Genomic DNA, 144,179 nt, shown 5'->3' with positions numbered 1-144,179 from the left:
GCGCTCAATTTGAAGTCTCATAGCAAAGGGTCTGAATACTTACATAAATACGGTATTTGTTTTTTAATTGCTAAAAACCTGTTTTCACTTTGTCATTATGGGGTATTGTGTGTAGATTGCTGAGGAAAATGTTGTATTTAATCCATTTTAGAATAATGCTGTAACGTAACAAAATATGGAAAAATTCAAGGGGTCTGAATACTTTCCAAAGGCACCGTACAGTAAATGATTCAGGCAATATGTGTTTTGAGAACATGATGCGTTATTGAGGTCTGAGAGTATTACGTTCATCTGATTAGTCGTTGAGCAAGATAAATGGGGTACAATAGAAATTGAAGACCAGAATGGAAATAAGGCCCTGGGCTTTGTGTTTTAATCCTCTATCATTTTTGATTTATTGAATTTTGTCTCCAGCTGGAGCAGCCTACTACTTTTAATTATCCAATCAATTCTATCAATTAATCTAAAGGCTGTGGTAGTGATGAACACTTAATCTAATAATGGTTATTGGGTTGAAGAGAGTCAAAGACAATAGATGTGAGGCTAAGGCCAAGGTACAATACTCACAGTAAATCATGAGCCAACCCTTATGACACACTACCTCAAAGTCAGCAACGTACAATACAAAACATCTTATGCAATACAGAAGCAGTACTTTGAAAATGAAGGCTACAGACCACCAGCAATATCTCTACTACCATTGCCAGCTATTACGTTATGATTGTTTTGACAACTGCACTGTCAAAGAAGTTGCTAAACTGTTTCTGGAATTACATTTGACCAAAATATTCTTGGTGCATTCCAGAGAAAAAAACATCCCTTCGTCTCTTGTTCCGTGATGGCTGGCACTAGCCCATGCACAGATAAACCGACAGCTCTCTTCCCTGCCTGAGGGTACTGGTGCCCCCAGTGCATTGTGCCACCCACACAGTGCCGGGTGAGTGACTGGCCCAGGAGCCAAGGGGGGAACCTTACCACTGCCATGCCGATAGCCAAATGGTAGCACTCACTCATGCAAATGAACTGCGGCGTTAATCTCCCCACACACTCAGATTAGTCAAGTTAATCAAGAGGGATTTTATCGCTAACTCCATAAAGTGGCTTAGGTGTTCGTTAAAGCCACCGGGGCATGGCCGATGAGTGGATGGTAAATTATCTGATAGGGAAATATGGCAAACGTGTATGGAAATGCTGCATGGATACAGCTGTCAGTCATCAACATCAGCGTGGGCTGTGATGAGCTCTGTCAGACTTAGATACTGGGGGCCACGTGTCTCAACACACACACACACACACACACACATACACATCTAGAGTATGATGAAAGTGAAAAAGAGTTGAGTGTGTTTTTTTGTCCAGGCATGTGTGTAAATCTGAAATCAGTTTTACATGTGTATTTTATGACCATAGGCGTCTCGGAGCTCTTCTGAACTTTTCTGATTATATATGATTATAATATACGTATACTATGGTTCTTGTGGATATGAATAAATGTATGTTATCTTATACAAATTGTCTATTCTTCATCATTACTGCATCTAGTATGCAGTCTGTTGACAAATATAATATAACATAACACACACACACACACACACACACATACACACATACGAGCACATGGTCAGCCCCAGTACAGCACAGAGATTCGAACCCACAACCCTCCGCCTCTCTAACATCTAGGCAACATACTGCCCTACCTATTTGTGCAAATATTCCTCGATTTGTTCCATGAGTCAAAGGGATGGCAACTCTCTGTGAGTACTACATGTATTTTGTTTTGGAGAAATTGGTGTGTGCCTGCTGGGAAATGACTTCTGTGAGACTTGACACCTTAAAATGAAATCTAACAGAGAACAAGTTCTTTAAACTGGTACTTTTCCTACACAGGGATGCTTGGCATCTTTTGTAGTAGACAAATTGTCCATGAAGACATTGTGGCAGACCAACATGGTGGCTGACCTTCTGTACACCCCCCCTCCTTAGCTCTGTCGGGGAGGGGACTGTTGTCAGTGCGACGTACGTCTCCCTTCTCGATAGGGCATCCGCGTTTCCAGGCTTGGCCCCTGACCTGTGCACAACAGAAAAAGAGAAGCGCTGAAGGGACAAGAACCACCTGGCAACCCGATCGTTTGTGTCCTTTCCCCTGGCCATCCAGACCAGGGGAGCATGGTCTGTGACCAGGGTGAAGTGGGTACCCAACAGGTAATACTTGAGAGTGTTTAATGCCCACTTCACCGCTAGACACTCTTTCTCCACAATGGAGTACTTTTTCTCTCTAGGAACCAGCTTTCTGCTGATGTACATGATGGGGTGCTCCTCCCCAACGTGTATCTGGGACAGAACGGCGCCTAGTCCCGTATCACACGCATCCGTCTGGACCACCATCGGCACCTGGAAATCGGGCATTAGGAGAATCGGATGGGAGCACAGCACTTCCTTCAGACGGCTGAACGCTGCTTCTGTCTCGTTTGTCCATTTCACTGTTTCGGGAGGCGGGCCCTGATTAGATCGGTGAGGGGGGAAGCTATAGCCGCAAAGTTGGGGATAAATCGGCTATAGTATCCTGCCAGTCCCAGGAAGGACTTGACCTGTGTCTTGGTGCATGGAATGGGCCAAGTCACGCACTGCGTGAACCTTCCTCTCCTGGAGCTTGACGTTCCCCCGTCCGATCAAATACCCCAGGTACTCCACCTCCTCAAAACCTAGTTTGCACTTCTTGGGGTTCGCGTTCAACCCGGGTGGTCTGAGCGCATCCAGCCCCACCTGGAGGCATGTCAAGTGCTCTTCCCAACCTTGGCTGTGGTTGATGATGTCAGCCCCCGGTACTGATACAATCCGTCTGGTGTCGAAAATGCTGTCTTCTCCCGGGAGGAGGCTGCCAACGGTACCTGCCAATATCCTTTGGTCAGATCAAGGGTGCTGATGTACCGGGCCTTTCCCAATCGGTCATTGAGCTCGTGCACCCTCGGCATGGGATATGCGTCGAACAAGCTGATCTCGTTCACCCCCCGGAAATCGTTACAGAAGCGGAGGCTACGATCCGGTTTGGGCACCCACATGATGGTGCTGCACCGTGGGACTCTTCAACGACCCCCATCCTCAGCATATCCTCCACTTCCTTCTTCATGTCCTTCCTTCGGGCCTCCGGAATCCAATATGGCCTCTTTCTTACCGTTTCGCCGGGCCGGGTACGGATGTGGTGTTCAATGAGGGTTGTGCGGCCCAGCTTCTTGGAGAACACCGCCGTATCCCGATCGACAAGCTCCCTGCGCTCTTGCTTCTGGGCTGGGTCGAGGGCCTCATTGCTCGGGACCACCACTGGTCCTGTTGGCATATTGGGTTCTGACCACAACATGGCCAAGGCTGTCCTCTCGTGCCACTTCTTCAACAGGTTCACGTGGTAAATCTGTTGAGGTTTCCATCTCCCCGGTTGCCTTACACGGTAATTGACAGGTCCCATCTTCTCGACCACCTCGTATGGTCCATGCCATGTTGCCAGGAACTTACTTTCGCCCGTGGGGATTAAGACCAGCACCCTGTCTCCCACCTGGAATTCTCGGGGCTGGGCTCCCCGATTGTAGACCTGGGCTTGGGCACGTTGGGCCATATGGCTGTCATCCGCTTCCTCATCGTCTCCACGTGCTCTACCACACTGCGTAATGGGGTTGGTTGGGCTTCCCACATCTCCTTTGTGAGGTCCAGTAGGCCGTGTGGCCTCCTCCCGTAGAGGAGTTCAAACGGGGAAAACCCAGTGGAGGATTGGGGTACTTCTCAGATTGAGAACATTAGGTGGGGTAGTAGCTGGTCCCAGTTTTTCCCGTCCTGCTTGATGACCTTCCACAGCATCTGTTTGAGCGTTTTATTAAAGTGCTCGACTAGCCCATCCGTCTGCGGGTGAAAAAATTGAGGTCCGGATCAGCTTGATCTGCAGGAGGGCACACAACTCTTTCATGAGGCGGGACATAAACTCCATACCTTGGTCTGTCAAGATCTCGTTCGAGATGCTCACCGGCTACAGAGGTGGAACAGCTCCCAGATGATTCCCTTGGATACCGCCGCCCGTAGGGAAATGGCCTCGGGGTACCGGGTGGCATAATCTACTATCACCAGGATGTACCGGTGTCCTCGTGCTGTTTTTACCAGGGGTCCCACTATGTCTATGGCAATGCGTACAAAGGGCACCCCGATAATCGGTAAGGGAACAATGGGCTTCGGAAGTGGGCTTTCGGGGCCGTGAGTTGACACTCTGGACAGCTGCGACAGTAGTCTTCCACGGCCCTCCTCATCCCGGGTCAGTGGAACCGGGCGGTGATCCGTTCCCGGGTCTTCTCCATTCCCCGGTGCGCCCCCAACAGGTGGGTGTGGGCCAGCTGAAGAACGGTTCCCACGTACCGTCGGGGCAGCAACAACACCTCTTGAAGTTCCCCCTGTTGGCGTGACACCTGATACAAAAGGTTATTCTTGATTTGGAAATGGGGGAATTGCCAGTCACTCATCCCTGGAAGTAGCTGTCCATCCACCGCTATCACTTGGGCAGCGGCGGCTTTCAAGTTCGGATCCTGCCATTGGGCCATCCTGAATTGTCCCCTAAGTTGGCCCCAGCGGGGGTCTCGACTGGCCCCTCGAAATCAAGGAGGGGGAGGATGGGCTCCTCCAGGGGTTCCCCAGGGGGTTTGGGTTCCGGCGCCGCCTCCGACTCCGGAGCCATGCTGGTTAACTGGTTGCTTCCGGGCCGCGCAGGCTATTGGTCGTACCTGCTCTCTTCTTCGGTCAGCTCATACATTCTTCCTCAACTCATGCCTCCATAGGGCCGCGAACAATCCCATCCCACTAGGAGAGGGACCGGCAGCTCTGGCACTGCACCCACCGTCATCTGGCAGCTCCCTTGTGGCGCCACGATGGTGGTCCATACAGTTGGATACCGCTTTGTGTCACCGTGCTCACAGGAAATCTCAGCAGGCTCGTGGTTCCAAGCGTAACCATACTTCCGGAGTCCAATAGCGCTTCCGTGTCGTGTCCGTCAACCTTCACCAGGACCATGGGTGCAGTTGATTCGGGGTGCGCCCAACAGGAGGTGACATAGTTCACGGCGTGACCCACCTCGCCGCTGGGGCTAGCTGATGGCCTCGACTCCTCCCGAGCTGGGTAATTCCAGGCAATATGCCTCCGGGCGCAACACTCAAAACACCTCCTTTGGTCTCCATCTACCTGGGGTCGTCGGAGACAGGTCGGCCCTACCCCAGCCGTTTGTCTACGGGTTTGCGGTCCTTTGGCCCTGCCGACTGTCGGTTCGGGGTACACCGCGGTGGGGCTGTCCTTCCGTCCCCTCGGACAGGTCGCCAACTCACCCCGGCTCCCACTCAGCAGACCTGCATGTTATGATGCATCTCCACTGCTTCCAGGAGGCCCTCCAAGGTCTGGGGTGCACATAGACTCGCTGCCCTCTTCATGTCGTAGGGTAGCGCCCGTAAGAAGCGATCCAGGACCACTTTGTCGAGGATAGAGAAGGTGGATACGTCGGTTATCCTGTTAGGGCTAGGGGGCAGTATTGACACGGCTGGATAAAAACGTACCCGATTTAATCTGGTTACTACTCCTGCCCAGTAACTAGAATATGCATATAATTATTGGCTTTGGATAGAAAACACTCCAAAGTTTCTAAAACTGTTTGAATGGTGTCTGTGAGTATAACAGAACTCAAATGGCAGGTCAAAATCTGAGAGATTCCTTTACAGGAAGTGGCCTGTCTGACCATTTCTTGAACTTCTTTGCCATCTCTATCTTTTACAAAGGATCTCTGCTCTAACGTGACACTTCCTACGTCTTCCATGGGCGCTCAGAGCCCGGGAAAAACCTGAATGTCGTCATCCCAGCCCCAGGCTGAAACACATTATCGCCTTTCTCAAGTGGCCGATCAAGGGACAATGGGCATTAGGCGCGTGCACTGGTCGCCCGCGTCTTTGTGTTTTTTCCTCTGTTTACCGAAAAGGAGATTCCCGGTCGGAATATTATCGCTTTTTTACGAGATAAATTGCATAAAAATTTATTTTAAACAGCGGTTGACATGCTTCGAGGTACGGTATTGGAATATTTAGAATTTTTTTGTCACGAATTGCGCCATGCGCACGACCCTGATTTACCATTTCGGATAGTGTCTGGGACGCACGAACAAAACGCCGCTATTCGGATATAACGATGGATTATTTTGGACCAAACCAACATTTGTTATTGAAGTAGCAGTCCTGGGAGTGCATTCTGACGAAGACAACAAAAGGTAATCAAACTTTTATAATAGTAAATCTGATTTTGGTGAAGGCTAAACTTGCCGGGTGTCTAAATAGCTAGCCCGTGATGGCTGGGCTATGTACTTAGAATATTGCAAAATGTGCTTTCACCAAAAAGCAATTTTACAATCGGACATATCGAGTGCATAGAGGAGTTCTGTATCTATAATTCTTAAAATAATTGTTATGCTTTTTGTGAACGTTTATCGTGAGTAATTTAGTAAATTGTTAGTAAATTCCCCGGAAGTTTGCGGGGGGTATGCTAGTTCTGAACGTCACATGCTAATGTAAAAAGCTGGTTTTTGATATAAATATGAACTTGATTGAACAAAACATGCATGTATTGTATAACATAATGTCCTAGGTGTGTCATCTGATGAAGATCATCAAAGGTTAGTGCTGCATTTAGCTGTCTTCTGGGTTTTTGTGACATTATATGCTAGCTTGAAAAATGGGTGTCTGATTATTTCTGGCTTGGTACTCTGCTGACATAATCTAATGTTTTGCTTTCGTTGTAAAGCCTTTTTGAAATCGGACAGTGTGGTTAGATTAACGAGAGTCTTGTCTTTAAAAAGCTGTAAAATAGTCATATGTTTGAGAAATTGAAGTAATAGGATTTTTAAGGTATTTGAAAATCGCGCCACAGGATTCAACTGGCTGTTACGTAGGTGGGACGAATTCGTCCCGCCTGCCCTAGAGAGGTTATGAGCCATACCCTGGTGAAGCGCAGTAGGTCGCTCATCTGTGCTCGGGGGGGGGATGCGTCGGCTACGAACCTCCAGTCATGGAACCGTTGAGCCCAATGGGCCAGGCTGTACCCATAGCGGCTGAGTATCTCCTGTTTGAGTCCGTCGTAATTAGAGGAGACGTACGGGGCCAGCAGACTGGCCCACTTCGGCCTTCGCCGTCCTTCCCGTAGAGCTGTCCGTTCAAACTTACAGAGGTAGGTTTCGACGTCATCGTTTTCCGTTAGTTTGAGTAAAAACTGGTTGGGATGTGATTCAGGAGATGGTCCTCCTTGCAGCTTCCTGATTTCCTCAACGAGGCAGACGTTTTGTAATCGCTGTTCCTCCAGCGTTCGTTCCTGAACCGCCTGTTGTGCTTGTTGGGCCCGGACGAACTGAGCTATCAACTCGTCCATGCTGATGCTGCGTAAACCCTGATCTGACCACGTTATTCTCCACCACTTGTGGCAGACCAGGGGTTGGGTCAAGACGTTTACACAGATCAGACACGGACAGAGTATGATTAGCTCGGTTTCAAGGGTGTTTATTAAATAATAATTCAAAAGAAAAGGATAGGTCTCCCCCATGAGACCCTTTCCGGGATATCGTCTTCTGGGCTCCAGGTCTTGCTGTATCCTGTCGGGCACATAAACTCAAACTCCCTCATCTTAGCTCGGGCACCTACTCCAACTACACAGAAGTCACCTTACTTCCCCCAGTCCTCTCCTGTGTGCTGCCCTTCTGGCAGCTTTATGGGGCTTGTACAGCTGGTGAGCAATCAGCCCTTGATTACTCACAAACTCCCCAATCAGCCCCAATTAGTCCTGGGCGGAGAGCCCATCGAGACCTTGTACGTCCAGCAGATGGAGCCATCGCCTCGTGATGTATACTCCGTCTGTCACCAGGCTTCGACGAGTGTCCCCCTGGTGGCTGACCTGCTGTATGCCACAACATGTATTACACCACAACAAACAACATTTCCTGGGTAAACTAAACACACATAAATCAAGTATGACAAAAACATTAATGAGACATAAACAATGTTTGGTACTATTCCAAATGTAGAGTTTACAATCATGGGAGAATCATGGGGTGAATCATGGGATACAAATGCTAGACTGTTGGGAATGAGAGATTAACAGATTTATCTATCACGAGCTCATAGTATCAACTGTCAGAGCTAATCTGCCATATCTACCAGAGGAAAGAAAGAAAAAAAAACACTTCCTCCTCCATTTCCCCCGCCAACAGATAAGTGGAATGTTTGACACGGTGATGAAATTCCCATACTGCTGCACTATAGCCCAGATTCCTCCACACATTCCTGGATCAGACAGACAGTGATGTCATGCCCATAGGAGGCACCAAGTCACATGCCCCCTCAGATTTGTCCCAAAACATTTTTTTCAATTTAAAGTTTTATTAAGTTTTCCTGTTTTTCAATCAACCAACAAAACACATTCCACATTCACAGATGTGATAGACTTTAAAACACACACACACACATACATACACATATATATACATATACATATATATATATATATATATATATATATATATATATATATATATATATATATATATATACACACACACACTGCTCAAAAAAATAAAGGGGACACTTAAACAACACAATGTAACTCCTAGTCAATCACACTTCTGTGAAATCAAACTGTCCACTTAGGAAGCAACACTGATTGACATTTCACATGCTGTTGTGCAAATGGAATAGACAACAGGTGGAAATTATAGGCAATTAGCAAGACACCCCCAATAAAGGAGTGGTTCTGCAGGTGGGGACCACAGACCACTTCTCAGTTCCTATGCTTCCTGGCTGATGTTTTGGTCACTTTTGAATGCTGGCGGTGCTTTCACTCTAGTGGTAGCATGAGACGGAGTCTACAACCCACACAAGTGGCTCAGGTAGTGCAGCTCATCCAGGATGGCACATTAATGCGAGCTGTGGCAAGAAGGTTTGCTGTGTCTGTCAGCGTAGTGTCCAGAGCATGGAGGCGCTACCAGGAGACAGGCCAGTACATCAGGAGACGTGGAGGAGGCCGTAGGAGGGCAACAACCCAGCAGCAGGACCGCTACCTCCGCCTTTGTGCAAGGAGGAGCAGGAGAAGCACTGCCAGAGCCCTGCAAAATGACCTCCAGCAGGCCACAAATGTGCATGTGTCTGCTCAAAAGGTCAGAAACAGACTCCATGAGGGTGGTATGAGGGCCCGACGTCCACAGGTGGGGGTTGTGCTTACAGCCCAACACCGTGCAGGACGTTTGGCATTTGCCAGAGAACACCAAGATTGGCAAATTCGCCACTGGCGCCCTATGCTCTTCACAGATGAAAGCAGGTTCACACTGAGCACGTGACAGACGTGACAGAGTCTGGAGATGCCGTGGAGAACGTTCTGCTGCCTGCAACATCCTCCAGCATGACCGGTTTGGCGGTGGGTCAGTCATGGTGTGGGGTGGCATTTCTTTGGGGGGCCGCACAGCCCTCCATGTGCTCGCCAGAGGTAGCCTGACTGCCATTAGGTACCGAGATGAGATCCTCAGACCCCTTGTGAGACCATATGCTGGTGCGGTTGGCCCTGGGTTCCTCCTAATGCAAGACAATGCTAGACCTCATGTGGCTGGAGTGTGTCAGCAGTTCCTGCAAGAGGAAGGCATTGATGCTATGGACTGGCTCGCCCGTTCCCCAGACCTGAATCCAATTGAGCACATCTGGGACATCATGTCTCGCTCCATCCACCAACGCCACGTTGTACCACAGACTGTCCAGGAGTTGGCGGATGCTTTAGTCCAGGTCTGGGAGGAGATCCCTCAGGAGACCATCCGCCACCTCATCAGGAGCATGCCCAGGCGTTGTAGGCACGTGGAGGCCACACACACTACTGAGCCTCATTTTGACTTGTTTTAAGGACATTACATCAAAGTTGGATCAGGCTGTAGTGTGGTTTTCCACTTTAATTTTGAGTGTGACTCCAAATCCAGACCTCCATGGGTTGATAAATTGGATTTCCATTGATTATTTTTGTGTGATTTTATTGTCAGCACATTCAACTATGTAAAGAAAATGTATTTAATAAGATTATTTCATTCATTCAGATCTAGGATGTGTTATTTTAGTGTTCCATTTATTTTTTTGAGCAGTGTATAAAGTGGCATTGTTTAAAGTGGCTAGTGATACATTTAATTACATCAGATGGCAAGATGCAGTAGATGGTATAGCGTACAGTATATACATAAGAGATGAGTAATGTAGGGTAAGTGAACATTATATAATATAGAGTGGCTAGTGATAAATTGATTACATAAATTTTTTCATTATTAAAGCGGGTGGAGTTGAGTCAGTATGTTGGCAGCAGCCACTCAATGTTAGTGATAGCTGTTTAACAGTCTGATGGCCTTGAGACTGAAAAACAGCTTCTGTCTCTCAGTCCCCGCTTTGATGCACCTGTACTGACCTCGCCTTCTGGATGATAGCGGGGTGACCAGGGTGGTTGTTGTCCTTGATGATCTTTTTGGCCTTCCTGTGACATCGGGTGGTGTAGGTGTCCTGGAGGGCAGGTAGTTTGCACCCGGTGATGCGTTGTGCAGACCTCACTACCCTCTGGAGAGCCTTCCGGTTATGGGCAGAGCAGCTGCCATACAAGGCTGTGATACAGCCCGACAGGATGCTCTCGATTGTGCATCTGTAAAAGTTTGTGAGTGTTTTTGGTGACAAGCCGAATTTCTACAGCCTCCTGAGGTTGAAGAGGCGCTGCTGCGCCTTCTTCACCACGCTGTCTGTGTGGGTTGACCATTTCAGTTTGTCTGTGATGTGTACACCGAGGAACTTAAAACTCTCCACCCTCTCCACCACTGTCCCGTCAATGTAGATAGGGGGCTGCTCCCTCTGCTGTTTCCTGAAGTCCACGATCATCTCCTTTGTTTTGTTGACATTGACTGTGAGGTTATTTTCCTGACACCACACTCCGAGGGCCCTCACCTCCTCCCTGTAGGTCTCGTCGTTGTTGGTAATCAAGCCTACCACTGTAGTGTCGTCTGCAAACTTGATGATTGAGTTGGAGGCGTGCATAGCCACGCAGTCATGGGTGAACAGGGAGTACAGGAGGGGGCTGAGAATGCACCCTTGTGGGGACCCAGTGTTGAGGATCAGCGGGGTGGAGATGTTGTTACCTACCCTCACCACCTGGGGGCGGCCCGTCAGGAAGTCCAGGACCCAGTTGCACAGGGCGGGGTCGAGACCCAGGGTCTTGAGCTTAATGACGAGTTTGGAGGGTACTACGGTGTTAAATGCTGAGCTGTAATCGATGAACAGCATTCTTACATAGGTATTCCTCTTGTCCAGATGGGTTAGGGCAGTGTGCAGTGTGATGGTGATTGCGTCGTCTGTGGACCTATTGTGGCAGTAAGCAAATTGGAGTGGGTCTAGGGTGTCAGGTAGGGTGGAGGTGATATGGTCCTTGAATAGTCTCTCAAAGCACTTCATGATGACGTAAGTGAGTGCTACAGGGTGGTAGTCATTTAGCTCAGTTACCTTAGCTTTCTTGGGAACAGGAACAATGGTGGCCCTCTTGAAGCATGTGGGGACAGCAGACTGGGATAAGGATTGATTGAATATGTCTGTAAACACACCAGCCAGCTGGTCTGCGCATGCTCTGAGGACGCGGCCGGGGATGCTGTCTGGGCCTGCAGCCTTGCGAGGGTTAACACGTTTAAATGTTTTAATATAGGTTATAGGTTCCACTTTCAGAGGTACATCTTTTGCAGTTAGGATAAATGTCTCTTTTCATTCTATGGAGTCTCATTGGGGTGTAATAACATTTGTAAAAAAAATTGTAATTAGATTCTTTCATCTTTACATTAGTAGAGGAGCAGTATACCCTGACGTAAACCTCTGCCCATAACTCATCACTGATAGTCAGACAAAGATCCTTTTCCCAGATTATTTTCAAAGGAGTAAAGGAGAAGCCCCCTTTCTCAGAAAGGAGTCTATAGATATGAGATTTAGCCTTTAATGGATTGTGCTGTAGCAAGAGGGGTTTCAACTTCATTCAGCTGAGCTCTAAACCTCCTCTTGGAAGTAAATGAGGAAATGATGTCTCTAATTTGAAGATATTTAAATAAAAATTGGATCTTGGCATATTGAATTCACTGCAGAGCTCTTGAAAGGATTTCAGTGTAGTGGTTTTCTGATGAAATAGGTCTGAAAAGGTCCTGATTCCTAGAGTATGCCAAAGATTACAGTTGGCATCACTCAGGGCTTTTGGCAAGTCTGGGTTGCATACTATAGGCGAGTGAGAACATATTTGGGAGCAAATGCCCAGATATTTCTTACAGTCCCTCCACGCTAGTAGGGTGCTGTAAATCACAAAGGTTTTGGCTATGTTGCCCACTTCACTAAAGTTATTAATGAATATAATTGAGCTTAGGGGCAATGAAGCACAGGATTGGGCTATCTGAATCCACGTTGAGTCTTGTCTCTTTGTGATCCATGTTAGCATGTTGCGGATTTGGGCAGACCAGTAGTACAATTGAAGGGAAGGAAGGGCAAGACCACCCTTAGATTCAGGTTTCGATAGAGTAGAGAACTTGATGCTAGGTTTTTTATTGCCCCATATAAATTTGGTGATGCTTTGGTTAGTTTTTTTGAAAAAGGAAACTGGGAGATAGCATGGGAGCATCTGAAATAAATAGTTCAATCTAGGGAGGATGTTCATATGGATGACATTAATTCTTCCGAATAAGCTAATTGGGAGGGAGATCCAGGTTTGGAGATCGTTCTTGATTCGATCCAAGAGTGGGAGATCATTTTCCTTGAAAAGGCAATTCAGATCTGGTGTTACGAAGATCCCAAGGTATTGAAACCCTTGTGTCTTCCATTGGAACGGACAGAGTGTCTTCATAGAGCTGGTGAGTGTAAGATTGAGAGGGCAAACAGGGGATTTGTTAAAATTTATGTTATATCCTGAAAACTTGCCATACTGAGCAATCGTGTCTAAAATGGGAGGGATTTCTAAGGGTTGGATATGTAGAGCAAGACATCATCCGCGTAGAGCAAAATCTTGTGCTGCAGGCCGCCTGCAGAAACACCCATAATACTTGGATTGCTCCTTATCAACTCTGCCAGAGGCTCCGCCCCCAACAAGTAGAGCAGGGGAGACAGAGAGCACCGTTGTCTTGTGCCCCATCCCAAAGGGAATCTGTCAGAGTTCACCATGGCATTTGGGTGAGAGTATAGGGACTTAACCCATTTAATAAAGTTTGGGCTCAAATTCAACTTTTCTAAGACTGAGAACAGAAAGCTCCACTCCATCCTGTCGAACGCCTTCTCAGCATCCAGTGAAGCCAGCAGGACAGGGGTCTTCTGTGAGTTTACTTGATCATTAATATCAAAGAGACGGCGAATGTTAACAGAAGAGTACCTGTCTCTTATAAATCCAGTTTGGTCCGCTTTTATAATTTTGGGAAGAAGAGTGTTTAGTCTTTTGGCGAGCAATTTGGTAATTATTTTGTAGTCGAAATCCAACAAGCTTATGGGCCGGAAGGACGAGCAGGATAGAGTGTCCTTGTCTTTTTTGAGTAACACTGTAATGCGAGCTGTGTACATAGAGTCTGGGAGAGCTCCGTTTTTGCAAAAATCATCCAGCATTGGCATGAAAATAGGGTTAAAACCTCTTATGGATACGGGGCAGTATTTTCACGTCCGGATGAAAAGCGTGCCCAGAATAAACTGCCTGCAATTCAGGCCCAGAAGGTAGGATATGCATATTATTAGTAGATTTGGATAGAAAACACTCTGAAGTTTCTAAAACTGTTTGAATGATGTTTGTGAGTATAACAGAACTCATAGGGGCAAAAACCTGAGAAAAATCCAACCAGGAAGTGGGAAATCTGAGGCTTGTAGTTTTTCAAGTGATTGCCTATCCAAACTACAGTGTCTGTGGGGTCATATTGCACTTCCCAAGGCTTCCACTAGATGTCAACAGTCTTTTGAATGTTGTTTCAGGCTTCTACAGTGAATGGGGAGTGAATAAGAGCTGATGGAACTAGGTCTCTGAAAAAAGGCATGAGCTCACTAACGCGCGCTACCTTGGGAGCGAGCTGAGTTCATCTTCATTCCTAAAGAGAAAGGAATTGTCCGGTTGGAATTTTATTGAAGATTTATGATAAAAACATCCTAAAGATTGATTCTATACATCGTTTGACATGTTTCTACAAACTGTAGTATAACTTTTTTGACTTTTCCTCTGGACTTGGTAAGCGCGCGCCTTACATTTGGAATAGTGAACCTAACACGCAAACAAAATGGAGGTATTTGACATAAAGATGAGCTTTATCGAACAAAACGAACATTTACTGTGGAACTGGGATTCCTGGGAGTGCATTCTGATGAAGATCATCAAAGGTAAGTGAATATTTATAATGTAATTACTGACTTCTGTTGACTCTACAATATGGCAGGTATCTGTATAGCTTCTTTTGGTTTCTGAGTGCTGTACTCAGATTATTGCAAATTTTGCTTTCGCCGTGAAGCTTTTTTGAGATGTGACACAGCGGTTGCATTAAGGAGAAGTGTATCTTTAATTCTGTGCATAACACTTGTATATTCTGTCAAAGTTTATGATAAGTATTTCTGTAAATTGATGTGGCTCTCTGCAAAGTCACCGGAGGTTTTGGAGGCAAAACATTACTGAACATAACACGCCAACGTAAACTGAGATTTTTGGATATAAATATGAACTTTATCGAACAAAACATACATGTATTGTGTAACATGAAGTCCTATGAGTGCCATCTGATGAAGATCATCAAAGGTTAGTGATTAATTTGAGCTGTATTTCTGTTTTTTGTGATGGCTCTCCTTGCTTGGAAAATGGCTGTGTGGTTTTTCTTGTCTTGGTGCTGTCATAAAGCCTTTTTGAAATCAGACATTGTGGTTGGATTAATGAGAATCTTATCTTCAAAATGGTGTATAATACTTGTATGTTTGAGGAATTTGAATTATGAGATTTTTGCTGTTTTGAATTTGGCGCCCTGCACTTTCACTGGCTGTTGTCAAATCGATCCCACTAAAGGGATTTGATCCGTAAGAAGCTGGGGCCAAAAAGCTTTGTAGAACTCTCTGGGGAATCGATCTGGGCCTGGGGACTTATTAGGTGGCATGGAGGTAATTGCCTCCAGGACCTCCTCAGGAGTGAAAGGGGAGTTGAGGTCTTCTTGGTCGGTCTCTGATAGTTTAGGTAGCGAGATTCCCTCTAGGGAGGAATGAAGTTCTGCATCCGTATGGTTTCTCTCAGAAGTATATAGTTTGCAGTAAAAATCATGAAAAGTTAAATTCGCTTTTTTGGGTCATGTGTGACCTCGTCCTCTGCTGTTCGGATGGCCATGATTGTATGCTCTGACTGCTCTTTTTTTAATTGGTAAGGCCTATTGCTATACTCATAGTATTTCTGTTTAGTAAAGAAGAAAAAAAAGTTCTCTCCCGAGTATATTCCAAGTTCAGTTTGGCATTGGCTGCTTTAAGTTGACTCCAGGAGGTACTGTATGGGGATTGTTTATGTACTTTTTCACAGCGTTCCAGCTCCCTCTCAAGATCTAGCCTGTGTGCTTCCATTGCTTTTTTCTTAGAGGAAACATATGCAATTAGATGACCTCTTAGTGTGGCTTTGGCAGCGTCCCACATTGTGGTCGGAGAAACAGGAGAGTCTTTGTTGTCTTGTTTGTAGTTGTCTATCCATGTAGTTACCAATATATGGAACGCTTCGTTTGATAACATGGAGGTGTTGAATTTCCAGCTCTTTGACCTCGGAATGTTTTTGCAGAGGTCAAAACGGAGGTGGACAAAGGCGTGATCTGAAAGTGCTATAGGTCCGATTGTACACGTGGCTGAATTTATGAAAATCTTTGGGATAAAAATGTAGTCTATATGGGAGTAGGTGTTATGGACATTAGAGTAGTATGTATAGTCCATAGACAAGCTATTAGTCTCTCTCCAGATATCTATCAGTCCCATCTCTTTAGTAAGAGACTTCAACATTTTTGCAGATCTAGGATTTGTGATGGGGACTTGATTTGTCTAGGGTTGGGTTGAGGGTACAATTAAAATCTCCAGCCAGCACGCCAAAGGAAACACAATGGTCATTGAACATGGTTATAATTTTTGACATGAAAGCAGGAGTATCTGTGTTAGGGGCATATATGTTTAAGATAGTAATTGGTTGCCCATACAGTGACCCAGTTATCAAAATAAATCTCCCCTCTGGGTCAGATGTATTTTTGTCAATTATGAATGGAACATTCTTTTGGATAAGTATGGCTGTACCTCTACTGCTTGATTTGAAAGATGGGAAATACACCTGTCCCACCCAAGCTCTGCGGAGGTGGCATGTTTGGCATCACAGAGGTGGGTCTCTTGTAATAGCACAATGTCTGCTTTTTCCTTTTTTAGAGCACATAGTATCTTTTTCTGTTTTATTGCATGACTTAGACCATGTCAGTTCCATGTAAATATATTTAAAGGTACTAGTCAATGTCATTGAACAGTAATCGAACTCTAGTGCACGTCATCTCTGGGTAAAAGGTGGATAATAGTTACAGCTGTGATCACATAAAAGAAAAATACATGGTTTACATAAAAGAACAATGTCTGAACACCCCAGCCGAGTTCCCAAACAACTCAACATATCCCGTTGGATCTATTACCCCCACGCTCGGTCTCAATTCTGTGTTCCGAAAAAAAAAGAAAACCGGGAACAGTTAGCGACGCACAACGTCTCCCCCTCCCCACCAAAGAAATGCCTCATCCTCTCCATCCCGCATTGAGTAAGTGACAATGTAGCCCCCGACAAGACCACATTAAAAAAGAGGGGGAAAATAAAATCAATAGCCCAGCCTACATATACCTCCCCCAAAGGACGTAGGGATAATCGTTTGGACCAAATAAAACAGAAATGTTGGGGCAAGTCCTTAAGAGGGATCTACAGGATAAGCTGTTTGTTTTTATTAAAACATAATATCAACAGGATAAGGCCATAGGCATGAAATTGACACATTGAGCTTCTCATTAGGTCTGTAAATGTGTCGTATTCAACAGCCTATAAATGGTGGAGGCCTATGTGAAAATTATTTCTACAAATAATAATAATAATAATAAAAAAGGGAGAAATAAAAGTAGGCTGAAATGTTAGTAAGCTTAGGTTAGGCTATAGAGCCTATCCCTCTCTCAGCTAAAAGAAAATAAATATAAATTAGACGGTTATAACGACATTTAGCGGGGTGGGTGGGTCTTTGGATGGCCGCTAGATGTTGTCTTACCTCCATTAGTAATAACAGTAATCGCTTTTAGTCATTGGTCCATTTCTCAGTGACTAGAATTGTCCTTCAAAAAACGTTTTGCCTCTTTGGGAGTTTTGAAGTGTCGCAGGGCTCCTTGGTGAAGAATCCTGAGCTTGTTTGGGTATTTCAATCCCGTAAAGATGCCTCGGTCAATGGAGTACTTCTTCACCTTGTCAAACCCTCGGCGCTTTCGGCGTATTCCAGCTGACAGGTCCTGGTGTAAAGTGAGTTTGGCATTTCCCACTGTAATGGTGATTGGGTGCAGTGGTTGTCTGGCTGCTGGTGGGGGCCTCAGTGCTCGGTGAGCTCTCTCGGGTTCTATGGGCCTGTCGGTGGACAGGTGGAGCCACTCGGGAATTTGTCTTGCAGGTAACGGATCAGTGGCATGTTCCCCTCTTCTTTTTCGCCCAGATTTAATAGAACACAATTATTCCTTCGCCCCCTGTTTTCCAGGTCCTCTGTTTTCTCTTCCAGATGCTCTATTTTCTTTTTAGTATATGCTATTGCTTCCATGGCGTCTGTCAGTGAGTTTTCCATGGATAGGATTCACCCCTCTGCCTCATCCAGGCGCCCTGCGTTAATGGTTATCTTGTTGTTGATGTCAGGCAAAGCATTTTCCAGGGTTGTCACCTTGCCCCCATCGCACTGAGCTGAGAGTTAATGCCATCTAATTTGATGTTGAGTTCTGTACGTTGGGATCTCAGCTCAGAAAGGATGTCTTCGACAGAGTTACAGGTTGGCATTTGTTGGGGGACGGGTCCTCTTGCTCCTGGATAATGGCGCTAGCTTTTTCTGAAGCTAGCTATTTCTTAGAGGCTTTTTCCGTGGCTAATGCTCGAGTCCGGGTAAAAATGTCACCTGTAATGGTCGCCTTTTGTAGCCGCCATGACTTTTTGACTAAAGCTAAATGAGTTTTAATTTGAAGTGGAGGTAAGATTAAGAATTGGAAACTACTTGTGCGGAGCTCTTAGTTCATGATCCTAGATTTGTCACATTTTCAAATGTTACATCTTCTACTATACTTGATTTTCTTAGTCAAAGTAAAGTGAAACAGGATGGTCATAATGCTTCATGACACAGTGTCAGAGACACAGTCACACTCCCAATAAACCCTGCTCCTATTTTCTAACCATCATCTGTGCATGTGGCCAATTTATGTTTAGAGGTAGGGCATGTTAATATTTTAATATTTTAATATTCAGCTCCCCTACTTCTTAATACATTTTAACACTTAATTTACCTACAACCTCTGGGTGACTGCTTGTTCTCGGATAGAGCAGTACCACAAGATGTCCCTACTGATTCACACAGAGATAAGGGATGTGTGCACTTCACATTTCTAGCTGGCTTGTTTGCAATTTGGACAGCAGCAAGTGTGTCTGAGCTGGGCTGTTTTACTTCGAGAAGAGACACCTCATAGTTTGTCTTTTATCACAAGTATATCACAAAAGTGAGTACACCCCTCACATCTTTGTAAATATTTGAGTATATCTTTTCATGTGACAACACTGAAGAAATGACACTTTGCTACAATGTAAAGTAGTGTGTACAGCTTGTATAACAGTGTAAATTTGCTGTCCCCTCAAAATAACACAACACAGCCATTAATGTCTAAACCGCTGGCAACAAAAGTGAGTACACCTCTAAGTGAAAATATCCAAATTGGGCCTAAAGTGTCAATATTTTGTGTGGCCACCATCATTTTCCAGCACTGCCTTAACCCTCTTGGGCATGGAGTTCACAGGTTGCCACTGGAGTCCTTTTCCAGTCCTCCATGATGACATCACGGAGCTGGTGGATGTTAGAGACCTTGCACTCCTCCACCTTCCGTTTGAGGATGCCCTACAGATGCTCAATAGGGTTTAGGTCTGGAGACATGCTTGGCCAGTCCATCACCTTTACCCTCAGCTTCTTTAGCAAGGCAGTGGTCGTCTTGGAGGTGTGTTTGGGGTCGTTATCATGTTGGAATACAGCCCTGCAGCCCAGTCTCCGAAGGGAGGGGATCATGCTCTGCTTCAGTATGTCACAGTACATGTTGGCATTCATGGTTCCCTCAATGAACTGTAGCTCCCCAGTGCCGGCAGCACTCATGCAGCCCCAGACCATGACACTCCCACCACCATGCTTGACTGTAGGCAAGACACACTTGTCTTTGTACTGCTCACCTCACACGCTTGACACCATCTGAACCAAATAAGTTTATCTTGGTCTCATCAGACCACAGGACATGGTTCCAGTAATCCATGTCCTTAGTCTGCTTGTCTTCAGTTTGCGGGCTTTCTTGTGCATCATCTTTAGAAGAGGCTTCCTTCTGGGACGACAGCCATGCAGACCAATTTGATGCAGTGTGCGGCGTATGGTCTGAGCACTGACAGGCTGACCCCCCACCCCTTCAACCTCTGCAGCAATGCTGGCAGCACTCATACATCTATTTCCCAAAGACAACCTCTGGATATGACGCTGAGCACGTGCACTCAACTTCTTTAGTCGACCATGGCGAGGCCTGTTCTGAGTCGAACCTGTCCTGTTAAACCGCTGTATGGTCTTGGCCACCGTGCTGCAGCTCAGTTTCAGGGTCTTGGCAATCTTCTTATAGCCCAGGCCATCTTTATGTAGAGCAACAATTCTTTTTTTCAGATCCTCAGAGAGTTTTTGCCATGAGGTGCCATGTTGAACTTCCAGTGACCAGTCAGTATGAGGGAGTGTGAGAGCGATGATACCAAATTTAACACACCTGCTCCCCATTCACACCTGAGACCTTGTAACACTAACGAGTCACATGACACCGGGGAGGGAAAATGGCTAATTGGGCCCAATTTGGACATTTTCACTTAGGGGTGTACTCACTTTTGCTGCCAGCGGTTTAGACATTAACCTCTATGGGACCCCTTCCCGTTCTCATCCCGGTAACGGGATTGCTTGACAAGATAGCAAAAATCGAATAATTTCAATTTCTCAAACAATCAACTATTTTACAACCTTTGAAAGATAAACACCTCCTTAATCTAACCACGTTGTCCGATTTCAAAGAGGCTTTACGGCAAAATAATAAAGTTAGATTATGTTAGGACAGTACAATGACAGAACATTACACAAAGCTATTTTCAATGCAAAGACAGGCGCCACCAAAAGCAGAAAACCAGCTAAAATTATGCACTAACCTTTGACAATCTTCATCAGATGACACTCCTAGGACATCATGTTACACAATACATGCATTCTTTTGTTCGATAAAGTTCATATTTATATATAAAAACAGCATTTTACATCGGCGCGTGATGTTCAGAAAATATTTTCCCTCAAATGCTTCCGGTGAATGAGCGCTACAATTTACAAAATTACTATTCGAAAACATTGGTAAAATCTAATATTGTCATTCAAAGAATTATAGATTAACATCTCGTGAATGCAACCGCATTGCCAGATTTAAAAATAACTTTACTGGGAAATCACACTTTGCAATAAACGAGGTGCTATGCTCAGAAAAATAGGCTAGGCGATACAGGTTAGCGCCATCTTGGAACCATCAACCATCAAATATACTATTGTAAATATTCCCTTACCTTTGATTATCTTCATCAGAAGGCACTTCCAGGAATCCCAGGTCCACAACAAATGTAGTTTTGTTCGAAAAAGTTAATAATTTATGTCCCAATAGCTCCTTCTTGTTAGCGCGTTCCGAAGGCTACTCAAAATGTACTGTAGCGCGCAGGACTTGTCGTCACGAATGTGCAAAAAAAATGTATTTACGTTCGTTCAAACATGTCAAACGTTGTATAACATAAATCTTTAGGGCCTTTTTCAATCAGACCTTCAATAATATTCAAGGTGGACGATTGCATTGTCTTACTAAACGTTTCGGAAGGAGAGGGTACCCACGGGCGCCCGCGTCATAGTAGTAATGGCCCTCCCTCTATGACCAACTTTCCAGGCCTCTCGTTCGGTCAGTTTCTACCGGCGAAGACTCAAACCACTTTGTAAAGACTGTTGACATCTAGTGGAAGCCTTAGGAAGTGCTAAATGAATCCTAACTCACGGTGTGTTTCATAGGCAAAGTGTTGAAGGTGATTCCACAAATCAGATTTCCACTTCCTGCATGGAATCTTCTCAGGTTTTGGCCTGCCATATGAGTTCTGTTATACTCACAGACGCCATTCAAACAGTTCTAGAAACTTTAGAGTGTTTTCTATCCAAATCTACTAATTATATGCATATTCTAGTTTCTGGGCAGGAGTAATAACCAGATTAAATCGGGTACGTTTTTTATCCGGCCGTGAAAATACTGCCCCCTAGCCCCAACAGGTTTTAATGGCTGTCTGTTGAGTTATTTTGAGAGGACAGCAAATTTACACTGTTATACAAGCTGTACACTCACTACTTTACATTGTAGGATAGTGTCATTTCTTCAGTGTTGTCACATGAAAAGATATACTTAACCTGTTAGGGCTAGGGGGCAGTATTGACATGGCTGGATAAAAAACGTACCCGATTTAATCTGGTTACCACTCCTACCCAGTAACTAGAATATGCATATACTTATTACATATGGATAGAAAACACCCTAAAGTTTCTAAAACTGTTTGAATGGTGTCTGTGAGTATAACAGAACTCATTTGGCAGGCAAAAATCTGAGAAGGTTTCATTCAGGAAGTGGCCTGTCTGACAAGGTGTCGTTCTTCTTGTCTCTGTTTATTGAAGAGTGAGGATCTTAGCTGTCCCGTGACACTTCCTACGGCTGCCATAGGGTCTCAGAAGGCGGTAAAAAGCTGAATCGTGGCTTTGCAGGCTCTGGCTGAAAAAAAGTAGCGCGTTTGGGTAGTGGCTGGTTACAGTACTGTGAGACTCAGGCCCGTGCCCGCGTCGACCAAAAGCTTTGTTTACTTTCCTCTGTTTAGCTAAATGGACATTCCCGGTCGGAATATTATCGCATTTTTACGAGAAAAATGGCATAAAAATGGATTTTAAACAGCGGTTGACATGCTTCGAAGTACGGTAATGGAATATTTAGATTTTTTTTGTCACGAATTGCGCCATGCGCACGACCCTGATTTACCATTTCAGATAGTGTCTGGGACGCATGAACAAAACGCCGCTATTCGGATATAACGATGGATTATTTTGGACCAAACCAACATTTGTTATTGAAGTAGCAGTCCTGGGAGTGCATTCTGACGAAGACAACAAAAGGTAATCAAACTTTTATAATAGTAAAGCTGATATTGGTGAGTGCTAAACTTGCCGGGTGTCTTAATAGCTAGCCCGTGATGCCTGGGCTATGTACTTAGAATATTGCAAAATGTGCTTTCACCAAAAAGCTATTTTAAAATCGGACATATCGAGTGCATAGAGGAGTTCTGTATCTATAATTCTTAACCTGTTGGGGCTAGGGGGCAGTATTTGCACGGCCGGATAAAAAACGTACCCGATTTAAACCGGTTACTACTCTTGCCCAGAAACGAGAATATGCATATAATCAGTAGATTGGTGGGTGTCAAATTAGCTAGCCTGTGATGGCCGAGCTATCTACTCAGAATATTGCAAAATGTGCTTTCGCCGAAAAGCTATTTTAAAATCTGACACCGCGATTGCATAAAGGAGTTCTGTATCTATAATTCTTAAAATAATTGTTATGTATTTTGTGAACGTTTATCGTGAGTAATTTAGTAAATTCACCGGAAGTTTGCGGTGGGTATGCTAGTTCTGAACATCACATGCTAATGTAAAAAGCTGTTTTTTGATATAAATATGAACTTGATTGAACAAAACATGCATGTATTGTATAACATAATGTCCTAGGAGTGTCATCAGATGAAGATCATCAAAGGTTAGTGCTGCATTTAGCTGTGGTTTTGTTTTTTGTGACATTATATGCTAGCTTGAAAAATGGGTGTCTGATTATTTCTGTCTGGGTACTCTGCTGACATAATCTAATGTTTTGCTTTCGCTGTAAAGCCTTTTTGAAATCGGACAGTGTGGTTAGATAAAGGAGAGTCTTGTCTTTAAAATGGTGTAAAATAGTCATATGTTTGAAAAATGGAAGTTTTCGGATTTCCGAGGACTTTGTATTTTGCGCCACGCCCATCATTGGATATTGGAGCAGGTGGTCCGCTAGCGTAACGTCTAGATGTAAGAGGTTAAAATAATTGTTATGCTTTTTGTGAACGTTTATCGTGAGTAATTTAGTAAATTCACTGGCAGTGTTCGGTGGGAATGCTAGTCACATGCTAGTCACATGCTAATGTAAAAAGCTGGTTTTTGATATAAATATGAACTTGATTGAACAAAACATGCATGTATTGTATAACATAATGTCCTAGGGTTGTCATCTGATGAAGATCATCAAAGGTTAGTGCTGCATTTAGCTGTCTTCTGGGTTTTTGTGACATTATATGCTAGCTTGAAAAATGGGTGTCTGATTATTTCTGGCTTGGTACTCTGCCGACATAATCTAATGTTTTGCTTTCGTTGTAAAGCCTTTTTGAAATCAGACAGTGTGGTTAGATTAACGAGAGTCTTGTCTTTAAATAGCTGTAAAATAGTCATATGTTTAAGAAATTGAAGTAATAGCATTTCAAACGTTTTGAAAATCGCGCCACAGGATTCAACTGGCTGTTACGTAGGTGGGACGAATTCGTCCCGCCTAGCCCAGAGAGGTTAAATATTTACAAAAATGTGAGGGGTGTACTCACTTTTGTGATATACTGTAAGTGCAGAAGCACAGTAGAGCAGAGGTCACTAGTGCCTTGTCAGAAGGAGATTATGCTTGTCATCCCAGAGCCATAAAGAGCCTTCAAGATTTAAGGAACAGAATAATAAAGCTCAGTATCTCTGTTAGTTTATGGGTAAAGTGCAGTGCACTAGAGCTGGGTACCATCTCCAGTTATGTTTGATTATGTCAACACATTCATACTGCATCATACTTTATCACTCTGTCTAAAAATGAACACTTCCATCACTGTAGCAATTATCTGATATGACAATCATTTATAAATACATTTCTAAATGCAGTGATTGCACTGATTTGTAAACCATTTACCATTTCGTGCTATTTGCAGGAATATAAAACAATATTCATAGAACTATATTCACATAAAACTGTGCCTTGCCCACAGTGGTGGAAAAAGTACCCAATAGTCCTACTTGAGTAAAAGTAAAGATACCTTCAAAGAAATTGACTCAAGTAAAATTAAAAGCCACCCAGTAAAATACTACTTGAGTAAAAGTCTAAAAGTATTTGGTTTTAAATATTCTTAAGTATCAAAAGTAAAAGTAAAAATAATTTCTAATTCCTTATATTAAGCAAAGCAGATGGCCACATTTTCTAGTTTTTATTTATTTACAGACAGCCAGAGGCTCAAGCCAATACTCCGACATAATTTACAAACAAAGCATGTGTTTTGTGCGTCTACCAGAACAGAGGCAGTAGGAATGACCAGAGATGTTCTCTTTAAGTGTGTGAATTAGACCATTTTCCTGTCCTTCAAAATATAACGAGTACTTTTGGGTGTCAAGGCAAAATGTATGGAGTAAAAAGTACATCATTTTCTTTAGGAATTTAGTGAAGTAAAAGTTGTCAAAAATATAAATAGCAAAGTAAAGTACAGATACCCCAAAAAACTTCTTAAGTAGTACTTGAAAGTATTTTAAGTATTTTTTGAAAGTATCTTCGTTAAGAAGGCACGACAACACCTTTTCCCCCTCAGGAGACTGAAAAGATTTGGCATGGGTCCTCAGATCCTCCAAAAGTTCTAGAGCTGAACTATCGAGAGCATCCTGACAGGTTGCATCACCGCCTGGTATGGCAACTGCTCGGCCTCCAACCGCAAAGCACTACAGAGGGTAGTGCGTATGGCTCAGTACATCACTGGGGCCAAGCTTCCTGCCACCCAGGACCTCTATACCAGGCATTGTCAGATGAAGGCCCAAAATAATTGCCAAAGACTCCAGCCACCCTAGTCATAGACGGTTCTCTCTGCTACCGCATGGCAAGTGGTACCGGAGGGTCAAGTCTAGGTCAAAAAGGCTTCTTAACAGCTTCTACCCTCAAGCCATAAGACTCTTGAACAGTTAATCAAATGGCTACCCTGACTATTTGTATGGTCCCCACCCCCCATTTTTACACTGCTGCTACTCTGTTTATTATCAAGGCATTATCAAGACTTTCCCTCTTCCTACATGTACAGTACATATTACCTCAACTAACCGATGCCCCCGCACATTGACTCTGTACCAGAACCCCCTTTATATGGCCTCGCTACTGTTATTTTATTGTTGCTTCTAATGATTTGTTATATTTCTATTAAATTTTTTTCTTAAAACGGCATTGTTGGTTAATGGCTTGTAAGTAAGCATTTCACTATAAGGTCTATACTTGTTGTATTCGGCGCATGTGACAAATATAATTGGATCTGATTTGAATTGATGCCATTTCAGGCTATTTTAGTTTTTATTGAACCTTTAACTAGACAAGTCAGTTAAGAACAAATTCTTATTTACAATAATGGCCTACCAAAAGGCCTCCTGCGGGGACGGGGGCTGGGATTAAAAATCAAATAAAAATACAGGACAAAACACATAACAACAAGAGAGACACCACAACACTACATAAAGAGAGACCTAAGACAACATAGCATGGCAGCAACACATGAAAACACAGCATGGCAGCAGCAAAAAACATGGTACAAACATTATTGGGCACAGACAACAGAACAATCAATTAAGTTAAAGTAGATTGTCTAACGATCTTAGCTAGCATGCCTACTGGCAAGGTTGCTAGAAAAGCAAGCAATTACAAAATGTACTGAATAAGATTTAAAAGATTTTTAATCTTTTACCCAGATTTTAGCAGAGCTGAAAAAAAGAACCACTGGTCAGGAGGATACAGACAACTCAAGAGGTATGTTTGGGTATGCCGAAGAATACTTTATGATATAATATCATGATATTTTTGTATTAATTAGGATTTTATTTTTTATTTAGCTTTTATTTAGTCAGGGGAAACCCATGTTCAAATATGCCCTGAGCACAGCACAGCTATACAATACATCAGTACTAAATTATCTCTAACAAAGATACGGTCACATTTCAGGTATGACCCAGATGCAGACAGTGTCAAGGAAACAAACATTTCTTTCTAATACAGGGGCAGGCAAAGGACAGGTCAAAGGCAGGCAGGGGTCAATAATCCAGAGAGGGTGCAAAGGGTCCAGAACGGCAGGCAGTCTCAGGGCAGGCAGAACGGTCAAAACCGAGAAGGACTAGAAAAACAGGAGCAAGAAACAGGCAGGGGCAGGGAAACAGACCCATGTACAAACTGCAAACAAGGCAGCTAGAAATGAGAAGTGCAAACATCCCTTATCTCTATGTGAATCAGTAGTGACATCTAGTGGTACTGCTCGATCAAAGAACAAGCAGTCACTCTAGACGTTGTAAGAAAATGAAGTGGTGTTAAAATGTAGTAAGAAGTAGGGGAGTATAATATTAATATTGAAGGTGCTATACGCAGAAATCGCGTAGCAATTTCCTGGTTGCTAAAATTCTAATAGTTCGCCTAATTTCAGTGTGTGAAAACAAGCAACAAGTGTAGATAATCATTGTACCATCTAAACCACTGTGAAATATATTTTAAAATGCAAAAATATTGTATTTTTCAGCTGTTTTAAACTAGTGTACAAAACCGAAAATAAAAGACGCAAAAACAAACTTAAGAATGGGAAGCACCTGAAACAGCTTTTCTGCATATCGAATCATACCGCTTGAGATGTCTGTACCCTCCTGACCAGTGTTTTTTTTATAAACTAAATGGTGTTTCTCTGCTAAAATCTGGGTAAAAGATTTAAAGGAATGCAAGTCTTATTCAAAACATGTAGTTATTGCTTGCTTTTCTAAAGTCTAGCAACCTTGCCAGCAGGCTTGCCAGCTATGATAGTTATACAAGCTACTCTAACTTGATTGATAGCCTGAAATTACTTGCTAGTCATGAGGTTGGTTGATTGGGAATTTATCTAGCTGGTTACCTAAAGCCAACTTTACAAAATTGCTAGGTGACTCTTTTTACAGAGAAACAAAACATTGTTTAATTTCTTCATCAAGAAGGAATGAATAGGCTAAATAGCTTAATCAAATTAATTTGCAAACATACCTCCTGCCCATCACCAGGAGCTAAAATCAAATTGGACACAGTGTCTATTTGTCTGTTTATTGCAATCCCCATTAGCTCTTCCAGAAGCAGCAGCTACTCTTGCTTGGGTCCACCAAAAAAAAACATGACTAGCAACAAAACACTGATAGACAAGGAAAGTCACACAAATTTAAAAATACAACAATATTATTTTTTTTAGTTGTGTTGTTTGTATGTTTGTTAAAATGTCTGTGTGTGTGTCCCTGCCATTAAATGGGTTGTTTTTTAATTAATGTTTTAAAGGTAATTTTGCTCTTTGCTTGAGTAATTAAAGATGGAAGGGAGTTCCATGTGATCATGGCTCTGTATAAAACTGTGCGTTTCCGTGAGTTCGTTCTGTACTTGGGGACTGTGAAGAGACCCCTGGTGGCATGTCTTGTGGGGTATGTATGGGAGTCTGAGCTGTATGTTACTTGATTATTCAGAAAATCTGGAATTTTCAACACAGTAATATTTCTCATAAAAACCAGGAGAAGCAGTTAATCTCTCGTCAACTCTCAACCAGGAAGACTGGCATGTATGCTGTTGATATTAGTTCTGTATTGGCAGTTAAGGGCAAGGCGTGCTGCTATGTTTTGTCACTCTCTCTCCTCCTTCACTGACGTTACTGCATGCACTAGAGTATCTAGCGTCCTGCCTAGGCATCTCTTTGCTCAGTGCATGGTCCAGGTTGGATCATACAGCTACCTGGATCAAATCAAATTGTATTTGTCACATGCTCCGAATACAACAGGTGTAGACCTTATCGTGAAATGATTACTTACAAGCCCTTAACCAACAATGCAGTTCAAGAAAGAGTGAAGAAAATATTTACTGAATAAACTAAAAGTAAAAAATTATAGAAAGTAACACAATAAAATAACAATAACGAGGGTATATACAGTGGGTACTGGTACCAAGTCAATGTCCGGGGCTACCAATCGGATTCCACGCTTCAGGATTGCTTCAATCACGTGGACTGGGATATGTTCCGGATAGCCTCAGACAACAACATTGATGTATACGCTGAGTCGGTGAGCGAGTTTATTAGCAAGTGCATCGGAGATGTCGTACCCACTGACTATTAAAACATTTCCTAACTAGAAACCGTGGATTGATGGCATCGCTTTTAATCATGGCAAGGCGACTGGAAACACGATCAAATACAAACAGTGGAGCTATTCCCTCGCAAGGCAATCAAACAAGCAAAGCGTCAGAATCGATACAAAGTAGAGTCGCAATTCAACGGCTCAAAACACGAGACATATGTGGCAGGGTCTACAGTCAATCACGGATGACTTAAAGAAAACCAGCCCCGTCGCAGACATCGACGTCTTGCTCCCAAACAAACGAAACAACTTCTTTGCTCGCTTTGAGGACAATACAGTGCCACTGACACGGCCTGCTACCAAAGCCTGTGGGCTCTCCTTCTCTGTGGCCAACGTGAGTAAAACCCACGCAAGGCTGCCGGACCAGGCGGCATCCCTAGCCGCATCCTCAGAGCATGTGCATACCAGCTGGTGTGTTTACGGACATATTCAATCAATCCCTATCCCAGACGGTTGTCCCCACATGCTTCAATATGGCCACCATTGTTCCTGTTCCCAAGAAAGCTAAGGTAATTGAACTAAATGACTATCGCCCCGTTAAACTCACTTCTGTCATCATGAAGTGCTTTGAGAGACTAGTCAAGGAGCTTATCACCTCCATCCTACCTGATACCCTAGACCCACTCCAATTTGCTTACTGCCCCAATAGGTCCACTGGCGATACAATCGCCATCACACTGCCCTATCCCATCTGTTCATTGACTACAGCTCAGCATTTAATACCATAGTACCCTCCAAACTCGTCATTAAGCTCGAGACCCTGGGTCTCAACCCGCCCTGTGCAACTGGGTCCTGGACTTTGACGGGCTGCCCCCAGGTGGTGAAGGTAGGAAACAGCTCCACTCCGCTGATCCTCAACACTGGGGCTCCACAAGGATGCGTTCTCAGCCCTCTCCTGTACTCCCTGTTCACCCATGACTGCGTGGCCATGCACGCTTCCAACTCAATCATCAAGTTTGCAGACGACACTACAGTGGTAGGCTTGATTACCAACAACGACGAGACGGCCTACAGGGAGGAGGGGTGGGCCCTCGGAGTGTGGTGTCAGGAAAATAACCTCTCGCTCAACGTCAACAAAGCAAATGAGATGATCGTGGTCTTCAGAAAACAGCAGAGGGAGCACCCCCCCACCCACATCCATGGGACAGTAGTGGAGAAGGTGGAAAGTTAAGTTCCTCGGCGCACACATCACGGACAAACTGAAATGGTCCACCCACACAGACAGCGTGGTGAAGGCGCAACAGCGCCTCTTCAACCTCAGGTGGATGAAGAAATGTGACTTATCACCTAAAACCCTGACAAACCTTTACAGATCCACAATCGAGATCATCCTGCTGGGCTGCATCACCGCCTGGTACGGCAACTGCACCGCCCTCAACCACAAGGCTCTCCAGAGGGTAGTGCGGTCTGCACAACGCATCCCCGGGGGCAAACTACCTGCCCTTCAGGACACCCACAGCACCCTATAGCACCAGAAGGGCAAAATTGCTCATCAAGGTCAACAACCACCAGAGCCACTGCCTGTTCACCCTGCTATCATCCAGAAGGCGATGTCAGTACAGGTGCATCAAAACTGGGACCGAGAGACTGAAAAACAGCTTCTGTCTTTAGGCCATCAGACTGGTAAAACCTCTCTGGGGTATGTGGGACGAAACCCGCGGGACACACTATTCAACAGCCAGTGAAAGTGCAGGGCGACAAATTCAAAACAACAAAAATCTCATAATTCAAATTTCTCAAACATACAACTATTATATCCCATTTTAAAGATACACTTCTCGTTAATCCAACCACATTGTCCGATTTCAAAAAGGCTTTACGGCGAAAGCATAACATTAGATTAATGTTAGGACAGCGCCGAGACAAGAAAAACCACACAGCCATTTTTGAAGCAAGGAGAGGCGTCACAAAAACCAGAAATACAGCTAAAATTAATCACTAACCTTTGATGATCTTCATCAGATGGCACTCATAGGACTTCATTTTACACAATACATGTATGTTTTGCTCGATAAAGTTCATATTTATATCCAAAAACCCCATTTTACATTGGCGTGTAATGTTCAGAAATGTTGTGCCTCCCAAAACTTCTGGTGAATGAGCACATCAATTTACAGAAATACTCATCATAAACGTTGATAAAATATTCAACAGTTATTCAAAGAATTATAGATACACTTCTCCTTAATGCAACCGCTGTGTCAAATTTCAAAAAAGCTTTACGGCGAAAGCAAATTTTGCAATAATCTGAGTACAGTGCTCAGATATCAAAACAAGCCATACAGATACCCGCCATTTTGGAGTCAACAGAAATGACAAAAATTACATTAAAAATATTCACTTACCTTTGATGATCTTCATCAGAATGCACTCCCAGGAATCCCAGGTCCACAATAAATGTTTGTTTTGTTCGATAAAGTCCATCATTTATGTCCAAATACCTCCTTTTTGTTCGCGCGTTCAGTACACGACTCCAAATGAAGGAAGCACGCGCAAATGTCACGACGACATTTCAAAAACAAGGACATTTCTAAGTGACCCCAAACTTTTGAATGGTAGTGTAGGTATGGGTAAAGTGACTATGCATAGATAGAGCACATAGCAGCAGTGTAAAAACAAATGGGGGGGGTGGTGGTCAATGTAAATTGTCTGGGTGGCTATTTGATTAATTGTTCAGCAGTCTTATGGCTTGGGAGAGAGAGCAGCCTATGACTTGGGTGATTGGAGTCGTTGACAATTTTCCGGGCCTTCCTCTGACACCATCTAGTATATAGGTCCTGGATGGAAGGAAGCTTGGCTCCAGTGATGTACTGGGCCGTTCACACTACCCTCTGTACTGTCAGATGCCAAGCAGTTGCCATACCAGGCGGTGATGCAACCGGTCTGGATGCTCTTGATGGTGCAGCTGTATAACTTTGAGGATCTGGGGACCCATGCCAAATCTTTTCAGTCTCCTGAGGGGGAAAAGGTGTTGTCGTGCCCTCTTCATGACTGTCTTGGTGTGGTTGGACCATGATACTTTGTTGGTGATGTAGACACTCAAAACTCTCGTCCCACTCCACTACAGCCCATCGATGTTAATGGGGGCCTCTTCGGCCTGCCTTTTCCTGAAGTCCATGATCATCTCCTTTGTCTTGCTCACATTGAGGGAGAGGTTGTTGTCTTGGCACTACACTGCCAGGTCTCGAACTTCTCACTATATGCTGTCTCATCGTTGTTGGTTATCAGGCCTACCATTGTTGTCATCAGCAAACTTATTGGTGTTTGAGTCGTGTTTGACCACGCAGTCATGGGTGAACAGGGAGTACAGGAGGGGACTAAGCACGCACCCCGGAGGGGCCCCAGTGTTGAGGATCAGCGTGGCAGATGGGTTGTTGCCTACCCTTACCCCCTGGGGGCGGCCCGTCAGGAAGTCCAGGATCCATGTACAGAGGGAAGTGTTTAGTCCCAGGGTCCTTAGTTTAGTGATGAGCTTTGTGGGAGCTATGGTGCTGAACGCTGAGCTGAAGTCAATGAACAGCATTCTCACATAGGTGTTCCTTTTGTCCAAGTGGGAACGGACAGTTTGGAGTGCGATTGTGTCGTCTGTGGATCTGTTGGTGCGGTTTGCGAATTGGAGTTGATCTAGGTTTTCTGGGATGATGGTGTTGATGCGATCCATTACCAGCCTTTCAAAGCACTTCATGGCTACCAACGTGAGTTCTGCGGGGCGGTAATAATTTAGGCAGGCAGGTTGCAGGATCGCATGGAAGACAGAGGCGTCATAACCATAAGGGGCACGTGCCCCCTCAGATTTGTCCAGTTTTTTTTATTTTTCAGATGTTAAATTAATTACTAAACAGAATTTCTAAGCCCACGTTTTGTCATAATTATTTATAAAAAAAGACCTGTCAGCTATATTTCGCGGTGGGGCCACACCAACTGGACCAGTCAGGAGGATACAGATAGCTCAAGAGGTATGTGTCAATATGCAGAATAATACTTGGCTTAAATGTAATCTAGCACCTTATTATAATATCATATATCTGTATTATGATTTTATTTAATTATTTAGTTACCCCGCCAACTACCCCACCATGGTGCTTGCCTACGGAGCTGTGAGGGGAACGGCACCTCCGTACCTTCAGGCTCTGATCAGTCCCTACACCCAAAGAAGGGCACTGCGTTCATCCACCTCTGGCCTGCTGGCCCCCCTACCTCTACGGAAGCACAGTTCCCACTCAGCCCAGTCAAAACTGTTTGCTGCTCTGGCACCCCAATGGTGGAACAAGCTCCCTCACAATGCCAGGACAGCTGAGTCAATCACCACCTTCCGGAGACACCTGAAACCCCACCTCTTTAAGGATTACCTGAGATAGGATTAAGTAATCCTTCTAACCCCCTCCCCATCCTCCCCCACAACAAAATTATAGATGTACTATTGTAAAGTGGTTGTTCCACTGGATATCATAGGTGAATGCACCAATTTGTAAAAACCCACCTATAAACAGAAAACCCAAAACCACCCAACACAACCATCTGTCACGCCCTGACCGCTCTACTATGGCAAATGACCTCTTACAAGGGTCAGGACATGACAGTACCCCCCCAAAGTTGCAGACCACGACTGCACCCAAACAAAAACCCAACAAAAACAACCCCAAACACAAAGGGAGGGAAGGGAGGCTGACAAACGTCTATGGCGGCTCATGCGCTACACCCAGACCCTTCTTCTGCCTCCAATCCTCCAGCAACGGAGGTGGCTTCGGATCAGGGCGTAACCCCCGTTCCGCCCGCAGATCCCTCCACTTCTGTAACCCTTGCCTGTGGATCGGACTGTAGATCCTTACCGGACGCTCTGTGCTGTAGACCACAGCTGGAGGACCTGGGCTGCAAGCCGCCGCTGGAGGCCCCGGGCTGAGGGGCGCCGCTGGAGGCCCCGGGCTGAGGGGCGCCGCTGGAGGCCCCGGGCTGAGGGGCGCCGCTGGAGGCCCCGGGCTGAGGGGCGCCGCTGGAGGTCCCGGGCTGAGGGGCGCCGCTGGAGGTCCCGGGCTGAGGGGCGCCGCTGGAGGTCCCAGGCTGAGGGGCGTCGCTGGAGGCCCCGGGCTGAGGAGCGTCGCTGGAGGCTCCGGGCTGAGGAGCGTCGCTGGAGGCTGGAGGTTCCGGGCTGAGGAGCGTCGCTGGAGGCTGGAGGCTCCGGGCTGAGGAGCGTCGCTGGAGGCTGGAGGCTCCGGGCTGAGGAGCGTCGCTGGAGGTTCCGGACTGGGGACCTTCGCTGCAGGCTCCGTGCCATGGATCATCACTACTGGTTCCGCGCTCCAGGCTTCATGCCATGGATTATCACTGGAGGCTTCGTACCATTGATCATCACTAGAGGCTTCCTACAGGGAGCTGGAACTGGTCTCACCAGACTGGGGAGACGCACTGAAGAACGAGTGCTCAAAGCAGGCACCGGCCGTACTGGGCTATAGAGGCGTACTGGAGGAAGAGTGCGAGAAGCAGGCACAGGACGTGCTGGGCTGTGGTGGCGCACTGGAGGGAGAGTGCGCGGAGCAGGCACAGGGTACACTGGGCATTGGAGGCACACTGGAGGTCTGGCGCTTAGGGCTGGCACAACCCGTCCTGGCTCGATGTTGATTATAGCCCGGCAAGGGCGGGGCGCCCCCCCCCAAAAAAATGTTTTTGCCGCTGCCTCTCGGCCTCTTCTTACCTGCCTAGCCGTTCCTCCCAGTACCGTCGTTCCGCCTTCGCTGCCTCTATCTCCCACTGCGGAAGGCGATACTCCCCAGGGCTTGTCCAGGGTCCTGCCCCATCTAAGATCTCCTCCCAGGTCCACTCCTCTGAACCATACTGCTTGGTCTTGCTCTTCCTCCTCGAGAATGCACGCTGCTTGGTCCGTTGGTGGTGGGTAGTTCTGTCACAGGGGTCGTCGAAAGGGGACGTAGGCACAGCGTGTAAAGTGCTCATTTCTTTTATTAATGATAACACTTCAACAAAATAACAAAAAACGACAGCCAACAGTTCCATCAGGTACGTAGACAAAACGGAAAACAACTACCCACACACCCCAAAGGAAAACAGGCTGCCTAAGTATGGCTTCCAATCAGAGACAATGAAAGACACCTGCCTCTGATTGGAAACCATACCCGGCCAAAACCTGGAAAACAAAACATAGATATAGAATACTAGAAAAAACCCACCTATAAACAGAAAACCCAAAACCACCCAACACAACCACCTGTCACGCCCTGACCGCTCTACTATGGCAAATGACCTCTTACAAGGGTCAGGACGTGACACCCAATTTAAATCTTAGCTTTTTAACTAGCTCTTCTGTATATATCTTTGTCAATCCAAACATCCGGATATTTATGGCAGGAACCCGCTCGATGAGAGAACGATCCAATGAGTAAACATGTAGTCATGTAGTAGAGAACATACAGTATATATAGTTTTCCCGCATTAAGTACACGTTTTAAATCAACAAGGGCATTCCGTAATGTAACAAAATCAGATTGCATCTCTAACATAGCTTGGTAAACAGTTGGTGCAATGATATACAAAAACGTATCGCCTGCATACGGATGAATATTACATTGGTCTATCTATATTGATATATAGACCAATATTATTCATAGAAATAGTAAAGAGAACAGGTCCCAAAACCGACCCCTGCAGTATCATGATGCCATGATATGTGCCTGTGTTGATGATGTGTGGTATTATCCCATGTACTGTTGTAATTTGGATGTAATATCCTAGACATGTTTGTGCAGTATGAGATAAAATGCAATTGAACATATACCACCACCCCCATCCATCCATCCTCACATACTTTGTGCTCCCTCTAAAACAATGGGTGCATGACGCGCTTGGAAAGCATGGTCGGTCTGTAGCCTTTTTCTTCCTCACAAATATCGTATTTAATTCACCAGAATATGTTACGTCTTCATCCCATCAATATTGAAGGCAGTACAATGTTACTGGCTATATGTCTAAAGATAGCTGTAGGCCTACCCACCACTGAGGTATATAATTAACCCACCCAAACTAGGCCTATCTGAAATATGAAAATTATCGAAAGACATCACCACCTATTGTTCTGTGAAAGATGCCTTCGTAACAGATTGCTAAACTGTATTTTATATGGATAATATCAACAGTTTTGCCAGGCAAAACCGGAGAAAATGAAACAAGCACCTTCTGGTAACTAATCTGGATATGTGCACCTGCCTTTGCACGCCAATAGTCAAGCTGTTTTTGAGACAATAATTTGGTGCAAAGCCGTAGGCCTATGTTAGTGGCCAGATCGAATAGGCAAAAGTATAACTATATTTCTTCCCCATTTAATTTTGTAATGGTGCGTCTTAATACATGTCTACAGTGGGTGCATTGATATGTGTACTACCATGCTTGGGGGAGGGGGAGGGGGGGTACTGTAATAAAGCATGGGTTAACTAAAGCCACGGTTGCCAGGGCAAGAGGAGACGGGGACAGAAGTGAGGGAGAGGCTGAAAGCTGTGAATGGGTCAGAGAGGGTGATGAAGAAAAAAAATGAAGCAAGTATGGAGCATAGTGGTACAAATAAAGGGGGGAGTTACAGGCTGACTATACCGCGAGTGTATCGTGCGCGAGTGTTGCAAAATAAATTTTGACATACATGTTATTCAATTATTGCACCCACAATGCTCACGCGCGCCAACGAGTGTCTGCGTTGCCAAGGGTTAGAATAGATGTCAGTTCTATTTCTGACACAGATCGTACTGCAAGTCCTGCCTCTCCCATCTCCTCATTGGTTTATAGAAGCAGTAACCCACGTGCCATCTCCTCATTGGTTATACCCACGTGGGTGACTGAAAGACGAACAAGGTCAGTGGCGGTTAATGCACCTAATTTATGAAAGTTGCCAATCGAAATACAAAGTCAAGAGAAGAAAAAGCCTGGAAGGAGAAAAGATGACTAGAAACGAGTCGGTTGACCATTTTATGTGTGGATTAATTGGCGGAGTAGAGGACCTTGTGCATTTCAGGTAAAATAACAACTCAATGTTTATATCCCAGGACAAATTAGCTAGCAACAGCAAGCTAGCTAAATATGTCAAATTAGCTAGCAAGTACAAGCTAGCTAGCTAAATTGCCATAAATGTTTAATGCTTTTCGACCTGTCCCCAAGTTAATATAATTGGTTCAGAGTTTGTTTTGATATTTTCACCTGCGTGTCGTGATCGCGTTTGGTGTGGGAGGGACAAAATGCATTTATGCACGATGGCGCACGCACGCAGCCGGTTTGGGTTCCGTGACAAAAGACAAAAAGAAAGCGGGAGAGAAAGGGAGTAAGGGTTTGAAGGGGAGTGAGAGGTCTATAGAAGCAGAAATGGTAGTTTGAGGAGAGCAACAGTTTCCAATGCTAGCAGCAGTTCGGAGGTGGAGAGTGCTGATGAAGGGCAAGTCGCAAGGGTAGTATGGAGGTGAGGAGGAGCATTAAGTGATTCTGAAGTTTAGGGAAGAAGGGGGAGTTGGGGCGATGAGTCCGATAAGGTGGACGGCTGTGATATAAAAAAAAAAGAGTTGATTGGGGAAGTTGTCAATGCTAAATTGTTAAGACATGGGAGCTTGTTGGTGTTCTGTTAGGACATGGCATGGACAGGACATGGTCCAGGTCATGGGAGATAAAAACGAGAGATGGGTAGGTACATCTAGACCGGGATTACGGGGCAGGTGGGCGGCGATATGGTATACATAGATAAGAGAAAGCTGGTGACGTTAATAGCAGGAGCTATCAATAGCACTGGTAAAGTAGAGTCTAGAACAGAGGAAACCTGATGGGAGACATCAGTATACAGTGGGGGAAAAAAGTATTTGATCCCCTGCTGATTTTGTACATTTGCCCACTTACAAAGAAATGATCAGTCTATAATTTTAATGGTAGGTTTATTTGAACAGTGAGAGAAAGAATAACAACAAAAAATCCAGAAAAACGCATGTCAAAAATGTTATAAAATGATTTGCATTTTAATGAGGGAAATAAGTATTTGACCCCTCTGCAAAACATGACTTAGTACTTGGTGGCAAAACCCTTGTAGGCAATCACAGAGGTCAGACGTTTCCTGTAGTTGGCCACCAGGTTTGCACACATCTCAGGAGGGATTTTGTCCCACTCCTCTTTGCAGATCTTCTCCAAGTCATTAAGGTTTTGAGGCTGACGTTTGGCAACTCGAACCTTCAGCTCCCTCCACAGATTTTCTATGGGATTAAGGTCTGGAGACTGGCCAGGACCTTAATGTGCTTCTTCTTGAGCCACTCCTTTGTTGCCTTGGCCGTGTGTTTTGGGTCATTGTCATGCTGGAATAGCCATCCACGACCCATTTTCAATGCCCTGGCTGAGGGAAGGAGGTTCTCACCCAAGATTTGACATGACATGGCCCCGTCAAATGATGCAGTGAAGTTGTCCTGTCCCCTTAGCAGAAAAACACCCCCAAAGCATAATGTTTCCACCTCCATGTTTGACGGTGGAGATGGTGTTCTTGGGGTCATAGGCAGCATTCCTCCTCCAGCATTCCTCGTCCTCCAAACACGGCGAGTTGAGTTGATGCCAAAGAGCTCCATTTTGGTCTCATCTGACCACAACACTTTCACCAGTTATCCTCTGAATCATTCAGATGTTCATTGGCAAACTTTAGACGGGCATGTATATGTATTCTTGAGCAGGGGGACTTTGCGGGCGCTGCAGGATTTCAGTCCTTCACGGCGTAGTGTGTTACCAATTGTTTTCTTGGTGACTATGGTCCCAGCTGCCTTGAGATCATTGACAAGATTCTCCCGTGTAGTTCTGGGCTGATTCCTAACCGTTCTCATGATCATTGCAACCCCACGAGGTGAGATCTTGCATGGAGCCCCAGGCCGAGGGATATTGACAGTTCTTTTGTGTTTCTTCCATTTGCGAATAATCGCACCAAATGTTGTCACCTTCTCACCAAGCTGCTTGGCGATGGTCTTGTAGCCCATTCCAGCCTTGTGTAGGTCTACAATCTTGTCCCTGACATCCTTGGAGAGCTCTTTGGTCTTGGCCATGGTGGAGAGTTTGGAATCTGATTGATTGATTGCTTCTGTGGACAGGTGTCTTTTTTTTTTTTACAGATAACAAGCTGCGGTTAGGAGCACTCCCTTATAGAGTGTGCTCCTAATCTCAGCTCGTTACGTGTATAAAAGACCGGGGAGCCAGAAATCTTTCTGATTGAGAGGGGGTCAAATACTTATTTCCCTCATTAAAATGCTAATCAATTTATAACATTTTTGACATGTGTTTTTCTGGATATTTTTGTTATTCTGTCTCTCACTGTTCAAATAAACCTACCATTAAAATTATAGACTGATCATTTCTTTATCAGTGGGCAAACGTACAAAATCAGCAGGGGATCAAATACTTTCCCCCCCCACTGTAACAGGGTTGCCATGGGAAGAGGTTTGAGATGACCTCAATCAGCCGAGAGTGGAGTCAGGTATTATTGGATCGTAGTTATGGTGGTAGTACTAGTTTATTTTATTTAAATAAAAGGTTAACTAGGCATGTTACTACAATGGAATGCTCGAAGCCTGTTGGCTAATGGGCAGGAGTTCAAGCAATTCATTGTGGATATGCCAGCTAAGCCCGATGTGATTTGTGTGCAGGAAACATGGTGGTTGAGAGGAGGGGTTCTAGTGGTAGTTAACTACATTAATCCATGTCAGTTTAAGGATTCTTTGAAGATTAGTTCAAATGGGGACTAAAAGAGATCCAAATAAAAATCAAAAATCAAATCAGTTATTGGACCTGGGAAGTGCTGGAGAGGGTGGAGGGCCAGGATAGAAGTAAAGTAATGTGGTGTGGGGATTTTAATACCCACAATACGCTCTAGTGAGGGGGGAAACGGATGGATGGAAATTGCCAAGTGATGGAAAATCTGATAGAAATTAAAGATCTGGTGTTTCTGAATGATGGCCAAGAGACCGGGATTGATGTAGCCACAGGGAAAGAGTCTGCCTTGGACCTCACTCTAGTATCGAGTGCGATGGCAGGAATCTGTGAGTAGGAGGTATGGAAGGAGTCGACAGTAGGGAGTGATCATTACCCCATAGTATGCACAGTAGGCCCGGAGGGAGGAGGCGTCAGTGGATGGAGTAGGCAGGTGGGTGTTTGGAAGGGCAAAGTGGGATCAGTTTCAGGAGCAGGCGATGGCTCGGGTGGACATGAGAGGGGATGTGGATAGTATACCTAAGAGTTCAGGGAGGAGGAAAGCAGTCCCATGGTGGACGGAAGAGTGTGGGCAAATGGTGAGGAGAAGGAATAGGGCATTTAGAGTACTGAAAAGGACAAATATCTTTCAACATCTGATTCAGTATAAGCCCAGGCCCTGGTGAGGAGAACTATCCGTCAGGCAAAGAGGTCACGTTGGCGTCGGTTCTGTGACACCATTGGAAGGGCGACACTTATGGGAGAAACGTGGGAGATGATTAAGAGGACGAGTGGGGTCAGAAGGGAGTGGGATCATCCAGTGTTGACGAGTGGGAAGGATGTGGCAGTAACAGATGAGGAGAAGGCAGATATGATGGCCAATGCGTTTGTCCAAGTGCATAGCTCTGCAAATTTATCAGAGGGGCAGAGAGAGAACGAGAGAGGAGCATTCTGGAGTGCTAGATAGGAGGGAGGATGTAAATGATACGTTGAATGCACCATTTACCATGGCAGAGGTGAAAAGCGCAATAGGTGAGGATGGGTTAACTTCACCTGGTAAAGATGAGGTGTGCTATGTTATGTTGGCCCATCTTATTGACGAAGCACTGGATAAGGTATTAGTGGTGTACAACAGAGTGTGGGAGGAGGGGAAGCTACCAGGCAGCTGGATGGAGGCAGTAGTGGTACCAATCCGGGAGCCAAGGAAGGACCCAACGAGGCCAACAAGCTACCGGCCGATAGCTTTAACATCACATGTATGTAAGATTATGGAACGTATGATTACGGAGAGGCTAAATTACTTCCTGGAGAGCAGGGGGGCTAGTATCAGGAAGGGTATGTGAACTATGGACCCAGTGCTCTGCTTAAAAGCAGAGATCATGAAGGCTCAGGTGAGCAAGGAGACAGTTATAGCTGTCTTTTTTATGTGGAGAAGGCTTATGATATGATGTGGATGGAGGGGTTGTTAATCAAGCTTGATAATATGGGGGTATGAGGAAGAGCGTACAACTGGATAAAGGATTTCCTGTTTGGAAGGTCCATCCAGGTGAGGAAGTCTATATCAGGCAGTTACCTGGTGGATAACGGTACACCACAGTAGAGCCTGATTAGTCCTCTGTTGTTCTCAATCATGATCTATGATGTTTACTCTCAGGTACGAAAATATATTGGGAGGCCGTTATTTGCAGATGGGGCCTTAAGGAAGAGGGGAAGAAATGTGCCATTCCTAGTCAGGAAGGTACAGGAAGCAGTTGATGAGGTAGAGCGGTGGGCATTCAGGTTCTCTGTATAGAAAACTCAAGATAGTGTTCTTTACCAGGAGAAAGATGGGAGATGAGGTATACCTGATGTTATATAGGAGAAACTTGGAGAGGGTGGGGCCCTTCAGGTTCCTTGGTGTATACTTTGACACTATACTGACCTGGGCAGAACACATTGAGAGAGTGGTGCTAAAGTGTAAGAAGGTGCTAAATGTGATGCGCAGTCTGACTGTGAAGGAGTGGGGGGCTGGGCGTTCCTCATTGAGGACCATGTATGTTGCATTGATCCGATCTGTAATAGACTATGGCAGTATAGCGTATGGTTTGGCATCCCGGACCTCATTGGAAAGGCTAGATCTCAGAATATGTAGTGGGGCATTTTGGACCTCCCCAGTGGCTGCACTACAGGTGGAGATGGGGGATATGCCATTGCAGATTAGAAGACAGCAGCTGGCAATTAATTATTGGGTAAACCTACAGGGACAAAGGGGTGTCTCATCCTGCGAAAGGGATTTTACAGGCATGCCGGTAACATGAGCGAAGACAGACATGAGCTTTGGGTGGGTGGTTAATACCCAGGTGAAGGGACTGTATGGAAGGGAGTTTAGTCCAACGGTAGATATTCCTTTAGATCCACCATGGCTAATCCTGCCTCCAGTAGTTGATCTAGAACAGTTGGAGAGACTACAGAAAGATAGGGTGTTGATCCATCTGATTTCTTTTAAGAGACGTCTGGATACTGTGTATCAAAATTTTGTGGCCATTTACAGAGATGGCGCAAAAGATCCAAGGACAGGACGTATTGGGTTAGCATTTGTAGTGCAGGAATGTGGGGTGGCTGTCAGGAAACATATTACAGATCATCTGGCTGTATATACGGTGGAGCTGATGGCCATACTGTTAGCCTTGCAATGGGTGGAGGAAGTCAAGCCAAGGCAGAGCAGTTGTTTGCTCTAATTCATGTGCAGTGTTGAGTCTCTAGTCCTTTAGCTCACGTAGCAGACAAGACCTGCTTTATGAGGTGCTACAACCCATGGCAGGATTAGACAGATGGTATACAGATAAGATTTACTTGGGTCCCAGCCAATTTGGGGGTGAAGGGGAATGAGGCAGTTGATGTACTGGCTAAACAGGCACTTAGTAGTGGGGATGTTGATGTTGTAGTTTCAATGAGCAAAGCAAAAAGCCTGATATGGACAGTGATGGTGCAGAGGTGGCAGGAGCAGTGAAATAGAGATACTAAGGGCAGGCATTTATTTCAAGTAGAGAGAAAAAGTCGGGGAGGGGCCAAACTCCCCTAACCACGATGCGCCGCCCTATGGGACTCCCGATCACGGCAGGTTGTGATACAACCCGGGATCAAACCAGGATCTGTAGTGACACTGCTAGCACTGTGATTTCCCACTCGGGAAAGTGAGAGGCTGAGATCTAGTATTAGTTTAAAGAGTATATTGAGTAGAACGTCATTAGATATAGTCTCAAATATTTTATATTTTTTAAGAGCAGCAGGGCTGGCAGGTAGGATTTAGTTTCTCCCAGTCTCTGGCCCACACTCCAGTACAGTAGGTGGCGGTAATGCACCATAACGTTGAATGCCAACCGCCGATAAACCCCACCGAAGAAGCCACAGTTGCCTGTGTCTCTGTTCAGTCCTCACATCTTAACATGGTGTCAGAAATGAACAAACCTCGCCAAGTATTGAATTGGAACAACGTTGGAGTTGAGTGGAATGTTTATTTTGCAGAAAATAATTATGTAAAGTGAGTTTAGAGAGTTTAAAGCTAGCTAACAGCAGCAAATGATATCCCTCTCGTCATGGTAGATTTCCACATAACACGATAATTCGGAGAGCCACTCTAGCTTCGCCCTCATGTTGGTGCTAGGAAGCAGGCTAGGTATCAACAGCCAACCCACTAGGGTCTGGAAGCTATATTGAGCTTCGATTGGTCAACAGCGTTGCGATGTCCCAGAGAATTTGCATACTCAGCTTTCCCCAACTTTTGTCTTGCCCTGTTCATGCTCCCTCACCCATGGAAGTTAGGATTTGCCATTTAGTGCTACAGTCGTGCACCCACGACTGTGTGGCTGCACGACTCCAACACCATCATTAAGTTTGCTGACGACATGACGGTGGTAGGCCTGATCACCGACGACGATGAGACTATAATAGGCAGGAGGACAACAACCTCTCCCTCAATGTCAGCAAGACAAAGGAGCTGATCGTGGACTACAGGAAACGGAGGGCCGGGCACACCACCATCCACATCGACAGGGCTGTAGTGGAGCTGGTCGAGAGCTTCAAGTTCCTCGGTGTTCACAACACTAAGGAATTAACATGGTCCACACACACCAACACAGTCATGAAGAAGAAGCGGCAACGCCTCTTCCCGCTTAGGAGTGTGAAAAGATTTGGCACGGGCCCTCAGATCCTCAAAAAGTTATACATCTGCACCATTGAGACCATTTTGACTGGCTGCACCACAGCCCTGGTAAGGCAACTGCTTGGCATCTGACCACAAGGCGCTACAGAGGGTAGTGAGTACGGCCCAGTACATCACTGGGGCCGAGCTCCCTGCCATCCAGGACCACTATACCAGGCTGTGCCAGAAGGCCTGAAAAATTGTCTCGACTCCAGCCACCAAAATCATAGACTTCTCTCTGCTACCGCACGGCAAGCGGTACCAATGCACCAAGTATGAAACTAATAGGACCCTGAACAACTTCTACCCCCAAGCCATAAGACTGCTAAATAGTTAACCAAATAGCTACCCAGACTATCTGCATTGACCTGTTCTGGAGACAAAGGGGGTCTGACCGGGTACCTAATAAACTGGTCACTGAGTGCAGGTAGGGGTAAAGTGACAAGGCAACAGGTAGATAATAAACAGTAGCAGCAGCATATTTAATGAGGTAAAATAATTATTGCAAAAAAGGTCAATGCAGATAGTCTGGGTAGCTATTTGGTTAACTATTTAGCAGTCTTATGGCTTGGGGGTAGAAGTTGTTCAGGGTCCTATTAGTTTCATACTTGGTGCATTGGTACTGGTGCATTAGCAGTGAAGAGGGGTCAAATACTTATTTCCCTCATTAAAATGCTAATCAATTTATAACATTTTTGACATGTGTTTTTCTGGATATTTTTGTTATTCTGTCTCTCACTGTTCAAATAAACCTACCATTAAAATTATAGACTGATCATTTCTTTATCAGTGGGCAAACGTACAAAATCAGCAGGGGATCAAATACTTTTCCCCCCCACTGTAACAGGGTTGCCATGGGAAGAGGTTTGAGATGACCTCAATCAGCCGAGAGTGGAGTCAGGTATTATTGGATCGTAGTTATGGTGGTAGTACTAGTTTATTTTATTTAAATAAAAGGTTAACTAGGCATGTTACTACAATGGAATGCTCGAAGCCTGTTGGCTAATGGGCAGGAGTTCAAGCAATTCATTGTGGATATGCCAGCTAAGCCCGATGTGATTTGTGTGCAGGAAACATGGTGGTTGAGAGGAGGGGTTCTAGTGGTAGTTAACTACATTAATCCATGTCAGTTTAAGGATTCTTTGAAGATTAGTTCAAATGGGGACTAAAAGAGATCCAAATAAAAATCAAAAATCAAATCAGTTATTGGACCTGGGAAGTGCTGGAGAGGGTGGAGGGCCAGGATAGAAGTAAAGTAATGTGGTGTGGGGATTTTAATACCCACAATACGCTCTAGTGAGGGGGGAAACGGATGGATGGAAATTGCCAAGTGATGGAAAATCTGATAGAAATTAAAGATCTGGTGTTTCTGAATGATGGCCAAGAGACCGGGATTGATGTAGCCACAGGGAAAGAGTCTGCCTTGGACCTCACTCTAGTATCGAGTGCGATGGCAGGAATCTGTGAGTAGGAGGTATGGAAGGAGTCGACAGTAGGGAGTGATCATTACCCCATAGTATGCACAGTAGGCCCGGAGGGAGGAGGCGTCAGTGGATGGAGTAGGCAGGTGGGTGTTTGGAAGGGCAAAGTGGGATCAGTTTCAGGAGCAGGCGATGGCTCGGGTGGACATGAGAGGGGATGTGGATAGTATACCTAAGAGTTCAGGGAGGAGGAAAGCAGTCCCATGGTGGACGGAAGAGTGTGGGCAAATGGTGAGGAGAAGGAATAGGGCATTTAGAGTACTGAAAAGGACAAATATCTTTCAACATCTGATTCAGTATAAGCCCAGGCCCTGGTGAGGAGAACTATCCGTCAGGCAAAGAGGTCACGTTGGCGTCGGTTCTGTGACACCATTGGAAGGGCGACACTTATGGGAGAAACGTGGGAGATGATTAAGAGGACGAGTGGGGTCAGAAGGGAGTGGGATCATCCAGTGTTGACGAGTGGGAAGGATGTGGCAGTAACAGATGAGGAGAAGGCAGATATGATGGCCAATGCGTTTGTCCAAGTGCATAGCTCTGCAAATTTATCAGAGGGGCAGAGAGAGAACGAGAGAGGAGCATTCTGGAGTGCTAGATAGGAGGGAGGATGTAAATGATACGTTGAATGCACCATTTACCATGGCAGAGGTGAAAAGCGCAATAGGTGAGGATGGGTTAACTTCACCTGGTAAAGATGAGGTGTGCTATGTTATGTTGGCCCATCTTATTGACGAAGCACTGGATAAGGTATTAGTGGTGTACAACAGAGTGTGGGAGGAGGGGGAAGCTACCAGGCAGCTGGATGGAGGCAGTAGTGGTACCAATCCGGGAGCCAAGGAAGGACCCAACGAGGCCAACAAGCTACCGGCCGATAGCTTTAACATCACATGTATGTAAGATTATGGAACGTATGATTACGGAGAGGCTAAATTACTTCCTGGAGAGCAGGGGGGCTAGTATCAGGAAGGGTATGTGAACTATGGACCCAGTGCTCTGCTTAAAAGCAGAGATCATGAAGGCTCAGGTGAGCAAGGGAGACAGTTATAGCTGTCTTTTTTATGTGGAGAAGGCTTATGATATGATGTGGATGGAGGGGTTGTTAATCAAGCTTGATAATATGGGGGTATGAGGAAGAGCGTACAACTGGATAAAGGATTTCCTGTTTGGAAGGTCCATCCAGGTGAGGAAGTCTATATCAGGCAGTTACCTGGTGGATAACGGTACACCACAGTAGAGCCTGATTAGTCCTCTGTTGTTCTCAATCATGATCTATGATGTTTACTCTCAGGTACGAAAATATATTGGGAGGCCGTTATTTGCAGATGGGGCCTTAAGGAAGAGGGGAAGAAATGTGCCATTCCTAGTCAGGAAGGTACAGGAAGCAGTTGATGAGGTAGAGCGGTGGGCATTCAGGTTCTCTGTATAGAAAACTCAAGATAGTGTTCTTTACCAGGAGAAAGATGGGAGATGAGGTATACCTGATGTTATATAGGAGAAACTTGGAGAGGGTGGGGCCCTTCAGGTTCCTTGGTGTATACTTTGACACTATACTGACCTGGGCAGAACACATTGAGAGAGTGGTGCTAAAGTGTAAGAAGGTGCTAAATGTGATGCGCAGTCTGACTGTGAAGGAGTGGGGGGCTGGGCGTTCCTCATTGAGGACCATGTATGTTGCATTGATCCGATCTGTAATAGACTATGGCAGTATAGCGTATGGTTTGGCATCCCGGACCTCATTGGAAAGGCTAGATCTCAGAATATGTAGTGGGGCATTTTGGACCTCCCCAGTGGCTGCACTACAGGTGGAGATGGGGGATATGCCATTGCAGATTAGAAGACAGCAGCTGGCAATTAATTATTGGGTAAACCTACAGGGACAAAGGGGTGTCTCATCCTGCGAAAGGGATTTTACAGGCATGCCGGTAACATGAGCGAAGACAGACATGAGCTTTGGGTGGGTGGTTAATACCCAGGTGAAGGGACTGTATGGAAGGGAGTTTAGTCCAACGGTAGATATTCCTTTAGATCCACCATGGCTAATCCTGCCTCCAGTAGTTGATCTAGAACAGTTGGAGAGACTACAGAAAGATAGGGTGTTGATCCATCTGATTTCTTTTAAGAGACGTCTGGATACTGTGTATCAAAATTTTGTGGCCATTTACAGAGATGGCGCAAAAGATCCAAGGACAGGACGTATTGGGTTAGCATTTGTAGTGCAGGAATGTGGGGTGGCTGTCAGGAAACATATTACAGATCATCTGGCTGTATATACGGTGGAGCTGATGGCCATACTGTTAGCCTTGCAATGGGTGGAGGAAGTCAAGCCAAGGCAGAGCAGTTGTTTGCTCTAATTCATGTGCAGTGTTGAGTCTCTAGTCCTTTAGCTCACGTAGCAGACAAGACCTGCTTTATGAGGTGCTACAACCCATGGCAGGATTAGACAGATGGTATACAGATAAGATTTACTTGGGTCCCAGCCAATTTGGGGGTGAAGGGGAATGAGGCAGTTGATGTACTGGCTAAACAGGCACTTAGTAGTGGGGATGTTGATGTTGTAGTTTCAATGAGCAAAGCAAAAAGCCTGATATGGACAGTGATGGTGCAGAGGTGGCAGGAGCAGTGAAATAGAGATACTAAGGGCAGGCATTTATTTCAAGTAGAGAGAAAAAGTCGGGGAGGGGCCAAACTCCCCTAACCACGATGCGCCGCCCTATGGGACTCCCGATCACGGCAGGTTGTGATACAACCCGGGATCAAACCAGGATCTGTAGTGACACTGCTAGCACTGTGATTTCCCACTCGGGAAAGTGAGAGGCTGAGATCTAGTATTAGTTTAAAGAGTATATTGAGTAGAACGTCATTAGATATAGTCTCAAATATTTTATATTTTTAAGAGCAGCAGGGCTGGCAGGTAGGATTTAGTTTCTCCCAGTCTCTGGCCCACACTCCAGTACAGTAGGTGGCGGTAATGCACCATAACGTTGAATGCCAACCGCCGATAAACCCCACCGAAGAAGCCACAGTTGCCTGTGTCTCTGTTCAGTCCTCACATCTTAACATGGTGTCAGAAATGAACAAACCTCGCCAAGTATTGAATTGGAACAACGTTGGAGTTGAGTGGAATGTTTATTTTGCAGAAAATAATTATGTAAAGTGAGTTTAGAGAGTTTAAAGCTAGCTAACAGCAGCAAATGATATCCCTCTCGTCATGGTAGATTTCCACATAACACGATAATTCGGAGAGCCACTCTAGCTTCGCCCTCATGTTGGTGCTAGGAAGCAGGCTAGGTATCAACAGCCAACCCACTAGGGTCTGGAAGCTATATTGAGCTTCGATTGGTCAACAGCGTTGCGATGTCCCAGAGAATTTGCATACTCAGCTTTCCCCAACTTTTGTCTTGCCCTGTTCATGCTCCCTCACCCATGGAAGTTAGGATTTGCCATTTAGTGCTACAGTCGTGCACCCACGACTGTGTGGCTGCACGACTCCAACACCATCATTAAGTTTGCTGACGACATGACGGTGGTAGGCCTGATCACCGACGACGATGAGACTATAATAGGCAGGAGGACAACAACCTCTCCCTCAATGTCAGCAAGACAAAGGAGCTGATCGTGGACTACAGGAAACGGAGGGCCGGGCACACCACCATCCACATCGACAGGGCTGTAGTGGAGCTGGTCGAGAGCTTCAAGTTCCTCGGTGTTCACAACACTAAGGAATTAACATGGTCCACACACACCAACACAGTCATGAAGAAGAAGCGGCAACGCCTCTTCCCGCTTAGGAGTGTGAAAAGATTTGGCACGGGCCCTCAGATCCTCAAAAAGTTATACATCTGCACCATTGAGACCATTTTGACTGGCTGCACCACAGCCCTGGTAAGGCAACTGCTTGGCATCTGACCACAAGGCGCTACAGAGGGTAGTGAGTACGGCCCAGTACATCACTGGGGCCGAGCTCCCTGCCATCCAGGACCACTATACCAGGCTGTGCCAGAAGGCCTGAAAAATTGTCTCGACTCCAGCCACCAAAATCATAGACTTCTCTCTGCTACCGCACGGCAAGCGGTACCAATGCACCAAGTATGAAACTAATAGGACCCTGAACAACTTCTACCCCCAAGCCATAAGACTGCTAAATAGTTAACCAAATAGCTACCCAGACTATCTGCATTGACCTGTTCTGGAGACAAAGGGGGTCTGACCGGGTACCTAATAAACTGGTCACTGAGTGCAGGTAGGGGTAAAGTGACAAGGCAACAGGTAGATAATAAACAGTAGCAGCAGCATATTTAATGAGGTAAAATAATTATTGCAAAAAAGGTCAATGCAGATAGTCTGGGTAGCTATTTGGTTAACTATTTAGCAGTCTTATGGCTTGGGGGTAGAAGTTGTTCAGGGTCCTATTAGTTTCATACTTGGTGCATTGGTACTGGTGCATTAGCAGTATGCTTAGCGTCATTGTCCTGCTGGAAAGTGAACCTCCGTCCCAGTCTCAAGTCTCTGGAAGACTGAAACAGGTTTCCCTCAAGAATATCCTTGTATTTATCACCATCCAACATTCCTTCAATTCTGACCAGTGTTTCAGTCCTTGCCGAGGAAAAACATCCCCACAGCATGATGCTGGGATGGTGCTCTCGGGGTGATGTGAGGTGTTGGGTTTGCACCAGTGTTTTCCTTGATGGCCAAAAAGCTCAATTGTAGTCTCATCTGAGCAGAGTACTTTCTACCATATATTTGGGGAGTCTCCCAGATGCTTTTTGGCGAACACCAAACGTGTTTATTTATTTCTTTAAGCAATGGCTTTTTTTCTGGCCACTCTTCCATAAAGCCCAGCTCCGCGGAGTATATGGCTTAAAGTGGTCCTACGGACAGATACTCCAATCTCCGCTGTGGAGCTTTGCAGCTCATTCAGGGTTATCTTTGGCCTCTTTGTTGCCTCTCTGATTAATGCCCTCCTTGCCTGGTCCGTGAGTTTTGGTGGGCGGCCATCTCTTGGCAGGTTTGTTGTGGTGCCATAGTCTTTCCATTTTTAAATAATGGATTTAATGGCACTCCGTGGGATGTTTAAAGTTTCTGATATTTTTTTATAACCCAACCCTCACCTGTTTGGAGAGCTCCTTGATCTTCATGGTGCCACTTGCTTAGTGGTGTTGCAGACTCTGGGGCCTTTCAGAACAGGTGTATATATACTGAGATCATGTGACACTTAGATTGCACACAGGTGGACTTTATCTAACTAATTATGTGACTTCTGAAGGTAATTGGTTGCACCAGATCTTATTTAGGGGCTTCATAGCAAAGGTGGTGAATACATATGAACGCACCACTTTTCACATTTTTATTTATTATTTGAAACAAGTAATTTATTTCATTTAATTTCACCAATTTGGACTTTTTTGTGTATGTCCATTACATGAAACCAAAATAAAAATATATTTAATATTACAGGTTGTAATGCAACAAAATAGGAAAAACACATAGGGGATGAATACTTTTGCAAGGCACTGTAACCAAGTTATCATTACTCATTGTGTATTTATTCCTTGTTAGAATTTTATTCTATTATTTAAAAAAAAAAAATCTGCATTGTTGGGAAGAGCCATTAAGTAAGCATTTCACTGTTAGTTTACACCTGTAGTTTACGAAGCAAGTGACAAATGTATTTGTTTTTGTTGATTTTAACTCCAATTGTTATTTTGTGGAATTCAAACAGCAGCGTTCTATATGTATTAATCAATCATTATTTTGGTTTATCTAAAAAGTTTATCTAAAAATTTCTAAAACAAGAGAACCAGTAAAACAGCCTCATAGAAGTCTGGTGCACTTTTTATTGGTTCAGAGACAAAACATTTGCTGTGTGTGAAAATCTTTAGGGCACTTGTTCCTCCTTGTACCATATCCAATCTTAAAGAGACCTTCTTGTCCATCTCCATTTCAAGTCGTGAGAACATTATGAAAAAGACAGACAAAAAAAGATTGCATCTTTTTTTCCTCCAAAAATATAAAGTAAAAGAACTTAAACAATAATTACTTTCATAGTTTAACAAAATAATAAATATGGAGCACTTCTCCGTACATTGACATTACATTGACAAATCTTTTTTTATAAAAAAATATGACTTCAGTGCATTTTCTTTGCAAAGCGCTCACTGTTCCTCCAATATACCACCTCATATACCATATTTAAAATACCCTGACCTCAATGCAATGGCCTTAAAGGGATAGTTTGGGGTTTTGGAAATTCATTTTTATGTCTCTGCATCCAGTATGAATGAAGGTAGAGGTACTGTAGTTTCGCAAGCCAATGCTAACTAGCTAAGTGCAAAGACTGGAAGTCTTCGGGTACAGCTAGTTAGCATTGGCTCGCGAAACTACCTCTAACCCTTAACTATCCCTTTAAGGATACAAACAGTCATCACGCCACACAGGAACCCCCTTCCTGGAAACACAGAGTGCATATCAAAACTTCACAGCCTTTTATCTTTGTCGTCATCTCAAGACACAAACCCAGACAGAAAAGGCACAAGTAACTACAGTTTGAGTAATACTGGACAAAGAGACAAAACAACATGTGCATTTATTGTTGATTAAAGATTTTGGTAATTTACAAATGTATTCATATTTATTTTACATATATATTCAAATATATATTAAGATAGCAGTATCAATAGAGATACAGAAGGTAAGATCGAGAGATTTAAAGAAATCTTCAAAAAGAAAAAAGTGCATTTTATAACAAACCTGAATATTGCAGAAGAACTAACATTTAAGTTAACAATTGTATTGAAAACGGTATAAAAACAAAGCAATACAAAACCCAAAAACAAGAGTAGCAACAAAAAACGTAAAGGACGCATAGACGTATCAAAGGGTGGCTAAGTGCTCTGGCCTTGATTGGTTGAGTCTCCGCCTTTAGCTCCTCCCTCTACCAATTCTGAACCAGTCGCTCTGAACCGCAACCCTGGTGGCTCCTGCCTCTCAAACAGCTGTCCAATCCTGTGTGTGGGAGGGGGGGGGGGGGGGGGACTGGCTGACTAGGTGGATGGTCCTGCCTGGCCATGTGAGGGCCATCGTTCTCTGGTCTCTGCCTCAGACCTGTGTGAGTGGGAGGAGCTGTCATATTGCTTTGTGTTTATCATCCCTGGGTCGATCCTACCCTGCTGCGAGATGGAGGGTTTGGAACGTATGGGTGGGGTAAAACTGGGAATGCACAGCCCTGATTGGCTGGCTCCTACTACTTCCTGGCTGTCTGACCAGTGGTCCCCAGGAGTTCTGAGCCCTTGAGTTCTGGGGGTCCTGCACCAGGGGGCTTCCCTCCTGGTCTGGCCCAGTAGAAGCCTCTCCATCGGGGGAGAGGAGGCCGAGGTGGGGGTAGTGGGGTGGGAGTGGGGACGAGCCTGCACCATCTGAATGCCCCCAATGGGAATCATCAGGTAGGTCACCCTGGCCTGCTGGGAGTGCAGAGGCAGGTGGCTGAAGATGCAGTCCCTGGACTGGGACTGGGCTTTAGGGCTGTCACTAGGGGACAGACGGAAAGCTGGGGGGAATGACAGGCAGGGCTCTGGACCAATCTGCCCTTCACTTGGTGTTCCTATCCTCTCCTGTTGGGGGAGCAAGGACCTCATCATTACTTCACACAGTAGAACAAAACACTGAACTTGTTTTCACATTGCCTTTGGCTAAACTGGGCTTCCAATGCAGGTTTTAAAACACAGGGGAGGGATGCAAGCAAGATGCAACCACAGGCATTAAACATCATCAGCCATCAAAAGTAAATTTACAAAGTATAGTATAGTTACGTATTTAGGCCTCTGCTATTCTCATATAGTAAGTGTTAGCTTAGTACCAAAAAGGAAATTACTCTGCAATGAGATGTGTTTACTACTGACCATTACTGACAATGTAGTTATGTGGAGGGATGGCTAATTACATCTCATTTTGTAACTGACAAGAATAACTGTGGATTAAAATAACATGAAAAACTACAGGATCAGAAAGTGAATTAAATACATAACTTACCATTGAACCCACCTGTATGCGATCGCTGTCCCATGGCAAACGACTGGGTGAGCTGCAAGGTCTATGCTGCACCCCCAGGGGCGAGGGAGAGGCAGGAGCCCACAACATCCGATACTGGCTAGGGGACATCGGCCGGAGAGGGGAGAGAGGCCGCATGGAGTACAGGGGGGATAGAGCTCTGATGGGGGATGGTCCTCTCTTGGGGGAGGGCGAGAGGTGTCGGTTGTGGGAGTCCAGCTCCCGTCTGGGGGAAAGGCTTTGGATGGGAGAGCTCTCACTGCTAGGGGAGAAGGCCCTGAGGGAGGTGTCCCAGCCCCGGCGGGAGAACAGTGCCCTCCGGCTTTCTGGAGAGGAAGCATGCCCGCTGTGCCACAGTCTACGGGTGGGAGAGAGCTCCTGGCTGGGCCAGGGGCTGGGATCTAGCTGGGGTTCTGGGGCTGAGGGGTCAGGCGTGCCCTGCTGGGACCGTCTTCCGCTGCTGGAATGCCCCCTTGTTGACAGACTGCGGTCGGAGGAGCAGGATGAGGGCGGCTCGTCGTGAGATGAGGACTCTTCCTCATCATCGTCCTCCTCTGAATCATCCACGTCAGAGCACTGGTGCTCATCCTGGTCCTCGAACCCAGACAAATGCTCTTCAATACCTCCTGATGAGAAGAGGGGGAAACTTACACTAAGCCTAATTCTCCAAACTCCAGTCCCCCAGGCTACACCTAAATTAACACAGTTGTGTTCAATAGTCACAAAATGGAAGAAAGCAGTCAGAAACGGGGAGGTACTATCAGAACTTGTCCAATACGAAACGCTTGGTCTAAACTAGTTCCAGATTGAAAGGCAAGACTGAAAACCAGCAGACAATGCAGCTCTCGAGATACAGAGTTCACCTAAGTCACTCTGGACTTACAGTGAGCTCTAAAAGTATTGGGACACTGACATTTGTTGTTGTTTTGGCTCTGTACTCCAGCACTTTGGATTTGACTATGAGCTTCAATAAAAATAGAATATGTTTCTAAACACTTTTACATTAATGTGGACGCTACCATGATTACAGATAGTCCTGAATGAATCGTGAATAATGATGAGTGAGAAAGTGAGACGCACAAATACGCTAACCTCCCCTTCTATTGTAATGGTGAGAGTTTAGCATGTCTTGGGGGTATAACATTTGTGTCTAGCTTTCTCACTCATCATTATTCACGATTCATTCAGGACTATCCATAATCATGGTAGAATCCACATTAACGTAGAAGTGTTTAGAAAACATTTTTCTTATTGACAATAAAAGTGACTCCAAAATGACACAATACATTATTTACCATTCATTACTCTTGGGCAAAAACATTTCTGAACACAATCAAAAACAGAAACTGCATCCAACAAGTTTGTAGAGTCACAAGCCTGATGTAATCATTGCATGCTAGGAATATGGGACCAAATTCTAAACTTTGACTACTTTAAAAACACATAACAAAATTTGTCCCAATACTTATGGTCCCTGAAAATGAGGGGACTACGTACAGAAAGTGCTGGAATTTCTAAACGGTTCACCAGATTTGGATGAAATGACCCTCAAATTAAAGCTGATAGTCTGCACTTTAACCTCATAGTCATTGTATCATTTCAAACCCAAAGTGATGGAGTGCAGAGCCAAAACATAAAAAATTGGGCACTACCACAATACTTGGAGCTCACTGTATATAAACACACATTCATACACACAAACACATGAAATGGGCACAAGGACCAGGACAGGCTGGCTTCCTATCCAACATAACATTCTATCAACCTGATGTTATAAATAGCAAGCAGACGGACAAGGTTTGATTTAATGGGATCGTGCTGCTGTTTCCATTCATGAAGTCTAACAGCTGGCTTTTGAATGGAAGGGTTATTTGAATGGGCTGTCCTTGGCTCAGTGTTGAGTGCAGTCTGCTACCGGGAGGGATTGAGAGAGAGATGGGAGGCATTGAGCCTGCACAGAGAGGGGGTGGATGTGAATGTCTGGCATTCTGTTTTTTAAAGGCCAGGACTGCAGCCTTGAAAACAACACTGTACATCTCTCCCATCCTGCACCAGAAACAGACTCTATATAATGTATTTGGCCATGTATTCTTTATAAATTAATTTTATATTTTTTTTATTTCTCTTTAGCGCGACAGAGGAATGAGAATAGCAACATATTGCCTTACATATCCAACATACATGTCATGCCCAGTTCCAGTTTCTTTAGAGGAGCAGATATAGCTACAAGGCCAGCTATCGAGTCAAGTTTGAGGAAAGATGTTTGATGGGTGAAGTTTCCTCTCTATGGTATTGTACCTGCTTCCTCGGTCTCTGGCTCGTCCAGTGAAGACCCAGACGTTCCCATTGACTGGCACTTCTTCCCATGAGCCTTGGACTTCATGTGCTTGGTAAGGTTCCCTATGAAGACAAGGAAAACAAGAACAGCAAAGCCACATTAGACTGAACTGGGGCAGGGTAGATGAGGAATAATTGATTGTGCGGGGAGAGACCAGAGTACAAACAAATAGTCAAGCATTCTGGGAATTTAATAAATTCCCAGTTTTTTCCCAAAATCCCAGTTGGATGATTCACGGAATCAGGAGGGAATCCAGAAACCTCCAACCAGGATTTCTGTAAAACCAGGGAATTTATTTAAAAGTTCCCTGAATTTTGCAACCCTAAGCATAGTCCAAGTAATTTTTAGATGGAATGTCACAGCCCGCCCGTGAGGAAAACCACCCGTTGTTACCTAGGTTACCCCATTGGCTCACAGCAAAAACGTGACCTTTTTAAAACTGAATTTTCTTGTCTGCTTGTTTTACTCAACTACAAAATTACATTTAAGTACAACATGTCTAAAGATTACTTTTCAACATTGCCTACTCCCAAGCATTCTCATTACTAAAAGTAATATTGTAGGGCTTCCCTCATGCCCCTTTTTATGACGCAGGAGGCCTTTTGTCTTCTGGTAGGCCATCATTGTAAATAAGAATTTGTTCTTAACTGACTTGCCTAGTTAAATAAAAAATAAATAAAATGACGGTGCTAGCAGCCACGTAAGTGAGTGCTAGCTACCTACCGACTGGAATATTATAAGCTAACCAAAACCAAAACCAACAACATAAACAAACAGACTATAGAGTTACAAATAGTGAGTGGAGTTATAAATGGACTACACTAAACAAGTTAAATGTCTTACCTGTGATGAAAAGTTTAACACACACATAGCTACAGTGCATTCGGAAAGTATTCAGAACCCTTGCCTTTTCCCACATTTTATTACATTACAGCCTTATCCTAAAATTGATTAAAAAAATTCCCTCATCAATCTACACACAATACCCAATAATGAAAAAGCGAAAATATGTTTTTATACATTTGCAAAAAAAATTTAAACCTATGAACCTTATTTAAAGACCATTAGCTATGAGACTTGAAACTGAGCTCAGGTGCATTCTGTTTCCGTTCATCATTCTTGAGATGTTTCTACAACTTGAACTTGAATTAAATTGATTGGAAATGATTTGGAAAGGCACACACCTGTCTATATAATCTCCCACAGTTGACAGTGCATGTCAGAGCAAAAACCAAGCCACAAGGTTGAAGGAATTGTCCGTAGAGCTCCGAGACAGGATTGTGTTGAGGCACAGATCTGGGGAAGGGTACCAAAACATTTCTGCAGCATTGAAGATCTCCAAGAACACAGTGGCCTCCATCATTCTTAAATGGAAGAAGTTTGGAACCACCAAGACTCTTTCTAGAGCTGGCCACCCAGCCAAACTGAGCAATCGGGAGAGAAGGGCTTTGGTCAGGGAGGTGACCAAAAACCCGATGGTTACTCTGACAGAGCTCCAGAGTTCCTCTGTCGAGATGGGAGAATCTTCCAGAAAGACAACCATGCAGCACTCCACCAATAAGGCCTTTATCATAGAGTGGCCAGACGGAAGACACTGCTCAGTAAAAGGCACATTACAGCCCGCTTGGAGTTAGCCAAAAGAAACCTAAAGGCCTCTCAGACCATAAGAAACAAGATTTTCTGGTCTGATGAAACCAAGAATGAACTCTTTAGCCTGAATGCCAAGTGTCACATCTGGAGGAAACCTGGCACCATCCCTACGGTAAAGCATGGTGGTGGCAGCATCATGCTGTGGGGATGTTTTTCAGCGGACAACGCAGGAGTAGCTTCGAGACAAGTCTTTGAATGTCCTTGAGTGGCCCAGCCAAAGCCCAGACTTGAACCAAAGAAGGCTACGTCCCTTCCGTCTTCAAGGGAGCGAGAGTTGCACCCCTTCTGAAAAAACCTACACTCGATCCCTCCGATGTCAACAACTACAGACCAGTATCTCTTCTTTCTTTTCTCTCCAAAACTCTTGAACGTGCCGTCCTTGGCCAGCTCTCCTGCTATCTCTCTCAGAATGACCTTCTTGATCCTAATCAGTCAGGTTTCAAGACTGGCCATTCAACTGAGACTGCTCTTCTCTGTGTCACGGAGGCTCTCCGCACTGCTAAAGCTAACTCTCTCTCCTCTGCTCTCATCCTTCTAGACCTATCTGCTGCCTTTGATACTGTGAACCATCAGATCCTCCTCTCCACCCTCTCCGAGTTGGGCATCTCCGGCGCGGCCCACGCTTGGATTGCGTCCTACCTGACAGGTCACTCCTACCAGGTGGCGTGGCGAGAATCTGTCTCCGCACCACGCGCTCTCACCACTGGTGTCCCCCAGGGCTCTGTTCTAGGCCCTCTCCTATTCTCGCTATACACCAAGTCACTTGGCTCTGTCATATCCTCACATGGTCTCTCCTATCATTGCCATGCAGACGACACACAATTAATCTTCTCCTTTCCCCCTTCTGATAACCAGGCGGCGAATCGCATCTCTGCATGTCTGTCAGACATATCAGTGTGGATGACGGATCACCATCTCAAGCTGAACCTCGGCAAGACGGAGCTGCTCTTCCTCCCGGGGAAGGACTGCCCGTTCCATGATCTCGCCATCACGGTTGACAACTCCCTTGTGTCCTCCTCCCAGAGTGCTAAGAACCTTGGCGTGATCCTGGACAACACCCTGTCGTTCTCCACTAACATCAAGGCGGTGACCCGATCCTGTAGGTTCATGCTCTACAACATTCGCAGAGTACGACCCTGCCTCACACAGGAAGCGGCGCAGGTCCTAATCCAGGCACTTGTCATCTCCCGTCTGGATTACTGCAAATCGCTGTTGGCTGGGCTCCCTGCCTGTGCCATTAAACCCCTACAACTCATCCAGAACGCCGCAGCCCGTCTGGTGTTTAACCTTCCCAAGTTCTCTCACGTCACCCCGCTCCTCCGCTCTCTCCACTGGCTTCCAGTTGAAGCTCGCATCCGCTACAAGACCATGGTGCTTGCCTACGGAGCTGTGAAGGGAACGGCACCTCCATACCTTCAGGCTCTGATCAGGCCCTACACCCAAACAAGGGCACTGCGTTCATCCACCTCTGGCCTGCTGGCCCCCTACCTCTGAGGAAGCACAGTTCCCGCTCAGCCCAGTCAAAACTGTTCGCTGCTCTGGCACCCCAATGGTGGAACAAGCTCCCTCACGACGCCAGGACAGCGGAGTCAATCACCACCTTCCGGAGACACCTGAAACCCCACCTCTTTAAGGAATACCTGGGATAGGATAAAGTAATCCTTCTAACCCCCCCCCTTAAAAGATTTAGATGCACTATTGTAAAGTGGTTGTTCCACTGGATATCATAAGGTGAATGCACCAATTTGTAAGTCGCTCTGGATAAGAGCGTCTGCTAAATGACTTAAATGTAATGTAAATGTAAGACTTAAGGCTATAATCGCTGCCAAAGGTGCTTCAACCAAGTACTGAGTAAAGGTTCTGAATACTTATGCAAATGTGATGTCAGTTTTTATTTTTATTTTATACATTTGCAACAATTTCTAAAAACCTGTTTTTGCTTTGTCATAATGGGGTATTGTGGGTAGATTGAGGGGAATAAAAAAAAAAATCCATTTTAGAATTCATTTTAGAATAAGTAAAAAAGTGTGGAAAAAGTCAAAAGGGTGTGAATATTTTCTGAATGCACTTTACGTGTAGCCTACTTGGGAACCGGATCCCATATTTTTCATGTCGAATAGCCTGAGGCCACATGGCTCTTCTCGCAGGCTCTATTTCCTTATGTTGTTTATACCTGGTTATATGTTCATTGAACAACACAGCAGTTTGTCGGCATGTTTTGTAATTTCTGTATAATAAGAAAATTGACGAAGTTGGCTCTTTAACAATGGGGGTCAATGGGAAAGAATGTTTGTTTTCTCCAATTTGTGGTCGAGGGGAATTCCTTCTTATGACGTGAATATCGACTTGGAGTATAGCTAATCGTTAAAGAAACTGCTCAACCATATACGAAGGCAGAGCGACACTGAATGCCGTATTATGATTTGGGGGCCTATTTAGGAAGGTCACACCTCCTCTTCCTCACCTTTGGTTTTGAAGGCGAAGTTGCAGTGTTTGCAGATGTAGGGCCGGAGATCCGTGTGTGTTCGAATGTGCTTCCTTAGCATGCTGGGCTTCTTACAGCGGATCCTGCACTCTCCGCAGACATACTTTCCTCTGCCGCGACCCCGCACATACACATATTCCTCATTAGACTTGTACCTGATGGGAAAGAGGAGGAGAGGGAGAGAGAGAGGAAGTGGGGGGAGAGGGAGTGAGAGGGAGTGAGAAAAGAAAAACAAAATACATAGTAAGTTAAAAGTAGGTAAAGATAGCTCCCTGGGCCTACTCTACACAAGGCACTCTTTACATCAGAACGGGGTAGCCCCACTAAACCCCGGCTTCCTCTAAGTCCCCCTGTAGTTCACTCTCTCCAGCCTGTCTACGCCCGTAGCAGGCAGGCAGGCAGGTAGACAGAGAACCCAACCTTTATCCTCAGCTTGGTTGGCTCGGCCAACAACAGCAGCAGCTACAGAGAGGGAAGCCTGGCTTTAGCCAACTGCCCCAAAGCTACAATACATACAAAATCCAACTGTACATTTAGCCCTACTCTATAAAAGACTAGTTTATATGTTACGGAAATACTATGCACTACCCAACTCGATGTACACTCATCTTTAAATACAGAATTTGTCATACAGTATACTAGATCAACATGAATAAAGATCAGTATTCGCATTGAGCTTTCCAATGAGGCAACAACAGTACTTTGAAGTGCAGGCACACGGCATACACCCAGCAGGAGAAACAGGACAAAATAAGTGAAAAATTACATCACACTGACAATTTCAATCTGTTTCTGGCTGTGATGAGGCTGGGCATGAATGTGACTGTGAATTATGGTAAACCCTGCATCCTGTTGAACTTCATACAATATGATAAACACACTGATCATGACCTCACAGGTTAACAGTGGAATGAGCTAAGCTGACTATGTTACCAAGCCAATGAGAAAATATGACAATGTATTTACGCCATAAAAATGTATGTCTGGCTGTGTTAAGAGCAACTAGACAGTTGCAGCTGCACTAAATGCAGATTAAGGAGATTAAATCCAATGTTCCGCTGTCACAGAGGACGCCCACGGCTCCTTTAGTTTATGAGAAAAGCGACAGTGAGGAAAAAGCCTGCCATGTTACAGCATCGGTTTCTCCAACTGAATAATGTTAATGTTCTCCAGAGAGCCCCCCAGTCAGTCCCTCCTCTCTCACAGACGTGACTTAATTGGATCAGGATGAAAACATACAAGTCATTAAAACCACAAAACAGAGCTGAGCTGCCTGCATGCCGTGTATTTATAGAAAGTAGTGATGTGTGTTGTGTTCCGATGACGGCAGTCGTGGTTGAGAACACAGAGAAGAGAGGTAGAATGAATGACACACTGTTTCTAGAGTGCTACATGCATTGTGTGTGTGTGTTTGTGTGTTCCCCAATATTTTACGCCTGCTTCGTTAGGTTAATCTGTTGGCTACGGAACCGAGAGAGAAGTCAGCTGTAGCATAGGCTTGGAGTCAGCTGTAGCATATTGTATTTTTTGCTGTGCAACCTGGAAATTGGATTTGTGCACAGTGCTTCTAGAAAAATCTACCAGATGTCTAAATTCTGTTTATGTTATTGTGTTGTTTCCTGACGAGCAGCAGCTGTTCCCCATTCCCCAAGTCAATCTTCCCCGTTTAGCATGTATCACATTTCATGCTCAAATCACCTCTTAAATTGATTGCGTTACTCAATGAATTGGTAAAAAATTATTTTGAGATTTGGGCATCCCAAAATGCTAATGGTGTAAAATCTTTGCAATGGTTAGTTTTAGAAAGCCAAAGTGTGGATTGCAGTCACTCCTTTTCCATAGACTGATTTCAATTTAAACAAATATTTACATATGTAAAATCACTAAACTGTCCCTTTAAGGTCAAAACTTTATGGTTTGTAAATTGTAAACCCCTGTTAGAAACCACTGATGATAGTTATAGATGTGGGGGGGACATAACCTGTCGGTGGGCCATCTATAGCTAAATTCCTGCATTTCTACACAATCCAATATGACGTCTATATTTAGAACAAAAATGCCCACAGTCTTCAAGCTTGGTAAGAGATCATTATTAAATATGTTTAAGTGATTGATAAGACTGAACTAGATCAAAAGAAATTCAATAATCAATGTTGTCTTGCACCTTTAACCAATAACATAACAAATTAACAAAAATACAAAGACTTGATTGTCTTTATTTAGACAACATCTATATAACATTTCTGCCAGACTGCCCAGCCAGCCCGAGCCGCCTGCACCCCTGACCCCCACCAGTCTAGTACATAACTTAACTTTCTCCCAACACAATACACATTAACACAAAGAAACAGCAAATCCTCCATAAAATTAATCTCATAGGCCTAATAGTACTGTAGAGCTCCTTTTACTTGCACACAAAATAGCTGGGTCGCCCCATCCTGTTCCTAGGGGTCCAACACCCTACAGCGCCCCAACCCAACACACCCCACTCAGCTTTAGGATCTTAGAGAAACATAAATTATTGGTTTTGGGTGTGTTAGGCCAAGGCCAGAGTGACAACCCACAAGACGGAAGACCCCCAGGGCCAGGTTTGAACAGTCCAGCAGCTAGGGATTGACAAAAAAGGTATCTCCCCTGACTTGGGCATGTTTTCAATAGACTCCTTTTGTAGTACTACATTCCATATAAGGCATCCAGACCTCATGAAAGTACCCAGTATACCCTTAATCTTGTAATAAATCAAATCTGGTAATACATAACTTGATATTTCTGCCATCCATTGTGACATTGAGGGAGGATAACCAACCTTCCAATTCATGGCAATGCTTAGCCGCTATAAATGCTTGGTTACACAGTTTCTTCTGATAAGTCTCCAGTATCAACACTTCCAAGCAAACAAAAACAGGGTGAAGGGAATCTGTAGACATGCTGAGATAAAATAACATATTCTTTGCCAGAATTCAGCCAGCCCTCACAAGACCATAACTTATGCAAATATGTCCCATTTTGAGTTTTACACCTCCAGCAGAGGAATTACACTTCTGAGTGCATGTAATTAAGTTTCACTGGCATATAGTACGGCCGATGGACGGTCTTAAAACTGCAGTAATTTATGTCTGAGATTATATGAACATGACTGGGCATTCAAACATATCTGTATCCATGAATCATCATCAATAGCTTCCACCAGGTCTTCCTAACATTTCTGTTTTACATGTTTTGTGTCATTGGGGAAAGCCTCTATCAACCCTTGATATAGTTTGGAAATCAACTTGAGGTTTTTCAGACTGCCTTAAAATAGTTTCAATCTTTGAAGTATCTGGCTTGTCCAGTGTTTGCTGCACAGAGAGAATAAAGTCTTGCATCTCTAAATATTCATCTCAGCTCTGTCACAGACTGGGTCTTCCCTGGCTGCCTGACCCTGCTGAGACCCCTGTCACCATCTGATCCTCGTAAGATGAGGCATGACAAAGAATTACCTTGGTGTATGTTTATAAATTATATTATCAAAGAATAGAATCATGGTTTCATCGTTTGAACAAGGTCTAGCGTGATTGCGGCAAAAAATAATAGCTAACGTTAACCAACTTTTGACCAGCTCTCTCTCTAATGGTACACCAACTGGCAAAAGCTATCCCTGTTCATTTACTTCTGTTGAAACGAGACAAAACAAAGGCTACAAAACATTTCCACACAAACCACAACGGCTGTTAGAAATATAGTAATAATAGCCACCTCATATCGCTATCTGATAGATGGCTAGACGCTGGAGCTGAACTGGCTGTGGTAGCTAGCTACTAGCGATTTAATTAATTCATCTCAGTCGAGAGGGGATGAAACATTAGCTAACATTACATATCAGTTACACTAGCGCTACTACCTTACCACTGGGAATTTTCACAAATGTATTATTTTTATAGTAAGTGGCTTGTTTCATCTTGTTTTCGATACCGTTGTCAGAGCTATCCTTGATAGCAGGAAAGGGTTGAGTCAAGTGCAGGAGACTGAGGTCTGTTTGAACAGATGTTTTAAATTAAACAAAAGTTACCTTGCCAGCTACATTAGTACACTAAATATTAGCCAGTTTCTGCTCTGCTTGCTTTTACAATTCGGAGAAAAGAGAACACATACAGTGCTTTCGGAAAGTATTGAGATCCATTGACTTTTTCCACATTTTTCTACGTTACAACATTATTCTAAAATGGATTAAATTACCAAAACTCCTTAGCAATCTACACACAATACACCATAATGACAAAGTAAAAACATTGATTTTTTTGGTGCAAATTTATAAAACATAAAAAAGAGAAATAACTTAAGTATTCAGACCCTTTGCTATGAGACTCAAAATTGAGCTCAGGTGCATCCTGTTTTTATTGATCATCCTTGAGATGTATCTACAACTTGATTGGAGTCCACCTGTGGTAAATTCAATTGATTGGACATGATTTGGAAAGGCACACACCTGTCTATATAAGATCCTACAGTTGACAGTCATGTCAGAGAAAAAACCATGCCATGAGGTCGAAGGAATTGTCCGTAGAGCTCCGAGACAAGATTGTGTAGAGGCACAGATCTTGGGAAGGGTACCAAAAATGGTCTGCAGCATCGAAGGTCCAAGAACACAGTGCCCTCCATCATTCTTAAATGGAAAAAGTTTAGAACCACCAAGACTCTTCCTAGAGCTGACTGCCCGGCTAACCCGAGCAATCAGGGGAGAAGGGCATTGGTCAGGGAGGTGACCAAGAACCCAATAGTCACTCTAACAGAGCTCTAGAGTTCCTCTGTGGAGATGGGAGAACCTTCCAGAATGACAACCATCTCTGCAGCACTCCACCAATCAGGCCTTTATGGTAGAGTGGCCAGACGGAAGCTACTCCTCAGTAAAAGGCACATGACAGCCTGCTTGGAGTTTGCCAAAAGGCACCTAAAACTCTCAGATAATGAGAAACAAGATTCTTTGGTCTGATGAAACCAATATTTAACTCTTTGGCCTGAATGCCAAGCGTCACGCCTGGAGGAAACCTGGCACCATCTCTACGGTGAAGATTGGTGGTGGCAGCATCATGCTGTGGGGGTGTTTTTCAGTGGCAGGGACTGGGAGACTAGTCAGGATCGAGGCAAATATGAATGGAGCAAAGTACAGATACATCCTTGATGAAAACCTGCTCCAGAGCGCTCAGAACCTCAGACTGGGGTGAATGTTCACCTTCCAACAGGAAAACAACCCTAAGCACACAGCCAAGCCAATGCAGGAGTGGCTTTGGGACAAGTCTCTGAATGTCCCTGCGTGGCCCAGCTAGAGCCCGGACTTGAACCCGATCTAACATCTCTGGAGAGACCTGAAAATATCTGTGAAGCAATGCTCCCCATCCAACCAGAGAGCTTGAGAGGATCTGCGAAGAAGAATGGGAGAAGCTCCCCAAATACAGGTGTGCCAAGCTTTTAGCGTCATACCCAAGAAGACTCAAGGCTGTAATTGCTGCCAAAGGTGCTTCAACAAAGTACTGAGTAAAGGGTCTGAATACTTACGTAAATGTGATATTCATTTTTTTCATTTTTTATAAATTAGCTAACATTTATAAAAACCTGTTTTGGCTTAGTCATTATGGGGTATTGTGTGTAGATTAATGAGAGGGGATTTTTTTTTACAAGGCTGTAACCTAACAAAAATGTGGAAAAAGTCAAGGGGTCTGAATACTCCCGAAGGCACTGTACACACCGACAGCAGCTGTGAATGTTCAGCTAGTGGTGGGGAGACGACTCCTTGTACATCGACTCCCATTTCTGGGTGTCAAGCTTAGATTCCGCTAGGAATAGACTCCTCGACTTCTAAGATTCAGTATTTCTGCAAGGAAGGACACCATTTTTTGTAGTCTACTTCGAGAACAAACTCTTGCATCTTTCACAGCAAGAAAAAGCGAGCTACCGAGGGAGAGAGAGAGACATGGAAGTGGCACAGCCAGGCATAGTTATGCATGTCGGCCACCAGGCAGACAGTCAGAAGTGTGCAGGTAATCAAAATATGTAGGCTATAGGAATGAAACCCTGGCTGGCTGTTGATGTCCTAGATCAGGGCTCTCCAACCCATGAACAGGGTTGGAGAGCCCTGTCCTAGGAAATAGATCGCAAAGCAGGATCCCCCGCTAAACTTTTTAGAAATAGCAAGTTCACTTTCTCATCCATAAACACGGTCAAGTGCAAATATGGTTCAGCAGCTGAAATCAGCAGGATGGGGAGGATTGCTATTAGGAACGACATCTACCATGGATGGATTGCTAAAATAATGATTATGATCACAATTCATTCATTTAAATATTATGGGGAGACCTATACAGTGAGGGAAAAAAGTCTTTGATCCTCTGCTGATTTTGTACGTTTGCCCACTGACAAAGAAATGATCAGTCTATAATTTTAATGGTAGGTTTATTTGAACAGTGAGAGACAGAATAACAACAACAAAAAATCCAGAAAAACACATGTCAAAAATGTTATAAATTGATTAGCATTTTAATCAGGGAAATAAGTATTTGACCCCCTCTCAATCAGAAAGATTTCTGGCTCCCAGGTGTCTTTAATACAGGTAACGAGCTGAGATTAGGAGCACACTCTTAAAGGGAGTGCTCCTAATCTCAGTTTGTTACCTGTATAAAAGACACCTGTCCACAGAAGCAATCAATCAATCAAATTCCAAACTCTCCACCGTGGCCAAGACCAAAGAGCTCTCCAAGGATGTTAGGGACAAGATTGCAGACCTACACAAGGCTGGAATGGGCTACAAGACCATCGCCAAGCAGCTTGGTGAGAAGGTGACAACAGTTGGTGTGATTATTCGCAAATGGAAGAAACACAAAAGAACTGTCAATCTCCCTCGGCCTGGGGCTCCATGCAAGATCTCACCTCGTGGAGTTGCAATGATCATGAGAACGGTGAGGAATCAGCCCAGAACTACACAGGAGGATCTTGTCAATGGTCTCAAGGCAGCTGGTACCATAGTCACCAAGAAAACAATTGGTTACACACTACGCTGTGAAGGACTGAAATCCTGCAGCGCCCGCAAGGTCCCCCTGCTCAAGAAAGCACATATACATGCCCGTCTGAAGTTTGCCAATGAACATCTGAATGATTCAGAGGACAACTGGGTGAAAGTGTTGTGGTCAGATGAGACCAAAATGGAGCTCTTTGGCATCAACTCAACTCGCCTTGTTTGGAGGAGGAGGAATGCTGCCTATGACCCCAAGAATACCATCCTCACTGTCAAACATGGAGGTGGAAACATTATGCTTTGGGGGTGTTTTTCTGCTACGGGGACAGGACAACTTCACCGCATCGAAGGGACGATGGACGAGGCCATGTACCGTCAAATCTTGGGTGAGAACCTCCTTCCCTCAGCCAGGGCATTGAAAATGGGTCATGGATGGGTATTCCAGCATGACAATGACCCAAAACACACGGCCAAGTCAACAAAGGAGTGGCTCAAGAAGAAGCACATTAAGGTCCTGGAGTGGCCTAGCCAGTCTCCAGACCTTAATCCCATAGAAAATCTGTGGAGGGAGCTCAAGGTTCGAGTTGCCAAACGTCAGCCTCGAAACCTTAATGACTTGGAGAAGATCTGCAAAGAGGAGTGGGACAAAATCCCTCCTGAGATGTGTGGCCAACTACAAGAAACGTCTGACCTCTGTGATTGCCCAGAAGGGTTTTGCCACCAAGTACTAAGTTATGTTTTGCAGAGGGGTCAAATACTTATTTCCCTCATTAAAATTCAAATCAATTTATAACATTTTTGACATGCGTTTTTCTGGATTTTTTTGTTGTTATTCTGTCTCTCACTGTTCAAATAAAACTACCATTAAAATTATAGAATGATCATTTCTTTGTCAGTGGGCAAACGTACAAAATCAGCAGGGGATCAAATACTTTTTTCCCCTCACTGTACATTTGGAAACCAAGCACGAGGTATCAGTGTAGCCTATTATCGTCTGGACATGATGTTTAAATATCTTCATGCCTACAAAAAAAAAAAAAAATTAATTAAATAAAATAAAAAAATGTAGGCTTCCGTCATAATAGTCGATTCATTTCGAAAAATTAAGAATTACATGGGTCAGTTTTGAAAAACTTATCCTGTGTGAATTCCTCTGGAATAATGCACATGCTAGGATAATAATTACAAAACCAACATATCTAGTAATACCTGTCCGAATAGGGCTAGAACATGGCAAAGAATAGCCTTATCAGCATAGAGCGCACCGCATCATCCCATGGGATCGGTCAAGGCGGCACACAGCAGAAATATCACTGAAATATTTGAGTTCCTACACATCACCTTCTATATTCAAACGGACAGCATCATGCTCATGTCAGTCCTCTAGAATGCAAATGTAGTCTTCCTAGTAGGACTCTGCAATAATTAGGTGTATGTGTGTGCGAATCTCTTTCAGCGTGTTTTGGGAGATGAGCAAGAGTCGACTCCTACGACTCCAACCACAGGAGTCGAAGTCGACTCCAAAAATCCTTGAGTCATGCACCACTTTCTAAAACTATCCGCTGCCATTGTTGCAACCCCTATTACCAGTCTGTTCAACCTCCCTTTCGTATCGTCCGAGATCCCTAAAGATTGGAAAGCTGCCGCGGTCATCCACCTCTTCAAAGGGGGTGACAACATAGACCCAAACTGTTACAGACCTATTTCCATCCTGCCCTGCCTATCCAAAGTCTTCGAAAGCCAAGTTAATAAACAGATCACTGACCATTTAGAATCCCACCGTACCTTCTCCGCTGTGCAATCCGGTTTCCGAGCCGGTCACGGGTGCACCTCAGCCACGCTCAATGTACTAAATGATATCATAACCGCCATCGATAAAAGACAGTACTGTGCAGCCGTCTTCATCGACCTGGCCAAGGCTTTCGACTCTGTCAATCACCGTATTCTTATCGGCAGACTCAATAGCCTTGGTTTTTCTAATGACTGCCTCGCCTGGTTCACCAACTACTTTGCAGACAGAGTTCAGTGTGTCAAATCTGAGGGCATGTTGTCCCGACCTCTGGTAGTCTCTATGGGGGTACCACAGGGTTCAATTCTCGGGCCGACTCTTTTCTCTGTATATATCAATGATGTTGCTCTTGCTGCGGACGATTCCCTGATCCACCTCTACGCAGACGACACCATTCTGTATACTTCTGGCCCTTCCTTGGACACTGTGCTAACTAACCTCCAAACAAGCGTCAATGCCATACAACACTCCTTGCATTTGGTTTTACTAGTGTTTAAGAGCAGTTAGAGGTCACCTCCAACTGCTCTTAAACACTAGTAAAACCAAATGCATGCTTTTCAACCGTTCGCTGCCCGCACCCGCCCGCCCGACTAGCATCACCACCCTGGACAGTTCCGACCTAGAATATGTGGACCACTACAATTACCTAGGTGTCTGGCTAGACTGTAAACTCTCCTTCCAGACTCATATTAAACTTCTCCAATCCAAAATCAAATCTAGAATCGGCTTTCTATTTCGCAACAAAGCCTCCTTCACTCACGCTGCCAAACTTACCCTAGTACAACTGACTATCCTACCGATCCTCGACTTCGGCGATGTCATCTACAAAATAGCTTCCAATACTCTACTCAGCAAACTGGATGCAGTCTATCACAGTGCCATCCGTTTTGTTACCAAATCACCTTATACCACCCACCACTGCGACCTGTATGCTCTAGTCGGCTGGCCCTCACTACATATTCGTCGCCAGACCCACTGGCTCCAGGTCATCTATAAGACTATGCTTGGTAAAGCTCTGCCTTGTCTCAGTTCACCGGTCACGATAACAACACTCACCCGTAGCACACGTCCCAGCAGGTATATCTCACTGATCATCCCCAAAGCCAACACCTTATTTGGCCACCTTTCATTCCAGTTCTCTGCTGCCAGTGACTGGAACGAATTGCAAAAATCGCTGAAGTTGGAGACTTATTTCCCTCACCAACTTTAAACATCAGCTATCGCTGCAGCTGTACATAGCCCATCTGTACATTGTCCACCCTATCTACCTACCTCATCCCCTTACTGTTTTTATTTGATTTACTTTTCTGGTCTTTTTGCACACCAGTATCTCTACATGCACATCTTCATATGCTCATTTATCACTCCAGTGTTAATCTGCTAAATTGTAATTATTTGCGCCTATGGCCTATTTATTGCCTACCTCCTCATGCCTTTTAAACACACTGTATATAGACTTTCTGTTTTCTACTGTATCATAGACTTGTTTATTGTGTTATTGGCTTGTTTGTTTACTCCATGTGTAACTGTTTTGTTGTCTGTGTCACACTGCTTTGCTTTATCTTGCCAGGTCGCAGTTGAAAATGAAAACTTGTTCTCAACTTGCCTACCTGGTTAAATAAAGGTGAAATAAACAAAAAAAAATAAACCACTATGTTCAACTCTCCCTTGCTGGTCCAGCCAGCCTTCCAGAAGCTTGGCCTTCACAAAGCCCGTTTGCCCGCTTTGTGGTGTCCACACGGTCCTAAATCCAGCCAAACAGTCTACCCATCCATTATGCGTGGGAATACTTGGGAACAGATTACCAAAATGAAAATCACCTGGAGCTGACTTCCTTGTGTTTTTACAGTCTTTCATATTCCCCCCCAAATAAAAAAGGTTTCATAGGGGGGCCAAATAAAACAACCGCTATATTCCATTAGTGGAAAACTGTGATCATGCCCCAGAAAACATGCTAGCCTCTCACCATTACCAATAACAAGGGAGGTTATTATTTTTTTGGGGGGGTATGATCTTTATTGTATGCCTCTAACTTTATCACTCATCGTTATTCATGATTATCCGTAATCATGGTAGCATCCACATTAATGTAGATGTGTTCAGAACCAACTATATAGAATTATAATTTTAGTATGACAAAGTAAGCTGTCTAAATTAGATGGTGATTTATGGAAAGCTCTACTCCTGCATATTATTTTAGCTGGAATTATCATTCTTGACAAATGTTATAATAAATCAATGTATAAGTAACAATTTTAATGAGAAATCATTATTAATATCCTAAAATAGTGTCAATAATTAGACAACAAACAGCATTGTGTAAGCTTAATCACCCCCCCCCCGTCCACCCACATGCACTTATGTTGTCCATCTGTTATTCATTGTAAAAACTTCTCTATCACATATCTTTCTATCAACACCTATCTGTTTGTATTTGTCTCCATCTCTTTCGCACACGTCTTTGTCTGTCATAAGGAAACAAAAAATGTTCAACGCTTCCTTCTATTTTTCCCTCTCTCCACCATTTCCCCTCTTTCCCTTTCAATTCCATCTCTATCACACTGTCTTTTACTGTGCTCTTGGCAGATCACTATCTGTTGGCTAGACTGCAGCAGCTGCCACAGGAAAGGCAGCTTTGTGAGTTGCGATCAGAGGCAACAGTGAGAGCAGATACTGCAGTGGGAAGACTGACACACACAACTCGCAGCAATTAGCCTTGTTCAATCCCCACACCCAAATATTGCCTTTACTCAAGAGACTTACAGTGACTTCTTTCCTACATATGTATGTACAGTACAGCAGCTAAACTTCAGTTGCACTCGTGTCATTGAGAGGAAGGTATACAGACAAATGAGAATCTCAAAACAAATCTGGAGGGATGCCTTCTGCTTGTCTGCTGCACCGCACAAATACCAACCCCATTCAACACATTCAGGTCTACATTTTCTACCAGCTGTGAATGGGTAAGGCTCTGCTGTCGGTATAAATGAAGTCCCTGGAGGCTAGCTCACCTGTTTCTCTGTTATTCTGGGAGACTGAAGTGTAAAACATTCTCCACTGTTACTGCCTTTTTTCCCTTCATAAATGTGGCATTTATATTTTGAGACTCTGCATTTGGTGGCAGCCCTGTGCTGCCTGGTACGGCTACCGTATCTGAATACAATGACTCACATCTACTGTATTGTTACATCTCTATCTGTCAGTAACGTTGAATATCTGCATGATGAATTTTGCAGAAAAATCTATCTGCTCATAGAACAAATCCACTAGTATTAGCTGATCAGAGAGGTATGCAGTACTGCTGTGTCCTCTTTCTCTTACCCGCCCTCGAAGATTTGGACGCAGAGAGGTTCGCTCTGTTTGGAGGTGGAGGGCCCTTGCTCTTCTCTCTTCCCCTTCTCCTCCTCCTCAGGCTGCTGTGGTGGCTCCTTCACTTCGACAGGGGTGCTGGGTGGGATAGCATGTACCTACACTCAAAGACAGACACAGGCAAATTCACCAACGCACCCTGACATCTTGGTTGGCAATGACAGTACATTGGAACAACAATTAATGTCAAACATTTAATGTATTGGTTGTAGTATATAATCTAACAGCATAGTGTCTGGTAATTTCCAGCTGTGGAATTGTGGGGTATGCATTATACTATATAATTCATAACTAAAACTAAATCAGTGGTTTTGGTAGTTTTGGTCTAATTGGCCCATGCTGTGTTTTCCTAGATATTGAATATTGCTGTTATATTTACCTCTGAAATGTAGGTCTTTCTGCTGCTGGCAGAGACCACCTTGCCTGTCGCAGGGGTTAGAGCTGTGGCCATGGTGTAGGTCTCCAAGCTGTGCTTCTGCTTGGAGCTCAGCAGGGACAGGGCCAGCTTGGTGGACAGGCCTGGCAGGTTGGGGTTGTGCACGCTGACGCTCCAGGAGGTGTAAACGGAGGTTTGTGACTCCCTCTGGGCAGACGGGTTGGGCTTCACGTAGTTCAAGTAGCACCAGCTGACTGAGGTGGTTGTGTGGAGGCTGGTATACGAGGGGGCTTTGGCTCGCTCTGGACTCTGGGGTACAAAGGAAGCACTCACTCCCTGGCCCTCATTCTCCTCCCTCCCCTTTTCTTTCTTAGGTTCAGCCTTCCCTTGCATCTCCCTCTCTTCCCTGTGCCCCTCTGGGTCCCGTACCTTCTCTTCCTCCTCGACTTTCACAGTAACTACTCCTATCTGTGCCCTTTCCGGCTCTTTCTCTTCATCCTCCCCTGCTTCCAGTTTTCTCCCAGTACCCTTATTTTCCTCTTCCTCTCCCACCTTCTCTTCCTCCACCTCTTCCTCCTTCACTCGTTTCTGCTGACGCTGGGCCTCTGTGCTAAGCTCCAGACTGGCTGCAGGGGAGAGCATGCGTTTGCTCCCTCCAGCCCCCAGTGGCCCGTAGCCCTCCCTGGACACAGAGCCCAGCTCCAGGGGCAGAGACAGGGGCAGGTAGCTCTTGAAGTCCGGGGTGGGGATCTTTAGATAGGCCCTCTGCAGCTTGTCCTGCTCCAGCTGGCCCATGATAACCATGGCCATGCAGCAGATGGGCTCCTGGGAGCGGGCTGACGCCAAGATCTGAGATAGGGTGGTGTACAGGGCACTGGCATAGGTGGTCATGTGGGTCTGGAGGCGCACTGGCACCACCAGTGACACGACTGGCATCAGCTGCGCCAGGCACGTTGCGATGACAGGCGGGGGATGGAGGCAAGGTAGGGGGACTAAGGACTGAGGAGATGGGGACGGGAGAACCACAGTGGGGGGTATGGGGGGCTGTGTGGAGACTTGGATGGTGAGCCCAGGGGAAACGGGGAAGTACACATTCTCGTCAGGCCCGGTGGGGTACTGCAGGGAGAGCAGAGCTGAGAAAGGATGGAGGGGCAGGCCTAAGCATTCTGCCATGTGAAGCTGCCCTGGGTGGACTTGTATGGTTGGAGGAGAAGGGTGTGTGTGTAAGAAGGCTCTGTGGATGATGTGGGTGGAGAGGACATCTGAGATGGCAGTGGTGACCGGGTGGAGCTGGGCTATCTGGCCAAGAGGGAACCGATCATGCCCAGTTGGTTGCATGGGGAATGGGGGTATCCGGGGCTGGTGGAACAGCTGTACGGTCTTCCCTATGGCCTCCGGGCTGAGCCTCGAGGTGCTGGCTTCAGCTGGGTGGAGGGCAGGGTGGCTGGTGTAGGACGGGCCTGGCTTGGGGCTCCCTGGTCGGCCCGAGTGGCTGGCCATGGCCCCTTCCTCGTGGTCTGGCTCACCCAGGGTGGCGTGCTTCACAAGTAGGCACTTCCTCCTTTCCCTCCAGGCTGATGCAGACTGGGCAGCAGCCTCGGCTAGACGGAGACGCTTCTTCTTTGGTGGCAGCTTCTCGGCGGGGAGCTGAGCCATACTCTGGCTGCGCTGAGGCCACTGGAACTCCTCTACCACTCTCTCTGGCTCCTTGGACAAGCATGTCGTCGCCGTGGGCGACACTGGCACCATATCAGCGTCAGGTTCCACCGTCACTAGGATCTCTGGCACTTGGATGTTGTGCTGGCGGACCAGGCGGGACATGGAGGGCGATGATTTTGGCAGCGGCTGTTTTTGCAGTGTTGACTGGCTCTCTCTGAGCTCTATAGACTCCTGGCTCTCCATGGATATACTTTCCTGCTTCTCGAAGGAGCTGGTGTGCTGGATGACAGAGATACCCTTCCTGTCTTGCTGCTGCTGCTCAGTCTGTGAGAGAGCACCTGAGAAGGCCTCACTCTGCTCCACCAGGCTTGGCACTGCAGTGGTGGTTGCGGGGCTGCAGGTCACAACAGCTGTAGGCTCGGGGCTGGGAGGATCCTCCTCCAGACTCTCCTCTTTCCTCCTCTTCCTCACTGCCATGGCCAGTGCCCGGAATTTATAGTGCATCATCTGGGGACGGTCATCCCGGCACGCCCCATCCACCTCACCTCTCTCCAGCTCCTTTATTGGCTGGCCTGTGCAAAGACCCCTGTGGGCCTCGTAACTCTCCCTTTGTTTACAGCGGACTCCGCAGGCCTTGCACTCATAGAGCCTTGGACCTTTGCGTTGCTGCTGTTGCTGCTTCCTGGTTAGGCCGCTTTCTGTTGCTGCGTAGGAGGGGCCAGCCTCCTCCAGGCTGAGTTCAGCCCCGAGGGGCACCTCGATGGCGGGCTGGCGCCTCAGCAAACGGTGCTGCCCGCCCACCCTCATCTCGGCCACCACAGCCTGCTGCTCATCAAAGGAGTGGCTCAGACGACAGAAGCCCCAGGGAGAGGTGGTGGAGTGGTTTCCCTGGCCTGCTGAGGTGGGCATGGAGTGGCTTCTCAGCAGAGGCACTGAAGAGGAAGACTCCTGGACCCCCGATGGGTCCACGTCTTGGACATGGGGAAAGAATGATTGGCCTGCCATACTGGGGCCTGGGATTTCTCCCTTAGGCTCAAACATATAGGGGTATTTGGGGCAGGAGAACTTGGGTAACTCCAGACTACTCTTCCTGGAGAGCAAGGAGCGCCTGGGCTTGACGCTGTCAATCTCGCTGGTGTCCACCACCGCCTCGTTGATGGTGATGAGTTTGGTGATGTGCTCGATGACCTGCGTCTTGGGCACGCTGAAGGGCATGCTACTCTTCTCCTCCATCCCTGGTGAAGAAGAGTGGGTGTGCTGCTGATGGGGACCGCGCTGCTGCCCTCCAAGCCGTCCATACTTGCCCAGAATGATCTCGGCATAGGTTTTGGCGGTGGGAGGGCTCACCTGGGAGTCAGCTCGGCTCATCTCAGTGCTCCTCGAAAGGGAGAAGTAGCCTGACTCTTGGCTGCCTTTACTACTGGGGCCCAGTGAGGAGGAGGTGGAGGAAGAGGGAGGGGCTTCTGGGGAGGCCATGGGGCCACGCTTCCTCTCACTCAGCCTCATGGCCAGTCTCTGCTTCACGGCCTGGGAGTTGTCAGACCTCTGGCCCTCCTCTTGCCCTAACAGCACCAAACTGCTGCTACTCTTCTGCTTGCCCAACTTCTCCTTCCTGTACTGACCCGACTCCTCCTCAGAGTCTGTACTCTCCCCCTCTGTAGGCTCCTCGGGATCCTCTCCCGGGGCGCTCATCGCAGGTCCGCTCAGGCTCAGCTCGTCCCGGCTGGACGCCAGGCCTGCCTTGATTCGGTGGGCGTGGGACTTGCGGTGCTTGTACAGGTTACTCTTGGTCTTGAAGGAGAAGCCACAGGGGACGCAGGGGTAAGGCCTCTCCCCTGTGTGAGAGCGGATGTGTTTCTGGAGAACGCTGGGTTTGGCACATGGACGGCCGCAGTAAGTGCACACATACTTCCCCGGTTTCTGGGGCTTCCTCTCACCTCTTTTAGATGGGCTGCCCTCTGGGGCTTCCTGATTGGGCTGGGACTGGACCCCATGAGTGTTATGGCCTTGGGTAGAGGAGGATTGTAGGGATGAGATGGAGGGGATGCTGCCTCCTGAAGGACCTGGGGTGTCTGTTGAGTGCTGCCATGCTGCTGCTTGGGTCTTGTGCTGATGCTGAAGCCTGAGGAGCAGGTCGCTACGCTTGGGCTTGCGGTGGTGGAGGCGTCCCAGGCCACCGTGGACGGGGCGGGGGTTGGATGGCGGCTGCTGTGGATGGGACCCTGTGGGGGACTCAGCGGCCCCAGCAGACAGAGGCTGCTGTTGCCTTCCGGATCGCTCACCATCAGCAGGATGGCTGGGCTCCGCCTCCATAGAGTGGGGAGGAGGCCTTACAGACACACAGGGAATGCCTCTGGGAGCAGTGTGCCACACAGCCTCATGAGGCTAGCCGCAGTGCCGCAGAGATGCCTGGGACGAGGGAACATCTAATGGAGTACCTTTTTTATGAGCAGGCCAAAAGTCATTCAAGAGGATCAAATAAGACATAATTAAAAAGTGCCCCAGAGCAGCATAGAGGATGTAGGTAAACATAGATCCTCTCTTATCACGGAGTAAGCCTGTTCCCATCCGGCCTGAGCCATTGTGACAGGTCTTCACTGTGGACTGGGAGCTAGACGAGGTTTTGGCTTGGCATACTGCTGGACCGTTCTGACACTGTGGCACTGCTGAGTAGAAACCTCTGGGTCTTCTCTTGTTCCTCTTAGGCCGTCACTGGTCAATCCTAGCACCTCACTGGATCTGCAGAAACACAGAAATAAATCAGAAGTGAGTCACAGAGCTTAGGCAGACCCGACAAAATACACCTAGGCATTTGTTTCATTGGTTATGACTCGTGACACTATCAATGACTAGGTGGCCAGTCCCTACAGACACCAAAAACAGACTGTTTGTCATGGGGTTAAGGCCTAGTCAATGCCCTGTGACCAAACACTGACTCTCACGTTGATATTGCTGCCACATATCATACCCTGACAAATAAGGCCACATTTCCTTGGCCTGATGAGTGGGGGAAGTGTTCTAATGATCACATTAGCGAGGTAATTGCGGTAACACTCTTATTGCTCTGATCTGTTCTTGGCCTACCTGTGTGCTGAAGGGTCTCTGCCACATACAGAAAAAGTCTATTTCATTGTGCTTCTACCCTGTAATGTTGGTTCTGTATGTGGAAATGTGCTTGAATGGTCTCAATGCACTAATGTGCAATATCCAACATAAAACCTAGTTCCAAAAAGAGATCAGACACAGTAAGAGGGAAAAGTCTACCACACCACTGTTTATCTATCTCTGACTCCAAACCATCTGGCTAGAGCAGTCTGCACGAGACACCACTGCTCTGACAAGGCCAAGCAAGGTCAACATCCAGGGAAGCAGCGCCAACAGAGAGGGTAAAAGTGTGACACAATGTCATGGCACTAAGTCTAAACAAACATTTGAAATTCAGCCTGAGCTTATTTGATCTTGTTCTAAAGCTAGGGAAAGGGGGGGCTATCTTCTTGTAATGAGTAAAGATGAGTTGACAGCAATGGGTGAAGTAGTTGAAGATAGAAAAAAGACTGCAGGCAGATGAGGAAGTGCTCCCCTCTTTTATCAAGACATATCTGTTGTTATATTTCCCACATTAGGAGAAACCCAGGTCTCAACTCCACACACAGAAATCTTGTACTGCAGCCAATCAAAACACATTCTGGGAGCAAATGTCACTGAGCTGCCGTAGCCAACTGCTGACAGTCCGGGCTGAGGCCCATCCACTGACATCCATCATCATCAGAGCAGAGCCATCAACACACACTTCTCAGGATAGCTTACTCTCTCTGCTTATGTGCAGAGTGGTCTTTGGCATTTTAAACTGTGTTCTCCTCCCTGCTGCAACAGCTCTGTATAAAGATATTAATCTCCATATCTCTGGTGTTCATAATAGGCCACACTATTAGGTAATCAGGTGCATAAGTATAACCATCAATAATAGCCTGAGAAAATCAAAATATATAATACTCAACTTTTCAATAAGTTTTATTTTAAATCAATTGGGAGTAAATCATAATTTAGTCTGAATAATGAATCATATTTCAGAAGACCACTTTTCAGGGAGGGAATAGATGTAGTGGTTATAAGCTAGTGCATTTAACAGTATGTAAGACAGTCCAGTCCCACCTTCCCTGGGTAAGGCAAAAGCAGTGGCAGAGGCTGACAAGTTGACAGGGTGAGTGAGTGTGCGAGAGAGAGAGATAACTCTGAGAGGCTGTGTGGAGTCATTCAGTGTTCCAGCGGCTGGCTAAACAGGCCTAGAAGAAGACTAGTCTGAAAGACTCCAGCTGGGGCAGCGGTGACTTTTTTTTTTAATGAGCCCGGGTTTCTCTCTTTCTCCATATGCTCCTGAAAAACACAGCACAGTTCATTACAGTGGAAAATAAAACAGAAACACTCTTCCTTTTTGGAAGTGAATTGACAGATTATCAGCTCCATTTCCACGTTCCCCCACATATGATGATCATCCATTTAGTCTGTTTCGCCAAACAGAAGTTAACTTTGTTTACAGCAGAGTACCATCAACAGTAGCAATTATTAATAATAACAGACTGAAGTGGCGGCATTAAAATGAACTCAAACGCCTCACAGTAAGAGAGGTAGACGAGAAAATGTTCTGAGCTGTCCAGCTACATTGTGGTGTTAGCCTTGGGAATTAGCTAGAATAGTTAGAAAAGGGATTCTCTTCACACACAATTCCCAAGAAAGAAAAGTGAGTGGGAGAATACTACAGGAGTGTGAGACTGAGAAATAAAAAAGGCATGAGTGGGAGAGACAGGAAAAGACAGGTAAAGAGTGGGAAGATGAATGGGGAGAAAAAAGACACCACTATGAAGCCAGAGTGCGTAGGAGGGCGATACATACTGTATATAGAAATATCGAGAGAGAGAAAGAAAAAAGAAAGGAAAGTGTCTTCCCCCTTCCTACTTGTGTTGTTTGAACTGAGCACACATTACCCATCACAGTGTAAGGCTTAATAATCTCTGGCATAGTATTGATGCAACCTTTAAACAGAATGATTAGGCGGTTTTAGGGTGGGGGAGAGCACCGTCTGAATTATGCATGGCAGTGTAGTCTAGACTCCAGCTCAGAGCAGGGAAACACACATTAGGGCTTTGCCAGGACGACAAGGGGAAAGCCTGCCAGAGTGAGCAAGCACATCATAATCTCTCACGCAAGCACACACACACACACACACACACACACATCTAAACAAGCATGCATACAGTACGTACGTGCCCACACACATACAGACATATGCACACTCAGGCTATGCCTGTCTGAGGGTCGCTTTGCCATCCCCCGGAACCCCTGGGTTTCCGCGGCTGGGGCAGTCGCAGGCCACCACCGGTTCTCAGGGTAAAGCTCAGGGTTAGGTTTGGGCCGCTGAGCTCTGACCGCCGACCTGAACCGGATTGAAAAGGTGAGCCCGGGTGCCCAGCCACATTCCATTCACTTTGACTACGACCTCAGATCAGACCCCCTGAATTTAAGCATACTACTAAGCGGAGGAAAAGGGCTGGGGGCAAAAGGTGGCTACCGGTTTCGGCCGTGCACTTCACAGCACCCCTGCTCCATACTCGCCGCTTCCCGGGCCCGAGGACTTAGTACCCGCTGCATCATGTCCCCCTGCAGGGGGGGGGCACAGGGGCAGGGGGTCGGACTGTCCCCCGGCACGGCTGTCAACCGGGTCGGACTGTCCTCAGTGCGCACCCGACCACGTTGCGTCACTAGGGCGGGGATCGGCTCACGTAAACTGGTGCCAGGGGTCAGCGGTGATGTCGGCAACCCACCCGACCAGTCTTGAAACATGGACCAAGGAGTCTAACCCGCAAGTCAGAAGGTTCTCTCTGAACACACCACGTGGCACAATGAAAGTGAGGGTTGGTGCGTGCCGGCTGAGGTGGGACCCCGGCCCTGTGGGAATCCCATCTCGCCCGCTCTGTCAGGGAGGTGAAGCGTGAGATAGGACCCGAAAGATAGTGAACTATGCCTGGGCAGGGCAAAGCCAGAGGAAACTCTGGTGGAGGTCCGTAGCAGTCCTGACGTGCAAATCGGTCTTCCGACCTGGGTATGGGGCGAAAGACTAATCGATCCATCTAGTAGCTGGTTCCCTCCGAAGTTTCCCTCATGATAGCTGGCACTCGAAGTCTCGCAGTTTTATCTGGTAAAGCGATTGATTAGATGTCTTGGGGCTGAAACGAACTTAACCTATTTTCAAACTTTAAATGGGTAAGAGCCGGGCGTGGAATGCGAGCCGCTTAGTGGGCCACTTTTGTAAGCAGAACTGGCCTTGCGGGATGAACCTAATGCCGGGTTAAGGCGCCCGATGCCGACGCTCATCAGACCCCAGAAAAGGTGTTGGTCGATATTGACAGCAGGACTGTGGCCATGGAAGTCGGAATCCGCTAAGGAGTGTGTAACAACTCACCTGCCAAAACAACTAGCCCTGAAAATGGATGGCACTGGAGCGTCGGGCCCATACCTGGCCCTCGCCGGCCACGGGAGCCTCGAGGGCTACGCCGCAACGAGTTTTGAGCAGTCAAATTCGTGAGGGTAAACGCAGTGAGCACGGAAGCCTAGGGCACGGGCCCGGGTGAAGCCTCCGCGGGTGTAGATCTTGTTGGTAGTAGCAAATATTCAAATGAGAACTTTGAAGACCGAAGTGGAGAAGGGTTCCATGTGAACAGCAGTTTAACATGGATCAGTTGGTTCTAAGAGATGGGCGAACGCCGTTCGGGAGGGGCGATGGCCTCCATCGTACCCATATCCACATCAGGTCTCCAAGGTGAACAGTCTCTGGCATGTTAGAATAATATAGGTAAGGGAACACCCCACTCAAATGGACAAAAATTAATGGGATCTTATTGGCACCATACGAAACATATACACAATGTACAATACCACTCAAATGGACGTCGTTTCATTCAAAACTGATTGCAAATGCCATATGGCAAATGCCAAGTGGCACACAGCAAAAATCCAATAGATGGCGAGTGCGCTCCACCGTAAATTTTCTTATTGCAAATGTAACACAAGTCAAGACCCAGGAGTAAAATTTTGAAAAAAATAAAATAATTATCACCCCCTTAAAAAAGTGATTTCTGGACCATTTTTCTGTCAATTACACATGTATAAGAACTGTATGAACATACTTTTGTCATCATTTTTTTTTTTTACTTGTCCATAAGGCATATAATTTGCCCATTTGCATTATGCTTTCATAGGAAGTCAAAAGTCGAAGTCAAAAGTCAGTGAACCATTGCCAAATGCAATACGAAATGTCCAAATGCACTATGAAAGCATTGAATGTGCCAAATCAGGATGTTTGTCCATTTGCAATATGATATCATAGGAAGTCAAACGTCGAAGTCAAAAGTAATTTTTCCCCCTTTTTTGCCAAATGCCATAAGAAATGTCCAAATGCAATATGAAAGTGCCAAATCAGGATGTTATGTCCATTTGCCATGTACAATCATAGGAAGTCGGTTTCCAAACCCAAAAGTCAGTGAACCATGTGCTGAGCACATGTGGGAGTGCTCCCTACCCAACCGTAGACCCCTTGCACCCCCCTAAAGGCATTAAAAACCATTTTAATGTGCTCCTGGTAACGCATTCCAATCATCAGGCGCATGGCTGTCCATTTGCAATATGTTTCAATGGGCATTTACCATCACGAATTTGACATGCTCAAAAATACTGCAGAAATGCAAAACTGACTGGCCCGATGAACTCAGGATGGCCTGGCAGTGATTCTGGTTCCTCTCCATTGCTCATTGGTGTTGATTTCAGAATGTCAATTTGGTGATGGTCTATCACTGTTTAAACATATTGCAAATGGACAAAAGTCAGCCAGCAAGTCACCGTCCATCAGTCAATTAGATATCATTCTGACACCAAACTGATACAAACTGAATCCACACCCACTTTTTCAAACTCGTTCAGAAGCCAACTATCACATATTTCAGAGCAGGCCAAAAATTCACAGAACCTTCTGTTTAAACCATAATAAAGCAGCGACCTTAATTGGTGGTGAAAATCCACTTTTTTCCAGGCGTTGTTACAGGGTCCTTGAATGAGCTATCGGACATAAACTTTAGGGTCCATCTCTATGATCCGAGGCGGTTTCAATGCACATAGTCTTGCGACTCTGGGACATTTTAAATGTCGTCATTCTCGTGATGTCAAAATAAATTGATGTTATTGCAAATGTACGAGGCTGTTTCTTGGTCTGAGAACCTTCTAGAGCCACATAACTCACCATACACTATCGACTTGAGCTCTAGGTTTCTAAAGTTTCAGAGCTCTAGGTCTGACGGTTCTTTGATAGTTCGAACAAAGGTAACTATTGCAGGCTCTGTGTGTCTCTAAGCCCCACACTGTCACTCCATCCTTGCTGTGTGTGTGTGAGCTTTCTTGGAAATCTGATGGGAGAAATGACTGATTTACAGTTCATGAGGGTTGCCTAATCACACGTATGAAGTTTTGGAAAGATCTGACCTTTTTAACACTTCGAAACAGCCCCTATGACACAATTTTAAGGCACTTCCGGTTGACACAGGAAGCTGAAAGTGAACACATATCCTGATTGGGGTAGGCTCTTACAGAATCCTGAGTTTAGAGTCTTTATGTTAAGAATTGACTGATCTACATAGGGTTGAATGCAGTGATTTTCACAAACTGCAGGTTCGGTATATCAAAACACCTTTGGGGTGAATTTAATCACTTCCAGTTTCCCCAGGAAGCTTAGAATCAACGCAGGTAGACCTCATAGTGGCCTGATGGATAGTCATCAAAGACAGGTTCATAAGGCATTCATAACCCGCATAGGCTTCAGGTTGAATTTATGGGAGCAGGCAATGTAATCCTATGGGGAGAGAAGTCATTGCAAACTGTTTGATGTAAACACCTTTTCACTGTTAAGGGTTAACCTGTTGGGGCTAGGGGGCAGTATTTGCACGGCCGGATAAAAAACGTACCCGATTTAATCTGGTTACTACTCCTGCCCAGTAACTAGAATATGCATATAATTATTGGCTTTGGATAGAAAACACCCTAAAGTTTCTAAAACTGTTTGAATGGTGTCTGTGAGTATAACAGAACTCATTTGGCAGGCCAAAACCTGAGAAGATTCCTTACAGGAAGTGGCCTGTCTGACCATTTCTTGCCCTCCTTGATCATCTCTAACAAATACAGGGGATCTCTGGCATGACGTGACACTTCCTACGGCTCCCATGGGCGCTCAGAAGGCGGGAAAAAGCTGAACGATGTAATTCCATCCCCAGGCTGAAACACATTAGCGCGTTTGGCAAGTCAGAGGGCCATTAGACTGAGGCTCGTGCATGAGGGGATAGCATGCTTTTACTTTCACTCTCTTTGTAATAAAAACCATTTCCCGGTCAGAATATTATCGCTTTTTTACGAGAAAAATGGCATAAAAATTGATTTTAAACAGCGGTTGACATGCTTCGAAGTACGGTAATGGAATATTTAGAATTTTTTTGTCACGAATTGCGCCATGCTCGTCACCCTTATTTACCCTTTCGGATAGTGTCTTGAACGCACAAACAAAACGCCGCTGTTTGGATATAACTACGGATTATTTTGAACCAAACCAACATTTGTTATTGAAGTAGAAGTCCTGGGAGTGCATTCTGACGAAGACAGCAAAGGTAATAACATTTTTCTTATAGTAAATCGGAGTTTGGTGAGTGCTAAACTTGCTGGGTGTCTAAATAGCTAGCCCTGTGATGCCGGGCTATCTACTGAGAATATTGAAAAATGTGCTTTCACCGAAAAGCTATTTTAAAATCGGACATATCGAGTGCATAGAGGAGGTCTGTATCTATAACTCTTAAAATAATTGTTATGCTTTTTGTGAACGTTTATCGTGAGTAATTTAGTAAAATGTTAGCGAATTCCCCGGAAGTTTGCGGGGGGTATGCTAGTTCTGAACGTCACATGCTAATGTAAAAAGCTGGTTTTTGATATAAATATGAACTTGATTGAACAAAACATGCATGTATTGTATAACATAATGTCCTAGGGTTGTCATCTGATGAAGATCATCAAAGGTTAGTGCTGCATTTAGCTGTCTTCTGGGTTTTTGTGACATATGCTAGCTTGAAAAATGGGTGTCTGATTATTTCTGGCTTGGTACTCTGCTGACATAATCTAATGTTTTGCTTTCGTTGTAAAGCCTTTTTGAAATCGGACAGTGTGGTTAGATTAACGAGAGTCTTGTCTTTAAATAGCTGTAAAATAGTCATATGTTTGAGAAATTGAAGTAATAGGATTTTTAAGGTTTTGAAAATCGCGCCACAGGCTTCAAGTGGCTGTTACGTAGGTGGGACGAATTCGTCCCACCTAGCCCAGAGAGGTTAATCTGACTTGCCTAGTTAAATAAAGGTGTAAAATAAATAAAGGTGTAAATAAAAAAATAAAAATAATAAATAAATTTAAAAAAATAACATTATTTTTTTTTTTTTAATCGGTGGACAAAAATACCGATTACCGATTGTTATGAAAACTTGAAATCGGCCCTAATTAAATCGGCCATTCTGATTAATCGGTCGACCTCTAATGGCGAGTATTGAGGACTTTGCTTTTCAGCGATGCTCTTTAACAATGTTTTCGAATAGTAATTTTGTAAATTGTAGCGCTGATTCACCGGAAGCATTTGAGGGAAAATATTTTCTGAACGTCACGCGCCGATGTAAAATGCTGTTTTTATATATAAATATGAACTTTATCGAACAAAAAATGCATGTATTGTGTAATATGATGTCCTAGGAGTGTCATCTGATGAAGATTGTCAAAGGTTAGTGCTGCATTTAGCTGTGTTTTGGGTATTTGTGATGCATCTAGTTGCTTTGAAAATGGCAGTGTGATTTTTTTTGGCAGGGTACTCTCCTGACATAATCTAATGTTTTGCTTTTGCTGTAAAGCCTTTTTGAAATCGGACAACGTGGTTCGATTCAGGAGAGGTGTATCTATAAAATGGTGTAAAATAGTCATATGTTTGAGAAATTGAAGTTATAGCATTTATGAGGTTTTGTATTTCGCGCAATGCGATTCCACTGGTTGTTGACTAGGGTGGGACGCTTGCCCAGACAGGTTAAACACTCCCATTTGGCTGCACTCAACCATGAAAGAACTAGAACTCCTAGAATCCAGGTAGCTGCTACACTCACATCTAGTACATAACACACTCAAGCAAACTGGAGTAAAGAAGACAAAATCAGGAACGGCAACCCATTCAGAGAAAGCACACACAGATAGAAACACTACCTACGGTACAGCAGCAGATCACACAACAGACAGTTATGAGGACTTTCAATCCAAATCTAACAGACTAATCCCATTACAGTGGCCATTTAGCCTCAGGGTGTATGAGAGAGAAAGTTGTGAGAGCGGAGAGTGGAGAGTGAGAGAAAGAGAGCTAGTGAACGAGGACAGAGAGATTGAGGAAGGAGAGAAAGAGAGAAAATGAGCGAGGGAGGATTGAGAGCAGTATACCTGGGATAGTAGCCTGGTTTCACCCCTCAGAGGAGCTTCAGAGTCACAGAGACATGCGGGGAGAGAGCGAACGGATGAGTGCTTGAGAGGGTGTGTTTCTTAGAGAGGGAGGGGGTGAGGCGAAAAATGAGTGATGGAGAGAAAGCGTTAACAAGTGTTAGCCCTGTAATGGAAAGTAGAGGAATGAAAAAAAAGAGTTAATAGAGAGCTAGGAGGGACCTACAAAGTTGCCACCTTAGAATAACCATCATCATTACAAACATCATCATCGTTGTAACATCGAAGCATATTAACTAGGGATGCACCGATATGACATTTTTGTCCGATACCGATATACAATATTTTCCTTGCCAAAAAACCCGATACCGATATTTAAAATGTTAGCAGCCTTTTAAAGCATTCTAGTAGTTAAATAGTTCAAACACAAAAAAAAGTTATTATATTTGCATTCACGTATGTCCCTGTTACCAGTAAAACATAATCAAAACCTATTTATTTCCCTTACTTTCTGTGCTGTTTCGTTGTTCATTTGTTTAGTCGTATCGTTCAACCAGGATTTCATCATACATGTCAAGCAGTGAAGTTTCAACTCTGCCTGTCCGTGGCCTCTCTTTCTCAGTACGCACTGTCACGGTGTCCGTTTCCAACTTGTCTAGCTATGTCTAACATTTCACGTAAACCCGGTTTCTTGTCTGCATCGAAGTAGCGGTCCTTGTACCTAGTATTGAGCTTCGAGGCGACACAGTAAAGAGGCTCAGAGAGAAAGCCCACCGAATCGCTTGTTCACAGCCTCTAGTAGAGTACTTTTGTTTTAACCCTACGGTCTGTGTCGGCAGTTTTGTTGAGTAGGCGTTTCAATGCCATGTCAGATGGTATCACGTCTGCTGCAGACGTTGAGCTCAGAGCAAGAGTCAGTTGTTCGAATGGAGCTAGGTGTTCATGTTTCCAAGTTTCAAACATGTTCTCAAATGCCATTGACATGGCAGCAGCGGTATAAGAACCAGCACATTCTTGAGCATGCAATATGGCTTTCCTCCGTATGAAATCCTTGTCGACCTACTGTGCGGTCAGACTCAGCATGCTCATGGGGCTGACATCGCTGGTCCAAATGTCAGTCAGGAAGCTAATAGCAGTGACGCCCATAGCAAGTAGCTCACGGATGTGCGTTTCAACAATACTGTGTAACTCCGGTAGGGCAACATCTGAAAAATAGCGCCTACTTGGTAGTGTGTACCGGGGCTTGAGGTGCTCGACCAGTCGGCGAAAGCCAACATCATCCACAGAGAACGGTTGATTTTTAAGGGCAATGAATTCCATTATCTTGGCGTTAATGGATTCTGCCTTTGAGTTGTCTCGCTGAAATGTTCTTATTCTTTCAAATGACTGCTCGACTTGAACTTGTTTAGTTGTTGGAAGTGCGCTTAGTTTTTTTCTGCTTTTGTTCTAAGTAGTCGCTGAACGTTTGGGGGTGATGCACTTTCAAATGAGTAATTAGGTTTGTGGTATTGAACGATTTCACCTTCTCCCCTCCTCGGGAAACAATAACAGCACAAACGTTGCATATGGCCTTTTTGCTATCTTCCTTTGAAACTTCAAAATAGATCCACGCAGCAGACATTGTGTGCTAGGTTAGGAATTGCTGTGTTGCACATGTAGCGCTGTATTTTTCGTGGTGTCATTACGTCGTCTACCTACGTTATATAGGTATGCATGTCAGCTTTGACATCGGTTTTGCACATCGGCGTTAAACTAGACATCGGGCCAATGCCGGTGTTGGCATTTTTAGCTAATATCGTCCGATTCTGATATGCTTAACGATATATCGTGCATCCCTAATATTAACGTTTGTGGTCAGACTTTACGAGCAAAATAAATATAGTGCCAGGACTATGAATGAAAACACACTCATTCAAACCAGGTCTGAATCCTCTTGCTTTGAGACATTTCATCACAATTACTCTCCTGTGCACCTTTAATAAAGTGGCACAGTGGCTCAGTTGGCTGTAGATTCCATTATAAACAGGTCTTTCCACCAGAGAGCAGGCAGGACACCGAAGGGAGACAGATCCTGTGGAAAAACCTAGCAACCCGTCCATTATTGACTAAGTAAGCGGAAGTAGTGATGATGGCGTGATGAATTCCCAGAAGATTTCACTCAAGAAACACTAGAACGTACAATGACTGTGTCTAACGGCGGTCTTTTCCTGCTAACAAAATGCCAGTCGTGGTGCTCTATTCTTTACATAAAAAAAAAATCTACCTTCCAAAGGAATCTACCGCGGTCCCTGTGCACTAGTAAATGAATTCCAGAGCCACCTCATTCATTCAAGTACCCCGCACAGCTTGAAAAATATTATTGCTGTGTGGAATTGAGAATGAAAGGAGGCCCTGCTGTTCCATTGAGGCCTCACTGGTAGGGCACAGGAAGTGTGAGTCATACTCGAAAATAAACAGTCGCACACAGCGAGCTCAACCGGCACACATACAGACAAGGGAGGGAGTGCTGTCTGATAATTATTAGCCAGTGGGACAGTTACCATTCACCTTACTGGGTGGCAGGCATGAGATACAGTGGAAGACACAGTGGGGGTCACTACAGGGGTTTCTACAGTCTCTAAACCTTGGTCAAAAACAACTTTTCCCCCTCTCTCTATATCATTTGCTATCCTTTGTCCCCTTGCTACTTTTCCTTTATCCACCTTCTCTTCACCCATCTCTGTCCCTCTCTCTTTTTATCCACGTTTTCCTCAACCCTTTTGCTGTCCCACTCTCTATTTTTTGTTGTTGGTGCTAACCCTAACCCCCAGCTCTGTGTAGCAGGCAGGCGTTGTGGTGCTGTGCTGGCCTGGGGCCGGTCCTGTCCTGGCCGAAGGGGCTCTATAGTATTGTACTGTATTGTGTTTGGGTTGAATGTGATCTTTGTGGCCGTCGTACGGCAGCCCCAGCACACACCTCTCATACTGTACTCCCAGAGAGGGAGTTTCACCCATCCGTCATCCTTTTGTCCTCTGTTCTTCAAACTGGGGGAGGAGTGGAGCTTACAGTGGATGGGCGGTAGGTAGGGACAATACAGCCTCTGTGGACACGATTGACAGGGAAGCTGCTACACTTTGACATGATGATAAGAAGGGCTGGGGACCAGGCTGCAAGCTCAGTTACTCTCTGGAAAATAGGATACAGCAAGTAGGAAATTCAATAATTCCACACATAACAAAGGAATCAGATAGATTCAAGTTGTGAGTTCCTGGACAAGAGCTTGGATTACTTCAATCCTTGTCAGTTCAATTGGACATCATGGAAATACTCCATAAGAGCACAATTCAATTATTTAATAAATGGATTGAAATTGAGATAATAACCGCAAACCAGAACTGGATAGTATTGTTGGAGAATGGCGCTGGAGGGAATAGCGTCCGTTTCTATGGTCTCCTGACCAATTCTCCCTCTAAACTGCGTGTGTGCTGGGGCGTGCAGCTCCCCTCAGACTGCAGAAATATCAGCCAGCACAAAGAAGCACAGATTAAACTCACTCAACTTTCAGAGTTTTCCCCTTTAGTTAACACTATCAACGTTGTGCTCTACTGTGGGAATTGTGATCGAATTATGTAATATTAGCCACTTTCAATGTAACATATCGTAACAAAACGAACTATGCAAAACTATCTTTGCAAGAGATTTTCTTGTAGGCAGAGCACATTGGAGTAGGATTCTATTGCATTGACAGGCATGACTCAGGCCCGTACTCTACACAGACTGGTGTGTCATAACCAATCAGGGTTGCAGTAGGCCTATATGCAAATACCCATTCCCATATATAGATCTGTGCCATTTACTTTGAACTTGTGTATTGATATTCTAGTTTGTCCCTTTAGGGCACCTGTAACACCTGCCCTGCTTACGTACATTGGAATGCTTGGAATGTTTTGTCCTGTGAAACACATTAAACAACGCCCACGTTAATTTCTACTCCGGTCTCATGTCCTGTGCTTATATTAGTTGTATAAGTAATACAGTGTGCTATACAACAGAACTGGACTGTGTTTAAAATACAGTATGAGAGGTCATGAGTAGATGCGCTTGTTTTGAGATCAAAGCGAGAGCTGCATGTAGCCACTTGTGCACATTTGTTTATATACTTTGCTAGTTAGTGAGTTATTAGCCCAGTTATAGATAATTTCTAGTCAACAATGGGGGAGTAGTTACTTCCAACAAGAGCACAAAATGTGTGCATTTCTAGCTATCTTTGAAAAGCCAGTCAGGTAAAGAGCGGTTTTATCTTGAAGGTTGTATTTTGAGACTACTTGAATAAGCTAAGTAGACAATAGGCAGAGCGTAGCATCATTCGTCTGATTCTCTGTAATAATGGTACGGGAATAATAATGAATTTTATTTTGTAAAGTGGTTTCTTGCATTGGACACCACACAGTGGCTGCTCCTGTAGGCTGAATGATAGAACAGCTATTTCGATGTTAAAATGTTACGGGATGCATTTTCTCCATTGTTTTTGATTGGTAGGCCACTCTGGTAGGCCTACATTATAATCATATAGCCACAGTAGCATACTTGGCCACTTAAAACTAACTTAAAGCTGGTACAGCCTTAGTGTTCACAGTAAACGTGCACTGGAAGTTGCACAGAATTTTCACAACGTTCAAGTTTGTGCTGAGCAGACATGAAATTTGCTCAGTGCTGAAAACAATGAGGGGAACATCGCTCCTGACCAATTGTGCTATTTTGTGTATTTTTTCACGCTGATCTTAACTTTTTTTTTACATAACGTTCCGCCATTGTTACCTATAACAGAAAAGAGCTTCTGGACACAGAACAGCCATCACTAACCTACATTTGAACGAGGACTTCTACTTCAATGAGTCGTAGGCAAAAGACATTGATTATCCCGGACCAGGCCCAAATCACCAGACACTCAGAGGAGACGGCGTTAGAGGCCGGCGTGCTGGATACCTGACGAGATTACGTTGGAGAGTTGATAAATTGTTTCTACCCTCCGTTCTACTGGCGAACGTGCAATCATTGGAGAATAAACTGGATGAGCTCCGTTCGAGACTATCCTATCAACATGACCTAAGGAACTGCAATATCCTATGTCTCTGAGTTGTGGCTGAACAAGAACATGGTAAATATAAATGTAGCAATTTTTTCTATACATCAGCAGGACAGAACAGAAGCTCAAGGGAGGTGGTGTGTGTCTCTTAATAACAACAGCTGGTGTGCAATCTCTAACAGTAGGGAAGTCTCGAGGTTCTGCTTGCCTAGGTTAGAATACCTCATGATAAGCTGTAGACCATACTGAACAAAAATATAAATGCAACATGTAAAGTGTTGGCCCCATGTTTCATCAGCTGAAATAAAAGATCACAGAAATGTTATATACACACAAAAAGCTCTCTCTCAAATGTTGAGTACAAATTTGTGTTAGTGAGCATTTCTCCTTTGCCAAGATAATCCATACACCTGACAGGTGTGGCATATCAAGAAGCTGAATAAACAGCATAATCATTACACAGGGGCACCTTTTGCTGAGGACAATAAAAGACCACACTAAAATGTGCAGTTTTGTCACACAACACAATGCCACAGATGTCTCAAGCTTTGCGGGAGCATGCAATTGGCATGCTGAGTGCAGGAATGTCTAGCAGAGCTGTTGCCAGAGAATTGAATGTTAATTTCTCTACCATAACACGCCTCCGTCGTTGTTCTAGAGAATTTGGCAGTACGTCTAACCGGCCTCACAACCGCAGACCACGTAAAAAAATAAAAAAATAAATATTAAAAAATTAAAATAAAGAGAAAATAAATTAATAAAAAATAAAAACAAATAAAAAAAATAGCTGAAATTGCTGCATGTTGCATTTATAGTTACCAAGAGAGTTTTCACCTATATTTTTTGTATCTGTCTTTTTACCAACACAAACTGATGCTGGCACTAAGACCGCACTCAAGGAGCTGTATAGGGCCATAAGCAAACAAGAAAACGCTCACCCAGAGGCGGCGCTCCGGTGACTTTAATGCAAGAACACCGAAATCAGTTGTACCTAATTTCTACCAGCATGTCACCTGTGCAACTAGAGGTGAAAAAACCTTTACTCCAAACAGAGTTGCATATAAAGCGCTCCCTCGCCCTCCATTTAGCAAATCTGACCCTAAGTCTATCCTCCTGATTCCTGCTTACAAGCAAAAACTCTAAACAGGAAGTACCAGTTGCATGCTCAATACGGAAGTGGTCCAATGAAGCGGATGCTAAGCTACAAGATATTTCGCTAGCACAGACCAACTGGAATATGTCCGGGATTCATCTGATGGCATTCGGGATTTTACCACATCAGTCATCGGCTTCATGAATAAGTGCATCGAGGGCATCATCCTCACAGTGGCCGTACGTACATATCCCAAACAGGAGAGAGCTGCCCCTCTCAAGAAGCGGAACACTAATCAGGACGCTTATAAGAAATCCCGCTACGCCCTCGGATGGACCAAGTGTCAATACAAAACCAAGATCGAATCCTACTACACCGACTCTGTCACTAGTCGGATGTGGCAGGGCTTGCAATCTATCACAGACTACAAAAGGGAAACCCAGCTGTGAGCTGTCCAGTGATGTGAGCCTACCAGACGAGCTAAATACCTTCTATGCTCGCTTCGATGCTAACAACATTGAACCATGCATGAGAGCACCAGCTGTTCCGGACGACTGTGTGATCACACTCTCCGTAGCCGATGTTAGTAAGACCTTTAAACAGGTTAACATTCAAAAGGCCACAGGGCCAGACGGATTAACCTCTATGGGACCGGCGGGACGAATTCGTCCCACCTACGTAACATCCACTGCCAGCCTGTGGCGCGATTTTCAAAATCTTCAAAATCCTATTACTTCAATTTCTCAAACATATGACTATTTTACAGCCATTTAAAGATAAGACTCTCGTTAATCTAACCACACTGTCCGATTTCAAAAAGGCTTTACAACGAAAGCAAAACATTAGATTATGTCAGCAGAGTACCAAGCCAGAAATAATCAGACACCCATTTTTCAAGCCAGCATATAATGTCACCAAAACCCAGAAGACAGCTAAATGCAGCACTCACCTTTGATGATCTTCATCAGATGACAACCCTAGGACATTATGTTATACAATACATGCATGTTTTGTTCAATCAAGTTCATATTTATATCAAAAACCAGCTTTTACATTAGCATGTGACGTTCAGAACTAGCATACCCCCCGCAAACTTACGGGGAATTCGCTAACATTTTACTAAATTACTCACGATAAACGTTCACAAAAAGCATAACAATTATTTTAAGAATTATAGATACAGACCTCCTCTATGCACTCGATATGTCCGATTTTAAAATAGCTTTTTGGTGAAAGCACATTTTGCAATATTCTAAGTATATAACCCAGGCATCACGGGCTCGCTTATTTAGACATCCGGCAAGTTTAGCACTCACCATAATCATATTTACTATTATAAAAATGTCATTACCTTTTGTTGTCTTCGTCAGAATGCACACCCAGGACGTCTACTTCAATAACAAATGTTGGTTTGGTCCAAAATAATCCATCGTTATATCCGAATAGCGGCGTTTTGTTCGTATGCGTTCCAGACACTATCCGAAATAGTAAAGAAGTGTCGCGCTTGGCGCAATTCCTGACAATAAAATTCAAAGTATTCAATTGCCGTGTCGTCGAAGCATGTCAACCGCTGTTTAAAATCAATTTTTACGTCATTTTTCTCGTAGAAAAGCGGTAAAATTCCGACAGGGAATCTCCTTTTCGGCAAACAGAGGAAAAAATCCCAAAGGCGGGGCGGTCGGGGTCATGCGCATAAGCTAGTGTCTCTTGATGGGCCACTTGAGAAAGGCGATAATGTGTTTCAGCCTGGGGCTGGAATGACGACATTCTCTTTTTTCCCGGGCTATGAGAGCCTATGGACGACGTGGGAAGTGTCACGTTAGAGCAGAGATCCTTAGTAAATGATAGAGATGGCAAAGAAGTTCCAGAAATGGTCAGACAGGCCACTTCCTGTAAAGGAATCTCTCAGGTTTTGACCTGCCATTTGAGTTCTGTTATACTCACAGACACCATTCAAACAGTTTTAGAAAATTTAGGGTGTTTTCTATCCATATGTAATAAGTATATGCATATTCTAGTTACTGAGTAGGAGTGGTAACCAGATTAAATCGGGTATGTTTTTTATCCAGCCGTGTCAATGCTGCCCCCTAGCCCTAACAGGTTAACAGGATGTGTACTCAGAGCATGCACATGTGCTGACCAATGTCTTCACTGACATTTTCAACCTCTCCTGACCCAGTCTGTAATACCTACATGTTTCAAGCAGACCACCATAGTCTCTGTACCCAAGAACTCCGGTGTAAATTACTATCACCCCGTAGCACTCACATTTGTAACCATGAAATGCTTTGAAAGGCTCGTCATGTCTCACATCCACACCATCATTCCAGACACACTGGACCCACTCCAATTCGCATACCACCCCAACAGATCCATAGATGACAATCTCTATTGCACTCCACACTGCGCTTTCCCATCTGGACAAAAGGAACACCTACGTGAGAATGCTGTTCTTTCACTACAGCTCAGAGTTCAACACCATAGTGACCTCCAAACTCATCACTAAACACCTCCCTCTGCAACTGGATCCTGGACTTCCTGACAGGTCACCCCCAGGTTGTGAGGGTAGGCAACAACACATCCGCCACACTGGTAGGCCTGATCACCGATGATGAGACAGCCTACAAGTAGGAGGTCAAAGAACTGACAGTGTGGTGCCATGCCAACTCTCCCTCAACATCTGCAAGAGAAAGGAGCTGTTCGTGGTTGAACAGGAAGCGGCGGGCCGAGCATGCCCCCATCCACAGCCATGGGGCTATAGTGGAGCAGGTTGAGAACTCCACATCACTATGGAATTATCATGGTCCATACACCAACACAATTGTGAAGAGGGCACAACAACACCTGGACCCATAAAAATCAGCTGGGCTAGACAATCTGGACCCTCTCTTTCTAAAATTATCTGCCACCACTGTTGCAACCCCTATTACCAGTCTGTTCAACCTCTTTTTCGTATCGTCCGAGATCCCTAAAGATTGGAAAGCTGCCGCGGTCATCCCCCTCTTCAAAAGGGGGTGACACTCTAGACCCAAACTGTTACAGACCTATATCCATCCTGCCCTGCCTTTCTAAAGTCTTCGAAAGCCAAGTTAATAAACAGATCACTGACAATTTCGAATCCCACCGTACCTTCTTCGCTGTGCAATCCGGTTTCCGAGCTGGTCACGGGTGCACCTCAGCCAAGCTCAAGGTACTAAACAATATCATAACTGCCATCGATAAAAGACAGTACTGTGCAGCCGTCTTCATCAACTCTGTCAATCACTGTATTCTTATCAGCAGACTCAACAGCCTTGGTTTCTCAAATGACTGCGTCGCCTGGTTCACCAACTACTTCTCAGACAGAGTTCGGTGTGTCAAATCGGATTGCCTGTTGTCCGGACCTCTGGCAGTCTCTTTTCTCTGTATATATCGACGATGTCGCTCTTGTTGCGGGTGATTCCCTGATCCACCTCTATGCAGACGACACCATTCTGTCTACATCTGGCCCTTCTTTGGACACACCCTGGATAGGGGGTGGTATTTTGACGTCTGGATGAAAAGCGTGCCCAAAGTAACCTGCCTGCCACTCAGGCCCAGAAGCTAGGATATGCATATAATTGGTAGATTTGGATAGAAAACACTAAAGTTTCTAAAACTGTTAAAATAATGTCTGTGAGTATAACAAATATTGACTCTTTGCATCAACTTCATGTAATTGTCAATAAAAGCCTTTGACACTTATGAAATGCTTGTAATTATACTTCAGTATTCCATAGTAACATCTAACAAAAATATCTAAAGGCACTGAAGCAGCAAACTTTGTGGAAATTAATATTTGTGTCATTCTCAAAACTTTTGGCCATGACTGTCCTGATCCTTGACTTTGGCGATGTCATTTACAAAATAGCCTCCAACACTCTACTCAGCAAAGTGGATGCAGTCTATCACAGTGCCAAAAAGTCTTTGCTAGGTAACGCTCTGCCTTATCTCAGCTCACTGGTCACAATAACAACACCCACCCGTAGCACGTGCTCCAGCAGGTATATCTCACTGTTCATCCCCAAAGCCAACACCTCCTTTGGCCGCCTCTCCTTCCAGTTCTCTGCTGCCAATGACTGGAAAGAATTGCAAGAATCGCTGAAGTTGGAGACATATTTCCCTCACTAACTTTAAACAGCAGCTATCTGAGCAGCTACCCGGTCACTGCAGCTGTACACAGCCCATCTGTAAATAGCCCATCCAATCTACCTACCTCATCCCCATATTGTTTATATTTACTTTTTTGCACACCAGTATTTCTACTTGCACATCATCATCATCTGCACATCTATCACTCCAGTGTTAATTTGCTAAATTGTAATTACTATGGCCTATTTATTGCCTTACCTCCTCATGCCATTCGCACACACTGTATATAGACTTTTTTCTATTATGTCATTGACGTTTGTTTATTCCATGTGTAACTCTGTGTTGTTGTTGTTGGTGTCGCACTGCTTTGCTTTATCTTGGCCAGGTTGCAGTTGTAAATGAGAACGTGTTCTCAACTGGCCTACCTGGTTAACCTGTTAGGGCTAGGGGGCAGCATTTGCACGTCTGGATAAAAAAAATGTACCCGATTTAATCTGGTTACTAATCCTACCCAGTAACTAGAATATGCATATACTTATTATATATGGATAGAAAACACCCTAAAGTTTCTAAAACTGTTTGAATGGTGTCTGTGAGTATAACAGAACTCATTTGGCAGGCAAAACCCTGAGACATTTTCTGACAGGAAGTGGATACCTGATGTGTTGTATTACCTTTAAACCTATCCCATTGAAAAACACAGGGGCTGAGGAATATTTTGGCACTTCCTATTGCTTCCACTAGATGTCACCAGCCTTTACAAAGTGTTTTGAGTCTTCTGGAGGGAGATCTGACCGAACAAGAGCCATGGAACGATGATGTCCCATTAGACACCTGGCGCGCGAGTTCATGTTGGGTACCCTCGTTCCAATACGTTATAAAAGAGTATGCATTCGTCCACCTTGAATATTATTCATGTTCTGGTTAAAAAAGGCCCTAATGATTTATGCTATACAACGTTTGACATGTTTGAACGAACGGAAATATATTTTTTCCCCTCGTTCATGACGAGAAGTCCGGCGGGCTTAGATCATGTGCTAACAAGACGGAGATTTTTGGACATAAATGATGAGCTTTTTTGAACAAAACTACATTCGTTATGGACCTGTGATACCTGGAAGTGACATCTGATGAAGAGAATCAAAGGTAATGGATTATTTACATAGTATTTTCGATTTTAGATCTCCCCAACATGACGTCTAGTCTGTATCGCAACGCGTATTTTTCTGGGCGCAGTGCTCAGATTATTGCAAAGTGTGATTTCCCAGTAAGGTTATTTTTAAATCTGGCAAGTTGATTGTGTTCAAGAGATGTAAATCTATAATTCTTTAAATGACAATATAATATTTTACCAATGTTTTCTAATTTTAATTATTTAATTTGTGACGCTGACTTGACTGCCGGTTATTGGAGGGAAACGATTTCCTCAACATCAATGCCATAGTAAAACGCTGTTTTTGGATATAAATATGAACTTGATAGAACTAAAAATGCATGCATTGTCTAACATAATGTCCTAGGAGTGTCATCTGATGGAGATTGTAAAAGGTTAGTGCATCATTTTAGCTGGTTTTATGGTTTTGGTGACCCTGTCTTTGAATTGACAAAACATTACACACAACTCTTGTAAATGTACTTTCCTAACATACTCTAAATTTATGCTTTCGCCGTAAAACCTTTTTGAAATCGTAAAACGTGGTTAGATTAAGGAGATGTTTATCTTTCAAAGGGTGTAAAATAGTTGTATGTTTGAAAAATTTGAATTTTGACATTTATTTGGATTCAAATTTGCCGCTCTTGAAATGCACCTGCTGTTGATGGAGTGCACCACGGGTGGCACGCTAGCGTCCCACCTAGCCCATAGAGGTTAAATAAAGGTGAAATAAAATATATATTTTTTTTAAACCATAATTAAGTCACATTACTTTAATAAAATATTTCAGTTGTTGTGTATATTACATTTGTTTAATTTGATTACTTTATTTACTTACTTCCAAGTCACCATCTCAGTTATTATTGGGCTCTCGAGTGGAGCAGCGGTCTAAGGACCTGAATCTCGGTGCGAGAGGCGTCACTACAGACACCCTGGTTAGAATCCAGACTGTATCAGAACAGCCGTGATTGGGAGTCCCATAGGGAGGCGCACAATTGGCCCAGCGTCGTCCGGTTTTGGCCGGTGTAGGCCGCCATTGTAAATAAGAATTTGTCCTTAACGGACTTGCCTAGTTAAACAAAGGTTACATTTCAAATAAATCATTTTAAATCTCATCTCTATAGAGCTGCTGCCTATGCTGTCTGACAAAATCACAAAGTAAATAAGGAAGATTTTTATGCTGAATACCAACTATCAATCACGTCGATCCTGATTTTTCTGGTAGATACCTGGTTAAGCAACTGCTCTCTATCCCTCTCGATATCAAATTTTTCGGTCTCTTCTATCCCTCTCTGTGTCTGCCCCACACAACCTAACGTAGCAGGAGTAAAATAAACCCCACATAGACCGGACAAGTAAGAGCACAATGGATTATGCTTATTGTAGTAAATTACCATGTTTTCTGGGCTAAACTATGTAGAATATTGGCCTGTTGGAAACTACAACTCCCTACTTCATTGCACAGTTCGGGTTTGATTGGGTTTCTCTCTAGAGAAACTGTGCATTTACCTCACAAAAAAAATTACAAAATGAAATTCAAATAATTTAACCGACGTTGTTCAATTAGTTAAACAACAAAAAATTGCTCAGGACTAAAACACCCTAAAGCTGGCTTATGACAAATATGATGAAATTAGGTTGTTTGACTCTTTATAGATCTACACTTGGTGGTGAATGAATACATAGTCCTCCTACTGTAAGAGGGATTCTCTCTAGTGCCCCATTGGTAAGAAAAAACAAGGTCTAATAGCAGACACTGTAGCTTTAGTTTACCTTTGCTGGCCTAGGTATGAAATAAACTGCCTGAGGAACAGGAGCTGAGAAATGACTCCCTTTTGCATCCCTTTGATATTTTAAGTGGAAATTGTGCACCAATATTTAATTTTAAAAGCCCTTAAATTAAGTACCCTTTAATGTAGACCACATGGAGAATTCAATAATTTTCACATGTCCCTCCAACAACCGTGTCACTTCAAGGAAGACTAACCCACTTAATCCCAAACGTCTCCAAATTTCTAATAATTTTGTTGCTTTGACAAAGTCAATTCTGACGATTATGTATTTATTTCAAGTGATTAGTGATACATTTACATCTGTCCCTCATTTTAAGGTCAGCCCTGTTACGTGAACTGAACACTCGTTTTAAAATGGTGAAACTATTCCTTTAAAAATGTTTTAAAAAATAAATGTAAAAAAACATTGAACATCTTATCATAGACTAAAAGCAGGTGAGCTGGTTCTACTCTTTTTGGCAATTGTCTGGTGTTTGTGGTAGAAAACTGAGCGGGTCGTGCATAACACATCAACCATAGACAGTGTTACGACGTGGCCTTTTGGGGGTGTATATCGTGGCACTCCCCCTCTTCCTCTCCCCACCACAAGTTTTATGACTTTACGACAGGTCATAAATACCTAGTAGAAACTGCCATGCAGTAGTGAAAGAGAGAGTTGACCAGAACAAAGAGCTTCTCTTAGTTCAAAACTCCTAATTCTCAAAATGGGAGAAATAAAGTATATTTCTATTTTTGAGAATGTGGGAATGGTCCGTGGACACTTAAGGGACAGTCATGACGAGTGCGTTTCATTTGGTGATCTCATGACGGACAGGAAACACACAACTGTATCTCTTAAAGTGTATATTTCCCAGCTGTCAAGTTTACATCTAAATATTGTGAAACGCATGTGATTAAATATGAAACTATTTGTGAAAAGATGTAATGTGATGTTAATTCATACTTTCATTTAGAAGGTTTTCATATAAAGTTGAACTAGTCAGTGGCCACACCCCGGTGAGCCCGGACATCACATTAGGCGTCATAGAACCGCCCCTTCTTTCAGAGTATAAAACAACATCCTACAAAATATACATTAAGTCAGAGAACGCCGGGACAGAGCTCCCATGTTGGAATGGCTACAATTCAAGAGGCCATCGGAGACCATACAGCTGTAGTTTTGGCTACACGGCTGGAAATGGTTAAACTCAGACTAATCGATCACTACAGAATAGGAGCAAATCAGACTTATAATTACTAGTCTGCAGCTAGAAATTACATACGTCTAGAACGAGAATACTGTCAACCGCCAAAGCATCTATTCTATGAGAACATTTCCAAATGGTACGCTGAAGTATCCATTCAAACCACCTACAACCACGAAAGACATTGTGACTACTGGGAAAGTTAACCAAAGACTAACGTCTACAGGACGATCAAGGATTCCAACAGAGAAGACAACACTGACATACGGGCGTAAATATATACATTGTAATTACTCTCGATTGATTGGACGTTCATGTGCAAAGGATTAGTATTTCAATTATTATAATTATCCACTGTGTGTAGTGACTCCATTTTGTCTTTCCCGCTCTCTCAGTCCCCACCCCTTTCCTTTGTCTACCAAGCCATCATATTGGCTAAGCCCACTGGGGACTTGTCTATCATTATTAGTAACCAATATCTACTGCTTGTTTGTTATGTATTTCTGTGATTAGTTCGTAAATAAATAGACAATTTGAATATTGCTGATTCATGATGGAAACTAGGGTTCGTGCAGATATCCAAGGGTTTGCGATGTTCAGTAATGAGAACTGATGAGGTAATAATAATTAATTAATAGAAGACTAATAGATCAGATAATAAAATATGAAGCGTTATATTCTGAGAATAATGAGTCTGTAAAACTCAACATTTTCCGAGGTGCCCCGACATAGTTAATGTTTACATGATTAGTTTAACCTGTTATGGATAGGGGGCAGTATTTTCACGGCCGGATAAAAAAAACGTACCCGATTTAATCTGATTATTACTCCTGACCAGAAACTAGAATATGCATATAATTATTAGCTTTGGATAGAAAACACTCCAACGTTTCTAAAACTGTTTGAGTGGTGTCTGTAAGTATAACAGAACTCATTTGGCAGGCCAAAACCTGAGAAGATTCTGTACAGGAACTACCCTGTCTGACCATTTCTTGGCCTTCTTGATTATCTCTATCCAAAACAGGGGATCTCTGCTGTTACGTGACACTTCCTACGGCTCCCATGGGCTCTCAGAAGGCGGCAAAAAGCTGAATCGTGGCTTTGCAGGCCCTGGCTGAAAAACATTAGCGCGTTTGGATAGTGGCCGGTCAGAGTACTATGAGACTGAGGCTCGTGCACGAGTCGACTCCATGTTTACTTTCTCTCTCTTTGAACGAAAACAACCACTCCCGGTCGGAATATTATCGCTTTTTTACGAGAAAAATGGCATAAAAATTTATTTTAAACAGCGGTTGACATGCTTCGAAGTACGGTAATGGAATATTTAGAATTTTTTGGTCATGAAACGCGTCGGGCGCGTAACCCTTCGTCACCCTTGGATAGTGTCTTGAACGCACGAACAAAACGCCGCTATTTGGATATAACTATGGATTATTTTGAACCAAACCAACATTTGTTATTGAAGTAGCAGTCCTGGGAGTGCATTCTGACGAAGAACACCAAAGGTAATCAAACTTTTCTAATAGTAAATCGGAGTTTGGTGAGGGTCAAACTTGGTGGGTGTCAAAATAGCTCAGAATATTGCAAAATGTGCTTTCACCGAAAAGCTATTTTAAAATCGGACACCTCGATTGCGCAAAGGAGTTCTGTATCTATAATTCTTAAAATAATTATGTTTTTTGTGAACGTTTATCGTGAGTAATTTAGTAAATTCACCGGAAGTGTTCGGTGGGAATGCTAGTTCTGAACGTCACATGCTAATGTAAAAAGCTGGTTTTTGATATAAATATGAACTTGATTGAACAAAACATGCATGTATTGTATAACATAATGTCCTAGGCGTGTCATCTGATGAAGTCAAAGGTTAGTGCTGCATTTAGCTGTGGTTTTGATTTTTGTGACATTATATGCTAGCTTGAAAAATGGGTGTCTGATTATTTCTGGCTGGGTACTCTGCTGACATAATCTAATGTTTTGCTTTCGCTGTAAAGCCTTTTTGAAATCGGACAGTGTGGCTAGATAAAGGAGAGTCTTGTCTTTAAAATGGTGTAAAATAGTCATATGTTTGAAAAATGGAAGTTTTGTTTTTTTGGAGGAATTTGTAATTCGCGCCACGCCTATCATTGGATATTGGAGCAGGTGTTCCGCTAGCGGAACGTCTAGATGTAAGAGGTTAATCACGTAATAATTATTTAATTATTAATTACGTAATATTTTGTTTTGTGAAGCTTGCATTCAATTGCCACTCCCAGTTTGTATTAGTATTTATTAGGGATCCCCATTGGTTGCTGCCAAGGCAGTAGCTACTCTTCCTGGGGTGAAGAGACCTCTGGTGGCATGTCTTGCATGGATGTCCGAGCTGTGGGCTAGTAGTTTAAAAAAGACAGCTCGGTACAGTCGGCATGTCAAAACTTCTTACAAAAACAAGTAGTGTTGATGTCAATCTCTCTTCCACTTTGAGCCATGAAAGATTAACATGCATATCATTAATGTTAGCTCTCCGTGTACTTTTAAGGGCCAGCCGTGCTGCCCTGTTCTGAGCCAACTGCAATTTTCTTAAGTCCCCCTTTGTGGCACCTGACCACACGACTGAACAGTAGTCTAGGTGCGACAAAACTAGGGCCTGTAGGACCTGCCTTGTTGATACCGTTGTTAAGAAGGCAAAGTAGTGCTTTATTATGGACAGACTTCTCCCCATCCTAGCTAATGTTGCATCGATAAGTTTTGATCATGACAGTTTACAATCCAGGGTTACTCCAAGCAGTTTAGTCACATCAACATGCTCAATTTCAACATTATTCATTACGAGATGTAGTTTAGGTTTAGTGAAAGATTTGTCCCAAATCCAATGCTTTTAGTCATCTGCATACATACACACTGGCTTTACTCAAAGCTAGTGGCATGTCGTTAGTAAAGATTGAAAAATGTAAGGGGCCTAAACAGCTACCCTGGGGAATTCCTGATCCTACCTGGATTATGTTGGAGAGGCTTCCATTAAAGAACACCCTCTGTGTTCTGTTAGACAAGTAACTCTTTATCCACAATATAGCAGGGGGTGTAAAGCCATAACACATACGTTTTTCCAGCAGCAGACTATGATCAATAATGTCAAAAGCCGCACTGCAGTCTAAAAAAACAGCCTCCACAATCTTATCAATTTCTTTCAGCCAATCATTAGTAATTTGTGTAAGTGCTGTGCTTGTTGAATGTCCTTCCCTATAAGCATGGTGAAAGTTTGTCAATTTGTTTACTGTAAAATAACATTGTATCTGGTCCCCCCCAAAAATTCAGAAGTTTACTAAGGGTTGGTAACAGGCTGATTAGCCGGCTATTTGAGCCAGTAAAGGGGGATTTACTATTCTTGGGTAGCAGAATGACTTTTGCTTCCATCCAGGCCTGAGGGCACACACTTTATAGTAGGCTTAAATTGAAGATGTGGCAAATAGGAGTGGCAATATCGTCCGCTATTAGTAGTTTTCCATCCAGATTGCAGACCCCAGTGGCTTGTCATTGTTGATAGACAACAATACTGTTTTCACCTCTTCCACACTTACTTTACGGAATTCAAAAAGACAACGCTCGTTTGAAAAAATGTTGGTCAGATATACTTGGATGAAAAGTGTCAGCATTTGTTGCTGGCATGTCATGCCTAAATTTGCTAATCTTGCCAATGAAAAAGTCATTAATGTAGTTGGCAATATCAGTGGGTTTTATGATAAATGAGCCATCTTATTCAATGAATGATCGAGCCGAGTTTGCCTTTTTCCCAAAATTTCATGTAAGGCGCTCCAAAGCTTTTTACTATCATTCTTCATAGAATTTATTTTTGTTTCATAGTATAGTTGATTTTTATTTAGTCACGACTTCTTAATTTGCAGTACGTTTGCCAATCGATTGGGCTGCCAGAATTATTTGCCATACCTTTGGCCTCATCCCTCTCAACCACACAATTTTCAAGTCCTCATCAATCCAAGGGGATTTGACAGTACTTATATTCGTTTTTTATGGGTGCATGCTTACTGGAATAAGCAATTTCAGAAATGTGTCAAGTCTGGTTGCTCCTCATTACACTCCACAGACCAGCAAATATTATTTACGTCATCAACTTAAGATTCACGACAAAACTTCTTGTGTAACCTCAACAAGCTTCCATTCCCCCTGTTACAAGGGAATTTATGGCTGATATAAGAAATCGTCAACCCCTTTACTGTCACCCCTGTTACTTTATTTGCACCTTGATAAATCACTTTTTTTTTTACCTCTTGATTTGGGAAAACATGCTTTTTTGTGAAGTTGAACATGTGCTCTTTATGACAGCATGTTAAAATTAAGTGAAGCTAAATTAAGTTACACTTGTCAAAAGTCACTGAATTGATGGAACGACCCATCTGTGAACATGTTTTTGTGTCTGCCTAGTTAAATAAAAGGTGAAATATATATATATATATAAATAAATAAATAAAGTTGTCAGAAGAAGGCCCACACAGAAAGCAAACAGAAGTAAACCAAACACTCACTGTCGGTCTAAGTCTTTTCAACTGCCACAGCAGCTGTCTGAACCCAACCTAAAACAACCCAGAGCCATAGAACTGACAAGAGAGATGCACAAAGGAAAGAAAAAATGTGATGCATCATGGCATGGGGGAAAGATAGAAGACAGAAATAGAAAGAGGATGTGTCATTTTTAGACGCAAACCCCCCCTCCCTCCACCCACGTTTCACTCATTGTGTGGGCGTCGGGACAGCATGAAAATATTTTTACACTTTCACACTCCTCTACTTACACTCTCTCAGTCTAGAGAGTCTAGAGAAAACTCACACTCAGCCTAGTCCCACAGCGCCCATAGAGTCATTCTAAGGTCACTATAATCTGAGGTGAATGAGAATTTGAAAAGAGAGAGGGAGTTGTATGAAAAATGGAATGACTCACCGAACAACTCAACAACTGAGCAAAGACATCCCATCACTTTCAACTAAAATCCAAAACCTGACAAGACATCAGGAACTGAGTAGTTGAAGCAACGCAATGAAAGGCAGGGAAAGACCAATTCAAATTCCCTCCACAGAGCGGGCGCCATATCAGCGGATCTTTGTAACCACTGTGACTATGATAAACTATGCTAATGATGTATAACCCATTGAGCGCTCCCCTGCACAAACACAGGCTTAAGGGAGAGTCAACAGGTGGGAGCTCTGTTTAAGTGTGCTCAAAAAAGGGCAACAGGTTGATGATGTCAGGGGTCTTCCAGTGGTAAACAGACCTCCCACGGCAGGCAGCCTGCTGAGGAGGGAGTTGACCCACATCACCGCCCAGCCAATCTAAGTAATAACTCTGCCCACAGCGACAAACACCTCAGACCCAGAGTTGATTTACAGTTGACAAAAGCCTCCCATGTGTTCCCGCTCTGCCCAGGCCAGAACACTGCATTGCCATTATGCAAAAATAGTGTTGTACTGTAGGGACTCTCCTATGACCTAAACACCACCATCTAGTGGTCTACTGTGATGGAAACTGGAAGTTTGGGTACAATAAAAAAAAATGCAGACAATTTTTTTGTTCGACATGTTGGGATGTTTTTGTGTCTGTAAACTTAATTACGCGAGAAATGGCAGTGGAAGCTCCTTTGTGCGCATATATTGAAATAATAACCATCATGTCACGCGACAATATGGTGTGTGGTCCTCCCACTACAACTCCAGACACCATGCAGTTTACGGATCATAAGTTATGATGCTTCACAGGGTGGTGAAAGTGCATGGTGATGAGCTTGATGCTCCGTTCCAATAAATATTGAGTGTCTTTTTCTGGTGACATGACAATCAATGCTTGACTGCCGTTTGACAAATAAAAATATTATTGCTCTTATCCACAATAGTCTCATAATGTAGACTTACTTGCCTACCCGGTGTATCTGCGAGCTGTTTTTCTAGAGTGCACGTGCCAAGACTAGAGTAGGCATAATTGCTTTTTCACGCAACAGTTTTTGTGAATAAACTACCAGTAGAGTTGAAAAAGTGATGGAAACACATTGAACTTGGATGTTTATTCTGTACATTAAATAGTACCCGCAAAACACCAGTCTCAACATCAACAGAGAAGAGGCGACTCCGTGACGCTGGCCTTCTAGGCAGAGTTGCAAAGAAAAAGCCATATCTCAGACTGGCCAATAAAAAGAAAAGATTAAGATGGGCAAAAGAACAGACAATGGAACTCTGCCTAAAAGGCCAGCATCCCGAAGTCGCCTCTTCACTGTTGACATTGAGACTGGTGTTTTGCAGGTACTATTTAAGGAAGCTGCCAGTTGGACTTGTGTTTCTCAAACTAGACAATCCAATGTACTTGTCCTCTTGCTCAGTTGTGCACTGGGGCCTCCCACTCCTCTTTCTATTCTGGTTAGAGACAGTTTGCACTGTTCTGTGAAGGGAGTACTACACAGCGTTGTACGAGATCTTCAGTTTCTTGGCCCCTTCTTGCATGGAATAGCCTTCATTTCTCAGAACAAGAATAGACTGATGAGTTTCAGAAGAAAGTTCTTTGTTTCTGGCCATTTTGAGCCTGTAATCGAACCCACAAATGCCGATGCTCCAGATACTCAACTAGTCTAAAGAAGGCCAGTCTTATTGCTTCTTTAATTAGCACAACAGTTTTCAGCTGTGCAAACATAATTGCAAGAGGGTTTTCTAATGATCAATTAACCTTTTAAAATGGTAAACTGGATTAGCTAACACAACGTGCCATTGGAACACAGGAGTGATGGTTGCTGATAATGGGCCTCTGTTCGCCTAGGTAGATATTCCATGATTTTTTGTATAATTTTTTGGAAAATCAGCCATTTCCAGCTACAATAGTCATTTACAACATTAACAATGTCGACACTGTATTTCTGATGAATTTGATGTTATTTTAATGGACAAAAAAAGTTTCTAAACTGTTGAATGGTTGTGCATTTCAAACATGAGCTTGTCTGAGGTGTTGACTCAGTTGTTATCCATTGGCGCGCTGTGATTCGTTGCCCAAAATTCTGGGGCGGGACTTAGCGAAGAGTCAATAGAATTGGCTACAATCAATGGTAAATCATAGTCGTCACAAACCACAGTTTGGTTCACAACTTTGGACGGCACAGTACGATAAAGTATAGTGAAAATAATAAAAGTAGAGTATAGTTCAGTACAGTTCACAGTAGTTGAGCACACTAGAGTTGATTACACGATAAGGTACTGTACTCTACTTTGATATCCAAACTTGTTAAACATACACTACCGGTCAAAAGTTTTAGAACACCTACTCATTCAAGGGTTTTTCTTTATTTTTACTATTTTCTACATTGTAGAATAAAACTGAGACATCAAAACTATGAAATAACACAAGTGGAATCATGTAGTAACCAAAAAAAGTGTTAAAAAAATCAAAATGTATTTTATATTTGAGATTCTTCAAATAGCCACCCTTTGCCTTGATGACAGCTTTGCACACTTTTTGCATTCTCTCAACCTGCTTAATGAGGTAGTCACCTGGAATGCATTTCAATTAACAGGTGTGCCTTGTTAAAAGTAAATTTGTTGAATATCTTTCCTTCTTAATACATTTGAGCCAATCAATTGTGACAAGTGTGGGGAGGGCGGGGGTTATACAGAAGTTAAAAGACCAAGTCTATATTATGGCAAAAAAAAACGCTCAAATAAGCAAAGAGGAACGATTGTCCACCATTACTTTAAGACATGAACTTTGAAAGTTTCTTCAATTGCAGTCACAAAAACCATCAAGCGCTATGATGAAACTGGCTCTCATGAGGACCGCCACAAGGAAGACCCAGAGATACCTCTGCTGCAGAGGATAAGTTCATTTGAGTTACCAGCCTGAGAAATATCAGGCCAAAATAAATGCTTCAGAGTTCACGTAGACGACACATCTCAACGTCAACAGTTCAGAAGAGACTGTGTGAATCAGGTCTTCATGGTTGAATTGCTGCAAAGAAACCACTACTAAAGGACACCAATAATAAGAAGAGACTTGCATGGGCCAAGAAACACGAGCAATGGACATTAGACCGGTGGAAATTTCTCCATTGGTCTGGAGTCCAAATTGGAAGTTTCTGGTTCCAACCGCTGTGTCTTTGTGAGACGCGGTGTAGGTGAACGGATAATCTCCACATGTGCATTTCCCACCATAAAGCACGGAGGAGGTGGTATTACAGTGAGGGAAAAAAGTATTTGATCCCCTGCTGATTTTGTACGTTTGCCCACTGACAAAGAAATGATCTGTCTATATTTTTAATAGTAGGTTTATTTGAACAGTGAGAGACAGAATAACAACAAAAAATGCAGAAAAACGCATGTCAAAAATTGATTTGCATTTTAATGAGGGAAATAAGTATTTGACCCCTCTGCAAAACATGACTTAGTACTTGGTGGCAAAACCCTTGTGGCAATCACAGAGGTCAGATGTTTCTTGTAGTTGGCCACCAGGTTTGCACACATCTCAGGAGGGATTTTGTAGATCTTGCAGATCTTCTCCAAGTCATTAAGGTTTCGAGGCTGACGTTTGGCAACTCGAACCTTCAGCTCCCTCCACAGATCTTCTATGGGATTAAGGTCTGGAGACTGGCTAGGCCACTCCAGGACCTTAATGTTCTTCTTCTTGAGCCACTCCTTTGTTGCCTTGGCCATGTGTTTTGGGTCATTGTCATGCTGGATTACCCATCCACGAGCCATTTTCAATGCCCTGGCTGAGGGAAGGAGGTTCTCACCCAAGATTTGACAGTACATGGCCCTGTCCATCGTCCCTTTGATGGGGTGAAGTTGTCCTGTCCCCTTAGCAGAAAAACACCCCCAAAGCATAATGTTTCCACCTCCATGTTTGACGGTGGGGATGGTATTCTTGGGGTCATAGGCAGCATTCCTCCTCCTCCAAACACGGCGAGTTGAGTTGATGCCAAAGAGCTCCATTTAGGTCTCATCTGAACACAACACTTTCTCCCAGTTGTCCTCTGAATCATTCAGATGTTCATTGGCAAACTTCAGGCGGGCATGTATATGTGCTTTCTTGAGCAGGGGGACCTTGCGGGCACTGCAGGATTTCAGTCCTTCACAGCGTAGTGTGTTACCAATTGTTTTCTTGGTGACTATGGTCCCAGCTGCCTTGAGATCATTGACAAGATCCTCCTGTGTAGTTCTGGGCTGATTCCTCACCGTTCTCATGATCATTGCAACTCCACGAGGTGAGATCTTGCATGGAGCCACAGGTCGAGGGATATTGACAGTTCTTTTGTGTTTCTTCTATTTGCGAATAATCACACCAACTGTTGTCACCTTCTCACCAAGCTGCTTGGCGATGGTCTTGTAGGCCATTCCAGCCTTGTGTAGGTCTGCAATCTGGTCCCTGACATCCTTGGAGAGCTCTTTGGTCTTGGCCATGGTGGAGAGTTTGGAATCTGATTGCTTCTGTGGACAGGTGTCTTTTATACAGGTAACAAGCTGAGATTAGGAGCACTCCCTTTACGAGTGTGCTCCTAATCTCAGCTCGTTACCTTACATTTAAGTCATTTAGCAGACGCTCTTATCCAGAGCGACTTACAGTAGTGAATGCATGCATTTTTTTTTTGTACTGGCCCCCCCGTGGGAATCAAACCCACAACCCTGGCGTTGCACACACCATGCTGGCGTTGCAAACACCATGCTCTACCAACTGAGCCACAGTTACCTGTATAAAAGACACCTGGGAGCCAGAAATCTTTCTGATTGAGAGGGGGTCAAATACTTATTTCCCTCAATGTATGGCGTGGGGGTGCTTTGCTGGTGACACTGTCTGATTTATTTAGAATTCAAGGCACACTTAACCAGCATGGCTACCACAGCATTCTGCAGCGATACGCCATCCCATCTGCTTTGCGCTTAGTGGGACTATCGTTTTTTTTTTTTCAACAGGACAATGACCCTACACACATCCAGGCTGTGTAAGGGCTATTTGACCAAGAAGGACAGTGATGGAGTGCTGCATCAGATGACCTGGCCTCCACAATCACCCGACCTCAACCAAATTGAGATGGTTTGGGATGAGTTGGACAGCAGATTGAAGGAACTCGGGGCTCCCAAAAGGGTGGCTACTTTGAAGAATCTTGAATATAAAATATATTTTTAAGTTATATACTTTATTATATATTTATTTTAATTTAACACTTTTTTTTAGTTACTACAAGATTCCATGTGTTATTTCATAGTTTTGATGCGTCACTATTATTCTACAATGTAGAAAATAGTACAAATAAAGAGAAATGAGTAGCTGTGTCCAAACTTTTGACTGGTACTGTATATCTGACCAAATTATGAAAGACAAGCACTGTAATTTTGAATTCCGTAACGTGAGTGTGGAAGAGGTGAAAAAAATATTGTTATATAGCAACAATGACAAGCCACCGGGGTCTGACAAGTTGGATGGAAAACTACTGAGGATAATAGCAGACAATATTGCGCCTCCTATTTTCCATATTTTCAACTTAAGCCTACTGAGAAAGTGTGCTTAGGCCCCTTACTTCCTTAAATCTTTACACACTTTGAGTAAAGCCAGTGTGTCTATGTATACGGATGACTCAACACTATACATGTTAACTACTACAGCGACTGAAATGACTGCAACACTTAATAAAGAGCTGTAGTTAGTTTCAGAATGGGTGGCAAGGAATAAGTTACTCCTAAATATTTCTAAAACCAAAAGCATTGTATTTGGGACAAATCATTCACTAAACCCTAAACCTCAACTCAATCTTGTAATAAATCATGTGGAAATTGAGCAAGTTGAGGTGGCTAAACTGCTTGGAGTAACCCTGGATTGTAAAACGGTCATGGTCAAAACATATTGATACAACAGTAGCTAAGATGGGGAGAAGTCTGTCCATAATAAAGCACTGCGCTGCCTTCTTAACAACAAGGCAGGTCCTACAGGCCCTAGTTTTGTCGCACCTGGACCACTGCTCAGTCGTGTGGTCAGGTGCCACAAAAAGGGCCTTAGGAAAATTGCAATTGGCTCAGAACAGAGCAGCAGGCCTGGCCCTTGATTTACACAGAGAGCTAATATTAATAATATGCATGCCCTGGCTCAAAGTGGTTGACTTTATCACTACTTGTATTTGTGAGAGGTATTGACATGTTGAATGCACCGAGCTGTCTGTTTAAAAAACTAGCACACCCATGTATACCCCACAAGACATACCACAAGAGGTCTCTTCGCAGTCCCCAAGTCCAGAACAGACTATGGGAGGCGCACAGTAGTACATAGAGCCATGACTACATGGAACTCTATTCCACATCAAGTAAAGAATGCATTCAGGGAAATTTGATTTTTTTTAAAGAAAAGAAAAAGACACCTTATGGAACAGCGGGGACTGTGAAGCAACACAAACATATGCATACGCACTATACACACACATGGATTTTGTATTGTAGATATGTGGTAGTGGTGGAGTAGGGGCCTGAGGGCACACCATGTGTTGTGAAATCTGTGAATGTATTGTAATGTTTTTAAAATTGTAGAACTACCTTAATTTTGCTGGACCCCAGGAAGAGTAGCTGATGGGGATCCATAATAAATACAAATGTGATACTGAAGCCCAGGGACATTATACCTGCTTTCTATCAAACACTTTTTCTAGCATAGGCCTTAGGCTTAACGCACAGCACCAGCTTGTGTCATATGAAGTGCAGTGTACCTTGAGCGTTGCTTTAGTACACTACCACGCTGTGTTCTGCCCCGAGCTGAGCAAAAACACTTTCTGTAGGAATGCTCATGCAAATATTGACCTTCAATTAGAGAGTGCAGCGGAGAAACAGATGCCCTTGCATGGCTTTGCAGTACGGAGGTCTCAGCAGAAAAAACTGAATATACATAAACACATACATACCTACAGATAGAGTAGACAAACACAAACCTACGGTGGAAATATCCCAAAACCGCCCGCCCGCCCGCCCGCGCACACAACACACACACACACTTGTTTTACTATTCTTGTGGAGCCAAAACAATTGATTCCCATTCAGTGCAAGAGGCATCACTACAGTACCTGGTTCGAATCCAGGCTGTATCACATCCGGCCGTGAATGGGAGACCCATAGGGCGGCGCACAACTGGCCCAGTGTCGTCCGGATTTGGTCGGGGTAGGCCGGCACTGTAAATAAGAATTTGTTCTTAACTGACTGGCCTAGATAAATAAAGGTTAAATTAAAAAAATGGACACCTACTCATTCAAGAGTGTGCAAAGCTGACATCAAGGCAAATAGTGGATATTTGAAAAATGTTAAATATATTTTGATTTGTTTAACACTTACATGATTCCATATGTGTTATTTCATAGTTTTGATGTCTTCACTACTTTTCTTCAATGTAGAAAATAGTAAAAAATTAAGGAAAACCCTGGAATGAGTAGGTGTCCAAACTTTTGACTGGTACTGTATAGTGTCCATCCGGTCTAATCACACACCATTATATATTATGTGAGTATTGGTAGGTTTTTATGACTGCACTGTTGGAGCTAGAAACAAGCATTTCACTGCACCTGCAATAAGATCTGCAAATCTGTGTAAGCGACCAATAAACTTTGATTTGACCCCTAACCTAATTCTAACCCTAAAATAGCCTTTTTCAATGTGAGGACCTGTCTAACGTCCCCACAAGGATAGTCAACAAAAAAAGCACACAAAAATATATCTGCAATACATCTTAAATATACTGTACCTTAAAGCCCAAATATACTCAAACCAGAGATGCGGAGGCGGGTAAACGCGCTAAAATGTCATTCACACACTTTTTTTGTTTTTCGCGACCGTTTACCCACCTTTCCTGGAAAAATGCATTGAAAGTATAGGGAGGGTTACTTTAAACACCGCGATCAGCATTTATCCACATATTTTAATAACACTACATCCCTGCTCACAACCCCATGTGCACAGATATTAAGTAAATAACCACACACACACACACACAATCTATTTCTGTGTGCTGTTGAATAGGGTGACGAGCGCATGACCTTCCATAGTGATGGCAGTCCAGTCCACCACCCTCCTGCATAATTCAAAGCAGGGTCATTCCATGTAATTTCAGCAAGCCATGACACTCCCACCATCTCAGATGGTTCCGAAATCATTTCTGTAGTTCGAAACATAAGACAGGCATTCCGGAAACATTATTTTGTTGAACAGAGAAATTAAGATAATTGATAGGATTTATAATATTCAGTTGAGGTCAGAGGTTTACATAGACCTTAGCCAAATACATTTAAACTCAGTTTCACAATTCCTGCCATTTTATCCTAGGTGAAATTCCATGTCTTAAGTCAGTTAGGATCACCACTTTAGTTTAAGAACGTGAAATGTCAGAATAATAGTAGAGGAAATTATTTATTTCAGCTTTTATTTCATCACATTCCCACTGGGTCAGAAGTTTACATACACTCAATTAGTATTTGGTAGCATTGCCTTTACAATGTTTAACTTGGGTCAAATGTGTTGGGTGGCCTTCCACAAGCTTACCACAATAAGTTGGGTGAATTTTGGCCCATTCCCCCTGACAGAGCTGGTGTAACTGAGTCAGGTTTGTAGGCCTCCTTGCTCACGCACACTTTTTCAGTTCTGCCCACCAATCTTCTATAGGATTGAGGTCAGGGCTTTGTGATAGCCTTGTTGTCCTTAAGCCATTTTGCCACAACTTTGGAAGTATGTTTGGGGTCATTGTCCATTTGGAAGACCATTTGTGACCAAGCTTTAACTTCCTGACTGATGTCTTGAGATGTTGCTTCAATATATCCACATAATTTTCCTCCCTCATGATGCCATCTATTTTGTGAAGCGCACCAGTCCCTCCTGCAGAAAAGCACCGCAACAACATGATGCCCGGTGCTTCACTGTTGGGATGGTGTTCTTCGGCTTGCAAGCGTCCCCCTTTTTCCTCCAAACATAATGATGGTCATTATGTCCAAACAGTTTTATTACCGTTTCATCAGACAAGAGGACATTTCTCCAAAAAGTACGATCTTTGTCCCCATGTGCAGTTGCAAACTGTTTATGGCGGTTTTGGAGCGGAGGCTTCTTCCTTGCTGAGCGGCCTTTCCGGTTATGTCGATATAGGGCTTGTTTTACTGTGGATATAGATACTTTTGTACCGGTTTCCTCCAGCATCTTCACAAGGTCCTTTGCTGTTGTTCTGGGATTGATTTGTACTTTTTGCACCAAAGTACATTCATCTCTAGGAGACAGAACGCGGAGCGGTTTTATTCTGTATATATGAATTACAAAATCAGCCTTTACTTAAATCATGTTTCTAGTCTATTGCATAGTTACAATGTGCAATCATTGATGTCCCAGAAGCAGGAGTGGTAAACACTGTTGAAGTGTACAATTGTAATACATACATGCAGACATAGCATCATTCAAGGAATGGAGTTTGTTACACCTGGTATTGGATATGACTGAAAAAAAAACATGCTAAATAGTGATTTTCGTAAATGAATTTAACCAAGAAATATGCACAATCGTTTGTCTCTACACTAACATATTCCTCTCAATTGTACATTTTTTGTTTGAGTCGTTATAACTACCTAAATTAGCTTCCACCGTAATGTTTTGTAAGCCATCTTTGCTGAAAAAAAGTCACCAGGGGTGGGTGACTCGTCAAATTCGTTATTGGAACCACTCGATATGATAGGCCATATAAAAACCTTGGGACCCAAATGCATAAGGAGTGCTCCATCTGCCCCTTGTGGTGGTCTGGAGCAATGAAGCCGTGACGCTGGGTACCGCTAAGTCCCGCGGTGTAAGCTCGCAACTTTTAAAGGAGGAACCACTGTAGGCTCGCATGGTCAAGGCATCCATGACCCAACATTGAATTGACAGTGGTGATGTTCTGGGGACTTGGGTTGGAGAAGGGCTGAATGGCTCCAAAAGAAGCTGAGAGGTATTAGAAGCCTTCAGCCTTACATGTAGAGGTGTGTTGGTGACATGCAAATGCAGGGATTTTTCTGTCATTGTAATCCTTGGGTGTGAAAATAAACTACTTTTCGGGATGGAAAAACACTGTCAACTTAAACCGTGTTGAATATAAAAAAGAGACCTATATATTTTTTAAAATAATATTATCTTTCAAAACTAACAATCATCAAAATAAAAGCTAGACAGTGAGGGAGAATTGAACATTCTCAAAACAATGAATTTAGCCGTATTGATTTTGTTATTATGTTTGAGCATAAGATTAGCTTTAAAACGGCAACATTTTCGCTCAGCTCCATGGCAAAAATGTGAAGAATTGCAGGACATACTGAACAAAAATATAAACGCAACATGCAACAATTTCAATGATTTTACAGAGTTACAGGTCATATAAGGAAATCCGTCAACTGAAATAAATTCATTTGGCCCTAATACAGATATGCATCGGTTGGTCACAGATGCCTTAAAGAAAGGATCAGAAAAACAGTCAGTATCTGGTGTGACCACCATTTTTCCTCTAGTGCGACATCTTTTTGTTTAATTTAACCTTTATTTATCTACAATGACGGCCTAGGAACAGTGGGTTAACTGACTTGTTCAGGGGCAGAATGACAGACTTTTACCTTGGGGATTCGATCTAGCAACCTTTCGGTTACTGGCCCAATGCTCTAACCACTAGGCTACCTGCCACCCCTCCACCCCTTGCCTCTCCTTCGCATAGAGTTGATCAGGCTGTTGATTATGGCCTGTGGAATGTTGTCCCACTCATCTTCAATGAGTGTCACCCATTGAGCAAACGTGCTCAATGGGGGACCTGTCTGGTGATGCAGGCCATTGAAGAACTGGGACATTTTCAGCTTCCAGGAATAGTGTACAGATCCTTGCGACATGGAGCCATGCATTATCATACTGAAACATGAGGATCTCAGCACTGTCTCTGTGCATTCAAATTGCCATTGATAATATGCATTTATTTATTTATTTAACCCTTATTTTACCAGGTAAGTTAACTGAGAACACATTCTCATTTACAGCAACAACCTGGGGAATAGTTACAGGTGAGAGAAGGGGGTGATGAATGAGCCAATTGGAAGTTGGTGATGATTAGGTGGCCAGATTGAGAATTTATCCAGAACACCGGGGTTAACACCCCTTCTCTTACGATAAGTGCCATGGGATCTTTAGTGACCACAGAGAGTCAGGACACCCGTTCAAAGTCCCATCCGAAAGACGGCACCCTGCACAGGGCAATTTCCCTAGTCACTGCCCTGGGGCATTGGGATATTTTTTTTTTAGACCATAATAAAGAGTGCCTCCTAATAGCCCTCCAAAACCACTTCCAGTAGCATCTGGGTCTCCCATCCAGGGACCGACCAGGGCCAACCCTGCTTAGCTTCAGAGGCAAACCAGCAGTGGGGTGGTATGCTGCTGGCAATTGTGTTTGTTGTCCATTGCTTATGCCTGCCCAAACCATAATCCCACCACCACGGGGCACTCTGTTCACGGGCACTCTGTTCACAACGTTGACATCAGCAAACCACTTGCCCACACGACGCCAGTCATCTGCCCGGTACAGTTGAAACCGGGATTCATCCTTGAAGAGCCCACTTCTCTAGCGTGCCAGGGGCCATCGAATGTGAACATTTGCCCACTGAAGTCAGTTACCATGCCGAACTGCAGTCAGGTCAAGACCCTGGTGAAGACGACGAGCTCGCAGATGAGCTTCCCCGAGACGGTTTTTGCAGACATGTTTTGGTTGTGCAAACCCACAATTTCATCAGCTGTCTGGGTGACTGGTCTCAGACGATCCCATAGGTGAAGAAGCCGAGTGTGAAGGTCCTGGGCTGGTGTGATTACATGTGGTCTGCGGTTGTGATGCCGGTTGGACGTACTGCCAAATTCTCTGAAATGAAGTTGGAGGCGGCTTATAGTAGAGAAATTAACATTTAATTATCATCTGGCAACAGCTCTGGTGGACACAGTCAGCAGTCAGTGAACACAGTCAGCATGCTAATTGCACTCTCCCTCAAAACATCTGTTGCATTGTGTGTGCATTGCACATTTTAGAGTGCACCTTTTATTGTCTATGTAAGTATCATGCTGTTTAATCAGCTTCTTGATATGTTACACCTGTCAGGTGGATGGATTATCTTGGCAAAGGAGACATGCTCACCAACAGGAATGTAAACAAACTTGCACAACTTGAGAGAAATGTTTTTTGTGCTTATGGAAAATATCTGGGATCTTTTATATTTCAGCTCATGAAACACAAGGTTTATCTATACTTTACATGTTGCGTTTATATTTTTGATGCCCTTTATCTACTCCCCCAGAGTCAGATGAACTCGTGGATACCATTTATATATGTCTGTGTCCAGTATGAAGGAAGTTATAGGTAGTTTCGCAAACCAATGCTAATTAGCGTTAGCGCAATGATTGGAAGTCTATCGGTATCTGCTAGCAGAGATATAAAAATGGTATCCGCGAGTTCATCTGACTCTGGGGGAGTAGATAAAGGGAATCAAAAATATAGAAATAAAGGGCCTCATTGCCAAAATCCCGAAGTATCGCTTTATAAAACTGAAAACAATCTTCTCAGCTCTATGGAGAAAATTGTAGCATTGCAAAAATGCAAAAATGTCTCTACAATGCCAAGATGAGAGTGTAAGATAAATGTAGCTGTGACAATTGGTTGACTGCGCCCATTGCCACACCCCGTCACTCCCACCACCGACCCTACAAATGTGTGGTTGGGTTGCACCAACATGGATTAACCCTTAAAACGGTGTTAAATCAAGGTTTATCTATCAATCTAAACTAACTATAAACCTAGTTTTACATTGTCATTGTTCAATGTAATACTTCTTCTAAAATAAGTTTAATTGACTTCAAACCAAGATCAAATGTAATATTTTTTGCTCCATTGTTATAAAATGAAATTTAAATTGAGTTTAGAGATGAAATCTAAAACTGCCACTGGAGGAGGTTCAAAGTATCAGTGCATTTTTTTTTACCTTTTCACGCTTGAGTTCCAAATATCTAACGGTCGCCCCTGCAATGAGTTTTCTTTTATGCGCATGATGTCAGAATGCACTCACTGTTCCAAAATGTGATTGTTGCACAACAGGGCAGTTAACCCCCACTGATCTCAAACCAAGGCATGATGCCTGCTAATTATCTATAGCTGTTACAACTTGTCAATTTCAAATGATTTTCTGACTAAGTTTTATTTCATAATAACAGTGTGAATTGAGGTGTGTTCCACCTCCTCATATGATATATGTAAATACTTTTTTGAATGTTGTACTGATTATGATGAGCTAATGTTAAGCTAACGATTTGGCCTTTATGGCAATGTACTCTTATAATCTCCACCCAGCACAGCCAAAAGGGGACTGGCCACCCCTCAGAGCCTGGTTCCTCTATAGGTTTCTGCCTTCCTAGGGAGGTTTTTCTAGCCAATGTGCTTCTACATCTGCATTGCTTGCTGTTTGGCATTTTAGGCCGAGTTTCTGTATAAACACAATCTGCTGATGTAAAAAGGGCTTTAAAAATACAGTTAATTTGATTAAATTGGCAGCTGTGTGTGGCGCCATGTTTGTTGACATCATGCAATGCATTCTGGTTGTCACAAAAGTCGGTCAGACCAAAGATGTTATCACAAAACGAGGTGAAGGGATGGTTCACTCGTCTTTCGAGTAAACCTCCGTAAGTGAATGAAGGAAGTGAATGATGGTAGACGACACACCCCCTTCAACATGCATACTGCAAAACAGACCCATCTCATCTTGTAACCACTTATCTTTGGTGGTTGCGGAAAAACAAACATGGGTGGTGTGCACAAACTACCCATCGTCAGATTACTTTAGATTTTTAGAAAGCGTTTTACTAAATTATTTAGATCACTGGTGAGCTCACCCGTGATGAACTGTAAATAGTAATTGCTATTAGCTAATTCATATTATGGTTTCTGTCAGCCGAGAGTTAGCTAAATATGACTGCTTGTGTTAGGTCACTCTATCCTCAGTTAGTGCAATGACTAATGTAGCCTACGTTTTCCGGTTTAGGTGAGAACTGTGTTATGCTGTCGCTACTTCTGTGAATGTCTTAACATTGCATCCAAAAATAAACTGCTCACATTGACGTAACGCTGTAAAGACTATTTGTGCAAAATGTTTGTGAAAAACTGTGGCCAGCTAAAAACGCTGACTGTTGCATCAATCGTAACTGGACATTCTAAATAAATGTTCTCATCACACCGGTTTGAGCATATGCTGCAGGGACCACTCTGGAATGATCACACCGGAGAGTTCTTACGTGTCAAAAGGGTTAAATTATGTATTTCCACCCTATGAGGTTGAAATAAAACTTAAAATTGTGAAAATGATGATTGTCCTTTCTGTGTAACTCTCAGCCTGTTCAGGGTGGGATGGAACTTTTGGCGCACATATTGACATCACAACAGACCAATGACGGTTCATCTGTATAAAGGGGTGAGCTCTAGACTTGCCTGTGTACCCAGACTCCTTGCAAACGCTACGCCACGCCCACCGACGTCAGTTTCTTCTCCGCAATGAGTCTGGATCTGAGTACATCTCCGACCCTTTACCGAATGCTAACACATTCGGGGCCGTCTGATTAGTCCAGAAACCAATGGGTTGGGCTAGAGCCAGAAAACATGTGGGTAAAGCGGCAGTTTGAAAATTCGTTATGGCTTTGATACTGGTTAGAGACAATCAAATCGCTGATTAATTTGTTTTGTACAACACCCCTCATCACCACAAACGACTTCAATGATGGCAGTCTTAGAATAAAGTATGTAGGGAACGACAGAACAGCAGAAGAATGTAGTGTGAGTCAGGCTAGCTCTAGACCATCCTTTCAGCCAATCAGGGCTGTGTAAATAAATATCTTCAAATTTGTTTCCTAAAGCCCACACGAAATAATAAACACACAAACTACTGATTAAAAGTTTTAGAACACCTACTCATTCAACGGTTTTTCTTTATTTTTAATATATTTTCTACATTGTAGAATAATAGTGAAGACAACAAAACACATATGGAATCATGTAGGAACCAAAAAAGTGTTAAATTAAAAATGTATATTTGAATAGCCACCCTTTGCCTTGATGACAGCTTTGCATACTCTTGGCATTCTCTCAACCAGCTTCATGAGGTAGTCACCTGGAATGCATTTCAATTATTAGGTGTGCCTTGTTAAAAGTTAATTTGTGGAATTTCTTTCCTTCTTAACTTCTTGGGGCTATGTGGGACGCTAGCGTGCCACCCGTGGTGCACCCTATCAACAGCAGGTGCATTTCAAGAGCGGCAAATTTGAAACCAAATAAATGTCAAAATTCAAATTTTTCAAACATACAACTATCTTACACCCTTTGAAAGATAAACATCTCTAACCACGTTGTCCGATTTCAAAAAGGTTTTACGGCGAAAGCATAAAGTTAGATTATGTTAGGAGAGTACATTGACAATAGCTGTGTGTAATGTTTTGTCAATTCAAAGACCGGGTCACCAAAAGCATAAAACCAGCTAAAATGATGCACTAACCTTTTACAATCTCCATCAGATGACACTCCTAGGACATCATGTTAGACAATGCATGCATTTTTAGTTCTATCAAGTTCATATTTATATCCAAAAACAGCGTTTTACTATGGCATTGATGTTGAGGAAATCGTTTCCCTCCAATAACCGGCAGTCAAGTCAGCACCACAAATTAAATAATTAAAATTAGAAAACATTGGTAAAATATTATATTGTCATTTAAAGAATTATAGATTTACATCTCTTGAACGCAATCAACTTGCCAGATTTAAAAATAACCTTACTGGGAAAATCACACTTTGCAATAATCTGAGCACTGCGCCAAGAAAAATATGCTTTGCTATACAGACAAACGGCCATGTTGGAGAGATCTAAAATCGAAAATACTATGTAAATAATCCATTACCTTTGATTCTCTTCATCAGATGTCACTTCCCGGAATCCCAGGTCCATAACGAATGTAGTTTTGTTCAAAAAAGCTCATCATTTATAGCCAAAAAGATCCGTGTTGTTAGCACATGATCTAAGCCAGCCGGACTTCTCGTCATGAACGAGGGGAAAAAATATATTTACGTTCGTTCAAACATGTCAAACGTTGTATAGCATAAATCATTAGTGCCTTTTTTAACCAGAACATGAATAATATTCAAGGTGGACGAATGCATTCTCTTTTATAACGTATTGGAACGAGGGTACCCAACATGAACTCGCGCCAGAGTCTAATCGGCCATCACCGTTCCATGGCTCTTGTTCGGTCAGATCTCACAGTAAAAGACTCAAAACACTTTGTAAAGGCTGGTGACATCTAGTGGAAGCAATAGGAAGTGCCAAAACATTAATCAACCCCTGTGTGTTTCAATGGCATAGGCTTAAAGGTAATTCAACACATCAGGTATCCACTTCCTGTCAGAAAATGTCTCAGGGTTTTGCCTGCCAAATGAGTTCTGTTATACTCACAGACACCATTCAAACAGTTTTAGAAACTTTAGGGTGTTTTCTATCCATATATAATAAGTATATGCATATTCTAGTTACTGGGTAGGATTAGTAACCAGATTAAATCGGGTAAAAAATTTTATCCAGCCGTGAAAATACTGCCCCCTAGCCCCAACAGGTTAATGCGTTTGAGGCAATCAGTTGTGTTGTGACAAGGTAGGAGGGGTATACAGAAGACAGCCCTATTTGGTAAAAGACCAAGTCCATATTATGGCAAGAACAGCTCAAATATGCAAAGAGAAACAACAGTCCATCATTCACAGATGTAGAAAATAGTAAAAATAAAGAACAAACATTGAATGAGTAGGTGTCCTAAAACTCTTGACCGGTAGTGTATCTTGGAGTTATTTTCATTAAATAAACAGTGATTTACTAGACATACAGTGATGATTTAAAAATACAAAGACTGCATAGGGGTTTTAAGTTCATCAAATGTCAGTGTATTTTTTTTATTTTAACCTTTATCTAACTGTGTAAATACAGTATTTTTGGTGTGATTAACACCATCATTTCCTTTAGCTTATCATGTATGTAAAACTCAACTAGCCAGCAAACTAATTTGACAAATAAGTGAAAACTCACTTTGCTAGCTAGCCAGCAACCAAGCTAGCAATGCGGGTTTGTTTCCACAGAAAAAGAATTAGAACAAATTGCTATGGTGAATCCTTTATGACATGTGATTTGATTTAACCTTAGATTAGGCTTAAAATTAAATTGTGCATCATATATCTGATTAATTATAAACTTACATTTACAAAGTATAGATTAGGTCTAATCTAAGATTAATTTACACCATGTTGGTGCAACCCACCCTGTGCTGCACACACACACACAACCCTGGAGTTAACAATTAAAAGTGAATGTATCTGTTTACATTCTTGGCTCTGTCATATCCTCACATGGTCTTTCCTATCATTGCTACGCAGACGACACACAATTAAATCTTCTCCTTTCCCCCCTTCTGATAACCAGGTGGCGAATCGCATCTCTGCATGTCTGGCAGACATATCAGTGTGGATGACGGATCACCACCTCAAGCTGAACCTCGGCAAGATGGAGCTGCTCTTCCTCCCGGGGAAGGACTGACCGTTCCATGATCTCGCCATCACGGTTGACAACTCCATTGTGTCCTCCTCCCAGAGTGCTAAGAGCCTTGGCATGACCCTGGACAACACCCTGTCATTCTCCGCTAACATCAAGGCGGTGACCCGATCCTGTAGGTTCATGCTCCACAACATTCGCAAAGTACGACCCTTCCTCACACAGGTCCTAATCCAGGCGCTTGTCATCTCCTGTCTGGATTACTGCAACTCACTGTTGGCGGGGCTCCCTGCCTGTGCCATTAAACCCCTACAACTCATCCAGAACGCCGCAGCCCGTCTGGTGTTCAACCTTCCCAAGTTCTCTCACGTCACCCCGCTCCTCCGCACACTCCACTGGCTTCCAGTTGAAGCTCGCATCTGCTACAAGACCATGGTGCTTGCCTACGGAGCTGTGAGGGGAACGGCACCTCCGTACCTTCAGGCTCTGATCAGTCCCTACACCCAAAGGAGGGCACTGCGTTCATCCACCTCTGGCCTGCTCGCCTCCCTACCTCTGCGGAAGCACAGTTCCCGCTCAGCCCAGTCAATGGTGGAACAAGCTCCCTCACGACGCCAGGACAGCGGAGTCAATCACCACCTTCCGGAGACACCTGAAACCCCACCTCTAAGGAATACCTGGGATAGGATAAAGGAATCCTTCTAACCCCCCCCCCCCCAAAAAAAAAGATAGATGTACTATTGTAAAGTGGTTGTTCCACTGGATATCATAAGGTGAATGCACCAATTTGTAAGTCGCTCTGGATAAGAGCGTCTGCTAAATGACGTAAATGTTTATGTCATACAAGCAAACCGAGACAGACAGCATTGCTGTGGGCTGAACATGGTGCACCACAGACAGTAGTGTTAGAGAGACTGGATAACGCATCTGGATTCCACTGGAAACCTTTATAGGGATTCTAAGCGCTTTTTCAGACTATGCGTGTGTGTGTCTGTTTTCACAGACAGAGGCAAGGCTGTGGGGGCTTTTCTGGAGCGTCTCCCATCAGCAGAATTCACTCGGCAGATCCCAGGCACGGCTGGAGGATTTTCCGCCAAAACCCTCTTCCGCTCGTCCCCCCCGTCCCCATCCCCCCCATGAAGCAGAATCCCCCCAGAGCAAGGCACACAGGGGTCCAGCACTGGAAACCACCTAGACGGCTTCCACACAAGCACAAAGGAACACAGACACAGCCTTGCTCACAGCACTGCTACTCTCACAGGGGAGACAGGTTACAGAGGAGTGGAAAACTTGATTGGGAAATAGAGAGATGTGGAGAGATACTGGTGTGGCTCCTGCATGTTTTTAATCACTTCTCCTTTTTTTCTCTGGTATACACACACACAGGCACAGACAGACAGACCTCCCTCACTTAACCACTGAGGTGTGACCAGGCTGAGCCTAAAAAGGACAGGCAGATACCACACATGGGCAGAAAAGAGGGGGTGGGGGAGAAGGGTAGAGGGAGAGAGTGTGGCAAAGAGAAAGAGCAGGGAGTAAGAGGAAAGAGAAAATCGAGAAGAACAGACATTTGAGAAGAACAAATTAGGGAGGTAAAGTACAAGAAAGCTGACATATTTGGTTTTGAAGTTTTGGCTTCGAAACAAGCTTTAAACTTGATTTTTTTTGTTATAAATAAGCACTAAAGATTGCTTTACTTGATTTTCAGCCACTATCTTCACTGAACAGTGTGTCACTCATCAGGAAGTTAAATGTTACAATTAAAATGAACAATGAAGTCTTGTTAAAAAGTTCTGGGACGTTGTGAAAACAGGGTGTACCCTCCAACACACTCAGCTGAGGGCCTGTGTATCCTGGGACCTATAAAACCTCTGTGTCTCTCTGTGTGTGTGTGCGTGTGTGTGTGTGTGCCCCACCACTGAAATGCAACGCCTTGCCTGCAAGACCAATCGATAAATATGAAAGTCATGCATCTGGCCTGATCTCTAAATGCAACACAGAGTGGCCCCAGCACCTCACACAGGAGCAATAAAGCAACGGACACCCTGTCCAGACCAGCGATACTCACTCCAAAACTTGCAAGACCAACACTCCAAAACTTGCAAGACCAACTCCTGAAGGACCTGAACAGAGAACCCATGCAAAAAGGACCTACACCCAGACCAGAGCATCACAAGCCACACCCAAACCAGCTAAGACCAACCCGAGCAAACTCTGGCCGCACCCTATATACAGTTGAAGTCGGAAGTTTACATGCACTTAGGTTGGAGTCATTAAAACTCGTTTTTCAAACCACTCCACAAAATGTCTTTTTAACAAACTATAGTTGTGGCAAGTCGGTTAGGACATCTACATTGTGCATGACAAGTCATTTTTCCAACAATTGTTTACAGACAGATTATTTCAGTTATAATTCAATGTATCACAATTCCAGTGGGTCAGAAGTTTACATACACTAAGTTGACTGTGCCTTTAAACAGCTTGGAAAATTCAAGAAAATTATGTCATGGCTTTAGAAGCTTCTGATAGGCTAATTGACATCATTTGAGTCAATTGGAGGTGTACCTGTGGATGTATTTCAAGGCCTACCTTCAAACTCTGTGCCTCTTCTTTTGATTTTCCCATGATGTCAAGCAAAATCAGCCAAGACCTCAGAAAATGTTTTTGTAAACCTCCACAAGTCTGGTTCATCCTTGGGAGCAATTTCCAAATGCCTGAAGGTACCACGTTCATCTGTACAAACAATAGCACGCAAGTATAAACACCATGGGACCACGCAGCCGTCATACCGCTCAGGAAGGAGACGCACTCTGTCTCCTAGAGATGAACGTACTTTGTTGCGAAAAGTGCTAATCAATCCCAGAACAACAGCAAAGGACCTTGTGAAGATGCTGGAGGAAACAGATACAAAAGTATCAAAAGTAAAACGAGTCCTATATCGACAAAGATCGTCCTTTTTAGAGAAAAATCCTCTGATCTGATGGAACAAAAATAGAACTGTTTGGCCATAATGACCATTGTTTTGTTTTGAGGAAAAGGGGGGATGCTTGCAAGCCGAAGAACCACATCCCAACCGTGAAGCACAGGGGTGGCAGCATCATGTTGTGGGAGTGCTTTGCTGCAAGAGGGACTGGTGCACTTCACAAAATATATGGCATCATGAGGGAGGAAAATTATGTGGATATATTAAAGCAACATCTCCAGACATCAGTCAGGAAGTTAAAGCTTGGACGCAAATGGGTCTTCCAAATGGACAATGACCCCAAGCATACTTCCAAAGTTGTGGCAAAATGGCTTAAGGACAACAAAGTCAAGGTATTGGAGTGGCCATCACAAAGCCCTGACCTCAATCCTATGGAAAATATGTGAGCAGAACTAAAAAAGCATGTGCGAGCAAGGAGGCCTACAAACATGACTCAGCTACACCACCTCTGTCAGGAGGAATGGACCAAAATTCACCCAACTTATTGTGGAAAGCTTGTGGAAGGCTACTCGAAACGTTGGACCCAAGTTAAACAATTTAAAGGCAATGCTACCAAATACTAATTGAGTGCACGTAAACTTCTGACCCACTGGGAATGTGATGAAATAAACAAAAGCTGAAATAATTATCTGTACTATTATTCTGACATTTCAAATTATGAAAATAAAGTGGTGATCCTAACTGACCTAAAGACAGGGAATTTTTACAAGGATTAAATGTCAGGAATTGTGAAAAACTGAGTTTAAATGTATTTGGCTGAGGTGTATGTAAACTTTGACTTCAACTGTAGCCCCCCCATATCAGACCTATGCCCCTTCTGGCCACCCAATGCCCCCCGCCCCTGCGGCAAGGACCTCAACATGACAGCAGGACATACAGTTGAAGTCGGAAGTGCCAGAACTGGACAAGAACCTGACAACACCCTCAACACACAACGGGAAAAACACCTACCTGGAGGAGACAGCATTCCCTCCCCCATATACCCCCCCTAAACACAACTACGACAACATAACCAACAAAAACGTGTCACAACTGTCGGACGCTGGGTATGTACATAGTCAATGGTAGTCTTTGAGGGGACTCCTATGGTAGGTACACCTATAGCTCATCTCTTGGCAGTAGTACTGTAGACTACTTTATCACTGACCTCAACCCAGAGTCTCAGAGCGTTCACAGTCAGTCCACTGACACCCTTATCAGATCACAGCAAAATCACACTACTTGAACAGAGCCATGGTCAATCATGTGGCATCAATGCCAAAGGAACTGAATGATATTACAAAATGCTATAGATGGAAGGAAAGTAGTGTGGAAATCTACCAAAAAACAATTAGGCAACAACAAATTCAATCCCTTCTAGACAATTTCCTGGACAAAATGTTTCACTGTAAGAGAGTGAAGGTGTAAACTTGGCAGTAGAAAACCTAAACAGATTATTTGCTTTCTCAGCTTTCCTATCAAATCTATGTGCGTATCAAATCAAATGTCAAGCAAACAACGTAAGGAAATTAACAATGGCAAATGGTTTGAAAAATAATGCAAAAACCTATGTAAGAAATTGAGAAACCTATCCAACCAAAAACAGAGACCCAGAAAACCTGAGCCTACGCCTTCACTATGGTGAATCACTATAACACAGACATACACTAGGGAAAAAGAAGGAACAGCACGTCAGAAATCAGCTCAAATGTAATTTAAGAATCCATAGAAGAATCCAACCACTTCTGGGAAAATTGTAAAACTCTAAACAAACAACAACACGAAGAGGTATCTATCCAAAACGGAGATATGGATAAACCACTCTTTTTGGCTCTATAACAAATAACAAGCAGCAAAAACATGATCAAATACAAATCTTAGAATCAACTATTAAAGACTACCAGAATCCACTGGATTCTCCAATTACATGTAATGAACTACAGGACAAAATACAAACCCCCCAACCCAAAAAGGCCTGTGGGGTTAACGGTATCCTAAAGGAAATTATAAAATATACAGAACAAATTCCAATTGGCTATACTTAAACATCATCCTCAGCTCTGGCATATTCCCCAATATTTGGAACCAAGGACTGATCACCCCAATCCACAAAAAAAAAGAGACAAATTTGACCCCAATAACCTGAGCAAATGTCAAATAAGATTATCAAATTACCATACGACAGACCACATATTCACCCTGCACATCCTAATTGACAAAAAAAAGGAAAAAAAAGAGGCAAAGTCTTTCAACTCAATTTGGTATAAGGGCCTGCTATACAAATTGATGGAAAGTGGGTTTTGTGGGAAAAGCATACCACATAAATTCATGTAAATAAACAAGTGTGTGGTTAAAATTGGCAACAACAAAAAAAGTCTGTCTCATGAGGACCGCCATAGGGAAGGAAGACCCAGAGTTACCTCTGCTGCAGAGGATAAGTTCATTAGATTTACCAGCCTCAGAAATTGCAGCCCAAATAAATTATTTACAGAGTTCAAGTAACAGACACATCTCAACATCAACTGTTCAGAGGAGACTGCATGAATCAGGCCTTCATGGTCAAATTGCTGCAAAGAAACCCCTAATAAAGGACACCAATAAGAAGAGACTTATTTTGGCTAAGAAACACGAGCAATGGACATTAAACCGGTGGAAATTTGTCCTTTGGTCTGGAGTCCAAATTGGAGATTTGGACATCTAGGCTGTGTCAGGGCTATTTTACTAAGAAGGAGAGTAATGAGTGCTGCATCAGATGACCTGGCCTCCACAATCCTTCGAACCTCAACCAAATTGAGATGGTTTGGGATGAGTTGGACCGCAGAGAGAAGGAAAAGCAGCCAACAAATGCTCAGCATGTGGGAACTCCTTCAAAACTGTTGGAAAATAATTCCAGGTGAAGCTAGTTGAGAGATTGCCAAGTGTGCAAAGCTGTCATCAAGGCAAAGGGTGGCTATTTGAAGATTCTCAAATATAAAATATATTTTCATTTGTTTAACACTGTTTTGGTTATTACATGATTCAATGTGTTATTTCATAGTTTTGATGTCTTCACTATTATTCTACAATGTAAAAAAAGAAAAACCCTTGAATGATTAGCTGTTCTAAAACTTTGGCGAGGGCACTAGAACAGTCTGCTGCAGCACCCTAACCCTCACCCTACAATAATCTGAAGTCAAATGTCTACTGTTTGCTGATGATCTGGTGCTTCTGTCCCCAACAAAAGAGGGCCTACAGCAGCACCTAGATCTTCTGCACAGATTCTGTCAGACCTGGGCCCTGACAGTAAATCTCAGTAAGACAAAAAATAAGGGTGTTCCAAAAAAGGTCCAGTTGCCAGGACCACAAATACAAATTCCATCTAGACACTGTTGCCCTAGAGCACACAAATTATACATACCTCTGTGCCACAGGTAACTTCCACAAAGCTGTGAACGATGAGACACAAGGCAAGAAGGGCCTTCTATGCCATCAAAAGGAACAGAAAATGTGACATACCAATTAGGATCTGGCTAAAAAAAAATACTTCAATCAGTTATAGAACCCATTGCCCTTTATGGTTGTGAGGTCTGGGGTCCACTCACCAACCAAGAATTCACAAAATGGGACAAACACCAAATTGAGAGACTGCATGCAGAATTCTGCAACAATATCCTTGGTGTACAATGTAAAACACCAAATGCATGCATGCAGAGCAGAATTAAGCCGATACCCGCTAATTATCAAAATCCAGAAGAGAGCCGTTAAATTATACAACCACCTAAAAGGAATTGATAGCAAACCTTCCATAATAAAGCAATCACCTACAAATAAATTAACCTGGAGAAGAGCCTCCTAAACAAGCTGGTCCTGGGGCTCTGTTCACAAACACAAACAGACCCCACATAGCCCCAGGACAGCAACACAATTAGACCCAACCAAATCATGAGAAAACAAAGAAATAATTTACAAAAAAAGAGCAAACTAGAATGCTATTTGGCCCTAAGCAGAGAGTACACAGTGGCAGAATACCTGATGACTGCGACTGACCTAAAATTAAGGAATTCTTTGACTACGTACAGACTCTGTGAGCATAGCCCTGCTATTGAGAAAGGCCACCTAAGGCAGACCTGGCTCTCAAGAGAAGACAGGCTATGTGCACACTGCCCACAAGATGAGGTGGAAACTGAGCTGCACTTCCTAAGCTCCTGCCAAATGTATGACCATATTAGAGAGACATATTTCCCTCAGATTACACAGACCCCCAATGAATTTGAAAACAAATCCAATTGTGATAAACTCCCATATCTGTTGGGTGAAATACCACAGTGTGCAATCACAGCAGCAAGATTTGTGACCGGTTGCCACAAGTGAAGAACAAACACCATTGTAAAAAACAGATACATAGCTTTCCCTTTTGTACTTTAACTATTTTCACATCATTACAACACGGCATATAGACATAATGACATTTGAAGTGCAAGTGTAATGTTTACTGTTAATTTTTTATCGTTAATTTCACTTTTGTTTATTAACTATTTCACTTGCTTTGGCAATGCAACATATGCCAATAAAGCCCCTTAAATGGACCTTCTCTACAGTCTTTATTGAAGGATCAACACACAAGTCCACACAGCACTATCTAGCCATGGTCATTTGGACCCTGCATCCACTAAACACATTAAGGCTACAGGATTCCATGAAAAATGTGAATGTGTGAAGGTTACAGCTAAGCTTCCATTTCAATGGTATCCCATGTCAATGAGATGAAAGAGACTAGTCACCAGCTCTGGACAATGGACACTGCATGGGCAGTAGCTTTCTTATCCATTCCTAAAACAAGACACTAGGGATGCACCGATATTACATTTTTGTCTGAAACCGATATCTGATAAAAACAATGTTGCTGCCTTTTAAGCATTCTAGTACAGTTAAACACACACACACACACAAAAAAGTTATTTTGTTGGCATTTACATATGTCCCCATTACCAAAACCTCTCTCACTTATTTGCTGTGCTGTTTCATTGTTCAGTCTCAACCAAGATTACATCATACATGTCAAGCAGTGAAGTTTCAGCTCTGTCTGTCCGTGGCCTCTCTTCCTCAGTGCGCACTGTCACTGTGTCCATTTCCATCTTGTCCAGCTGTGTTTAACATTTCATGTAAACCCTTTTTCTTGTCTGCATCGATAGTAGCGGTCCTTGTACCTAGCGTCAAGCATGGTGGCGACACAGTAAAGAGGCTCAGAGAGACTGCCATGAATTGCTTGTTCACAGCCTCTTGTAGAGTACTTTTGAAAGTTTTAACCCTACGGTCTGTGTCGGCAGTTTTGTTGAGCAGGCGTTTCAATGCCATGACAGAGGGTATCACGTCTGCTGCAGAAGCAGTTGAGCTTATTTCGAGTCAGTTGCTCGAATAGAGCTAGGTGTTCATATTTCCATGTGCGTTTCAACAATACTGTGGAACTCTCTGGTAGGGAAACGTCTGAAAAAAATAGCGCCTACTTGGAAGTGTGTACCGGTGCTCGACCAGCCGGCGAAAGCCAACATCATCCACGACAGAGAACGGTTGATTGTCAAGGGCAATGAATTCCATTATCTTGGCGTTAATGGATTTCGCCTTTGAGTTGTCTCGCTGAAATTTTTACTCTTTCAAATGACTGCTCAAATTGAACTTGTTAGAAGAGTGCGCTTAGTATTTTTCTGCTTTTGTTCTGTGTAGCACTGTATTTCTTGTGGCGTCATTATGTCATCTGCCTACATTATATAGGTATGCACGTCAGCTTAGACATCGGTTTCGCCCATCGGCGTTAAACTAGACATCGGGCCAATGTTGGCATTTTAACCTAATAGCGCTCAATTCTGATATGCTAACCGATATATTGTGCATCCCTACAAGACACCCCTCTAAACACTGTTCTTACCAATAATAGCATGCCACCACAGACATACTGTACTTGTGGTGTATGACACTGCAGCCACACTGCCACTGTTGCACAAGAGACCACACACACACCTGAGGTTCTCTACATTCCCTCTCCCAAAAGGAGTGTATAACATGAGGGATTGTCACAGCCAACTTCAGTTTACACATAAAGATATAGCCCAGGCAGAAGTAGTACAGACAATATTCCCCACACACACTAAACCTCAGTGAGAGAGCTGTTACCTAAAGGCCTTGTGTGGTTACAGGCATTGGGTACTATTAAGACCATTTCATGTAGGGAGCTATTTGACAACTGCACCATGCAAAATCCCTCATATGAGCCCATGTTCTGTTGGTAAATATGAGCACATGTAATGATTAACTACTGTGGGAGTAAGGAGTGTTACAGTAACAACATCCTCCCCATCTACACCTGCCCTGTGTGTGTGTGTGTGTCTATTGTGTAATCACCATTGGCACTGGAGCCAACCGCAATAACACATCAGTCGAGTCTGCTACCAAATACTTTTTCGTTGAGGTAGCCAACACACAAAGCTGGGTCTGGGCCAGGGACATACAGTGCATTTGGAAAGTATTCAGACACCTTCCATTTTTCCACATTTTGTTACATTACAGCCCTAGTCAAAAATGTATTAAATAAAATGTTTTCCTCATCAAACTACATACAATACCCCAGTGAAAACAGGTTTTTGGGAATGTTTGGCCCATGGCTAAATCTAGTTGATGATCCCTGGTCTACATAGTAAGTATGCATGTTGTGCCTTTACAATTAATTAATGACCTTACTGAAATAATCAGGCTAGTGGGCCAGTTGGCTTCCTGACCAGTGCTCCGGGTCCCTGTTTTCAGCCCCTCCACAAAAAGTGTGTGTCCAGGGCCTTGTTCCTGGCTCCCTCTTCTCTGAGGGACACAGTGGTTCTATTATTCCCTTGTGTTTCAGAGAACAGGATTAATGACCTGCGGCAGGGACATGAAACGGTTGTGTCCGCCTGTTTACTTCTGTCCCTAGGACCAGTCTCTGGTATTAAACACCCTGTGTTGTGTGTGTGTGTGTGTGTGTGTGTGTGTGTGTGTGTGTGTGTGTTTTCAATGACCACTGGCAGGCCAAAGCAAGGGTAATGCACAACTACAATAGCAGCCACAGAGTCATGGTCACCGTTAGGGTTGCAAAGGGTCTGAATTTTTCCATACGAAGTTAAGCATTGGAATTTGGGGAATTTTGCTTAAATTCATCAAAAGAAGTTAACATTTAACCTTTTTTTGTGGGATACACATAAGGTAATTCTAGGCCTTGTGGCATATGTTGGTTAAACTATCCCAATGCAACGGAATTGCAACCCCCTGCATACACAGTGCATTCTTCCATGTACAGCTGATTCTCAAGATCTTGCACACTAATGAGATGCTATTGAGCCCACACTACTACACTGTCTGAGCCAAGGACTACATGCTTTCTGGTAAGTTTTGATTACAATACTGGGTGTGGTGAATATATTTTATATGACATGATTTTTAGTTAACTAGTAAATAGTAGCATACAGCAAAGTGTGTTTAAATAATTTCTAACTTGTTAACAATTTCTGCTAGTTAGTTTTTGCTACCATGTGGGTTAAGGCTTGCTTAAGCCTGCAAACTGAGGAGTGTTAATTCACCTGTTTCCATAAAGGTTTCATTTTAAAACATTTATCTTTCATTTTAAAACATTTATCTTTCAAAAGGAGTTATTTAATCTAACTGTACATGGAATTGTATATTTATTTTTTTGAATAATCTTTTCTGATCTTTACAGGAAAATGCCAGGGGCACTATCTGATGTGTGGAGACAATTCACGGCAGCTAATGAAGAAGGAAAAGATGTGTACATTTGCAAATACTGTACCAAATCATATGTGAAGAATGCAACAAAGATGCAGAATCATCTGGCCAAGTGCATAAAGTACCCTCAGCTACCCTCAGCTAGCAACCTCTGACAAAAGTCCCTCTACTTCTATTCGAGGTGAAAATTATGAATCAGACACCTTATCGATAGCAACAGCTCATGGTCTTCCTGGAATTAGAAGTTTTTTTTACTCGATGGAGGAACATAGTCAGAAAAATGCTGATGAATATCTTGCTTGAGCTGTGTATGTAACTGGTTTACCTCTGATGCTCACAGGCAATGTGTATTGGAAGATAATTCTGAATGTTCTTCGCCCAGCATACACCCCTCCAACCAGACATGCTTTATCTACTTATTTGCTGGATGCAGAGTTCAACAGAGTTCAGGTGAAGGTCAAGAAAATCATAGAGAAAGCAGACTATATTGCAATCATCTCAAATGTTCGTGGGCAAGGAATAATTAACTACATCATCTCCACCCCTCAATCAGTATTCTACAAGAGCACAGACACAAGGGACAACAGGCACACCGGTCTCTACATTGCAGATGAGCTGAAGGCAGTCATCAATGACCTTGGACCACAGAAGGTATTTGCACTGGTGACAGACAATGCTGCGAACATGAAGGCTGCTTGGTCTAACGTGGCGGAGTCCTACCCTCACATCAAACCCATTGGCTGTGCTGCTCATGCATTGAATCTGCTCCTCAAGGACATCATGGCACTGAAAACAATGGATACACTCTACAAGAGAGCCAAGGAAATGGTTAGGTATGTGAAGGGTCATCAAGTTATAGCAGCAATCTACCTCAACAAGAAAAGTGAGAAGAATAACAGCACCACATTGAAGCTGCCCAGCAACACCCGTTGGAGTGGTGTTGTCATCATGTTTTACAGTCTCCTGGAGGGGAAGGAGTCTCTCCAAGAAATGGCCATATCACAGTCTGTCGATACGGACAGCCCCATCAAGAGGATCCTCCTGGACGATGGATTTTGGGAGAGGGTGGTAAGCAGCCTGAAACTCCCAAAACCTATAGCAGTAGCCATTGCACAAATTAAGGGAGGCAATGCCATCCTCTCTGATGTTCAGACTCTGCTTGCAGATGTAAGAGAAGAAATCCGTACTGCCCTTCCCACTTCACTGTTGCTCCAAGCAAAGGAAACTTCCGTTCTGAAATACATCAAAAGCCGTTAAGACTTCTGCCTGAAGCCCATACACACCGCAGCGTACATGTTGGATCCCAAGTGTGCTGGCAAGAGCATCCTGTCTGGTGAAGACATCAACAACGCCTATGATGTCTCACCACCTTGGCCTGGATGAGGGCAAGGTTCTTGGCAGTCTCTCTTAGCACTGCCTCTCATAAAAGGAAACCAAGGCAAGATATCCAACAAGTGGTGTTGCCTGAACCTGTCAGATCACCAATTATTTCCAGTTTCACTACAGAAGGCTCACATGTCCAACATTTTCTTTATTTAACTAGGCAAGTCAGTGAAGAACAAGTTCTTATTTACAATGACAGCCTACACCGGCCAAGCCCTAACCTGGACGACACTGGGCCAATTGTGCATTGCCGTATGGGACTTCCAATCACGGCCGGTTGCGATACAGCCTGGAATCGAACCAGGGCCTGTAGTGATGCCTCTACCACTGAGATAGCAGTTTTGGACTCCCAAGTGGCATAGCAGTCTAAATACAGTATGTGTATACGACCAAAATCAACACGTCAAACAATGAGTGTCTTCTTCAATGTTGCAGTCAAATATTATATAGTTGATCAAATCTTATTTGACACATGCGCTGAATACAGGTGTAGACCTTACAGTTAAATGCTTACTAAACTGCATTGTTGGTTAAAAAAAAATTATAATAAAAGAGCTGCAATAAAATAACAATAGCAAGGCAATATACAGGGGGTACCGGTACAGAGTCAATGTGCAGGGGCACCGGTTAGTCGAGGTAATTGAGGTCATATTTACATGTAGGTAGAGTAATTAAAGTGAACACGCATATATAATAACAGAGTAGCAGCAGCGCAAAAGAGGGGGGGAGGGGGAAGCAATGCAAATAGTCTGGGTAGCCATTTGATTAGCTGTTCAGGGGTCTTATGGTTTGGGGGTAGAAGCTGTTTAGAAGCCTCTTGGACCTAGACTTCGCACTCTGGTACCGCTTGTCATGCGGAAGCAGAGAGAACAGCCTATGACTAGGGTGGCTGGAGTCTTTGGCAATGTTTGTGGCCTTCATCTGACACTGCCTGGTATAGTAGGTCCTGGATGGCAGGAAGCTTGGCCCCAGTGATGTACTGGGCCGTACGCACTACCCTCTGTCGTGCCTTGCGGTCGGAGGCCGAGCAGTTGCCATACCAGGCAGTGATGCAACCCGCCGGGGTGCTCTCAATGGTGCAGCTGTAGAACTTTGAGGATCTGAGGACCCATGCCAAATCTGTTCAGTCTCGAGGGAAAATAGGTTTGTCGTGCCCTCTTCATGACTGTCTTGGTGTGCTTGTACCATGTTAGTTTGTTGGTGATGTGGACACCAAGGAACTTGAAGTTCTCAACCTACTCCACTGCAGCCCCATCGATGAAAATGGGGGCGTGCTCGGTTGTCATTTTCCTTAAGTCCACAAACATCTCCTTTGTCTTGATCACATTGAGAGGTTGATGTCCTTTCACCACACGGTCAGGTCTCTGACCTCCCTATAGGCCGTCTCGTCATTCTTGGTAATCAGGCCAACAACTGTTGTGTCATCTGCAAACTTAATGATAGTGTTGGAGTTGTGCCTGGCCGTGCAGTCATGAGTGAACAGGGAGTACAGGAGGGGACTGAGCACGCACCGATGAGGAGCCCCTGTGTTGAGGATCAGCGTGGCGGATGTGTTGTTACCTACCCTTAGTTTTGTGATGAGCTTTGAGGGCACTATGGTGTTGAATGCTGAGCTGTAGTCAATGAATAGCATTCTCACATAGCTGTTCCTTTTGTCCAGGTGTGAAAGGGCAGTGTGAAGTGCAATAGAGATTGCATCATATTAATTTATTTAGCTCCTTTGCACCCCAGTATTTCTACTTTGCACTTTCTTCCACTGCAAATCTACCATTCCAGTGTTTTACTTGCTATATTATATTTACTTCGCCACCATGGCCTTTTTTGCCTTTACCTCCCTTATCTCACCTCATTTGCTCACTTTGTATATAGACTTATTTTTCCACTATATTATTGACTGTATGTTTGTTTTACTCCATGTGTAACTCTGTGTTGTGTGTGTCAAACTGCTTGCTTTATCTTGGCCAGGTCGCAATTGTAAATGAGAACTTGTTCTCAACTTGCCTACCTGGTTAAATAAAAGGTGAAATAAAAAAATACATAAAAAAAAAATCATCTGTGGATCTGTTGGGATGGTATGCAAATTGGAGTGGGTCTAGTGTTTCTGGGATAATGGTGTTGATGTGAGCCATGACCAGCCTTTCAAAGTATTTCATGGCTACAGACATGAGTGCTACGGGTCGGTAGTCATGTAGGCAGGTTACCTTAGTGTTCTAGGGCACAGGGACTACAGTGGTCTGCTTGAAACATGTTGGTATTACAGACTGACAGGGAGAGGTTGAAAATGTCAGTGAAGACACTTGCCAGTTGGTCAGCGCATGCTCTTAGTACACGTCCAGGTAATCTGTCTGGCCCTGCGGCCTTGTGAATGTTGACCTGTTTAAAGGTCTTACTCACATCGGCTGCGGAGAGCGTGATCACAGTCTTCTGGAACTGCTGGTGCTCTCATGCATGTTTCAGTGTTATTTGCCTCGAAGCGAGCATAGAAGTAATTTAGATCGTCTAGTAGGCTCGTGTCACTGGGCAGCTCTCAGCTGTGGTTCCCTTTGTAGTCTGTAATAGTTTGCAAGCCCTGCCACATCCGACGAGCATTGGAGCCGGTGTAGTACGATTCGATCTTAGTCCTGTATTGACGCTTTGCCTGTTTGATGGTTTGTCTGAGGGCATAGTGGGATTTCTTATAAGATTCCAGGTTATAGTCCTGCTCCTTGAAAAGCGGCAGCTCTACCCTTTAGCACAGTGCGGATGTTGCCTGTAATCCATGGCTTCTGGTTGGGGTATGTACGTACAGTCACTGTGGGGAGGACTTCGTCGATGCACTTATTGATAAAACCAGTGACTGATGTTCTGGGATTCTTCCGATGGAGTTGAGGAATACACCACATATTCCAGTCTGTGGTTGCAAAACAGTCCTGTAGCTTAGCATCTGCTTCATCTGACCACTTTATTGGCCGAGTCACTGGTGCTTCCTGCTTTAATTTTTGCTTGTTAGCAGGAATCAGTAGGATAGAATTACGGTCAGATTTGACAACTGGAGGGCGAGATTTGTACGTGTTTGTGTGTGGAGTAAAGGTGTTCGAGTTTTTTTTCCCTCTGGTTGCACATTTACATGCTGGTACAAATTAGGTAAAACAGATTTAAGTTTCCCTGCATTAAAGTCCCCAGCCACTAGGAGCACCGCCTCTGGATGAGTGTCTTCCGGTTTGCTTATGGCCGTATACAGCTCATTGAGTGGGGTCTTAGTGCCAGCAAATCAGTTTGTGGTGGAAAATAGACAGCTACGAAAAATATACACGAAAACTCTCTAGGTAGATCGTTCAGTCTACAGCTTATCATCAGATACTCTACCACAGGCGAGTAAAACCTTGAGTTTCTTCGATATCGTGCACCAGCTGCTGTTTACAAATATTCTTAGACCACCACCCCTTGTCTTACCAGAGGCTGCTGTTCTATCCTGCTGATACAGTGTATAACCCGCCAGCTGTATGTTATTCATGTCATCGTTCAGCCATGACTCAGTGAAACATAAGACATTACAGATAATGTCCCGTTGGTAGGATATTTTTGCTTTTAGTTTGTCCACTTTATTATCCAGTTAATGTACGTTGGCCAATAGTACTGATGGCAAAGGCGGATTAGCCACTCGAAAGCCGGATCCTCACAAGGCACCCAGACCTCCTTCCGTGAAACCTCCGTCTCTTTTTCCTGCGAATGACGGGGATGAGGGCTTGTTCGGGTGTCTGGAGTAAATCCCTGTTGTCCGACTCATTAATAATGAAAAATTCTTCATCCAATTCAAGTTCAGTAATCGCTGTTCTGATGTCCAGAAGCTCTTTTCGGTCATAAGGTAGCAGCAACATCATGTACAAAAGAAGTTACCGTAAATTCCCGGACTATAAGCCGCAACTTTTTTCCCAGGCTTTGAACCTCGCGGCTTAAACAATGACGCGGCTAATATAAGGATTTTTCCCGCTTTCAATTTTTCTTTTCCAGAAAAAACACATTCTGTGACGTGCTCAGTTTTTTGGCGGCATGAAGCTTTCATTAGACCAATGAAATTGCCGAACGGGTTAAGGTCAAAGAACTTTTTTGTTTACTGTTTAGATTAAATTGAGCGCTCTCAAACTTCCCATCATTCTGATTACGGTAGTCATTTTGTCACCCTCATCATGGCAAAGACACAGAGAAATGCATATGATGCAGCTTTCAAGTTGAAGGCGATTGATCTGGCTGTTGGAAAAGGAAATAGAGCTGCTGCACGGGAGCTTGTCGTAATGAGTCGATGATAAGATGTTGCAAACAGCAGCGTGAGGAATTGACTCAGTGAAAAAAGACAACTAAAGCTTACTGCTCATTTTTATTTTTGTTACAAGCCGTGTTTCGTTAAAGCCTATTTATTTTTGTTACAAGCCGTGTTTCGTTAAAGCCTGTGTAAAGTTCATTTGTTTCAATGTACCGGTAGGCACCTGCGGCTTATAGACATGTGCGGCTTATTTATGTTCAAAATATTTTTTTGTTTGTTTTTAATTCAGTGGGTGCGGCTTATATTCAGGTGCGCTTAATAGTCCGGAAATTACGGTACACACAATGCAACAAAAAAAATCGAAATCAAAAATAGCACGGTTGGATTTTGGATTTTGGATCCAGCGAATCAGTTGCTATGAAACGCTACTATAGTGCATTCAGAAAGTATTCAGACCCCTTGAATTTTTCCACATTTTGTTATGTTACAGCCTTATTCTAAACTGGATGAAATAAAAAACATTTCCCCTCAATCTACACACAATACCCCATAATGACAAAGCCAAAACAGGTTTAGATTTTTTTGGAAATGTATTAAACATAAACAGAAATACCTTATTTAAATATGTATTCAGACCCTTCGCTCGGAGACTCATAATTGAGCTCAGGTGCATCCTGTTTCCATTGATCACCCTTAAGATGTTTCCACAACTTGATTGGAGTCCACCTGTGATAAATTAAAATGATTGGACATGATTTGGAAAGAAAAACCACTGTCTATATAAGGTCCCACAGTTGACCGTGCATGTCAGAGAAAAAAAATCAAGCCATGAGGTCAAAGGAATGGTCTGTAGAGCGCCGAGACAAGATTGTGTCGACGCACAGATCTGGGTAAGGGAACGAAAACATTTCTGTAGCATTGAAGGTCCTTAAGAACACAGTGGCCTCCATCATTCTTAAAATGGATGAAGCTTGGAACCACCAAGACTATTCCTAGAGCTGGCCGATTGGCCAAACTGAGCAATCGGGAGAGAAGGGCCTTGGTCAGGGAGGTGACCAAGAACCGATCATCACTCTGACAGAGCTCTAGAGTTCCTCTGTGGAGATGGAAGAACCTTCCAGAAGAACAACCATGCAGCACTCCACCAATCAGGCCTTTATGGTAGAGTGGCCAGACGGAAGCCACTCCTCAGTAAAAAGGCACATGACAGCCCACTTGGAGTTGCCTAAAGGCACCTAAAGGAAACAGGATTCTCTGGTCTGATGAAACCAAGATTGGAACTCTTTGACCTGAATGCCAAGATTCACATCTGGCAGAAACCTAGCACAATTCCTACGGTGAAGTAATGGTGGTTGCAGCATCATGCTGTGGGGATGTTTTTCAGCGGCAGGATCGAGGGAAAGATGAACGGAGCAAAGTACTGAGAGATCCTTGATGAAAACCTGCTCCAGAGAGCTCAGGGCCTCAGACTGGGGGGAAAGTTCACCTTCCAGCAGGACAACGACCCTAAGCACACAGCCAAGACAATGCAGGAGTGGATTCGGGACAATTCTCTGAATGTCCTTGAGAGGCCCAGCCAGGGCCCAGACTTGAATCCGATCGAACATCTCTGGAGAAACCTGAAAATAGCTGTGCAGCTACACTCCCCATGCATCCTGACAGAGCTTGATAGGATCTGCAGAGACAAATGGGAGAAACTCCCCAAATACAGGCATGCCAAGCTAGTAGCATCATACCCAAGACAAATTAATGAGTAAAGGGTCTGAATACTTATGTAAATGTAATATGTTTATTTAAAATGTTATCTTCAGGATTGGTGGTTCCCCTGCAGGACGGTTGAGCTAACGTAGGCTAATGCTATTAGCATGAGGTTGTAAGTAACAAGAATATTTCCCAGGACATAGACATATGTGATATAGGCAAAGCTTAAATTATTGTTAATCTAACTGCACTGTCCAATTTACAGTAGCTATTACAGTGAAAGAATGCCATGCTATTGTTTGAGGAGAGTGCACAGTTTCGAACATGTAAAGTTATTAATAAACAAATTAGGCACATTTGGGCTGTCTTGATAAAACATTTTGAACAGAAATGCAATCTTTCATTGGAACAGTCTAAAACGTTGCACATACACTGCAACCATCTAGCAGCCAACATCTAAATTGCACCTGGGCTGGAATAATACAACAACAAACAAAAATATTTGTATTATCATTTACCACATCTAATGTGTTATATTCTCCTACATTCCTTTCACATTTTCCCAAACTTCAAAGTGTTCTTTCAAGTGGTACCAAGAAAATGCATATCCTTGCTTCAGGGCCTGAGCTACTGGCATATAGATTTGGGTATGTCATTTTAGGCGGAAATAGAAAAAAAAGGGGCCGATCCTTAAGAGATTATACATTTTCTACAATTTCTAAATACCTGTTTTTGCTTTGTCATTATGGGGTAATGTGTGTAGATTATTTAATAAATGTTACAATACGGCTATAACAAAACAAAATGTGGAAAAAGGCAAAGGGTCTGAATACTTTCCGAATGCACTGTACACGCACACACACTCCAGACATTTCTCCTCCTAATATTTCTAAATTCCATTATTTTACTTTTTTATTTTTTTCTGTGTATTGTTAGATATTACTGCACTGTTGGAGCTAGGAAGACAAGCATTTCCCTACACCCGCAATAACATCTGCTAAATATAGTATGTGTATGAGACCAATAACATTATTTGATTTTAGTTACTAGAGGAACAAGATTTTTGTTTTAAAATACCATGTTTATGTTTCAATGCAGTACACATTGTAAGTAAAATAATATATTTCAACACATTATTGAAGTGTCATCCTCTACTTTGCCATTAGGAGAGGAGGCAGAAATCAATTATAAATCGAATCGAACAACAAAACGAAGCAACCAACCAATTGCAGAGGGCGATCAGAGAGCATCTTGGACACATGTCAGAAAATGTCTTGGTGGTGCTAGTTAGTATTACACTTAAGCTGTAATTACACTTGTACAGGGAAAATAATAAAAGATGCAGGCAACAGATTACATAAAAGGGCAGGTTTTTGAAACCACTGGACCGGTCACTGACCTGATTGAAATTAGTAGATTCATTTGCTAATGAAACGGTGATGGGTTGTGAATGACATTATTAGGAATGTGCACAGTGAAACTTCTAAACTTCCAAAAGAGTAAGCTACTTCTCTCTGAATGAAGGACAGTATAAAAAAAATGAAAGAAATGTATGCAGATTTTAAAGTTATCCACACTAATGAGTAATTCACATATGGGGTAATAGAAAATATGAAGGAAATAAGGAATAGATGCAAAGCAAATGCTTCAGGATTCCATGCAAACATATTTTTATATCATGGGCATGTCATGTAGGCCTACAGTATAGTCTAACTGTTTGCCCTAAAATGCCCTTGATGGCAGTACCTTTTAACGTGTAGAAAAAAGAACCAAGACCGCATCGTGTCAAACGCGGACAATAACAAAAAAAATATTGACCATGTCCTATGACCAATGCACAGAAAATGTCATACCACCATATTAAGGAGGAGATCAAATACGATCAACATTACTGTAATGTGTGTTTTCTGACAGGTGACCCACTACAGTGCACTGACTCAAGCTTTCCCAACAAAGCAGACCATCACTAGGCTATGCGTAATTTCATTCTGGGCAGTGGGCGCTCTCCAGAATTCATAATCAACAGATGGCTGGCATATAGGCAAGCCACAACTGGATGAATGCATGCTTTGCTTTCACATTTCAAGATGATATTTCTAGAAATCGCATCTTGGCAGATGTATGCCTATGAAATTCTATTCTAAGCTATTATTTCACTGTATAACATGATCAACTGCAATCATCAAGAATATATTGAGCAAGTTATCACATTAATTCATATAAATGGTCAGACTTTACGTTGGTGAATGAAGGCAGGTAGACCTAACGATTTTTGCCACCCTTCTTTTTCCCCATTGCACAAGAATGTAACCAAGAAAAATTAAACTTTTGCCTGGCTGGAGTTTATGCAAACAAATATTTTGCGCACGGTTATTTTACGCACACAATTGATACTAGAAATGCACGATATTAGGCTATATTACAACAAACAAGTATTTTAAACAGATAGCTGCACGTATGTCAAATATATAGCATATTCTTATTTTAACCCATGTCAAAATACACATTCAAAATTCTTATCAATAATAGCATAGCATATTCAGAATTTGATCAAAGACAGTACAATATGAAGATGGGGATCTCTACTGAAGAGGCAGTTTCTGCCTATAACACTTGGCGATGTCATGGCGATGTTTGTTTGCGAAACTCATGCGCAGAAACACGTAAATGGGTCAAACGGTCGTCTCGCGCCAAACTGCGCATGTGCAGGCCGTAAGATAAAGGCCCTCCTTCGATATTAAGTTGTTTCTGAATTAAATGAAAACGTGTCAATGTGTCACCTTCCAGAGGCTGGAGTGATCAACTACTTAAGACATTGGCTCGAATCAAGGTTGTGCCTTTAGATTTCAGAAAATTAACTAAGTAACAATTACTCTAACTGACTTCTCAAACCTGGACCTGGACTGCTTGGTCTGTTTCGCAAGCGTTCCCGAAAGTCTTGCGATGTTGTGCCTCTGGGTTTAGAAACTCTGTGATTTGGCAGTCAGGAAGTGCAATTCAATTCACGGCATGTACTAGAGTTCCAATGCCGTTACAGTAGCAATAATATACTGTGTACTTTATACTGAGATTGGGAAACATGAATGTTGAGCACCTCAACTATTGTAAAAATAAACAGAGTGAGTGCCAAAGTCCTCCACTTCACAGCATTAGCCTACAACTGCCATATTTCTTAATAGTTCCTAGAGCTTGGACATAATGCCATCATATTATTCACTAACCCGGTCATTCGAACGACTAAAATACATAGCGTGAAGTTACACCGTTTAGCACTACTTACCAGCTTGCTACGGTGTGGGTGCTGCAGCCATTTAACCCGTAGTGAAAGGGCTAGAAGTCCGCATTTCCTCGGCTGTGTCACTGTGTGTAGTGCAGATCTTGCAGCGATGCTTGAAGGCAAGCTGAAACAAATTGGGGGGGGCTTTCCCTACGCCTTGTCAAACGAACTACGAAGCCATATTCAGAAGATTAGAACAACAAAAACATCATCTCGCGCTACACAAACATTCGCGCCGCCGCACCAGACGTCAAGAGGATCCCGCCCCCTTTCGTCGTCTCTCATTGGCCTGGCTTAACAGGACATTTTACATCGATGGGACTTGTGAAGCAAAAGTCCCAACTTTAAATCTTTTTCATACTGGGGCTTGCAAAGCGAGAGTCCCCACTTGAAATATTCAACATACTTCTTATTATTGCTACTATCTGGAAAACGAATCCTCTTACACCGTTTAAAGATGCACTATGCAGAAATTGCTCCGCCATTTCTTGGTTGCTAAAATTCTAATAGTTCACCTAATTCAGTTTGTTATAAAAAAAAACATGTATATTGTAGAAAATCATTGTACCATCTAAACCGCTGTAAAATATATGTTCTATAATAAAAATATATTGCATTTATCTGTTTGGAGCTGGTGTACAAAACCAAAAGTAAAAGATGCAAAAATGAAACTTAATCAAGGAATCATAGAAATAGCA

At 43.8% G+C, this 144,179-nt stretch overlaps 1 protein-coding gene across 3 annotated transcripts; it reads right to left on the bottom strand.

The window, feature by feature from the left end:
* Positions 1-50,790: 50,790 nt before the first annotated feature.
* LOC106605009 (transcription factor HIVEP3) lies at positions 50,791-143,737 on the bottom strand. 3 transcript variants are annotated; one of them, XM_045718289.1, is made up of 8 exons: positions 143,485-143,737; positions 111,661-111,765; positions 72,013-76,407; positions 71,586-71,731; positions 59,470-59,645; positions 55,316-55,417; positions 53,000-53,643; positions 50,791-52,581 (listed from the first exon to the last, which is right to left on the bottom strand). In XM_045718289.1, exons 3-8 carry the CDS (start codon positions 75,979-75,981, stop codon positions 52,015-52,017), a joined length of 5,604 nt encoding a protein of 1,867 aa, XP_045574245.1. In that variant the 5' UTR covers positions 75,982-76,407; positions 111,661-111,765; positions 143,485-143,737; the 3' UTR covers positions 50,791-52,014. The 3 variants fall into 3 exon arrangements, with proteins under 3 accessions (XP_045574245.1, XP_014055676.2, XP_014055677.2); XM_014200201.2 differs by lacking the exon at positions 111,661-111,765; XM_014200202.2 differs by lacking the exon at positions 111,661-111,765 and having other exon boundaries at positions 53,012-53,643.
* Between the last annotated feature and the right edge of the window lie 442 nt (positions 143,738-144,179).

The sequence above is a fragment of the Salmo salar genome, chromosome ssa05, assembly GCF_905237065.1.
Source record: "Salmo salar chromosome ssa05, Ssal_v3.1, whole genome shotgun sequence".
Taxonomy (NCBI): domain Eukaryota; kingdom Metazoa; phylum Chordata; class Actinopteri; order Salmoniformes; family Salmonidae; genus Salmo; species Salmo salar.
Note: the sequence above shows the minus strand (reverse complement) of the source record. Positions and strands in the feature narration are given on the sequence as shown.

What these genes read in the sequence shown, in the direction of transcription:
- LOC106605009 (XM_045718289.1), bottom strand. Translation starts at nt 75,981, where the DNA reads ATGGAGGCGGAGCCCAGCCATCCTGCTGATGGTGAGCGATCCGGAAGG. An exon ending in GTCCAAATCTTCGAGGGCGG is followed by an intron (nt 59,646 to 71,585) that starts GTAAGAGAAAGA and finishes CTTTCCCATCAG; the next exon opens with GTACAAGTCTAATGAGGAAT. An exon ending in GCATACAGGTGGGTTCAATG is followed by an intron (nt 52,582 to 52,999) that starts GTAAGTTATGTA and finishes CTCCCCCAACAG; the next exon opens with GAGAGGATAGGAACACCAAG.